Consider the following 143,534-nt stretch of genomic DNA (forward strand, 5'->3'; position numbering starts at 1 on the left):
GAGCACCCTTACCTACCGATCTATAAATGATGTCTCCGTTATCTAGCATGGGTAGGATGGTCATCTGAATCATGGTTAGTTTGGCAGCTGGGGTGAAAGAGGAGGGATTACGATAGAGGAAACGAAGTCTAGATTTAACTTTATCCTGCAGCTTTGATATGTGCTGAGAGAAGGACAGTGCACCGTCTAGCCATACTCCCAAGTACTTGTACTTGTAGACCTCAAGCTCTAAACCCTCAGAGATAGTAATCACACATGTGGGGAGAGAGGCACTCTTCTTACCAAACCACATGACCTTTGTTTTGGAGGTGTTCAGAACAAGGTTAAGGGTAGAGAAAGCTTGTTGGACACTAAGAAATCTTTGCTGTAGAGCATTTAACACAAAATCCCGGGAGGGGCCAGAGTTGGCAGCTCTGCTGACATGCAACACATTTTGGGACTGTATCAACGATGGACTAATACAATAAAATACAGTTTTTGAGGGATTGTTTTCCTTTAAGTTCCAAAGGTTTCCCAAAACTGTATCGCAAGTGAGGCCTATTTGCGTTTAGACAACGTTGGGATTATACAGAGCGTCCGGGTTGTAATTCAGGAAGGAGCCAGCTGTTATCAGTACTGTCAGCTTAGAACCCAAGGGGGCCGCTGTAAGCTGGGTATGACCCACTTGGGATCTTGAGAGATATTGTATACCCAAATTGTACCATCAAGTTCTGATTAATCATAATGACGAGTCTCTAAAATTGCATCCTCTGTTCATTTTTAAAGGACACTCAGTGTAGTAGTGCACTTTCGGAGAGAACGGATGCATGTGAAGAGACATTGAGCTATCAAAGAATGTTGAAAAGCAAAGATGGAACATGACAAATGATTCCACTTCCTCTTTGGATGAACCATGAACTCGGAAATAATAAACTGAAGTAGCTGGGAAGGAAATGGATGAAACTAAACATTTGGGGAAAGTGATCAAAGCAAGTATTAAAATGCAAATTAAACCATGCAATTACACTAAAATGTTTTCATTAGATATGAAAGGATTTACATATTCATATATTCTTATTCCATTCCTTTACTTAGATTTGTGTGTATTGGGTAGTTGTTGTGGAATTGTTAGATTACTTGTTAGATATTGCTGCACTGTCGGAACTGGAAGCACAAGCATTTCCCTACACTTGCATTAACATCTGCTAACTATGTGTATATGACAAATAACCTTTGATTTGATTTGACATTGCCATAGGTTACTTTTGAGTTTCAGTGGCATGTCCCTTTATCACAACTTTGAAGTGTGCCCTCAAGAACTACACTTACGAGAATGCTGCAGTGCATTTCTGAAACCTGCAAGACTGCTGCTGGCAGTGTTATGGAGCCAGATAGCTGCCAAAAGGTTGAACGTACATATCATTAGGATCGTAAGAAAATCGATACGGAAATTGTTAAGATCGTAAGAAAAGCCATGCTTGAAACATGAAATGTAACCGTTAAATTAGATCTGTAAATGTACAAACCCTATGTTACGACTATGAATGAACATTTACACGTTCAATTCTTACTTTACGTCTCCCTTTACTCGGTTACAGATCTTTGTAATATATATAAACTTTTGTCAGGATGTGGCATCTGCAAAGGACATGAACCGAACGTAGCTAGCTAAAGTTAGCTAGTCAATCAAGCAACTCTAGCCCAGACATTAGAGTTGCTTTGCAGCTCCCGGTTTCATTTCCAAAATAAAAGTCTAGAGCTTTTTTTACAATGGCATTCGATATCGACATTATACCAGTAGATGGCGTAGTATAGGCTTGGGCCTTCAGCAAATGACTTGTGTGAGAATGATACGATAAAGACACAGAAGAGCCTTGTCTAGAATAACCAACCTCCTGACCTGCAAAATAGAAAGTAAATATGATTTATGCTAGGCCTATACCACTATCTAAATATGCCTTGCTGTTGTTTTATTGGCACGTGGGGCTACTGTGGTGATCATCTAACCTAATGAATCACACTTTTTGCAGTATTTGGGAGCACGGACTGAAGGCCTTATATTAGGCATTTTGACTGTTGGATTTGCAAATTCCACTCTGTATGTAGACTTGTTATATCCATTTGCATTGCACAACCCCATCACGCAGAGGCTATATCCATATCAACAAATGAGACAAAACAACATTTTGATTAAGTGTTGGCTCTAACCTCTCCTGAGCGAAATAGCCAAGGGGTCCCAAATGGTCAAGACTATCTATAGCCTATTCTTACTGCCAGATCTGTTTTCCCTATTAGCCACTGCATGTGCTTCTCAACTATTTTGTTGAAAATGTATTTAGAGGCTATATTTAGAGGCCTGTGAGCTAGGGACTCTTTTTAAGGGGAGGCCTATAATAAAAACAGTTAATAAACACAAATCAAGTTCTAAAAGTATTCCGCAAGACACCAGTACTCAAAATGATAGCCTAAATTGCAATGCCTACAAGTTGAAGGCCTATTTTTTTAATTTGGATACGTCAAAATTAAACATGGAATTATTAAAGTGATAGGCTAAAGAACTTTGTAGAATTTACATAATTTTGAATACACACATGGATTTCAATAAACAAATGGATAAGACAGTTCTATTCTCCTATTGCAACTCAGACAAATGACAAAATTGGATGACATACTGACTGACTGAACTGAGTGAAGGATGAATTAAATGTTCAAATATGTTGGAATGATGAGTTCCATGCATCATGCCGGCTCTGCACTTTAGTTGGTTGGTAGGCAAATAGGCCTGCATTAGGGTATAATGACTCTATGGCTTCATGCCTCCAGAAGGGCGTTGTGCTGTGGTGCTGCATGGAGATCACAAGCTCTTCAACTGGGCAGTAGTGTTGCAATGGAGGGAATAGCCTATATGGAGACTACCTAAGACCACTGCAACAGAATTATTGTAAAGTGTGGGAAGACGCTTATGCCAGACTTAGCCTACGTTTAACCTCTCCCTTGTTCAAATCAAAATCCATATGTTCATGACCCGATTCATATAAATCATGTCAAATGATTTTAAATTCATATTAACCCCTCCTACAGAATAAGTTTTGGTCAGATTTTGAGTGATGAAATACATTTCTAAATATTCTATAACAAATTATTTTGAGTGGCATAGACTCCCGTGGTCATACATAACTCATAGATTCACCAAATATCTATTATAATTCTATGTTTCATGGGAATGTCCATGTCACCCAGAGATATGTCCATGCTGTAGAGAAACAACTAGCGAACTGAAACTTCCCTGTTGTAGGTATAATACAGCTAGTGCTATCTACACTGGCACTGGCAAACACATCCATTACATTCGCTTGCTAAATGTGAAGTAAATTCAACTGAGAAGTAATAGAGAATGGAGACTTTTAACTTGAAAATGGGCAGGATACCTCTTTCCGGTTTCCCTGACTTCTGTTTTTTTATAATATGTTATGCTTGTTCGAGTAGCACTCCTCAATGGCTGTTTGGTGGATGTTTTTGTTGGTGAGATGAAACTGCCAAAACTCTGAAAGGTATTATTGTATGTCAGAATTGCAACACAAGATTTGTTCAAGCCTAAAATGTTAGTCCGTAATCGTAACATGGTGTTTGTATGTTCACAGATGAACTTTCACATTTATGTTTCCTGTTTCATGCATTCATTTAGGTATGGATTTTCTTAAGATCCTAACGATATGTACGTTCAACCTTTTGGCAGCTATCTGGCTCGGGTGAAAATGTATTGGTTGCGGGTTTTTGGGCTATTTCTAAGTTGCACCGCGGCTGCCAAGGCATTTCTCTTTAAAATATGTATATTTCACGGTGACCTGCTCTTGACTATCAGGCAATGAGACGGGTTGTTGCTGAGTGAGTGAGTTGTGGGGAGAGCCGGAAGGGTGTTTATGTTGAGAGAGCACTACAATTATTGGCTGAGTCACATGAGCGAGAGAGTAGCACACGCGCACGTTGTGACATTTAAAAAAAATTGTTTTACCAGTTGTAGGTCGGCTATTTAGATTGTCATTATGGAGACACCTATTTCCAAACCTTTTCTATAAAACAACATACTCTAGAACTGATGCACATCAATAAATAATGGAGACAAACACTGGAAAATGACTTTGGGCGCACTACAGCGCCCCAGCTAGCAAGGAGGAATTGGCCCAGAAGCGGCCCTCTTCGGGGGGCGGAACTGATTGAATCGGCCAGAATCGGGTGTCGGACGGCCCGGAATCAAAATGAAGGACTGCCCAGAATCGGCCCAAGTACATCGGCCCGTTTCCATCTCCCGGAATTCACCCGACTTTGCCGGCATCTTACCAGAATCCCCCCAGAAGCGGCCCAATGCAATTTTAAATAAATGTATACAAAATTACCCAATTAGTAATTTTAAATATTGCAATTATACATTTTATACATACAAATTATACCCATCCACAATTAATGAAAAAAATTACCCCCTTTTCGTCATATCCAATTGTCTTGTCTCATCGCTGCAACTCCCGTACGGCCTCGGGAGAGGCGAAGGTCGAGAGCAGTGCGTCCCCCCAAAACACAACCCAACCAAGCCGCACTGCTTCTTGACACAATGCATGCTTAACCCGGAAGCCAACTGCACCAATGTGTCGGAGGAAACACTGTACACTTGGTGACCGTGTCAGTGTGCATGCACCTGGCCCGCCACAGGAGTTGCTACAGCGCGATGGGACAAGGACATCCCGGCCGGCCAAATCCTCCCCTAACCCGGACGACGCTGGGCCAATTGTGCATCGCCTCATGGGTCTCCCGGTCACGGGCGGCATCGAACCAGCATCTGTAGCAATGCAGTTTGCACTGCGATGCAGTGTCATAGACCACTGCGCCACCCAGGAGGCCCCATCCACAACGTTTTTAAAGCTTATCAGTTTGCACAAAGTATCAAAATACTAAAATACTACTTGAACAGCACTCTTAAAGAATTTTATTTAAATGTTAATTTTATTTTTTGATCACAGAAACAATGAGAAAATATGGAAAAATAAAGAAATAACGAAATGTTAGTTATATAAAGCAGCCTGTGTAATCATCTGCCAGAGAGTAGCCACAATTGGCCCGAGCCCCAAGGAATACAATTTGAGAAAAGGGAAAAAGATAAGTCACTATGACTAGACATGAATTGCCGGACAAGTGGTCCGCCGGAATTAAGACCCTTAGCAAGGACGTTAACAATCAAATTACTCCCGCTCTTACTCAAGACCCCGTCCAGGGCCCACTCGATCAAAGAACAGGCCCACAGGCTTTGTCTATAGACTGATACAAATGTTGCGAAGTGAAAGGTCAATAACATCGCAATAGCCAATTCCACTCAAACCCTGATTAGTCGATCTGTCTTCACCATGAACACAAATGACACATCACGTAGTTGCGAACAACCACTCCACTTTGTGGAGAATATGACCACAGAACGCAACTCAAACAGCCCATACCTGGAAACAGTCCTGGAGGACTGCTAAACCTGTGATGCGCTAATTGATTCGAGCTCAACAATGTCGCTCATCTCTCAAACGTTGTTCAATGATCTCAAAAGGGCTTTGAAGCCAGCTAAATGTTGGTTAAAAACGGAACGATGCGACACTACACTTCGAGGTTTCACTCAGACTACCTTGCCTCTCACATTGAGACTCATGCTAAAACTACACATCCAGGACTTTTCGCTTGTTCACCCTGTGTATGTTACCAGCCTCGAATCTGAACCCCTGCTACTTGGAGCAGACTAGATGGATCAGTTACTCCCACTAATGGATTGGAAAACCAACCAAGTATGGTCACAGGTCACAGTGCCTTCTCCACTGACCACACTGTTTTCTCCTAATGCTAGCTGCAACACAGTCATCCACGAAAGGTATCTGTCAACAGCACCCCTTCGGAAAAAGACGTTTTAAAACCTTGTGGTGCAGAATCTGACCCAAAGAGATATTACGATATCTCGTCACATTCAATCAGCAAACCTGATTGACCATTATTTTCATGATTTTTGAGCCGACAGTCTCTGTGAATGAGCAACTCTCTCCTCCTTGGAGTCGTGCAAAACTGTAGCTGATACTGTAGCCTTCGGACACTTCCGCAAGCACTGCTGCCATCTCAGGAATAAAAGCATCAACGTGCAGAATGTACTCTGCCCTCCTGCTGATACAGTGTCCACTTTGTGGGGGACTGAAACCCCTAACAATGACACTAACGGCGTCAGTCCCGCAACTGACCCTATGACTTCCACTGGTGAAACGCTCTGCGATATCGTAGAAAGATATCCTCATCTCAGTTCGCAGGTACTGGAACGGTTGCCACACGTGGATGCTGTGGTGAGGAACAAACCTTGACAGTCACTGGGTGTTTTGAAGCACAAACACCAGGAGATTTGGTTGAAAGGTTACAGCCAATCTAATAACGTGGCAGCTGACAACTGGTGCAAAGGGTTCCGACCTTTTCGTTTGTGCCTTGGACACCAACACCAACTGCTGGTGGGGAGGGTCCCGAGACACAAAGGGGGGGGACACTAGCCCAGACCCATGATGAGCCTCGTCGAGGCCGGTGGTGGGTTCGAGACTACGTGCAACACTATACAAGGCCGCCAGAGGAGGAAACAAATCTAGTTGTAAACTTCCCCATGAGATCAGAGAGGAGTGGACAGGCCCCTCGACGGGATAACCTTGTTACGCAAGGCCTTGCGTGACAGCAACGACCCCTGGAAAGCCATCTTACAGTGGAGGAACACACCCACCGAAAACATTGACAGCAGCCCAGCGCAACGCCTTCTGTCCAGACATGTGAAGACTACCATCCCCCGTAGCCAACAAGCTACTTGAGCCCTGCATCATGGTTGGCATCACAGAAAGCAGCTTGCTAAGTGCTTCTAAGACTGGAATGCTCGAGACCTACCAGAGCTGGAGGTGAAACGATAAGGATGAAACTGCTGCCGGGAGACCACACAGGACTTTGTAGGCTGGGCACTTTACTACAGAGAGTTGCACCATGTTCTTACCTGGTGGATGTCGGTGGCTCCCTCTCATCGCAACTGGGTGGATCTGTGCATAGCAGAGCAGACAAACCAGAACACTCCATACACTCACCTAGATGAGCTGGATCACAGTCCCAGGCCTAAGGGCAAGGGCTACAGAACTGAGACATGAGCCAACTGAGGGTGCGGCTTCTACCCCACCAAGCTCTCCAGCCGTGGCCCTAATCCTACCCCTGTCAGAGCCCATACTTACTCACTGGTGGGTCGGCTGTGTAAGCCACCAGACAGGCTTACTTTGTAAGCAAGGGACTGTGTTAACCTGTCCTCTGTTAAATACAACAGCAACAAAAAGAGGACGACGTCAACTGAAGTAAAAAGAAAATGTAATGTATTTTCATTTATGACTTGACTGTTAAGAACTTAATGTTGTGCTGTTACGTTAGCACTTTCTATTGAAAAGGATGATGCTACGGAGTTTAGTTGATAGGTAATTGACGAGCTGTGCTGTTCCCCTGACTACGTATGTAGGGACTTGTACAATACTTGAACATGGCTATTGAACTTGACATTTGTGTCTGTCTTTATTCTTTAATCTAACATATCATACAGAAACAGTAACCAGGAGCGGTAAGGTGTTGATATCTTGTATATATCAAAAGAGCAAAAGGAACGTGCATTGTGGCTCGCAAAATTATCAACGCATGAAGTGGACAGCTTTGATTGTCGGAGCAGGGCTACGTTGGACATTGACAATCAGGAGTAGTTGAATGCAAAATGTTGCAACTGTGTTGGGGATCACATTTCCGAATTCCCAGAGTGCCCTGTTAGAGTGAAAGAGGTTGAGGTGTCAAGGATCAGGGCTGTACAGCAAATCTTATATGTGGAGGCGGTGAAGAGAGTTCTGAATAAGATATTTTATATGTCAATCAAGTGTTCTGGATACACTTATTGTGAAGAAGGTGGATTTGTACCATTTATAGCCACAGTTATTAATTGTACTGGCCACATGTCCAAGAATTCCAGGAAGCTGGACATCATTATATCTGCAGCCGAGAAGTTTTTGGGCCTCCAAGACTTAACCGCAGAAGCACTGCAAGGACTACTGTCACCAGGAAATGTCCAACCATCACAGGATCCTTCTGGGCCTGTGTTGGGACCTGATTAAAACAAAAAAGCAGGCTGATTTAGTTTAATAGAAATGTCGTTATTGATAATTTGTATGGAATAAAAAATGATATATATAATAATAATTACCCCGCATTTTTTCCTTTTCGGATCTTTATTATCCACCAGTACAGTAGGTGGCGGAATGCACATGTAATTGTTGCAAAAGCTATTACACCAAAGAAGAAGGAGGGTTGGGGGGAACGCCTACTATGTGAAGTGCAGTAATTCAATTCGCCCTTGCCCTCCTAAACGATTCACATGTTTTTTTTTAACTTTGGCGAAGGGTAACGTCTACAAAACGCAGTCCACTTTGTTTGTTACAGATTCTAGTTTTGGAAACTGAAAACTGTATGGAGATCAAATGTTTCATCGTTGAGGAAATCTGAAGAATGCCGGCCAAAATCCACCTCGCTCTATCGTCTCCCACTGCTTACCGCTGGTTTTTCTCTCATCCCCATATTTGGTAGTGAGCGGAAACGCCAACCGGATGCTTCACATTTATACATCCGGTGAAATATAAGGCTCGTTCTATTTGTGATCACTGTATATCTGATGCTAAGGACACGTCGTTTTAGCAGTCGTGATAGTTAGTTATGCCTATTTAATTATCGTGTTGTAAAGGACGAGGTTTGTGTATACGTAGTATTTGGTTGTAAATGAATCATTGACATGGTTGGGAGTATCGAATACCGACGTGGATAACAGTTGAACTGCGGTTGCTTTGTTTTGGACACACTGGTGTTATTGTGTGGAGTGTTCCAGCCCCTGGGCATTGAGCGCCTCCTAGTGATGCCTCAGCTGAGAGGGAAAAATGTTGCAGCCTACCTAGACCTGAGATCGAGGGGCATTTTTGACGCTGGCACTTTGTCAAAACTCAACTTGAAGATTCTCAGGGGTATTGTCCTCCAGGTATGTGAAGTGCAATGTATTAAGTAATTGAATATATTAATTCCACAAAAATGAATCTGAGTAATGACTTATTAATTTACTCTAGGACAGCAAAGACTTCACCAAAGTCTGGACCAAGTCCTCAAAATCCACTATATTTTATGAGAGTGGGAGGATTTATTTTGAAAATTATCAGTGCTGCTTCAGTAGGTAATGTATATATTTTATTTTTAAACTACATTATGTGGCATTGTTATGTTTCATCACATGAGTACCGTTACTTCTTTTTAAAATGGAAAAAATATCATTTCCAGCCTTCCATCTGAGCCACAACTTCTGTATCAATTACCCAAGCGGTCCAAAGCGGAGAAGATTGAAGATGCATTGCTATGCCAGTGCCCTCTTGTAAGTGAATTAATATTTTCCATCTTAGCCAGTTCGCTGTTGCTATATAGAAATGTAACAGGTGTCAACAGCTTACAATTCCTAAGTGGTCAATAGATATCACTTCCAGTTTTTAGTTCTGTACATCTACAGCGTCAGCATCACTGTGGACTTATGGCCTATTGGACTATAGACTAGTGAATGGACTGTACTGTATTGCACTTTGCTTTTTGTATTTATAAAGTGCATGTTTTGTTGTCTATTATACCTACTTCTGAATTATTGCCCCCTTGGGGATGAATAAAGTTCATTAAATGTAATAGTAAATGAGTAGAAATGCTATAAACAGAGTGCTGTACTAGTGTTATCCTAATTAACCATCATTATGTTTACCCTCATAGGACAAAGGGTTGCCAACACCGTCAGATCAAAAACCTAGCCTCTTGGCCCTGACTAGCAATAATTGTCTGTATCGCTTCTCAGCTGTGACAGGACAACAATTGGAGAAAGTTTACTTGTCCCCACATCACAAGTTCAGGTAATTGGCAGTTGAATGTGATTTAATTACAATTAAAATGTCTTCCACAAATCATGAACCCAACAGATCTCTTTTTATTATTATTGTGGAGCTGGGGTTCCTCTTGTTGTAGGTAACCGCTGATTTTACTTAACATGACACACTTTTTTTCTATTTCAGATACCTTGGCTGGGATGTATCGCAGGAGACATTTTATGTCAAGTCCATTCAGAATAAAGTGACATCTTCAGCAAGACAGGTGTGGTTTCCACGAGTCTGATATGCCCATTCATCTTATAATTTGCCTTTGTAAAGTAGAACCATTCCATGTAGTTTCTCTTTGTGACTGGTGAAATCTGAGAAGTATTCACTTATTTCCGATCCTGACTCTCACAGGCAGGTTTCAACCAAAACACCTTGCTGTACCTCGCCGTGTTCCGTGTTTTCCCCCTGCAACTTGTGGGCGTTCTGGAGATCAACAAAAGTGTATGCAACATTTTGTTTCTTAAGGTTTCTTTAAGTCATGTATTTTTGTAATGCCACTTATCTGTTGTACGGTGTATTCGGGAAAGTATTCAGACCCCTTCCCTTTTTAAAAATGTTGTTACATTACAGCCTTATTCTAAAATTGATGAAATAACTACAAATCCTCATCAATCTACACCCAATACCCCTTAACGACAAAGCAAAAACAGGTTTGTAGAATTTTTTGCAAATGTATTAAAAACAGAAATACCTTATTTACATAAGTATTCAGACCCTTTGCTATGAGACTTGAAATTGAGCTCCGGTGCATCCTGTTTCCATTAATCATCCTTGAGATGTTTCTACAACTTGATTGAAGTCCACCTATGGTACATTCAATTGATTGGACATGATTTGGAAAGGCACATAGCTGTCTATATATTTGTATTTTATTTAACGAGATAAGTCAGTTAAGAACAAATTCTTATTTACATTGACGGCCTATATAAGGTCCCACAGTTGTTTTTTTCTCTGACATGCACTGTCAAGCCATGAGGTCGAAGGAATTGGCCGTAGAGCTCAGAAACAGGATTGTGTCGAGGCACAGATCTGGGGAAGGGTACTAAACAATTTGTACAGCATTGAAGGTCCCCAAGAACACAGTGGTCTCCATCATTCTTAAATGGAAGAAGTTTGGAACCACCAAGACTCTTCCTAGAGCTGGCCGCTCGGCCAAACTGAGCAAGCGGGGGAGAAGGGCCTTGCTCAGGGAGGTAACCAAGAACCCGATGGTCACTCTGACAGAGCTCCAGAGTTCCTCTGTGGGGATGGGAGAACCTTCCAGAAGGACAACCATCTCTGCAGCACTCCACCAATCAGTGAAGAGTGGCCAAACGTAGAAGTTAAAGGCACATGACAGCCTGCTTGGAGTTTTCCAAAAGGCACCTAAAGGACTCTCAGACCATGATAAATAAGATTTTCTGGTCTGATGAAACCAAGATTGAACTCTTTGGCCGGAATGCCAAGCGTCACGTCTGGAGGGAACCTAGCACCATCCCTATGGTGAAGCATGGTGGTGGCAGAATCATGCTGTGGGGATGTTTTTCATTGGCAGGGACTGGGAGACTAGTCATTATCGAGGGGAAAGATGAATGGAGGAAAGTACAGAGAGGTCGTTGATGAAAACCTGCTTCAGAGCACTCAGGACTTCAGGCTGGGGTGAAGGTTCACCTTCCAACAGGACAACGACCCTAAGCACACAGCTAAGACAATGCAGGAGTGGCTTCGGGACAAGTCTCTGAATGTCCTTGAGTGGCCCAGGCAGAGCCCGGAATTGAACCCGACGCTCCCCATCCAACCTGACAGGGCTTTAGAGGATCTGCAGAGAAGAATGGGAGAAACTCCCCAAATACAGGTGTGCCAAGCTTGTAGCGTCATACCCAAGAAGACTTGAGGCTGTAATCGCTGCCAAAGGTTCTTCAACAAAGTACTGAGTAATGGGTCTGAATAATTGTGTAAATGTGATATTTCAGTTTTTATTTATACATGTCCCAAAACCTGTTTTTGGGTTGTCATTATGGGGAATTGTGTGTAGATTGATGAGGAGGGGACTAGTTAAAACATTTTAGAATAATTTGTAATGTAATGTAACAAAATGTGGAAAAAGGGAAGGGGTCTGAATACTTTCCGAATGCACTGTATGTCTCTGTCATTTCAGATATTTGGAAGCACTGTCATTGATGTAGTTCTGTCCCAAGGGGTCCTTGCAGTTTCTCACAGTACCAAGACTGTGAAACTCTATAGCTTTGAAGACATTCTGAATAAGGTGTGAGTTTATGATTAACAATAACATTTTGTTTTAATGCATGCTTCTTAAAATGTTCTGATTGTCTACATACTATACTGTATGTTCCATTATTTCTAAAAAAACATTTATTGATTGTTCTTTCTTCTTTGCCAGTACATAAGAACGGAATTGGTTCTTGGGGAGCCGTGTCATTCAGAAGGCGGTAAAACTGTGGGAGAAGCTCCATTTGGCATTCCAGTGAATATCCACATCAACGGTAGGTGATTGTTTATCTGTCTATCCATCTTTCTGTCCCTCAGATTTTCCAACCATTCATTTGTCTCCATCTGCAGAAGTGCCTCAGGGGACCCTTAGTGAATTTTTTTTTTTTTCTCTCGTAATTTTTCCGCAGAATGCCCCCCAGTGCTGTTTGAGGTGTCATGCTTCGATAATGGAGTACAGATCGGAGGCCACCCATGGCACTATATCTTCACCCTACCCCATAAGAAACACCAGGGGTCGTACCGCATCTGCTCTCTCAAGGATAACACCCTGGTAATATACTTGTACATATCTATCTTTATGCACTACGCATCGAATGGGTCGCAAATAAGTCTCCGGAATTGTGAGACTATTTAAGCATATTAAGTATCCTGCTGCTAGTGTGCCAGAGCCATTTGAGCATGTCAGTTTCAGAGCACTACAGATGTCTTTGAGAGGCATTTGTCTTTAACTGACACAACAAACGTATTACTCAAACACAAATTATCCAAAAAAAGGATGTTTAGATGGCTCAGCTGGTTGGAGCATGGTGCTAGCAGCACCAATGTTGTTGAGTCAATTTATGTGTGGCTCACAAATATTTTGGGTACTAAGTTGCTTTAAATGAAAGCTTCTGCTAAGTAATTATCCAGTTAAGGTCCAAAGTGTTCTGTAGTTGTCATACCCAGTGTCAATATCTGTAATATTCCCACTGTACGCATTTCTAAATAGGCAAAGCATGGAATACAAGACATGAAGTGCTGTTCTCTGGAGTCTGACTGGATCTACTTCCACCCTGATGACTCAGGAAGAATCATCCATGTTGGACCTAGCACCATAAAGTGAGTTTAAACCCCCCCCCCCCCCCCAACAAAGTTGTCCACAAGACCATGCTTTACACTGCAGCTTTATGGTATTTAGGTCAGTGCTATTCATCAGTCAGATTTCACACAGTGACGTTTCTCTTCTGCCTTTACTGAATATTGAATACTTTCCCCCAGTGTGCTGAAAATTCTGAGTGAACTGGAGAGTGATGCACAGTTCGATATAGTGAAGGAGTTTTCCATCACAGCTCACCGAGACGATGTGAGTTAACATAGTGTTTTGGCACCTTTTTAACCATGGGTCATAATACATTTTAAATTAGATATATTTTCTCCATCATTATGATAGAAGGGTGAAAATTGCTGCTTTTCCTGTGATGGATTCATAAAACTTCTCGTCTTCTATCCACCATAGGCTGCCTCCCATATCAATGTCACTTCCTCAGGCCGCACAGTGAAGAGAAGATTTTATCAGCTGGATGATGACCCAGACCGAGAGGTAGATTCTAAAGGATTAGGCTTAGACTGTATCCTGACTAAATTACTTTTACTGACATTTCAGTGGCATTCCATATAGGCATATTGGTTATTGCCGGTGAGTGTTTTCGTTGATGCCTCTTGCAACATGCTACTTCATAGACATTCCGGATGGTGGAGTATGAGGATGAGCTTGACCTTCTGGCTGTTGTGGAGGTGACCCACAGGGAGGATGAGGGGAAGGCCCACGTCAGACTCCATGACAACAACACTGGAGCGTTACTGAAGAGGGTTCCACTTGTGGAGTCATGGGATGTGGTTAGTGCTTTATAATATTGTGTAAATGTAGCCTGGTCCGCCATCCTGACCGCTGCACTCTCATTTTGTTTAAACAGAATGTAAGCTTGCAAGATCACAATGGTCGAACGAGGCTAGTGTAAAGGACGAAAATGTGAGAAATCTCTCCTTTTCCAAGTCATTTATTCATGTATTGTCTTTTCTTGTTTCAGACTTACAGCCACGAGCTGTTCTTTGACAGAGATACAATTGTTCATATTGAACAGACGAAGAATAATAACTTCTGCTGCCATGTCTACAAAATCAGTCGTGGACAAGCAGATGAGTGAAGTTGAGACATTCCTTCCAATTGCTAATGATGTTATTCAAAAAGATTCCTCAAGTAAATAGCCCCGTTGAATGTGTTTTTCTAGTTTATTTTTTACACTTTCTTTCCCAATAAGGACTACATGTTGTCATTCTGTTATTTTGAAGATGTCGTTGGTCCTCTAATAAAGTGTCTGAAATAGTTATTCCAATACAACTGTTGGCTAACAGGGCTACTTCTGTGTTTTTATCTTTAGGACATATGAATTAATTCCCAAAATGTCTAAATTAACTGATAAAAATAGTTGTACATGTTTGATCATCTAAGAAGAGCTGTGAATTTAGGATTTAAGAGCTGTGAATTTAATATCTAAGAAGAGCTGTGAACATTTCCGCCACCCAAAAATAAATGTCAAGATGCATGGAAGTCAAACATTTTATATACTCAAAATTGAGGATATGTTTCTTCTTTGCATAGATCAGCAGAGCAAGGCCGCTGGCAAATGTGTGGCAAGCTGAAATTTGCCCCAGCACTTTTGATTCGGCTTTATAAAAAATATTGACACAAAGCATTGAAAAGAGGGACAAAGTATTGTTCTTAAGACTGATTTGCCTCATGATTTGTCAACTCGTGCACAATTCATCTGTGCTTTAGTCTGATCAACTGTAGCCTAACCACAGCTGCAGGTAGCCTAGAGAAGCCTATGCGCTCTGATCCCCTCTGGCCAGGGGAAACGAAGCGGTAACGTCATGTGTTTACAGCCTAAGCTATGTATTTATAGTCTAAAATAGGCCCATTTATTTGTTTGACTTCAGGTGGCTAGGCTAGACCTTTTCTATCCAAAATGATTGACTGGAATTAACACAATAGCGAAGACATACGGTGTGAGTAACTCTAATTACAGATGCAAAGGCATACATAATGCAACCCTGCATGAAGCAAGCTCAGCCCTGTTTGTTATATTGTCTAATCGCAGTTTGTGTAAATAAGTCCTCCCTAGGGCCAGGAGTTTTTAATAACGTATGACCTGATTTACAACAAATCTGGTCCCGTAACAGCCCATATAAAACCGTTTTAAGAGCTGATTTTACTTTATTACTATATTTGGTTTTATTTTTAACAACTTGCACTGCCACCCTTTTTGTATTCTTTCGGGCATGGATTAAATTAAGTATATTATTTTTGCATCTTGGCCTCCTTGGGTTATTCCTTTTCATAGTTTGTGTGCAAGTACCTTTTGAACTCTGTCATACACTGGTCTACAACTAGGGGCAAGAGTTTTACCTGGTTAGGTAAACCCTCCAGATCAGGAAAACAATCCCACCCCCCCACCACAACCACTGGCTTTGGGACCTGTGGTGCCACCTCTGAAATCACCACACAATGCTCCAAATGAAGAAGCATATCCTATGATTATGGTCTATCTCAACATTTCGACTTAGTATCTAGAAATGTTTACTTGCATATCTCGTAATTTCGAATACATATCTCAACATTTTGACTTGCATACCATGAAAGTTTGAGTTAATATCGACATAAAAAATATTTTAAGAAATGGTGGCGGGAATGGGCTGGCGCTTTTGTAACAACCTGCGGTTACAAAACTGGTAGTTAAAAACATTCAGACCTTCTGTTATGAAGAAGAGTCATGACCCATCCCCCCTGAGTAACCTCTTGAAATTCCTCTAGTCCAGTGTTGGAGTGCGTTCGTCGGAGATGGCGATGGAGAATTTCAAGCAGTTCCTGTTCGCTCTGTCGGCCGCTGTATCCGTTGGTTTTGTGTCGACAATTTTTGTTTTGAGATGGGTATTCTACTTCAAGGAAGGTTTAGCATGGGATGGAGAATTTGCGGAATTCAATTGGCACCCTGTTTTAATGGTTACCGGGTTCATTTTTATGCAGGGAATTGGTGAGAAGTTTGTTTTTCTCTCTTCTGTACATACATAATTCAGTCAAATCTGAAGCGATGGAGGTCTGTCAATACATTAAAATGTTACGTTATTTCAACAAGCAGTGAAGTTTGGGAATGAATCAATCTTGGAACAGATTAGTCTGTTTTGCAAGGCTGTAACGTCAGGGGCTACTGTTATTGAACGAAATATACATTATTAAACGTGTCAATGTTTAGTAGAAATAGCCTGTTATCGACTTTTTTGCAGACAAACGTTAGGTGCACTATTGTAATTTGTTACCTTGATGCATTTCGGAGTAAAGTTACTGACAGAGTAGCCCAAAACAATAGCACCCTTTGATAATTTACAAAAGTACATTCCAGACTCATTTGCATTATTTCACGTGAAGTACCTCCTTTAGTGTAGGCTAATTAACTTGAATGACACAGCAACTTTGATTGGTATGCACTTACATTAGTTAAATAGAAGTATACCTCATAGCGATTCTGTCAAAACAGGATGTTGCAACATCTGGTATTTATAGCAGGAATTGCTCATCCTTGAGGGTGTATTATTCCCATTCAATTACTGTGAAGTGAATGCATTTTCATGATTAATAAGTTGAATAAGTGTTTTTTTTCTTCTTCTGTTTCAGCCATTGTGGTGTATAGGTTGCCATGGACCTGGAAGTGCAGCAAGTTAATGATGAAGTTTATTCATGCCAGCTTAAACATATTGGCCTTCATTTTCGCTGTCATATCTCTGGTAGCAGTATTTGACTTCCACAATGCACAAAACATCCCCAACATGTATAGCCTGCACAGCTGGGTGGGGCTAGCAGCGGTGATACTATATTCACTACAGGTAAGCACACCTCAAATATATAATATAGCCAGTGCTTGACTTGGACTGAAATAGGTTATGGTACTCATTTTGTGTGCCGGTACTGTTTATATTTATGGGCGGGAGCTCAACAATACTTTTGAGCTAATATTTTAGAAGAGGAACAGGAGCTCAAGCAGTAGAACATTTGAGGTGCCGGTACTCTGCTCCGGTGAGCGCCTTCCCAAGTCATGCACTGAATGTGGGCTAGTATTACGCTATAGAACTGTCCATAATGATTGCTTCATAATATCTATTACATTGTTATAAAGCTTTGTCATAAAGCATTATTCATATTTTCCCCCCTACCACATAACTAGAGTTCTATGCATGGATGCTTATAAAGACTGTTTATGAAGTGCATTTTATGGCACAGTAGGTATACCACATGCCATTCTTTATTACAATGCTTGACAGAGTTTCCTGATCTTTCCTCTTTTACTGAGCAGCTTGTTCTGGGAGTGTGTATATACTTGATACCCATCACCCCGATATACCTGAGAGCAGCATTTATGCCCCTGCACGTCTACAGTGGCCTGTTCATCTTTGCCAGTGTCATAACCACAGCACTCATGGGCATCACAGAGAAGCTCATTTTTGGCCTGTAAGTATTACAAGGCAGGAAATCAGAGAAATATAGTAAACTTGGGTACTTAGAGACCTCATTTCGTAAAATGGTATTACAGCTATAGGTAACTCTCTCTTCTTTGTCTCTCAGGAAATATCCCAAGTACAAGGACTCTCCCCCAGAGGCCAACTTTGTAAATGTGCTGGGAGTACTGATAGTAGTTTTTGGCGCAATAATTCTCTGGATCGTTACTCGCCCCTCTTGGAAACGCCCCAGTGAGCAGGTCCTACGCTCCCTGCCAACCTACGGGGATGGGTCAGCTGGCACCAAAATGGGCACTGCCCTGTCACAACAAACTGACCCGATTGACCCCGAAGGCAATGGAGATGCCAGGAGAAGGAGTGGTAAATTGGAGGACTCAGGACAGGTCAACTGAGTAACATGAAAACCAACTGCTGATTCTGTCTGTTTGTTGATGCTTTAAAAAGTTGCATGGATCTACTGTTCTGGCAGTCCCAAAGCAAATGTAAACCTTTGTAATAACCTTTGTTCCAAATAGCACCTTGAGGAATTGTTCCCAACCATTCCAGAATGTTGACCTTTAAGCATTTTATTTTATTTTGTAATTTTTTTACAAATAAATTACACAGCTCAATTTGATATCGTTGAATAATGATTTGATAAAGGATTAAACTAGCCTATTGAAGTATAGAAAAATAATAATCAAATACATATTCTTTACATTTGTATAGCTTTTATAACGAATACATACAGTATTCTTCAGTGTTTTTATTTTCATTTAAGGGAGGGATTACAGAACCAACACATCTTTAGGGAAGGGATGTGAGAGGTGAATCCATTATAATCCAATTATATCATGTAATATTACATACAGGCCTCCCTAAAGGCAATAATAGGCAAACAAAGTTCCTCATTACTTTGTTCAATGCACTGTGTACCTGGATTTCATACAGTGAGGAATTCATAATTGCTGCATACAATTAAAGCACATTTTACAAATGATTAAGTTATAACATTACCTGAACGTTTGTAGACATGTCTCTATAGCAGCCTATACATTTTTGTTGAATTATGATTAGTAGGTATGTTTTTTCAAATATATTTTCTGTAGGGTTAATGGAATTGTACACCCTCTTGGATCCAAATCATAGTATTGCGCGCAGATAAATGATCAGGACTAGGACATGCGTCTCTCTCAAATTATCTCTCCACCAACACTTATCTTTATCGGCAGCCACTGGGATCTTACCACCTTGCGCAGACAGTGCTCCCCACTGGCGCAGTAAACTCATTGCAAGCAAATCGACTGCGGATATCAATCTAGATGTCCCTCTTCAGCATTCGTAATTCCGCTTTGGTTGCGTTGGCAAGTTTAGAAAGGATCCTGGGTTCCTGATTCAAGCGATTGGAAAGCCGAGGAGAAACCAGGTTTGTTACCAAACTACAAGTGAAACGTGGAGCGTACTTTTTTGGTTTTACATATTGTTGCTAATAAAAACGTGTTGCGATTTAGTCGCCATGCCAGCCCTCCCGTTGTCTTTGAGTTGGCTGGCTAGCAGGCCGAGCTGACTCACTTGCACTTGATTGTGATATAGCTAGCTAGTTGATCATCTTAACGTTACAAGGTAAGCTGAAATAAAACTTTACGTTAAAGAACGGTAGTTATAAAGTGTTTGCGAAATATTCAGCTACCTAATCAATGCTTTCAACTTGAAGAGATCAGGATGCCAAGTCAGTCATCAATTATTTAGCTCGCTAGTTTAAAAATGTTGTCTGTCACTACACACAGTGAGGGGATTCGATTAAGGCCCGGGTTGCCCCGGTGGTAGGAGATTGTTTCGGGTTAAAAGTGATCGTATTCGTTTTGGATCCGGGTTGCCTCCTGGGCTTTCGTCAGTCCTGCTCTGTCTGTCGGCGAAGTATACTAAAAACAAACAAAAGTGACGTAGTTAGGTTAAGCACGTGGAGTAATGAGTTGGATTCTGTGTTCTCGCATGCAAAAGTTGTTACTTTTGATAAAACCGTATTGTATTCGTCACATGCTTCGTAAACAACAGATGTAGACATATATTCCCAATGAAAACTAGTCTGTAAATTCGAACATTTATTTTATGGAAAATAGATGTTTATGAACGGTGCACCATACTTGTTGACAACAAGACCCGAGCGGCGCAGATGACTGTTCGATTTGAGAATGGCGTTTCTCCCTCACAGTATTTGTCCGTTCACTTCTCACGGGCTTTAGTCCGGTGCACAGCGGCTCATGTTAATATAACTCCCCCACTGGGTCAGTGGCTGGGTGGGGCCGCAGCTAGCTTACCAACGCGATAAATTGTGTCAGTAAAAGATACGATACGAAAGTACGAATATGCTGCTCAATACTCATCATGGCTTGACCAGTGTCTGTGGTGGCTAGACTAGTTACTTCTCGGCTCGACTCTTGCCAGCATCGCTTATGTTGGAACTCTAGATTACCTCTTATGTTGTTTTTTTAAATTATTATATTTATTTTTTTACTAAATACACTTTTTTATAAGAGTTAGCTAACTAAAGTCCTTGTATTACCCTGCAGTTAAAGTCTGCATTCACAATTAACAACACCTTGACAAAGCATATTTTGTCTGTTTTTGTCAGCAGAATGCAAATGTCTGAGTTAAATATACACAGCTGCATCAACCACATTGTTATCTCAAGGTTGATCAAATTTCATGTGCAAGAGGTTTCACACTGCGCAGACCATCTTAAAAGGAAGGCTTACCCATGTCTATTTCAATATGATAGCTCAGACCTCCATTCATTGTCTTAAATTGTGCAATTAGGACAAATGTCTTGAAGTGGTCTCTGTGTTGGGTGTGGAAAGGGTCAGGTGCTGTGGAGGATGTGAGGGTTGATTAATGCTGTATGCAGAATGATAAAGCCTCTTGAAATTATCAACTTAATCTCTTAAGAGCGCACTGTGAAGTTGAGTAGACAAAAGAGCCTTGAATGGGGCTTTGGACCAGAAGAGGGGTTTTACAGCCCAGATGGTCAGGACCCTGTTAATGGAAGAGCATCCATCCTTTCTCTGCCTGGACAGTAGTGTGCTCTTGAACCAAATTATCTGGGCCCTACTGAAACTTCATTCATGATTAAAAAAAAAACTAGTAGTGGTCCCCCTAGTTAAATGGTTTGACCTGGTAGATCAAAGGACCAGGTGCTATTCTCGTTGATTTGAAACGTTGAAACAATCTTATTACACTTTCAGAACAGCTCACTTATTTTACCTTTATTTAACTAGGCAAGTCAGTTAAGAACAAATTGTTATTTTCAATGACAGCCTAGGAACAGTGGGTTAACTGCCTTGTTCAGGGGCAGAACGACAGATTTTTACCTTGTCAGCTCGGGGATTTGATCTTGCAACCTTTCAGCTCTAGTCCAACGCTCTAACCACTAGGCTACCTGCCGCCCCTCTCATGAAATGTGCTTCTGACCATACTATAGTCTATATTCCAATGTGTAGCCTAACTCGTGGTTATTTGTGAGAGACGAAAAAAAGAACACCTGTACAAATCATGGCAAATCAGACTCCTGTAAAATGTTGTAGGTCACCTATCTTGTTGTTCTGAAGCGTGTTTGTGTCCTACAGTGTTGGCATCATGTCAGACAAAAGCGAGCTGAAAGCGGAGCTTGAAAGGAAGAAGCAACGCCTGGCTCAGATCAGGGAGGAGAAAAAAAGGAAGGAAGATGAGCGCAAAAAGAAAGAGGTTAGTACATGTTTATAGGGACTTTATTTACCCTCTGAACGTAGACCTACCAAAATGGTAGTGCGCATTCTGCTCAGTCTGAGTAGGTGTATTTGAGTGGAAAGAGGAACAATAGCTTTGATTCCATGGGAAATTTACAGATTCTACAGCTAGACTAATTGTTTTATTCAACTTCCCCCAAAAAATGTTTATACCTTTTTTATTTAACTAGGCAAGTTAACCAGGCAACTAATTCAGACTATCAGCCTCGAACGCTCCATCAAACCGTCTATTCCTCGTGCTTACAGCCAGGATACTAACCGTGTATCTGCTCTGCTTCTCTCCCAGGCTGACCTGAAGAAAGATGCAGCCCCGATGGATGACTCAGACTTGGAGAAAAAGAGACGTGAGACAGATGCCCTTCTGCAGAGCATGGGCATCACGTCAGCTGATGTTCCTGTTGGTAAGAAACCATGTACCGGCAGATCTTTAACAGATCTCTGCACATTAGCTATTTACAAGGAAGTGTATTGTGCCTCTAGTGTGGACCATCTGACTCTTGACATCTCTAAACCGAGATTTATGTGAGAGAACATTGTCACCAAGCTAACAGAAGGGGGCAGAAGTGGTCCATAGTAGATTAATGAATGTTGCCTAATGACTGGCCAGGCCTGTCAGTGTGTAAACCAGAATCTTTGCGATAGACAAGTAGGAAACTGATGCTATGAATGAAATCAGAAAATTAAATTAAATAAATCTAAGGTTTGCCAAGGTTCCTTAGAAATGTAAATAGTAAAAAAAAAAAAAAAAAGACAGTGACATGATTAAATACTTGTTTGTATTTTAAAATTTGACAACTCTATTTTTGCCTCAACTTCTCTGCCATGTCTCATCCATTTACTTTTGGTATGCTGATGTGTGAATAGTTGTTTGTTATACTATTGGTATTTGTCTTACTGTTGAATTTTCACTTGCATTTTCACAGCATACGGCATGAAATATAACCATTTTTCTTTGTCTTTTCTCTTTGTGCTGCTCATACCCACTCCTTATTTGCCTTTTTGCATGCCACATTAACATATATATATATATATATATATATATATATATATATATATATATATATATATATATATATATATATATATATATATACCCCCCACTTCTGGCATACTTTTACGCCATTGTGAACAGGTCAGCCTCTGTGTGTAGTAACAGAGGATACCTGTCTGTTTCACTATCTAGTCCCTCCTCCCATGTCTCCAACCTGCAAATCCGTGGGCACACCAAGCGAGGCAGGGAGCCAAGACTCAGGCGATGGCGCCGTGGGACCCAGGTACAAACACCCCCCAGTCTAATGTTTTAATGACAAAATGCTTTCATTTCTCTCTGCAAAGAGCCTTCATCCTCTAAGCACAGTGCAGCGCTGCTGTAATTTAGCTTGCGATGCGTGCAGGGGCTTTTAATCGCAGGAATGAATGAGGGACTGTCTCTCCTAATGTCTGTGTCATTTTGAAGGATTTGTGTATCACAGGTTTGAGCAAGTCTCTTCTCTATAAATCCATGTCACAGCTGGAACATCTCGCATCTAGGTTTTTAGTAAGATATTGCTAATGTTCTTACAATAAAATGTGAACTATCGTTGAGTTAGTTTGACTAAATTGACACATGTGCATTTTGCCTTATAAGCTATGCCCATAAACATGTACTGTTTTTGAGATCACAGTACGGGTGTTCTTCTCAAAGTAACACACACATGCCCACCAACAACGCTTTGCCATGGTTTTTCATGCACTATAAAACCTAGCATGACGCGCTTGTAAAAGTAAACTAGTTTTTGCAGAGCACGAGGTTCCACGTTGTTCTAGATTCGTGTAGCACTACACAGGGTAAGCTGGTGCATTTTAAGAGTGTGCATAAAAAATATCCCATCGGAAGCATGGCGTTGCATGGTATATACAGTACCATTAAAGAGAATGATTACTAGCTTATGCTGAGGGTGTGCATGTTCATTTTGTTTGTGTTCTGTTGCATTAGGATGGTCCTAAATGGACAATAAAACAGCAGGACTGTGCAATGCCTGGGGGACATCTTAACCCCTAATTAGAGCCCCGGTCCCCCTGCTGAAACTCTAGCTCCCCCAGTGTCCCATCAGGGCCAGGGAGCTCTTCCTCCACCCCAAGGCTCTACGTGTTGACTCGTTTCCCTCAGCAGCGTGGCCATTTCCTACACACATGGAGGTCATGTTTTCCCCGCAGGGCGCTCCCTCACACGGGAGTTCAAGCCGTTCGTGTGACACAGTTCAGGCCTCACCAGTCCCTCAGGCTGCCTAATTACACCGTGTCATCACACTCTCAGGACTTGTGTCCACACATTTTAAACAGATACTGTCCTTGTTTTATTTGTATTTTTATGTGGAAGTGCCTACTAGAGGATTGTTGTGGTAACCTCGTTTTCCCAACCTCTACGTCGAATTATTCACGCAGTGTTTCTGAAATGAAATCCTATGCAGTCAATTGGTTTGTTACCTGTGTTTTTCAGTGTGGGAATTTTGAGTGTATATGTTCTAACTTGTATCCTCTGGTTTATGCCTGCTTTCTCTCACTAATGCTGCCTTCTTGCTGTGACACTAACCAGGACTCTTCACTGGGACTCTGACCCGTCCACTCTTCAGCTTCACTCTGACTCTGAGCTGCGGTATTGGACACTACCTTCTTTTCGACCTCTAGTGTTGTTGCTCTTCTTGACCCTCTCAAAGCCGACCATTTTATATCAGAAGAAAAGTGTGTAGCTTTGGTGGCATCTTTCTTTGACCTACATACACGCTGTTATCCTTCCTTTCCTTCTCCATGAATAAGTGGTTATTAGAAGACAAAATCCCCCATCGGTCTTAAAAGGCAACTTCAGCTTTGAGGTGCTAATGAAAAGGTGGCAATATGATAGTACTGTTGTGTGCTTTGTCTGGGCTGGCCCGGGTTGATGTTATTATTTCAGCTCTCCTTGGCCCTTCCATGTGTCCTGAAGTTGTGCTCTGCTTTTAGGCGTGGACCTCTGAAGATGGGCATGGCCAAGATCACCCATGTTGACTTCCCTCCAAAAGAGATGGTGTCGTACACCAAGGAGACCCAGACACCTGTGATGACCCAGCAGAAGGAAGGTGAAAGCCTGATTCAACTACTCTAGACTCCTTTAGGAGTTGATATTTTCGGGACACAAGTAAAGCTGTGTGTGTGTGTGTGTGTGTGTGTGTGTGTGTGTGTGTGTGGCTGGCTGGCTGGCTGGCTGGCTGGCTGGCTGGCTGGCTGGCTGGCTGGCTGGCTGGCTGGCTGGCTGGCTGGCTGGCTGGCTGGCTGGCTGGCTGGCTGGCTGGCTGGCTGGCTGGCTGGCTGGCTGGCTGGCTGGCTGGCTGGCTGGCTGGCTGGCTGGCTGGCTGGCTGGCTGGCTGGCTGGCTGGCTGGCTGGCTGGCTGGCTGGCTGGCTGGCTGGCTGGCTGGCTGGCTGGCTGGCTGGCTGGCTGGCTGGCTGGCTGGCTGGCTGGCTGGCTGGCTGGCTGGCTGGCTGGCTGGCTGGCTGGCTGGCTGGCTGGCTGGCTGGCTGGCTGGCTGGCTGGCTGGCTGGCTGGCTGGCTGGCTGGCTGGCTGGCTGGCTGGCTGGCTGGCTGGCTGGCTGGCTGGCTGGCTGGCTGGCTGGCTGGCTGGCTGGCTGGCTGGCTGGCTGGCTGGCTGGCTGGCTGGCTGGCTGGCTGGCTGGCTGGCTGGCTGGCTGGCTGGCTGGCTGGCTGGCTGGCTGGCTGGCTGGCTGGCTGGCTGGCTGGCTGGCTGGCTGGCTGGCTGGCTGGCTGGCTGGCTGGCTGGCTGGCTGGCTGGCTGGCTGGCTGGCTGGCTGGCTGGCTGGCTGGCTGGCTGGCTGGCTGGCTGGCTGGCTGGCTGGCTGGCTGGCTGGCTGGCTGGCTGGCTGGCTGGCTGGCTGGCTGGCTGGCTGGCTGGCTGGCTGGCTGGCTGGCTGGCTGGCTGGCTGGCTGGCTGGCTGGCTGGCTGGCTGGCTGGCTGGCTGGCTGGCTGGCTGGCTGGCTGGCTGGCTGGCTGGCTGGCTGGCTGGCTGGCTGGCTGGCTGGCTGGCTGGCTGGCTGGCTGGCTGGCTGGCTGGCTGGCTGGCTGGCTGGCTGGCTGGCTGGCTGGCTGGCTGGCTGGCTGGCTGGCTGGCTGGCTGGCTGGCTGGCTGGCTGGCTGGCTTGCTTGCTTGTGGGAGCAGGAAGTGAACACGGAGTGGAAATGATCTGGCCTTACAGAGCACAGAGATGAAAGCTGGGGGAAATTGCAGGGGCCCCGAGAAGCATAAGAAACCAAAGGAAAGATTAAATTCACACACGTATGCCCACTCCTCTCTCAACTCCCATCCTCAAACCAATACGGCCTTGCTACAATAAATGTGCAGGTTGAGAGGGCCAGGGCGAATGGGGAAGAAAGGCAGTAGATTGGCTAGATAGGAAGTGCTTTGTGCATGCTTGGCTAATTTATTGGAAGCATGTCAATATGTATGTTATTGTTGCACAGCAGCCTTCATGTGGTTGTCTATGCGTATCTTCAAAAAAAGCATATTTACTCGTAAAGTCCACATGTGCAATATTGTGATTACGCCCCTCGTTTTTCTTTGCTAAGATGCAGTTCAAACACTCTCTCGGACTGAAACCCATCTTAGTTGTTTACACTGCTTTATCAGCAAGACATGTCAGAGACTACCCTACTGCTATAAAGAGGGGCAATGTAACCTAGCTGTTTAAAAAAAAAAAACGTTTTATGATTGAAGATTTGTGTTCGTAGAAGTTTGGGTTGATGAACAAAAGGTTTATTCCCTGCACGGGCCAGTTGTCTTTGTGCTTGAGAAGCAACGCTATGTTCCCCCTTCACACTTCAAACTGCATAGAACCAAGTTAGTTCCCTATCATTTCAATCTCCCGTGGAAACTAGCCAGATGATTTGTGGTGATTTGTCATTGAGGATTGTGAATTGCCTGCAGTCTGGCTGTGAACAAGTTGTGTGACTCTGGGGGGAAAAACATCCAGACCCAGTGAAGAATGAAGAGTGGAGCTCTCTCTGTCTGTTCTGTGGAGGCATAGGGACTCTCTCTCTCTAGGGCATTGTAACACTGTGTTAAACAAGGATGGTTTCTGCCGGCTGTTCAACACTAGACCCCCTCCACTCTCTCTGCCACTCTGTAATCATTTCATCAACTCTCTCGCTTCCCTGTCTTTTCCCTTCACCCAATAGGCACATAACAAAACACACTCAGTGACATTGTGCGTTTTCGCGGCATCACTCCTGGCACTCGGTGAGGCGGCGTCCCCTCGCCTGTTCGCACCCTTCCGTGCATATTCGATGTTGGGGGTGGAGTCGGGCGTGTGCACTGATTTGAGCGATTCATCATGTTGTCAAGAGGAGGCGACGGCACGGCACACAAGGTCAGCGGGCGGTGGCATTGGAGGGAGGTGCTGCCGTGCCATGCTCGACAGAGAGCGGGGGGAGAGGGGGAGATCCCAAATGGTCCTCATAGATGATCAACTCCTCTCCCAAAAAGGAACAAAAAGCGAATTAGTCATCTTTAATTTACATAGGGGGCACTGGTCCTTCCAGCTCCCATCCTCTAGACCAGTGGTTTTCAAACCTCTCCTCAGGGACCCCCAGCCGTTTCAGGTATTTGAACTAGTCCACAGCTATCACACCTGATTTTGAACTTGTCAACTAATCATCAAGGGCTTGAATAGGCGAATCAGGTGAAATAGTTCACGGCTACAACTAAATTGTGAGACGTCTGGGGGGGTCCCATGGGAGAGGTTTGAAAGGCACTGCTCTAGACTGTCTCTAATATAGACTACTAGGAGTCCAGAGTAGACGCAAATGTTGGGACCTGGTGGGAAACTATCCATTAGTTTGAGACGTTTCCCCATAAATCTTAGGCCCAACAATATTTATAAAAGTAATACTCATTGTTTATTTGGGATGGTTGTAATTCCCATTCCAGGTCATGCAGTGAATCAGGCCCACAGTGTGTAGAAATCAAATGTTGTGGTAGCCTATATCAAGAACGTTAGCGTGTTCAGGCTACAGCAGTAGACTTTATGCAATGTCAATAAGTGCTGCTTAGCAAAAGGTTGTAATTATGGAAAGAAGATATGGGGAAATTCATTGAGTGGTCTGCCTGGAACTCTGTTTGAAAAAGGCTTCAGGCAATACAAGAGAGCATTTTAGTACATTTGAAATATGATTAATTTCAATTGTTTTAATCACTTGGAATTCAGGGGAAGGCCGTAACTTTTAATCACTAAAGGAACTCAACAGCCTCTTGTTCGAAGTGGCACTCTTTGAACATTGTCACATTTCATGCGCTTGGCACTTGATGATTAGTACCCCTTAACTGACTGTATTGTTGAATTAAATTTAGGCCTAGGCTACCATTTTTAACTAGAGTTTCTTCATGCTCATATCAATTCTAGTAGAGTTTATTCCAAGATGTGAATGTGAAAAAATAACCGGGAAGAAAGATTTAGAGGGTAGATTATTTCTTTTTTTTTGCTGAATCACATCTTCACAGAAAGGTACTTTTTGTCTCTATCCTTTGTTTGTTGAGAGAGAAAGAGAGCCTATATAAAGGGATAGAGACGCAGAGAGCGCGAGGTAACCAAGTGTGCAAACTCAACAAAAGCCTCCCATTTTAAAGCTGACTGAACCCTGATTAACCTGCTCATCAGAATAGCAGTAGGGTGACTGCTGAAATCTCCCGGGTTGTGTTGTCCCTCTAGTAAATCCGTATGTGACACTTGTAGAAAATGTGATGCACGTCCACCTGTTTTGGCGCTTGACCTGCTTCTGATAGCAGCAAAATACATTTAGGGCATTATGATGTTATTCTGAGTTGTCAAATTATTTTGCCGTTCATTTTAGCTAGCAAATGCAAGAAATGGGAGAACAGAATTAAAAGGAACCTCGTCGTATGTGGTTTGTGAACAGTTGTTATGAGTAATTCTGTTTACTTTAGACTTGAAGGGGAAGGACATTTTCATTTACGGATTGAAAACTAGCGGTGAATTGAATGACGCCAAGGCGCGTTCTGTATTTAGCGCTAAGTGGGCTCTCTCTCTCTGCTGACAGACCGTGTGCTGTCTCCGCAGCTCATCTAGAAAGACTAGCAGATGGAAAGCTGAGGTTTGTGGAACAGCCTTTAGTAAACTGACATGTGGAAGTCAGATTTGTGCTGTCCATCCTGTGACTGTGGAGGCGACGGACACACCTGCAGTGGGAGTGAAGGTCATTAGTTTTGTACGTGAACAACACACTGGGGCCACGTCTCGTTTGCATTAATATAGTGTCTATTGACAAAGAACTTTGATTACACCTCCCTCTCCCGGCACCGCCCCCCCCCCCCCCCCCCAAAAAAAAGCTTTTATTTCTCTGGTACAAAAGCCATAATTGGGCCTGCTTTGAGGGGAGGTGTCAGTGTGCAGGACATGGTTGATCCGTGTTGAATTCTGTTAAATGTTTCCCCCCCACCCCTGATTCTGTCCTCTTAACCCAGCGGGGTCACCAGGATCACTAGCTTTTCTCCAAATGGCCATTTTGGCTGGCAGGTGCATTATACCCTTTATTTTCAGATTGTCTTTCCGCTCCTAATGCCTGGCAGGTTGATTGCTCTGCCTGCCTCACCGGGGGAAACGGCTGTCGAGCACGGCCGGGCCCAGCTGAAAGACAGTGATTACTGTTTTCCTTTAAGCCTGATTGAGGCCCTTGAAAGGAAAGATTTTAACCTTCTCCTTTGGGTCTCAGGGTACGGCCGTCCATTTGAAATGGCTCGTCATCAACCCAGTTCTATAAACTCATCAGAGCACCCAACGCCCTCCCACCTAATAGGAAGGAGGGAAGAGAATCGCTTTATATGGGAAAAGTGACAGATTACTTTATCATAGATCTCAGTGGAAATGGAAAGGTTGTGTGCAACGCTGCTGCCATTATAGATGAACTATGCGTACGTAGAGCTCTAAAAAGGTACGGAAGTAACACACTGTACATTTTCTCATCCACGTGAATGTGTTTGTTTAGACTGTCTATTTATGCATCGGAGAGGTGTAGGTTTGAGATAGCAGAGTTGTCTAGTGTGTCTGAGCCAGCGTGGGGTTTGCCAGCTGGTCCGGCCTACAAGCTGTATTTTGTTGTACGTTCTCCGAGGTTGAATAGCAGTCTGTGGACCCCCTGGTAGGACGGTAATTGCACAGGCTTGCCGTTCAGAGAGAGACTTGTCTAGGGGCGGCCAGGCGGGAAACCTCTGTGCCATCCTCATGCCACCTTGGAGTAGAACAAGACAATCCGCGCAGCACCATCTGGTTAGCACCGTCCTGTCAGCTGGTCGGGCCATTGGGAGTGGGCCTGGGCAGCTGCTCCCCTCCCGCTGGCCCCGAACCATGGCCCTGGCCTGGTTGGAAGGGAAGGGGGGGGGGGGGGGGGACTTGTTACTGGGACATGTCAGTGCAGCCATATCCTCCAAGTGCAAGCCCCCTGTTGAATAGCTGGGTCTCATTAAGAGGGGGGGGGGGGCCCTAGGACCCAGACCCCTGCTGTGTCACCCCCCCCCTCCACACAAATGACAACTTTAGAGGCGCAGGTCTTTTCAGAGAGGTGACATTGTGTTGGCAAACCAAACAAATGAGAGAGAGAGAGACACAGAATGATTCCATTCCCATACCCATGCTAGCCTGCTTAACATTGTTTTTCCTCTTCAATATAAACACACAATGTTGCAGAGGTAGACTAGTAGTCAATAGGAATGAACCAAACATTGACACAGAATTGCAGGATCAGTTGTCACTTTAAGCCATTGTAATTAAAATAAGCCATGAGCCATAACTTTGCTCATTTGTCACTGTCAAATTTGGCGTCGCTAATTTTGTCTCAGCCGTGAAATATAAAGCATTGCCAGGTTTATGTAGTGTTCAACTGAAATCATGCACCTTTTACACAACAGAGGAAGAGGAGGAGGAGGAAGTTGCTCCACCACAACTAGTGCTGGAGGCCCAAACAGAGAAACCTGTCCAGAAAGAGGAGGAGGAGGAGGAAGGTAGGAGTTGTGGTGTTAAAGGAATAACAATTGAATCTCTTTCATGTCATCTTCATTGAATAATCCTCCCAACCGTTTTTGTGGGATTTTTACATCCAAGTTTTGCCTGACGTCCCTTTTTTGTTTTGGACTTTTTTTAATTTGAACGAGACAACCCAAACCTGTTAGAAGATTCTGTATCTTTTGCCCGTAACGTTTACTGTCCCGCGTCTGTAGCACCTCCACAAGAGCTGACCGAGGAGGAGAAGCTGCAGATCCTCCACTCCTCAGAGTTCATAACCTTCTTTGACCACAGCACCCGCATCGTGGAGCGGGCCCTGTCCGAACATGTGGACGTCTTCTTCGACTACAGTGGCCGGGAGATGGAGGAGAAGGAGGGGTTAGGAAAGCTCTCCGATAGACGAGTCACGTTTCTTTTGATACCTTTTTGAGTAGAAAAGGCTAAATCGTGTCGCTGTTTAGTAATAGGAAGGAGTGTGGTATTGTTATGACTTGACTGTTTTCTAGTGAGATCCAGGCGGGGGCCAAGCTGTTTCTGAACAGGCAGTTTATGGACGAGCGCTGGTCCAAGCACCGTGTGGTCACCTGTCTGGACTGGTCCGCTCAGGTAAAAAAAACATGCTCCGGGGTGAAGTTTCTCCAAGGTGCAGATCTAGGATCAGCTTCCCTTTTCCAATCCTAGCCTTAATCATTGGGAAAACTGATCCAAGATTAGCGTCTAAGGGGGAACTTCACCCTATACCGGTATAACACAGCGCCGTCTGTCAGCGTTGGCTCATGATGCAACCTTTTTCACTGACTCGGTCACTGAGTGAAAATGCAAGCAATAGTTCTTTATGGTTTCACTGGCCCCTGCGTCTTTGTAAATCATGTCAATCTGTCTTTGTGTGTTTAGAATGCCATTGTTATTGTAAGAATGAAGTATGTTAATGCATTGAGTCTTTAACTCCTTCTCCACTGCCGTAATTCTGTATGATATACATGGGACTTATTTGACATATTAGACATTTAACCATGTTCTTCCTGGAGCTGGGACTGTGTCATGCACAAATTGTCACTTAGTACAAGTTTCCCCTAACGTTGCTCTTCATTTGATTCATAGTTCTGCAATGGCTTCTGTCAGTTATTGAACACCAACTCATTGTTCACCACTACGTCGTTCGCCTAGAGCAAAATCCATTCCCCTGTGTTTAATTGTGTATTCACAAACTGTAAACTTCAGTTGTTCCGATATGAGAAGCAGCAGAGGTTAATGGTTTGTTTACATCTGGTAAGTGGTTGAGAGCAGGTCTTTAAAGCCATTCTTCCCTCAGCTATTTCTCCTTGTGTTTTAAATGTGCACTGGAGGGTTGAGTTGGAGTGGCCAACGACCTGGAGTGGCCAACTTTACTACTGTTGTTCACTCGGCTCTCTCAGAAGTCTAGTCCCTAGTCCTTTAACATTATGCAAAGCTGTAGCATCCAAACGTTATTTGCCAGACTGCGCTGTTGGGGAAAAGTTTCCCGGCCATAAATCTTGTTGAAGGAGGGGCGGTTACGCATTCTGCTAGGCATTCACCGGCACCGCGGAGGGCAGGGTAGGCTTGTTCACATGGAGCCAAGCCTGGGGGCCATGACTACTTCCTCTTGACATTCATTTGGGCTGATTTGTCTGTCACCAGTATCCTGAGCTGCTGGTTGCCTCATACAACAACAACGAGGAAGCCCCCCACGAACCGGACGGGGTGGCCCTGGTCTGGAACATGAAGTACAAGAAGAACACGCCGGAATACGTCTTCCACTGCCAGGTACTAAAGCCACGCAGGTCCCTCCCTTTCCCTCTGCCTCATGGGTGGCTTTCTCCCTGACGAGTGTGGCACACCGCCAACCATCCCTCCAACCTCTCTCTCTCTCTCTCTCTCTCTCTCTCTCTCTCTCTCTCTCTCTCTCTCTCTCTCTCTCTCTCTCGCTCTCACCTCCACCCCCCTCTCTTATCTACATTGTGATTTCACCGGGCTGGCATTCACCTCCTCCACATCTATCCACAAACACATGTTAGTGAGGCGCCGGAGAAGAGCAGTGTTGCAATAGCTGACTGGGGTCCAAGAGGCTGCAGCAGTCGTATTAAGTGTGCTTTGCAGGGCTGGAGTGGTTATCATGTGTGTCTAAACAAGGGCCCTGTGTTCAGCAGAGAGCGAGAGAAGCTCCTCCGCTGGCTTGCCTTAATATACTGCATGCCCTGAGGTTCGCAGACCAAGGCAGGTTGAGTAGAACCACATGTTGCTGCCGCCAGAGCGGATGTAGTCCCAGGCACGTTGCTCGGACGAAATAAAACTGAGCAGAAGTGTGAACTAATTTTTCTTCATGCCTCTAAGTGGGCGGGAAATGCAATTTTTCCTCACCAGGTGTCACCTTTTTGTCAAAAAAATAAATACAAAAAAGATTAATTAATGATTACATACGACTACATGTTTTAGGATTTATAGGGGATGTGTTTCAGTCTACAGGGAAGGTAGGGCTTGGACCAGTAACCCAAAAAGCAAGGAAGGAGATTTTACACATAATAAACTAGCATGAATAATATAGACCTATCCTGTCGTGAGCAGCCTCCGGCAGAAGGCTCTGCCGTGAGTGGTGAAGTGTGAGTCATGGAAACCACGGGATTGTTAGTTTTAAATGAAAATAAGCAGCCCGTTATACAGCAAGCTGGTATACTGCTGCAGGAGCCTGAATGGCTCAAGTCTGTACTGTTATGTTATTTTGAGCAGGTCTGAAATGGGGACTGCACACAGCGGTTTTTGATTGGAGGTGACATTAGACGTATATTACCGGAGAGCTGTCGCCATTCCGCTGTGCTCTCCATCTCAGCAGACGCTAACATGGCATTCTCTTTTTCTTTTTTACCCCCCCCCCCCCCTCGGCCAGTCTGCAGTGATGTCGGCCGCCTTTGCCAAGTTCCATCCTAACCTGGTGGTGGGGGGCACCTACTCAGGGCAGATCGTTCTGTGGGACAACCGGAGCAACAAGAGGACCCCCGTACAGAGAACTCCCCTGTCAGCAGCAGCACACACGGTAACACTGAGATGGAATGTCAATCAACCATCACCAAAATATATTTTGATCTCGAGTTCCATTTGACACATACAATGGCAATTAGAGGCGAGTGCAGGAACATGGTTTCGTTGGTGTATCCTGAACAGCCTCATTGTGGGGCCTTGTCTCTCTCTCGCTCTCTCGCTCTCTCTCTGCGCAGCACCCAGTGTACTGTGTGAATGTGCTGGGCACCCAGAACGCCAACAACCTCATCAGCATCTCTACCGACGGCAAGATGTGTTCCTGGAGCCTGGACATGCTGTCTCAGCCGCAGGTACCACCCATCAGTCAGCTTCCCGCCACCACACTGACATGGGACCGTTCAGCCTGTTCTGCACACACAACACGTCGGCCCATTCATAGGGCATGTCAAACACCGGACCTCACTAGAACCCTTTTGTTATGCGTAAACCTTTCATTTTGCTTTTTTTTTTTTCCAAAGTCAAGGAAATGATCTCCGCTAGCAATGTTGTTCTGACGTCGCTGCCAAACCCACCGACGTCAAATGTTAATCATTTATAAAGTGCTAGCTGAATTTAAATTCTGCATTAATAACCTGTCAAGTGAAATTTATAGGCTGTGGTTAGGGTAGTGTGTGTGTGTGTTAGCATGCAGGCCGCGCAGAGAGAGCTGGTAGGTGAATGTTATTCTGCTCCCTCCCGCCATGCCCCTACTCTACAGGACAGCCTGGAGCTGGTGTTGAAGCAGTCGAAGGCCGTCGCTGTCACCTCCATGTCTTTCCCCCTCGGAGATGTCAACAACTTTGCGGTGGGGAGCGAGGACGGTTCCGTCTACATGGCGTGTCGTCATGGAAGGTACACCAACACCTCCCCCCCCCCCCCTTTGTCCCCGTCCTCGTCCCCTCTGGCTGGGCAGACACCTCCAGGAAACTGAGGAGGCTTGTTAGGCCCCAGTTTAAAACATAAATATATCCCCCTCACTTCCCCAAGCAATATGAATCCAACACTTGATCTCCTGCTGTTTTGAGGTTTTCATTCCTACCCCAGTCATCCTGTTTTGCTTTAGCTTCTGTCAGTTATGTTTGTAAAGGTCGCCCAACCTAAACAGGGCACACATGGAGGGGAAACAAATCATTTTTTCCCTCTTTTCTTTTGGAGGAGTTCTCCCTCAGAGTGAGGGAGTTTGTTTAAAACTGGGTGTCCCAAAGAGACTAGAATCTGAAGTTTGTTGCACAATGCTCTCGTTTGAGCGAACAGTCAGCGTGTCCGCATGTGGGGCAACAGAGCGACATGGCTTGACACGGAGTGCTGCCTGCGACGGAGAGCCTGGTCTCTACAGCTACGGTCTTAACGTTAATGTCCTGCATTATGCCCAGAGACCGCCGAGAGGGGATAGTTGCTAGGTTCTGCATTGCAGGTTCACCTCGGTAATTGAGGGACTGATTTTCCACCTCATTTACAATGGTATGATACTCTCATCCCAGTTAATAACGCATAAGCATCACTCATGCTGGGTATTTACCTCTCTGCGTAATTATCAGGGCCACAGCTCTGCAACATTTGGCTCTGGAGCTGAAAGCTGTCTCTTCTTCCCTACTGGGCTGGGAATCTACAGTCATGGCATGTTAAAAGGGAGAATTCTCTAAATGTTATTCCCAAAGTAAATTGAGACAAAAAGGGAGGTCTTAACCAAACCTTGTGTACTATAAAATTCAGAAATATACTGAACAAAAATATAAACGCAACAATTTCAAAGATTTTGCTGAGTTATAGTTCATATAAGGAAATCAGACAATTTTAAATAAATTAGGCCTAAATCTATGGATTTCGCATGCCTGGGAGGGCATAGGCCCACCCACTTGGGACCCAGGTTGACCTAATAGAGAGCCAGGCCCAGCCAATCAGAATGATTTTTTTGCCACAAAAGGGGCCTTATTACAAACAGAAATACTCCTCCACCCCCTGGTTGGACGTACTGCCAAATTCTTTCAAAAGGTGTTGTATGTGGCTTACGGTGGTGAAATGTAACAGAACATTTTCTGGCAACAGCTCTGGTGGACCTTCCTGCAGTCGGCATGCCAATTGCACACGCCTTTCAAAACTTGAGACATCTGTGGCATTGTGTTGTGGCCTTTTAGTGTCCCCCAGAACAAGGTGCACCTGTGTAATGATCATGCTGTTTAATCACCTTCTTGATATGCCACACCTGTCAGGTGGATGAATTATCTTGATAACATGCTCACTAACAGAGATGTAAACAGATTTGTGAACAAAATTGGAGAGAAATAAGCTTTTCATGCATATGGAACATTTCTGGCATCTTTTATTTCAGCTCATGACACATGGGACCAACACTTTACATGTTGTGTTTTATGTTTTTGTTCAGTGTATATGCTGGCATATTTAATGTACAGTATATTTAGTTGGTAATGATATCACAGTATACACCGTGTACAAAACATTAAGAACACCTTCCTAATATATTGACTTGCCCCCACCTAATATATTGACTTTCCCTCATAACAGCCTCAATTCATCAGGGCATGGACTCTAAAAGTTGTAAAAAGTGTTCCACAGGGATGCTGGCCCATGTTGACTACAATGCTTCCCACAGTTGTCAAGTTGGCTGAATGTCCTTTGGGTGGTGGACCATTCTTGATACATGCGGGAAACTGTTGTGTGGAAAACCCAAGAGCGTTGCAGTTCTTGGCACAAACCGGTGCACCTGGCACCTACTACCCCTTTCAAAGGCACCCCGTTCTTGCGCATTCACCCACTGAATGGCACACGTACACAATCCATGTGTCAATTGTCTCAAGGATTTAAAATCCTTCTTTAACCTTGAATCTCTTCATCTACACTGATTGAATTGGATTTAACAAGTGACATCAATAAGGGATCATAGCCTTCATCTGGTCAGTATATGTACTGGAAAGAGCAGATGTTCATAATGTTTTGTACACTAAGTATATATATGTTAAACCCCTAATTTTGATGCCCGCTCCCCTGTGGAAATCTAATTAGCATAATAAAAAAATCCCCATAAGTCTGTCAGTTTAAGTTAGATCTGTTTTTTTGTTTGTCAGACCATGAGACATCCTGAAAATCGGATTTCTCACAAAATCATCTGTAGCGTCCAAACGGTTTGGCCTACGAACTATTATGACCCCTCTATTGAAAATGAGACTTTCACGAACACAATGATGGTCTTCGTTTTGCTCTATGACCCCCACAAGCGTCTTAGGACTCGTCTGAAGTCGGTACAGCTGATCTGCCAACTTCTGTCTGTAGCGTCCCAACAGTTTGGGCTACACACTAATATGCGAGTGCTGAAGCGCTCAAAAAAGTGAATGGGCTAATAGTACTAAGGACAAATATATATTTTTTGATACTTCAATGGGTCTTAAAATTATAAATCAAATAGCTAAATTATCTTCCTAAAACAATTCCATATAACTTCCCCGGTTTAGACAGGGCTTAGACACGTGCCAAAAATAAAGGGTGAAATACATGTATAAAAAAAGAAATACAATCTTTCTTATGTCTCTCAGATATAGGACAGACACTTCAGAACAAACTTCCTTTTGATTATTTTTTCGGGACGGGCTAGCTGTTCAATGTGTTTGTATGGGCTAATAGCACTAAGGCCAAATAAACCCTTCCCCCTGGCTCAGATATGGCTTAGATTCTTATTGGTTCATGTCTTCATCGAGGGGTTCCTTAAGAAATGTAACGTGGTGTTTGCTAATTATCGCGTTCTTATCTGCTGTATGTTTGGGCCACAGTAAAGCAGGGATCAGTGAGATGTTTGAGGGCCACCACGGGCCTATCACAGGGATAGACTGTCACACAGCAACCGGGCCCATCGACTTTTCCCACCTGTTTGTCACTTCCTCCTTCGACTGGACCGTCAAGCTGTGGAGCACTAAGGTACTGTACCGTCTCTCCATTAGAAAGCCTGCTGTTACTATTGTACGTCCCAAATGGCACCGTATTCCCAACATAGTGCACTATATAGGGAATAGGTTGCCATTTAGGAAGCAACATATGTGGTTGAATTTGGACTCATTTAAACCCACAAAGCTGCATCTGTTTTTAATTTTTATTGCATTGATCCAGATATTTGTATTTGGCATGGTCAGTTCAGTGGATCTATGTTTTCAGGTGCTGCCTACGTTTCTCTCTTTCAGAACAACAAGCCGCTGTACTCATTCGAGGACAACTCGGATTACGTCTACGACGTCATGTGGTCTCCCACTCACCCGGCGCTGTTTGCGTGTGTGGATGGAGTGGGCCATCTTGACCTGTGGAACCTCAACAACGACACTGAGGTACCTGGCGCATGCCCCCTTTACCACAAGTTTTGCACCAATGCAGCATCTATACGGGCGGTTTCTGGGATTAAGCCTAGCCCTGGCAGATTCTCCATTGATAGTGCTGTTTAGTCCAGGACTAGGCTTAATCTGTGTCTGGGAAACTGGCCCATATTGTAACAGAAATCCAGTCAGTCATCAGTATTGGCGTTGACAGATGAGGTGTTTCTTTTGCAGGTTCCTACAGCCAGTACCACAGTGGAGGGGAACCCAGCCCTGAACCGCGTGCGATGGGCCCATTCCGGCAAAGAGATTGCCGTGGGAGATTCTGATGGACAGATTCTGGTCTATGATGTTGGAGAGGTGAGTGGGTTAAGAGCCTTTACTGTGCCAATAAAATGCATGGCATTCTTCATAAACTCGGCAAAAAAAGAAACGTCCCTTTTTCAGGACCCTGTCTTTCAAAGATAGTTTGTCAAATCCAAATAACTTCACAGATCTTCATTGTAAAGGCTGTTTCCCATGCTTGTTCAATGAACCATAAACAATTAATGAACATGCACCTGTGGAACGGTCGTTAAGACACTGATTAGACGGTAGGTAATTAAGGTCACAGTTATGAAAATTTAGGACACTAAAGAGGCCTTTCTACAGACTCCGAAAAACACCAAAAGAAAGATGCCCAGGGTCCCTGCTCATCTGTGTGAATGTGCCTTAGGTATGCTGCAAGGAGGCATGAGGATGTGGCCAGGGCAATAAATTGCAATGTCTGTACTGTGAGATGCCTAAGACAGCGCTACAGGGAGACAGGACAAACAGCTGATCGTCCTCGCAGTGGCAGACCACGTGTAACAACACCTGCACAGGATCGGTACATCCGAACATCACACCTGCGGTACAGGTACAGGACAGCAATAACAACTGCCCGAGTTACACCAGGAACACACAATCCCTCCATCAGTGCTCAGACTGTCCGAAATAGGATGAGAGAGGCTGGACTGAGGGCTTGTAGGCCTGTTGTAAGGCAGGTCCTCACCAGACATCACCGGCAACAACGTCGCCTATGGGCACAAACTCACCGTCGCTGGACCAGCCAGGACTGGCAAAAAAGTGCTCTTCACTGACGAGTCGCAGTTTTGTCTCACCGGGGTGATGGTCGGATTTGCGTTTATCGTCGAAGGAATGAGCGTTACACCGAGGCCTGTACTTTGGAGCGGGATCGATTTGGAGGTGGAGGGTCCATCATGGTCTGGGGCGGTGTGTCACAGCATCATCGGACTGAGCTTGGGGTCATTGCAGGCAATCTCAACGCTGTGCGTTACAGGGAAGACATCCTCCCTCATGTAGTACCCTTCCTACAGGCTCATCCTGACATGACCCTCCAGCATGACAATGCCACCAGCCATACTGCTCGTTCTGTTTGTGACAGGAATGTCAGTGTTCTGCTATGGCCAGCGTTGAGCCCGGATCTCAATCCCATTAAGCACGTCTGGGACCTGTTGGATCGGAGGGTGAGGGCTAGGGCCATTCCCCCCAGAAATGTCCGGGAACTTGCAGGTGCCTTGGTGGAAGAGTGGGGTAACATCTCACAGCAAGAACTGGCAAATCTGGTGCAGTCCATGAGGAGGAGATGCACTGCAGTACTTAATGCAGCTGGTGGCCACACCAGATACTGACTTACTTTTGATTTTGACCCCCCCTTTGTTCAGGGACACATTATTTTGTTTCTGTTAGTCACATGTCTGTGGAACTTGTTCAGTTTATGTCTCAGTTGTTGAATCTTGTTATGTTCATACAAATATTTACACGTTAAGTTTTCTAAAAATAAACTCAGTTGACAGTGAGAGGACGTTTTCTTTTTTTTTGCTGAGTTTAGATGTTTGGGAAGGGGGTTTAACATTCAGACATTTGAGCAAGAATTGAGATCTAGACTAAATCTAAAATGTTCAAGGGGGTTATTCCCTATTCTCCTCCTATATCTCAAGTGGAGGTGAAGGCACTCTGGTAATACTTCATGCTCCATTTCTCCGGACAACAATTAAGCCATTGTCTTGTCAGGAGGCCAGCTATCTGGATGGAGACGGCTCCAGAGGGTCTGTCTGAGTGTGTGTCAGTCATGTCACTGAGTATTGAGCTGCAGATACAGAGAGCAGCTCTCCCCCACCCTGATCTCTGCCACTGACGGGTCAAGTCTCGGTGACAATTAGAAGATTGCCTGTGATCCCATGCCCTCTGAAAGTGTCCCAGTTTCAACAATATGTTAGTATTTTCACCCATATCAATGCTTTTGTCTTCCTCTCCCGCCAGCAAATCGCCGTTCCACGCAACGACGAGTGGACCCGTTTCGTTCGAACCCTGGCGGAGATCAACGAGAACCGGGACGACGCAGAGGAGCTGGCCGCTCAGCGTCTCTCTGCCTGATCGCCATGGAAACTACAGTCTAGGGACCAGCGAAAGGCTTCATAATGTCGCGATTGCGACAGCGTTCAGGCGTCTTTTCTTTGGAAACATTGTAGTCAGAGTTAATACACATAGCTACTTAACTGGGAAACTTCTGCCGCCTTCTTAGGCTGGTTTAAGCACCCCAGTCTCCGATGGGATAACTAACAGGGCTATCTATCAACCTCAGACACTACAAGAAACAAAGCCATCTTCTTACTCTGCAATACAAATCAGTTGAACTCTTTTTTTTCAACTACTCAAAAACCAGAATGCCTTAAAGGTACCATGTCAAGTCCACACAGAGACCTGTCTGAATCCATACGGTAGTGTTGTGGGTTTAGCTTCAGTTTCACAGGCCACTCAACTTGTTTGTGGTTACACCACCTTGAGCATGCGTTTGCTGTCCTGATGACTGATGTTTGCTGTTCACCATCTGTGCTTCGATGCCCGTGTCCACTTCAACTGCAGTAGACCCATCACGTCATTACTACACACAGGAATGTAGTGGTCTCCTCATACATACATACATCAGCCAGTGTTTTTCTATGTTCCTTTAACTTCGATGCACAAAATCTCCACTTGTTTTTGTAATATATGGGAAAATGTAACCTTCAACTTGACTATTGCTTTAAATAAAATTTGGCAGTTAAGATATCAGAACCGGAATCTTTAGAAGTTTGATCGAAGGGAGAACTACCTGAAGATATTATGCTGTATTGGAAAATTGCTTAATGTGCAGTATCCATTCTTTATGGCGTGCCTAATCAAAAGCGTTACATAGATACTACAGAGAATGTCTCCCACATATGCTGTCATGAATCTCAATGTACTTTTTTCACAATTAAAATTAAACCATTTTGATTTATTTCAACAAAAATACAATAAATACATTTAAATGATTTCCCAAAACCCTGGTCATGATTTCAAAATAAATACTTTGGAAAACATCTGTACGTCCTTTCAAGTCTCTGAAATGTGATTGACGAGATGACAGCCTCGCTTTAAGAAATGCTGTAGTGACACCACTCATTTTCAATGAAAAAATGCGTCTCCACAGAAATACAATATGTACAGTAACATTGTGCGAGCTATACAAAGACTAACCAAGGAAGCACTATTCATGCAGCATTCAAAGTAACTATTTCAAATGCCTATGAATGAAGGAGACCATTTTCTTTACCATTTCAGAGGAATGAAGGGACAGATATTTTAGGACACCTGACTCAAGGAGCATGCAGCCATTTAGCAGTTAAGTGTTGAGGGGGAGACGGACAGCCTATGAGGCTGTAGGCTCCTCTTTGGTCGGGGCTTGGCTAACAGACACCGCTCCAGAAGACTTGAACTTGGGCAGGTGTAGACCAAACTTGTTCTCCACGCCAGCGAATGTGGCAGCAGCCAGACGGTAGCCTCCTACGTGGTCGGCACTTACAGGGGGAAGGTCTGAGATCCTCGACTTAGGAGTTGGCTCAGAGCCGGTGGGGCGACTGGGGGCAAAAGATTTGGGAAGGATAATTAACATACAGACAATACTTAAGTTCACTAAAGGTGAACCCGGTGGCAACCTGTAATTCAGGGCAGGTCAGCTTGAAAAAAAGTTGTTGCCTGTTTTGCATGTTATTTTTGCATTAATATGTGTCACATATCAGTTTGCAAACAATATATTTTTTTTATTAGTTAAAGCTGCAATAGAAACATGGTCTCTTTTTTGCTTTCTTGAGTAAGGCAGCTCAGTGCTTTCTGTGGTGGTGGGGCAGCCAGCGGAAAATACAGAGCGTAGGGGTTGGTAATCTTCTCTAGTTGCGCCGTGATTGGCTCAGTGTTCTGTCACTCATGGGAGCAAGACATTTCAAGCCCCCTTGGGTGTTGCCATAGATTTACATTAGAAGTGCCCATCCAAGAACACTCAAGGTCATTGGCCACAGATAAAATGATGTCAAATCACGCTATATCTCCTGTAGCTTTTATTGGACTCATGTCAACATTACACTTTCTAAATCTTAGCTAGCAAGCTAGACAAGCAGTCGTCTTTACGTCGAAAATCTACTGGCAAATCTTTTTCAATCCTTGTCATATGAAGAAAAATTACAGATAAAACGTATCGTGCTCATCGGCCATAAACATTACACAAGTTGGAAATTGCAAATTCAACAATGAGTGGTTTAGAAGGAATCAGTGGCTAACTGCAAGTATTGAAGAGAAATCACTATTTTGCTTCCCCTGCTATTCGGGATAGAGGGTATGTTGTCCAAGTCTGGGTTTAAGGGTCTCTTTTCCAAGCTTAAAAGGATAAACATCCACAAGCAACACCATGGGCCAGAAAAGGTTGAATAAATTGGCCATGCATGACTTCTGCCGCGTTCAAAACAACTGGAAACTTGGAACTGGGAAATCTCAGACTTCATTGAGTTCAATACAACTGGGAACTCTGGGGGGAAAAAAGCTCTCTGACTAGGAAAATACATTTTGAACAGTTATCCAACTCAGAATTCCAAGTCGGGAACTCAAGCCTCTTTCTAGAGCTCCGACCTGAAGAGCACTGACGTCATGATTCAACCTTGTTTTTTTCTGAGTTCCCAGTTGTCTTGAAAGCACCATAAATCCAGAGAATGCCAGACTTTGTTTCATGACAAAATTTGCCCACAAGAACCGCTGCGCCACCTTCCTGTTCAAGTGAGCACAGCAGAAAGGTGAGTCCAAAAATGTATTGTATTCTGCTGCATAAATTATGTAATATGCCATGGAGATATGTATACTTCACTCTAATAATTTGGTCCCTTTCCCCTTCATAACTTAGCCTACTGTTCTGACTTCGTGGTGCACATGTAGCCTATTTTAGAGAAATGTAATCATTTAATATTGTAAGAGCTTTCATTGTCTGCTTATATGCCCCCTTTATTTATCCTACGGTTCTGACTTGTTCTGAATTTTGAAAGTGCTGAACAAATAGTTATATTGACTATGTCCGTCCTTGCTCGCTCATTAAATGTCTTAATCAAAATTATGGATTGCCTCTTATGCGCTTGTCATTCCCTTAAGCCATAGTTTGTACATCTAAATTGTCAGTAGAAACCACATTTGTTTAAGCAAGTCAGCCATATCAGCTATGTTTTTTTTAAAAGCAGTAAATGAGGCTGAATGAACTGTTTCACTGCCAGAAAAGTGTCTGCTGATAGCCAGGTGTAGCGGTGGTAAGGATTCACTCCATGGTGCTGAAAAGAAGGCTCTGCTGTTGGGACAGATTTATGTAGGCCCTAACAGTTTATGGGCACCGTTTGTCACCGTTACAGTGCAATTAATGTATTGTTTAGTGTTGTGGCTTTGCTGGCATGCATCCCGCATTTTTTTTGTTTTGTTTGCCCCACCAAGATTTACATGCTAAAATCACCACTGGGTGAACCAAACAGAAATACTCACTGTCCTCCAAAGTCAATGTAGAACCATCTCTGCAAGAGTTCATAAGTCACCAAGGTTACACCAAACTGTGGCGAGGACCTGCAGACACGGGCTGGTGGGAGAGACTTTGAAATTACAATGTGGGATTTCACATTTTCTCTGATGTCTTCAAGAGAGCAATTATGGGAGCCAAGGAGTGCCTCATTTCCCAGTCATGAAACTGCTCATTTGTGGAGCGCACGCATGTGTGTGCTTACCTCCTGCTCCTTTCCACAGGGCCCTGAAGCCCTCCTCAGCAATGATCTTCCTGAAGCAGTCTATGACTCCGTTGTATGTGGTCTGGCCTGCGCGGGCCGCCACCTGGAGCCTGGTCTTGATGACATCAGCAGGGGTCACCAGGGAGGCAGCAGGTATACCTTAGGAGGTGTTGCACAACCCACATAATAGTCATTCTCACTATGCAGGAATAGTATCACCACTGATGGCAAGCAGAGTAGTACAATGCCAGGTTTCAAATAAAAAAGGAATAGAATGTCCAGTCATTTACTGTACATATTTCTTTATCACATATAGAATATATATGATAAAACATTCAATTGATTGAAGCATTTATTCAGGTCTCTAGTATACGACACTATGTCTATAGGTTGAGACGGTGAGGTTTGCAGCTGTGGTTGTTAGTGCTAGCTACCTGCTATGGCACCAGCAGTGAGCAGCTGCAGAGGTCCAATTCTGCCCTGTTCGTCTGCAAACTCAGCCTTGGTGTGGGCGTACACAGGGAAGTAGATGGCAGAGAACGGAATGTCACGCAGAAAGCAGGCTTTCGCTCCCTAGGACACACAAACACAAAAGGATTTATTTTATATAACCCAAAATAACTACACCCGCAAGAATATCGCATTTTCACAGTTTTATTTATTTCACCTTTATTTAACCAGGTAGACTAGTTGAGAACAAGTTCTCATTTGCAACTGCGACCTGGCCAAGATAAAGCAAAGCAGTTCGACACATACAACAACACAGAGTTACTCATGAAATGTACAGTACATGAAATGAAAAATGCATTTGGACCTGCCTGAATTTCTGTAAGATATTTGCTTAGGATAATGCTTACCGAGTGCTTTTAGAAAAATATTCTATACTAGAAATACAGTATAGAATATTGCACAGGTTTATTTGGAATCATCAACTACAAATGAGTTAAGTGGTGTAGACATCTGGTCTCATTAGTCCAGATTTGGACTACTGTACTGAATATTGTAATGTGCTGAATATTCTAATGTACTGAATATCTTCCAAAATATGATTGACCCTGATGGTGGAGAAGGTAAGGCAGTGGTTGAGGCGGCCACTGTGGCTTTGGGATCATCTGGCCTGGGAGCTCCAGTGGATTATTGTTGGCAGGCTGTGAGCCTCAGCCAACCCACAGAGGAACCTGGCGGTGCGGTCGATCACAGCAGGAGCCAGAAGGCCCTCAGGCAGCGCTGCTCCCCCCACGGTTCCCCCGGGGCCCCCAGAGAACTCCCTCCCAGCCCAGCACACAGTCTCTCAGACACACACAGAGCACAGAGACTACATTAACATGGACCCATGGTCTACTGGGCCCATCCACAGGGAGGAAGTTAGTCACTTTTAACAAGCTCCACATTGTCTGCTACTCATTAAAATATGAACCATGAACACATTACTTGAGATGTAAGTAAACCGACAAGAACTTGGAAAGGAGCAGTAGCTAAGCATAATTTACTGTTGGTTGTTGGCAGCCGTGGTCTCTCTGCATGTTAACACTGTTTTGGAAATAAATAATATGATTGTAACAATCAGTAGGGAATCTAGCTAGTCATCCTACTGCAGACTGCGCCTGCTCATCAGAACTCTCATATTGCGAAAGTGTCTTATGTAATATCAGCATTGATACACAGCCATACAGTATTTATTGTTCAACACCACTGCAACAGAAACTAACCTCGGGGGTGACATCATGCAGGGGTTATTAAGTTAGGCTATAACAGAGGTTTTAAGAGGTGATGTGTTAAGTGAAGCTGCTGATGTAGAGGGGTTTACCCACTTTGTAGAGGCCAAAGAGGCCCAGGTCCCGGACCACGGTCAGGGCACCGACCCGGCGGGCCGTGGTGATCTCTCCGGCCACCTGGAGACGGATCTTCACTATCTCCAGAGGGTTGGTGAAGATCACCTGGGATCCTCCGGCCTGCAGGACACAACCCAGGTTAAGGGTGAGACGAAACAAATGGTACATGTCACAGTGCACAAGTAACAGCAGTGTGATAAAATCGTAGGTCTCAATCTGCAGAACCAACTTTATACACTATTTTTGTCTTACTCTCTTTCTGTAGTACTTTGTCGCACAAACAAAATCTATAATTATAATGAAAAACTTGTAATCACTTACAGTAAGTAAATCAAGACAATCATACATGTTTTGTTTTTACTTGTGTCCCATGATTAAGAAGGAGTTAATAGGTTTTACAACATCTCAGGGGTCAGCCTGTGGCGAGGATGATAATGTCTAAGCATTTCACCCCAATAAGCATTTTCAAATTAGCTTGGTAAACTCAAAACACAAAAGACACTCTTTTCAAGTGCTGATGTCAAGCTGTCAGAAAGTGGCCTTGATGAGAGCAGGAGAAACAAGCAGGCATTGAGGGAGGAAACAGTGGGGTCAGGGAGGAACAGGCAGGGTGCGAGGAGAAGCCTTGCTTATGGCTGGAAGGCCCTGACCCCGGCAACAGCCCTATGCCCCTTCCCTCTCCCCCAGGCACCTCCTGTGGAGGGCCTCGCCCCGCACACTTCCCCAATTCACCCCACTCCCAGGGGAGAGCGTTGAATCACACTGCTCTGCTCAGGGCCCTGGCAGGGACGCCCCAGGGTGCAGCCCCTCTGACTCAGGCACATTTATCACCCTCCCCAAATCGAATCAGGCCCCTGGATGCCTGCTGGTGACACAGAGGGCAGGGGTCCTATCTGTAAACATCCGAGCGCTGTCCTAAAAAAAGCTCAGGCACATTTAGTCATTTTCAAAGTGGAAGGGGAAGATCCGCTACTCTGAAGATTTATGCATTCATCCCTCTGTCCCTATCTCCTTTATCTTTTCCACTTATTCACTGTCAGGAGGGATTACATTACAGTCCATCTCCACAAACTAGCTAAACATTTGCCTTCTACAATGTGAAACCACTTTACATGAAGACCACTGTCATCTGATGTGCAAGAAATTAATACTATGGGAAGAATCTAGCATAAATAAATATACGTAGTATATTAATTAAGATAATATTGCTGGGTGCATTCCTTCACCAGAACTAGAAGGTTACCATAATCTAAAGTTCTAGATGGCATGCTATACTCCTGAGTCGATATTCACGTAATAATAAGGAATTTCCCTCGACACATTGGGGAAAACAAAATTATTTCCCATTCACCCCCATTGTAAAAGAGTCTACTTCGTTTTTTTTGTTATACAAAAATAAATTTAAAAAAATGGCGAAAAGCTGCTGTGTTGTTCAATGTACATGTAACCAGGTCAAAAATCCTGACCTATGAATCGCAATGCTCCCACGTAGGGAAATAGAGCCTGCAAGAAGAGCCTTGTGGCTTCAGGCTATTCAGCATGGGAGAGTGGGAAATGTGGGGACCCGCTGTCCAAGTAGGTTACACATAGCTACAGTATCTGTGTGGAAAACATTTCATCACAGATAAGACATTTAACTTGTTTAGTACAGTCCATTTGTAACTCCACTCACTACTTGTAGCTGTATATTTTTTTTTTTTTTGAGTTGTTCTTGGCTAGCTTAAGTTCCAGTCGGTAGCTAGCTAGCACTGTCACTCACGTGGCTGCTAGCATCGTCCTGAAAAGTGGCATGAGGGAAGCCCTACAATATTACGTTTTTCTAAGTAGTGAGAACCCTCTGGAGCAGGCAATGTTGAAAAGTACGTTTTAGACACGTTGTACTTTTCTTAGATGTAGTTTTGTAATTGACTAAAACAAGCCGACAACAAGAAAATTGCATTTGAAAAGGGTCAAGTTTTTGCTGTGAACCAATGGGGTAACCTAAAACAGGTTGTTTTCCCTACAGGCGGGCATTCTATCTAATACCACCTGGGACTATGCTTGTTGTTGTACATGTATGGAACTGTGGTGCCCATGGAAGATCAGGCCTCAGGTATGTGCAGTCCTGTCAAACTCAATCACAGTGAGGTAAAGCCAGCTCCATCCAGGGCCCTCCAGGCCTTCTTCCTCCAATTACAGGCTGACAGGGGTCACAACCCTGCAGACCCTGCCCTCCGTAGGCAACCTGCAGGCTCTCTTCCCCGCCCTGTCTGTTTCGTTTCACTTAGACTCATTTAGCAGAGAGGTAGGGTGATGGAATTACACGCTTTAATCCACCAATGCACTCACCAAACGTTACAGCGTGCCAAATTACCACGCTGAGGTAAAAAATAGTCCATTCACAGACATAATTTCTCAAATTGTGCCCAATTAGAGGGTTCAGAGACCAAAGAGCACCTTTTTATCCAGCTCCGCCACTTATTTAGGATGTTAATACACCGGCAGGAAACTTGAATTAGAGCTTAAATTCATATACAATAATTCAATGTCCGTAATTCAAATTGAAGATGAAAAGCTTATAATTGTACATTCAGATCAGTCAGAAATAATTAAGCTAAACCTTAAAGTTGAAGGGGTTGGAAAACCACAAAAATGTCCCCCCTTAGCTCAATATCTGGAATCCACAATTTACACCCATGAGATGCAAAATGTTCATAAACTGAAAGAGAAAATCTTAAATCATGTTTTAGTTTCAACAAAAATCTTGTTTCAGTTCCCCCACATCGAGATCAATTAGATTTAAACGAGTCAATGTAGCAGCTGCCAACGCTTTCCCTTTGCTTTGCATGAAGCACACACGCCTTTTCAGCCCTCACTCTGTAGAGACAGACTGTCTACGAAGACATCCTCACACCAATACTTACAGTGGCACCAGCCAGGACTTCTGCAAACAGGGGAATGGTGTTATCCTCTGTGGTGAATTTGTCTCTTACAAAGTCATTCATCTGTGAGAAAAGAGAATGAGGCAAGCACAACGCACACCTTTAGAGAAAGAAATGCTCAAAGAGAATGACAATGAGTGCATCTAGTCGCGCCTTGGATTTTGGAAGACTTATTGTATTTTCTGTGAGACTGTATTCATATGTAACATACTACAACCTTTCCTTATTGTGCAATAAACATGAAGGCACTCTGAGGGTTTGTAATGACTTGCCGTGAGTTTGATCGCTTTCTCTGGGGCAACACCGATAAGCTGTGGTACGAGACCTGCAAAACAGTATTCATGGAGACCATTTAGATTACCTGACAGAGGAAGACACTCCATCTGGAAATGAATACTTCCATTGCCAGTTACCACAATGAAATCTGCATGATTATTGTCCGGTTAAAATAAACCCATAAATATTTACAGATACGGCTGCTACATCTGATGAACCAAATGACAATGGCTCCCATTGAAATGGGCAAAAAGCTCAAATATGAAACTAGCAGTTGTATGGGCTCAACATTGTTGTGGCCTGATCCCAGTGTGGTGTGGAACAGAGAGAGCTGTGTGGCCCTGGTGGAGGGTGGGGTGGGGGGGGGGCAGTGCTATAGCGCTGATAACCACAGTACTATTTCACCGTCCGTCCTTCAGCGAGCCAGATAAACTTCAGAAGGAGCTGCTGAGTGACTGCTTGTGGTATGCAGCCAGAAAACAGCCAACCGTGTCTGTCTCTCAGTCAATCACCCCTCTCATCAGTGTGGAAAGATAAAGAGGGAGGGGGAGAGCCAAGCAGAGAGGATAAACAAAGAGCAGCAGTGGTGGAGGCAGCAGTAGAGGGCAGTCTTGACTTCCTTCATCTGATACTCCTCACTGTGGCAATGTTATATATATATATATATAACAAGCCTTCAGCAGCGTTATCACTACACTGGAAAACATAGATCTGACACTACTACAGGACTTCTTTTACCTCTGGGACTTTTTCAGCTAGCTAAGTAATGACAATGTGACCTTCCATAGACTTGGTTAATTTAGAACAGTCAAGGCAAATGTTTCTGTTATTATGCAAAACATGTTGATGATGATACTGGCACAAAAATGTGTTTTGCCACCATTTGCGCCGGACCAGATGACCGTATCTTGCATTACATAATAGAAACGCATTCACCAGGCTTTATTTTATACCTCTGTAGAATCCAAAGAATCCCTCATATCGGAGCACTTTCTTGGCACAGTCAAAGCTGTTCTTGTACATGAGCTCTCCTACGAAGGAGCTGGTGGAGCGCTGGTTCTGCATACGGGTCTTCACCAGGTCAATGGGGTACACAGCCGTCGCACCCGTGGCTGTTAATCACACATGTCAATCAACCTACCATCAACATGCTGCATTCACTCCATCAACATGCTGCATTCACACCATCAACATGCTGCATTCACGCCATCAACATGCTGCATTCACGCCATCAACATACTGCATTCACGCCATCAACATACTGCATTCACCCCATCAACATACTGCATTCACACGTCAACATACTGCATTCACACGTCAACATACTGTATTCACACCATCAACATACTGTATTCACACCATCAACAAACTGCATTCACACCATCAACAAACTGCATTCACACCATCAACAAACTGCATTCACAACATCAACATACTGCATTCACACCATCGACATACTCTTGTTGGTGATAATATCCTATGATCTTCATATATTCAGACACAGCAAATAGCTTTATCATTATTTTAACTATTTAGCAGACCGTTTTTAGGTGGGGTATATTTAAAGATTGGTGTTTTAGTGTTTTGCTTCAGTGATAAATAGAGAGATGTGGGCATATAAAGAAGTTAAAAACAGTCATTAGGCCCAGACAGAGTAGTGACTATTTAGGAGTCTGCAGGAGAGCCGTAGTGTAGAGGGTGTCTACTGTCTGAGGAGGCAGCCATGCAGCAGGTTGCCCTAAATGCAGCTCTTAGCCACAGCGGCTTGTCATGTCTTGTCTCTGACATCAAAGGCCCTGTAATGACTCGGGCTCTCAAGCATGCAGAGAGCTCTCTCACCCTTCGTCAGCAAGAGAGGGTGAGAAAGGTCTCATTATCGCCATGGAGAGCCGCCGTCTTCACAATGCTTCGCAAGACTTCTGACCCTCAACTGTCCATTGATCATTCAGAACTGATCACTCTCCTGAGCTGCTAGATCAAAGACCCACTGAGACAGTAGGCTCTTAGAATGTTGGTTTCACGCACGCACATCTCAATGGCTGTTATATTAGTTCCTCCCAGTATAATTAGACAGAGATTCCAGTGCGGTTCCGGAAGATTTGTGTCATTCCAAAGCTCCGGCTCCAAAGACAGCCTGGAGCCACCAGTGGCACAGCAGCACAATGGGCAAACCGGCCCCAGGGCCTCAGTGCGCCAGTCTGACCGGCTTGGGTTACCCCTCAGTGGGCCCAGGTCTCTGTCGCAGACATGTCACTCACCTCCAGCGAGTGCACCCAGACCGAACCTGTAAGCAGACTCTGCAGCCTGGAGCAAGACGGACCGATGTGGATCCCCATGAGCTTGCTGTGGAGGGAGAAAAGACACCGATGTGGAGAAAGACGGGGGATCAGAACACCAGGAAAGAATCGACTTCTATTAAACTGTCGTGAACCAGATACATTGTGGAAAGAAAAACGTTATGGACCACTCAACAGAGGAGGAAAGCTATGGAATGTAGACATCTCGTCGTGGTATAGGTCTTATTCATAAGCCAGTATTGTATGTCACCGACATAGACACTCTGGCTACGGATACAGTAAATGGCTGTGTAGGAGAACTCTCCAGGGCTATCCATTGATTACAATGGAGCTAGGTAGAGGATGGAAGCTAAGGGTTTTCCTTAAAATTTAAAAAAATCAACTAAGCATGATTTTGCATTATCTGTCTCATCTCCGGTTTGGTTCATGATCTTGAAAGTGGAGCCCCTTTGTTTTCTCTGTGGTGCCGTGTAACAGATTAGTCCCACAAGCCTTTCCCATGTAGAGATAAGCATCCCCATGAATGAATACACTGGCTGAGTAACAGTTGGAGTGTGTCTGCCCTCCTTGGGGCAGTGAGCAACATCTCCCAGACCAGGCCCTTCCTCCTACCCAGCTGCTTTCACTGAAGGCAGCATGCTAATGAGATCGAGGCCTTGATCAAAAGGTTTAAGCAATTACCCTACTTCCACAAATGGCCAGACCTGAGAACGCCAACATGTTCGTGTCTTTCCCTTTTCCCAAAATCACATTCCAGACCTCCGAGCAAAAGTCCCGGAACGTTGAGTGGACCTGGGCCTGACCACAGTCCGATTTACAGAGCTGTGTCGTCTGGAAAGACAGGAACTATTTCCTCCTCCTCCTCCTCCCTCCCAGAGCCACCTCTCGCCAGCACACTCACCACGCTCCTAGCCTCCTACTCTAAACAGACCTAGCCAGAGGCTTCATACACCAGCAGACTCATGAAAAGCCACCCGGATAAAAGCATCCAATTAGATTCTCAGGTGTATGATTGCGTCTGATGTATATGTCTACACTGAATAAAATGGGACAGGCTTTTAGAAAAAGGGAACATCGCAACAATCCATTCCTCTTTTGTACCTATAAATGAGGGGGTGGGGGGGGGGGGGTGACTTTTATCCTAGGTGGTGTAATGCACATTCACAAAGAAAGAGAAAACATCAGCACTCTGTTAATTCCATCATTGAACACTCCCTTTCGTTGCTCTTTAATGAGAAAGCATGGCGGGGGAACAGAAGGGATGCAGCAAATAAAAGGCGGTAGGTAAGCGCCGTGTGGACAGTCATTCAGGCAGGGTACCTGTCTTTGGATCTCAGCCAGGTGGTATGGGAGCGCGCCTTCCTCCAACGGTGCTATCCTCTCGATGTCCGCCAAGTTGAGCTTTCTTCAGAACAGCAGGGGAGAATCACAATGTTACGCCAGGAGTAGCAAACACAGCATAGCATCCCTCACACGGAGTTGATGCACGATTTTCCACAGACATTTTATGGCCATATAACTTGAGGTTGTTGCTGGTTTAATATGAGTTTGTATACACAACAGACAAACAAAGCTGGATACATGCCCACAACTCAAGCAATAAATGAAGCTTTCTCAATGCCAGTGAGACACAAATATTCCCCGCTGGCATCATAAAGTCTGCATGCTTAGATTTATTTCGTGCATCAACCAGTAGAGCCACTATTGCTAAACTGAATGGGTAATAACTTAGAATTTACATCCAATAAATATAGCTGTAACTTTTGGTTAATGTGTTAGATATATTGAATTCATGTGGAGGACAGGAATTCAATATTTGGCAGCGCAAATGCCACGTTGTCTGCGTGAGTAAAAAGCACAACGCAGCGGTGATGTGTCACTGAGACTGGAGAGAGTTTGAACCTTACCCAGAATGAGCGTGGAGGCCAGAGAGCTGGTACAGGATGTCAATTTCCATCGGATTGATCTGACCAAACTTGTTGGCAGCACTAACAAACTCCTCTGTGGTACAATACGGAGCAGAGGGAGGCATGTTATGTAAGAAAAACCAGACAGGGGGTCACTTTTTAAGACTAGATATTTAGAGATACAGTGGGTGGGTAGGCCTGCGGCAAGGATAACCAACCACATCAGCAGTACAGTCTAAAGGTGAAAGGGTAAACTCCTATAATACAGGTAACTATCACCATCAGAACAGGTCAACTATTCATTCCACAGATCTAAGGGAACAGACTAAACTAATAAACCAGAATATTACAGTGTACATTTACCTTATTTACTTAGAGCTAGGGTAAAATGTTCTTGTGTTTCCTGACACCATTCTGCCAAGAGAGGTGAAACTACCATGACGGTACTGTACAGCCTCAGTTCATGTTTGAAATCACATTTCCTCACTTGAGCAGGACTAGGCTACCTTTGGTGATGAGGGTATCCTTGTATGTTCCGGCTAGTGTGCTGTAGACCTTGCGGATCAGCTCCATGTTGTTAAGGAGGGCGTTGAAGGCATTGAAGTAGGAGAAGCTCACCATGTGGGAGGTGCTGCCTCCAGCGGCCTAAAGGGGAGAGGAACAGACACTGAGGTCTCATCGTACAATCATCTCACGTTGAAACTGGGAGACCATAGCTGTCTCTAACTCACCGAGACCAGGTTCTCCTCCACAAAGGGGGTGAGCATGTGGTGGCGGATGGTGGCCATGATGTCGCTGAAGTCCATGGCAGAGATGGTACCGCTCTTATTCTTATCCTTCTGGGCAAAGGCCTGGCGGGCGTGCTCCAACTGCATCTCCTACAATGAAAGGAAAGATAGAAAGAGCAGGCTCTTGTGACAAAAGACACGTCAAATTACCAGGGATGAAATGGAAAATTGGGGGGGGGGGGGACATGATGTTGGATGATGTCGGACACTGCTTGGCACATGTGGAAGCATCAGATGAGACCGTGTTAGACCCTGGCTCTTATAATCACAGCTGTCTCTCAGGAGTCTTGATGAAAACCATGTCCCCCCTGAAGTCTGATCTCAAGTCTGTGCAGGAGAGCAGGCAGGTGTGTCCGGAGGAGCACAGGGATGATTCAATAGGACAGCCATGCAATCAGAGGGGAAGCAGGGGTACCACTAACCCAGGGTCAGCACTGCTGTCAAAGCTGATCACATACTACCAGCAGATCCCTCTCATCTACATAACTCATCAGGCCACAGCAGAGTACAGCCCATCATGACAATGGTAACATTTTATACTGTATACTTTTATTCCACATCTTGTAAGAGTTGGGGAATACTTTGGCACCTAAATCCAGGTACTGTACTAGGCTGCTGCACTATTGAGGGTTATTGCAGCACATATGCTACAAATAGTGATTTTTTTTTATTCCGGTTAGACAATTCTGAGAACTATGTAACCTCCACAAGGTGGCAGGACATATTCTGCAACAACAACTAAGAAAAATCACTAAACTTTCAGCAGTTTTGTTTATGACTATGTTAGATTTAGCTGAATCACATTCAATAATCTATTAGCAGGAAACAATATTGCAAAACATCAGCAGTGAAATAACAGCTAAAGCAAATGTTGGTTTGAATGAAAAGGGTCGCACACAAGAATCCTTGACGCGCAAGTGGGAACCCTCAGTCAACCATGATCCACCGCAAACTGCTATGAGGGTTTACACACAGTAGAGTAGTGGAACCACAGCCAAGCCCTTCCAAGTCCCAGACCACCCAGCTGCATATGAACCCACAAACCCCATCATTCCAAACAAGCTACGTCCACAGCCGTACTACTGGCTTTATGGCCCTCCCTGTTTCGGTGATTACATATATGTGTTACAGCTTTAATACATTACATAATTGTGTATTTGTTATGCTATTATAAATCGGCCCGTGTCTATCTAAACCAGAGATGTTCAATTCCGGTCCTGGAGGGCTCGAAACACTTCTGTTTTTTTGTTTCTACCTGGTAGTTAATTGCACTGACCTGGTGTCCCAGGTCTGAATAAGTCCCTTAATTGAAAGAAAGGATTAAAACCAGAAGTGTTTCGGCACTCCAGGACCGACATTGCACAGCCCTGATCTAAACCATGATAGAAAACTAACTTCCTGCATGCAAGTGATTAAAAAAAGTGTAAAGTATTCAGACCCTTTGACTGTTTCCACAGTCTAATTCTAAAATTGATTAAATCGTTTTTTTTCCCTGATCAATCTACACACAATACCCCATAACGACAAAGCAAGAACAGGTTTTTAAAATTTTTTGCAAATTTATTACAAATTAAAAAACAGAAATATTACATTTACATAAGTATTCAGACCCTTTACTCAGTACTTTTTTTAAAGCACCTTTGGCAGTGATTACAGCCTCGAGTCTTCTTGGGTATGACGCTACGAGCTTGGCACACCTATATTTGGGGAGTTTCTCCCATTCTTCTCTGCAGATCCTCTCAAGTTCTGTCAGGTTGGACGGGGAGCGTCGCTGCACAGCTATTTTCAGGTCTCTCCAGAGGATGTTCGATCGGGTTCAAGTCCGGACTCTGGCTGGGCCACTCAAGGATATTCAGAGACTTGTCCAGAAGCCACTCCTGCGTTGTCTTGGCTGTGTGCTTAGGGTTGTTGTCCTGTTGGAAGTTGATCCTTCGCCCCAGTCTGAGGTCCTGAGCACTCTGAAGCAGATTTTCATTAAGGATCTCTCTGTACTTTGCTCCGTTCATTTTTCCCTCGATCCTGACTAGTCTCCAAGTCTCTGCCGCTGAAAAACATCCCCACAGCATGATGCTGCCACCACCATGCTTCACCGTAGGGATGGTGCCAGGTTTCCTCCAGACGTGACGCTGGGAATTCAAGCCAAAGAGTTCAATCTTGGTTTCATCAGACCAGAGAATCTTGTTTCTCATGGTCTGAGAGTTCTTTAGGTCCCTTTTGGCAAACTCCAAGCGGGCTGTCATGTGCCTTTTAATGAGGAGTGGCTTCCATCTGGCCAATCTATTTATTTTATGTTATTTATTAACTAGGCAAGGCAGTTAAGAACAAATTCTTATTTACAATGTTGGCCAACTCCGGCCAAACCCTAACCCGGACGACTCTGGGCCAATTGTGCGCCGCCCTATGGAACTCCCAATCACGGCCGGTTGTGATACAGCCTGGAATCGAACCAGGGTCTGTAGTGACACCTCTAGCACTGAGATACAGTGCCTTAGACTGCTGTGCCACTCGGGAGCCCACAATCTACCATAAAGGCATTCTGGAAGGTTCTCCCATCTCCACAGAGAAACTCTAGATCTCTGTCAGAGTGACCATCAGGTTCTTGGTCACCTCCCTGACCAAGGCCCTTCTCCCCCGATTGCTCGGGTGGCTAGCTCTAGACAGGTGTGTGCCTATCCAAATCATGTCCAATCAATTGAATTTACCACAGGTGGACTCCAATCAAGTTGTAGAAACTTCTCAAGGATGATCAGTGGAAACAGGATGCACCTGAGCTCAATTTTGAGTCTCATAGCAAAGGGTCTGAATACTAAATAAAGGTATCTGTTTTTATTTTTACATACATTTACAAAAATGTCAAAAAAACTGTTTTCGCTTTGTCATTATGGGGCATTGTGTGTAGATTGATGAGGGGGAAATGTATTTAATACATTTTAGAATAAGGCTGTAATGTAACAACATGTAGAAAAGGGGAAGGGGTCTGAATACTTTCCCGAATGCACTGTATTTGTACGGTTCATAAAGTGTCTAGTAATGTCTACTGTATACTGTACCTGCAGAAACTGGGTGAACTCCAAGTAGCTGAGGTTCTTCTTTCTGTCACTGCCAAAGTGGAGCCTGATGAACTCACAGTCCCAGTTGAAGGGAATGTGGTGGTGCACTGTGGTCTGGCTGAAGATGTCCCGCACATTGGCTGCCAAATGAGAGATGGATGAGTAACATCAAGAGATTGAAAAAAACACAACAACCATACAATATACAGTGGGGTTTGAAATGATTGACACCCTTGTTAAAGATATGCAAAAATGACTTTATCAATTCAATGAAAAGTGAGCTACTGTATATTGTATGCCAAAACAAAATTGTATACTAATGAAATTTTTCTGAATAATAGATTTTGTTTCAAAAGTACTTTTTTTCTCTCTCAAAAAGGTAGGGGTCAAAAGTATTGACACCCCTGTTTTCAAAAACGTTCAATACCTTTTCTATGAGTTGGAGAACACATTGGGAGGGATGTTAGACCATTCCTCCATACAGAATTCTTACAGATCATTGATGTCCTTCGTCTGTGCTTATGGAATGCCCTCTTCAATTCCAACCATAGGTTTTCAATGGGTTTCGGAGACTGAGATGGCCATTGCAAAAGGTTGATTTTGTGGTCAATTAACCATTTCTTTGTGGATTTTTATGTGTGTTTGTGGTTATTGCCTTGCTGGAAGATCAACTTTCTCTCAGCAATTGTATTAGTATAAAATAATATAATTTCCCCAATTTCTTGAGCATCCAATATAGCTCAGGATTTGAATTATTTATTTTATGCTTATCTTTCTTAAGGGTTCCAATAATTTCAGACCCCACTGTATGTCCCTATCTCATTTCTGGGAACCTGATATGCACAGAGAAGGAATATGGCCTTGCTGACAATCCCAGTGCCTTCATATTGTGTGAGTTCTAAGCAGATCTAGGTCATTCTGTGTCTGTGCACTGCCTTCATTTTCTATCGCCTTCATGGGGGCCCGTGCCTCACAATGTGTGCACAATGAGCATTGCAACACCTCTTTTTTCCCTGTTTTTTGTGACACGCTGGATTCATCTCTCCCCCTGTCAGATGGGACTTGTTATGATGTGGTATTACCCACAGCTCACTCAGAGCTGAGACAATTCTTCTCTTAGAAGAGATCTCTAGAATAGAAGCAGCTGACTGACAGACCCTATTCTACTCTGCATTCTTCAGAAGCCCAATATAGAGAGACACACTAGTGCACAAACGGAATACACATTGAGCACTAGGAGTAACATGAGACCTACATTCATTTTCTACACTGAAAACAGCTATGTAGCACCTTTTTTTTTTTTTTTACACAAGGTCCTAGGTTATAAATAAGATATAGTAATCTTGTGTTATCCACTTCTTGCATAGAAATGGATCTTGCACAATGGGAAAGTGTGTGGTCATTGCCCTAGGTAAAAGCTCTACTGATGCTGTCCCCATTACCTATGACATGATTATGACATGAAGCAGACAGGACTGGGATGCAGCAGGACGAACATCCCCACACACCAGGTCACCGGGCATCCCCATGTACATACCAAATGAGATGTCCCCTGTGCCAGTCTTGTCAAACAACTGAAAGGCAACTATGAAAAGGGCATCCGGGACACACAGAATCGATTCAAAGGCCAGAAACTCCTGGAAAGAGATCAGTCTGTTTGGACAAGAAACAAAGAGTACTATCTGAAAAAAAGTACATGTCCCTACAAAGCCCAAAGAACATCAGCAACTCGAATTTTCACTTGAGCACACCAATAACTGTAGCCTACCAGATACATTTACATTAAAGTTCAAGTATAACATTTTATTTTACCCATGTTTATAACATGGTCTACAGTGTAATGTGGATAGGAACGTGCTGTTTAGTGCTATTTCAACAAAATGCTTTCTCGAGTCTTCGGCATTATGCAAATAATATGGCCGCTTATCTTATCAGGGGGATATTCAATCAAACAAGTATGGGTGTTAAACAACTGATAAAGATGGCTATTCAGGCAATGTGTGAACAACCTTGTGACCAATCATTAACCTAACTTCTCCTTGCTACGGATTACTCTTCACTACGCCAATACATGTAACATTGTGAACCACATTCTGTGTATCAACATGGGTTACATTGGGATCCGTGTAGGTAGTGGAACTGTCATCGAAATGTGTTTGTGTGTTATGATCCTTTTTTTTCCACAAAAAAATCTCAATTCCATTTTCGCTGTATGATGTCTTGAAGGACCTCTTGTTTAAGTCCTTCTATAGCAAGGTTACTATTAGTAACGATCATCCACCTCACCCGTAGTGGGAGCAGACTTACCCATCCTTGCTGGTGTCGGCTACTCCAGCGATCAGCTGCACAGTCTTGTGGTTGTGGTCGGGCTGGTTGTGCATACCCAGGAAGTTCTGCACAAAGTCCCTGGGGGACATGTAATGCACCCCATTCTCAACCACACTGGCATGCTGAAGGGGACACAAAAAAAATCCAGGTTAGTGTTAAATATAAATGCTCAGACACTCAATATACAAACTTATACTCCCTCCTTGAAGTCCCTTTCCCAAAACAGCCTGTCTTTGTACTGCATCCCTGTTCCCCCAACAGCTCTGACATTTATTTATTTTTTTACTTATGACAAATGATTTGTTCAGACAACCTGATGCAGTATCTGTCAAAGCAATGTATTTTGTCTTCGCAGTTATACTTAGTGTGATTTATATTAATCCCATCATGTACTTTTCAGACATCCCATCAAAGCTAGGCAAAAATATCCTATTTCAAAACCATCTTGTTTTTGCAATTCATCGTATTCTAGTAATTTCTTTGAGTTGTTGCAGTGAGTAAACAGACTTCAGATTTGCTTTCAAAACACTTCAATACACTTTCAAGCTTTATAATGCCTTATACAGAAAAATGTGGGAGTTTTGTGGTTTAACCCACAATAAGCCAGCACAAGCTGTAGTATAATGTAGGAAGCCATCAAGGCAACAAAGCTTCCCAAACCACTATCATGTTAATTGTCACAATCGTGTATGCAGATAAGTGCAGGGCAGTATACTATATTTAATATACAATATGGGATGTTTTTGTACAATGTGACAGATAAGTACTATAGCAGCGTATATAATGATATGTGACATTAGGGCTTTAGCTGTGGCAATGCAAGGGACTGCCAAGTCTTCTGAAAAATATATTTCTAAATGAATCCATGTACACTACTTAGAAAGAAAAAAGGAACAGCATTGTTTTTTTCTGCTATGCTGCAAGACATGCAACCCATGCACTGGTGTTGCTACCTCTCATCTAGGCTTTAAGAAACAAAAGGTCAGTTTCAGAGTCAGGGTTGGGTTACAAGCTGGAGCACTGCATGAACTGGCAGCATAAAAAGGCCAGGCTCTGGGTGTACAGCCAAGGAGAGAGCGAGAGAAAGACCGAGAGAGAGCGAGCAAGAGAGAGAGAGACCTTCACAAAGAATGCATTTCAGACCGCATCTCACTGCACACTCTTTAGTTAATATTTTAAGTGCAAGTATTAATTCCAAGCAATTTATTAACCCATTTCTTCACTACATAATTTGGCATCAACTCAACTTCACAGTAAGCCTCAAGTGCTTCTTGATAAGATTAGGCAGGTTGGACAAAATGGCCCATTCATCCATTAATTAACTAGCTATTTCACTGGGATATGTTTATGACTAATTATTGCATGTGTGTATTAGAACAGCTATGCCTAATATAAATTGGTGTACGTTTAAGATAAATCAGTGCAGTGTTGTATGAAGAAAGAAGAAGATCCTAAAGTTGTACAAGGTCAAAATAATAAGTCCCTCCTTGGTGCTACCTGTTGCTAGAGGCATATTTTCCTCCAATCAAATGGCCTTACACCCTTCAACTTGGTACTATGTGTGACTTTGTAAAGCACAAGAATGCATGGTCCAAATTATTAGCAAAAACAACTGAATCGTCCAGACATATGAAAACCCTGGCCAATGTCACAGCCTAAAAGAAGTCAGGGAAGGACAAATTCCTCCATGAAGGGGATTCAGAATTAGTCCAAGCATTTGTGTGACCTTTCCTTGTAGTATTCGACAGTAGACGCAACACACTCAGTGTATCTGTGTGTGTGTGTGTGAGAGAGAGAGAGAGAGAGAGAGAGAGAGAGAGAGAGAGAGAGAGAGAGAGAGAGAGAGAGAGAGAGAGAGAGAGAGAGAGAGACTTAAATCTTTGTCTCATAGTAGGCCTGCTGGCAATAATATCATATTTGTTCAACTGTAGCTTTGCCATACAATCAAGGTTCTAACCTTATACCATTCACGACAACCAATGTAAAGATACATGCTCTTTTGAAATCAAAATTAAATCAAATTTTATTTGTCCCACGCGCCAAATACAACTGGTGTAAAATGTACTGTGAAATGCTTGCTCAAGCCCTTAACAAAAATGCAGAGTTAAAAATAATAATAATACAAAATAATTTGTAACAAAAGAGGAATAAAATCAAATACACAAGAATGGAACTATATACAAGGAGTACCAGTACCAGATCAATCTGCAGAGGTACAGTACGAGGTATCTAAGGTAGATATGTAAATGACGCCAGGGTAGATAATAATAAGAGTTGAACTGCTGCATTCAGACTAAAATAATATAAAGAATTATGTTTTTAGTGCCATAGCAATATTGGGTTAAAGATCCACTTGTGAATGACAGTCTTACCTTCAGAAATATAGTCCTTAGTGCATTGGAATCGCCTCTTGCGGTTGTTTCTACCTAAAACATACAGTTGGAGTCATCAAAGCCAAACCCTGATGAATCTGGTAATGCAATGAGAGTATGAGAATTCACATAGGACGCAACGACTCCGCATGGGCTACAATATAATAAAATCATTACTGCAGAGAGTAATCGGTTGCTTGTCTCTGAAGTTTCGATGTTTGAAAAAGCAGTAACACAGGAGTCGTAGTCTACAGTTGAATATCAGCCCTGCCAGCAGCAACAGTCACCTTTGCCATTATCATTACTGAACCGGCTACTCGACCTTCACAGCAATAAGCTTGTTATACTATTAAAGTAGCTTTATAACTTCCATTAGATCAGTAAACGAAAATCTGTAACAACGTAAACATTACTCAATTCGCTCTCCAAGGCCGACGTGCCCACGGAAAGATGCTGAAAGAGGACCATTCCGTTCGTTTAAAAAAAAGTAAATCATATATGCTTCCGCATCAATAAGCTTAAGTCCTCATCCAATAGAAATAAACAACTTAAATACAGGTAATACTCATTTCTGTTAAGAAATATTGGCAGAGTCACCTTGACCGCCATGCTGGGTGTGACGTCACGTTGACTAGCAGCGCAGGCGCTTGGCTACTGTAGCCTTTGATTTGGAGATAACAGCATGACACTTTTGAAGAAGACCTAAAACATACAGTTGGAGTCATCAAAGCCAAACCCTGATGAATCTGGTAATGCAATGAGAGTATGAGAATTCACATAGGACGCAACGACTCCGCATGGGCTACAATATAATAAAATCATTACTGCAGAGAGTAATCGGTTGCTTGTCTCTGAAGTTTCGATGTTTGAAAAAGCAATAACACAGGAGTCGTAGTCTACAGTTGAATATCAGCCCTGCCAGCAGCAACAGTCACCTTTGCCATTATCATTACTGAACCGGCTCCTCGACCTTCACAGCAATAAACTTGTTATACTATTAAAGTAGCTTTATAACTTCCATTAGATCAGTAAACGACACGATGTAACAAGGTAAACATTACTCAATTCTCTTTCCATATATGCTTCCGCATCAATAAGCTTAAGTTCTCATCCAATAGAAATAAACAACTTAAGTACCGGTAATACTCATTTCTGATAATGCTGGGTGTGACGAGTGTGACGTCACGTTGACAAACAGCGCAGGCGGTTGGCTACTGTAACTTTCGATTCTGAGATAACGGCATGACCATATTGAAGAAGACCTAAATAACAGTGTCTTTTAGGATATCTTTTAAGTGTCGAGCAATGGGAGTTCCTGCGGTCATATAAGGACACGATGCACTACTGTGTGGGCTATCTGAATCTGCAGATACAGTATTTTATAGCATGCATGCTCAACTAAAACAAATCATCAGATTACTAGGCTACACTACCTGTGTGCAAAGTGTAAGGTGACCACTGTGAAAACCTCTACAAATTATTCTGTCCAAAATTATTATACCTTTTCTATCATCTTAATGAAATGTGAGCTCCAGTGAGGTGCACAAGGGTCAAATGTTGCATTACTATTCATGTCCATCCAGTATCCAGGGACTATTATAGGGGATGAATAAAAAAATCATTTTAAAGATTTTGTGCACTTGGAATCTGAAATGTCATGAATAAATACAATTGAGAAGGCAACTGTCTGGCTTGTTTTCTCTTTGGTTTCAATACCTGATTTCTCATAAAACCCTCCACTGCTTTTTTTTTATTGCATAAGAACATACTTTATGATCTACTTTGTGAAGAAGTGTTGTATGATAATGTTCTGTTACCACAATGATACAAAATCTATAAAGCTGAAAAGAGAAACACAGTCTACCCACAAACATAAATAGGCTGCAACAAATCACATAACGTTTATTGGTTGCGTACACAGTTTAGCAGGTGTTATAACGGGTGCAGCAAAATACTTGTGTTACTAGCGTACAGTAAAATGTCAAACATGTACATAAATAATAAATATTCAAAAACTAGAAAAAAGAAATCAAGAATGTCAGAACAAATCCAATTAACAACCCAAATAGCACTGTATCAGTAATCCAAATACAATTTTTGCTAATATATACACCAACAATATATAGTAAGAAGGAAATATACAGCAGTAGATATATTACAGTGAGCTATATCAAGAATCCGGCGTATAAATAAACAGTGTAACAAAAATGCAATGTACAGTAGTAGATATATTAGAATGAGCTATGTGAAGAATACAGTATATGAATACACAGTGTGAAAAACTGTATAAAAGAAATGGGAAGTGTCCATTGTTCATTGCCTCTGTACATGGGACAGCAGCAGTGGCTTAGTATGGGCGTATGCGTGTGTGTGAATGTATATGTGAGTACAGGAGTCGGATTGGGTGTGTGTGTATGTGTGTGTATGTGTGTGTGTGTGTGTGTGTGTGTGTGTGTGTGTGTGTGTGTGTGTGTGTGTGTGTGTGTGTGTGTGTGTGTGTGTGTGTGTGTGTGTGTGTGTGTGTGTGTCTGTGTGCGTGGGTGTTTTGTGAGTCTATATTTGTCTCTTACTATAGGAGATGGTGTGATGGATGTTCAACAGTGGAATGGCCTGGAGATAGGAGCTGTTTTTCAGTCTTTCAGTCTTTCATCAACAGACACAAACAAGTTACACATTACACATTGCACAAATTCTAGACAAAAGTTCAGGAAAGGCAATTCTGGTTCCACCAGAAGTATTTCATAAAGGTCAGAGATCAAGCTGCATGTATTGCCTCCATACTGACACCCTAACACATAGCAAGAGAGTAAAAGGCGTTGTTGCAGGAAAGGGATAATCTAGTGCTGTCAGAGTAGTAGGTAGGGGTAAAATTATAGTGGCTTAAACATGACTGTGTGGGTCAGTCATTGGTGCTTCTGGAGGACAGAATTGCCATGGCAGGGATGATAGCACAGCATTACCACAGTTCAGTGTTCAGCCATGCACTCTCCCCCAGAGAGGCCATTTATTTTATTGAGCTATCACTGTACTGTAATCCACTTTTTGAAAGACAATTTTCAAGGTTCAAATTCTTCATTTAAGTCTGCGGTGGACTGTCATAATGGGACATTTAAAGGGTCAATTTTGTTTACCACAACATAGTGTGCTTCCCTCTTGGAGTTCTAAGGCTATTTCGTGACAGTACACTTCGTTTTTTTTCTCTTTGTGGGAGTGCTATAAAAGGTAAATCACAGAGGAGTTTTTTAATCTTATTTAAACTTTTAGTGTGTGTGAGGAGGTTGGTCGTTTGGAAATCAAATAAATAACAATAGTTAATAGTTTGTGTTAAATTGAAGTTAGAATGAAGTTCTAGATTTTAAAAGGATTCACATTTTTAGGCTACCAGTAGCCTATGTAAAATAAAAAATATATAAAAAATAATAGAATATCCCAGAATAGAACACCAGCACAGGTACAGCATCAAATCCTCTCAGTAGTAAAATAATAACTTGTACACTTGTACAGAGAAGTGTTCTATTTTTTCCCGTTTGTGGTTAAACTGTAGCATACGCTGGAAGGGTATGCTAAAGAATCGATGGAGAGCGCAATGATAAAAGGTATTTCTTCCGCATACACCACATGCGGCGGAAATACGTGAGCAAACAGGAAGTTCTTGGTGCGTATTTTCCGCGGGCCTTTGACGACAACAGAGATGCAACAGTGTACAGAAATGGCGGGTAAGTAATAGATACGTCAATTACGTTATATAAATGAACAAAACCTGTCTTATGGTTTGTATTACAAGTTGTATGACAGCTGTGCTTACCTCTTTGAGTTTTCGAGGGCGTGGTATGTTGCTGTCACAGGCAATCCAGATGGCAAACAAACAAGCTAGCTAGGTAGCTAACTGTTAGCCAGAGGCTCTGGCCCTAGCTAGCCAGCTTGCTGAGTCAGTGATGATGATGATGGTGGTGTGGCTATTCACAAGCTATTCACAAGCTAGATCCTGAATGTAGAACTGCATCACATATAGAAGAATGTCTTTGACTGCATGTTAGCAATAGCTTGTAACTGGTGTGCAAATGACGAAAGCTAGCGACTGACTGTGTTGTGCAATGCTTCACCATGGTGTGTTTATTGTCGCTTCAATAGCTCAATGTTCAATGCAGGTGGATTAACTAGCTAGCTATGCAGCGCCAGTGGCTGGCAAGCTAGCAATCTAGCTTCCTTTGTAAACAAGAATAGGCCTGCTATCTATTGTCTTGCTTTACTGCTAACTAGCAAACTTACCACTTGGTGTTCAAATCAGAATGGAGAATGATGCAAATGTAGAAGCTAGAAATTGTTTGTTTTGATCCATAGGGATGAACCCAATGGAGAAGAAGTTGGCAGAATATAAGTGTGACACCAACGAAGCAATCAGCTTAAAACTAGGTTTGTTTCATTCATCTACTTATTTAGCTTTGTGTAATCTCATACTTTTGGTTTAGGATGTTGAGAGAAAGTAGCTACTTTCGCTGAAATTTGTAGTTTGGTAGATGACACTGAGTGTTTCATATTCATAATGCAATATTTTATGTTGACTGACTATTGACAACACCCTCTAACTCAAAGAATTAACAACTATTTTTTTCTCAGTCCGTTTCGCAGATGATTTGGAGGATGAAAGCACAACATTCCATCCAGAGTACAGCCACCAGCTTTATGGTGATGAGTGAGTATCAAACCTGATTCAACCCTGAGGTCTGTGTGAATATCAACCCTGAGGTCTGTGTGAATATCAACCCTGAGGTCTGTGTGAATATCAACCCTGAGGTCTGTGTGAATATCAACCCTGAGGTCTGTGTGAATATCAACCTTGAGGTCTGTGTGAATATCAACCCTGAGGTCTGTGTGAATATCAACCCTGAGGTCTGTGTGAATATCAACCCTGAGGTCTGTGTGAATGTCAACCTTGAGGTCTGTGTGAATATCAACCCTGAGGTCTGTGTGAATATCAACCCTGAGGTCTGTGTGAATATCAACCCTGAGGTCTGTGTGAATATCAAACCTGAGGTCTGTGTGAATGTCATTAACGCATCTGCATGTGAATTCTACATCTGTGTTCTGGTTGCATGACTAAACCGTTAATAACAGGATTATATGAATGCTAACTCATATTTAGTCACCTTTTTCTTCTTTTTTCCCCCCCTCAGTGAGGTGGCTTTTGGATACAAAGGCCTTCAGATTCAGCTGTACTACAGTGCTGGGAACCTGAGCACCCTCTTCAAAGTGAAATACTCAGCCAGAGTCACAGAAAAGTTTGACTGTGTGGAGGTAAGAGTTGTTTGAAATTATGCCCTTTGTTACTTACTTATGCCAAGTGCGGTAACACTGACTCCGTTACCTAAAAAATAGATGTCCTGTCAAACTATAGGCATTCAGAGATGGGACCCATCATATTGTGAATGGTTTTTTCGACCACATGACTTGACCAGGGAAAACTCTGGGTCTTGGTGATGATGGACGATAGTTTTTCCTGGTCAGGTGACTAACCACCCTCAGTACCCTTCTACTATCTTCTCTTCTGAAACTTGTCCAGTTTCCCAGCCTGCTTTAGTTTGAGGTGAGCTGTTTTGTGAGTCTTTTCGGTGGGTTGCTTTGTGCATGTTTCTGTTGGCCTTCTGTAGTGATCCAGAACCTCACTCTTAGTGGCGGTATTATGCAGCAGATAAGAGATCTCATGTTTTGTCAGACCACTCCCAGTCTATCATGGGCCATTGGTACGCTAATCCTATCCCTCCCTCCCTAAAGGGAAGGATCAGAGTTGGCTCAGCCATTGATTTGAGTGGTTCTGTGATAGGCTGCAGGAAATGGAATATGTCCTGCTAGGGTGTGTTTCCCATAAGTGTGTTTTTAGCAGGAGGGAGATCACTGAAGAACTTGGTGCATAGAGTGAACTCCAACTACAGTTCGGAACCTCTGCCAAAGTCTTCTTGGTCATCAGCTATTCTGTATAAAGTAATGGCCAATAACCCTTCACTGGCTTTACACACAGGTATTGATGTAATTGCTGCAGTAACGTTGCATTAACATATTTTAATTTAGTCATTGTATGGAGTTGGCTGATTTTCATTATTACACAATATCAAGAAGACAATGTTGTTAACTTATATAATTACAGCATTTCTACATTTCTAGGTGTAACGTTTTTTAAATTTATTTCATTTATTTAACCTTTTTATTTAACCAGGCAAGTCAGTTAAGGACAAACTGTCACCTAAGCCGGATGACCCTGGGTCAATTGTGTGCCACCCTATGGTACTCTGGACCACGGCCGGTTGTGATACAGCCCGGGATCGAACCAGGGTCTGTAGTGACACCTCTAGCACTGAGATGCAGTGCCTTAGACTGCTGCGCCACTCGGGAGCCTGTTAGTAGGATAAACTAAATGTTGTGTTCCACTAAAATTGTCAAAATGGGAAGCAATTGCTCAATTGAGTGTGAAGTGCATTGACAGTAGTAACATTCTAAATAAGAAAAGCACTGGCAATATCCTATTTTTAGACACCAATCAGTGCAAATGTTTTTCTTATCTACTTTTTTTCCTTAGTAGTTTTCTTATTTCAGTATTTGCAAAACAGTCTATACTGTTCCAAATACTAAACAGTACTCGGAAGTAAAAGCAAGGCTGAATAATTTCTGATGATAAAGGCCAGGCCAGCGTTGACCCACGAGTGTCCACCTCGTTAAGGGTTTAGTGCAGCTGGTGTGAGGTAGAGAGTTAGGGAGCAGTAGAGTTCAGGCTGCATCTGAAGTGCTTGTCTGTGAGTGTGTGCTCACTGTGGCTGGGTGTAGTGCAGCTGGTGGGAGTTGGAGAGGATGGGAGCTGTGGGACAGAGTTCAGCATGCAGCTGCTACTCCAATGGAAGACTTGTCAGAGATCACCTTAACCCTAAACCAGCCAAATGCTATAATGATGGACTCCACACAGTCAAACATCATTTTTGTTCTCAGTCATTGTTTCATACTGGGCATCAATAGTGAAAATCTGGAGAGAAAAATAAATCAGTTGGTGTCTGTTAGCCTAGATGTAAAATGTATAGATAACACGTACAAATGTCTTGTCAGGATTTTTATTGCCATATGTAGGTTATGTTTGAGGCCGACGCCATTGGTAATGATTATTTTGAATGGAAAAGAATCCAACAAAAGGTAATTTGTTAGATCTACAACTTTTCTCAAAGCTCCTCTAAGCAGAAAGTGAAAAAATAACTTTTTGAAGTTAGTTAGCAAAAAAGTTAGTGCCTCTCTGGGCCCCGATAGTGATCTAATTTAATGTATTTCCTGTATAGCCACACGTATAAGGGTGAAGTCCAAGAATTGTAAAAAAAAAAATAATAATAATAATAAAGAACACTAAATGGGATTACGTTGTCAGCCTTTTTACCTCCGTGTTGACGACTCTAAATAAGATGTGGACACATGGTCAATTATATCCTGACGATAAAAGGCTTTCAGATTAAACAAAATGTTCTAAAGATGCATTGTTACGTCATCTATACCAAACTATGGCTTCTTTTATGCAGGATTGTGCAATTTAGTGTCTAGTATATAGGAGAGTGCCTCGGACAATATGACTTGTTTGCCCATGGCCTTTTTATTTCAGCTCCTTATTCCTCAGAAATGCAGTTGAACAATTACAATGGTGAAGTGGCATTCAGCTGCAGGTGCATTACTTCCAGTTGGATATTAGCTGATGTCTGAAAGGAGAGGAATTAGCAGTGTGTTCTATTTGCCTTTTGTAGTGCATTTTGTTCAGGCCTTCTTCATTTCCCTGTTTTCAATGGCGAGCAGCAAGGGTCTCTGTACAGAAGTAATACCCATCACGCATGTAAATGGTGTGAAAGGGCTGCTTAGCAAGTTAATACAAGGTGTTCTCATGTCAATCCTTGTGGAAATGGATACAATGCAAACATCACAGCTGAACCAAGCACACATTCTAGTGAGTAAAAAGTCCAGGGGGAGGGGCCCTTTGTCTGCCAGGCTCTTTGAAACGTGGGGGCAAATTCATTTGATTGAGTTCGCTAGGATTAGAGGAAAGGCCTCTATTATGGATGCCCAAGGTTTTTTTTTTTTTTTAGTTGAGATCAATTCATTACATTTTATTGCCCAGTGAGAAGCAGAAATACGTTATTGTGGGGACTTCATAAAATATTCATGGTTTAACATGAGTAGTAAATTTATTCAATTAAGTGCTCTTTCACCAAGGGGTTGGGGGGGGGGTGCTTGTCTCTGCTCAGCTGACAGTCTTAATTGCCTAATGGTTCTCCTTTTTGTGGCACAAAATATGTATTCTTCCACTTTAATTCCTTGTGTTCTGTCAATCAGGGCTGGAGCATAGCCTAATTACAGAACAATAGGACCTTTTTTTTTTTAGGTGTAGTTAGTGATTACATATGGAAGAGAAATGTCCACACACTTCCTGATTATTGTCTATTGTATAGTTGGTAAAAAAAAATACATGTAGTAAAGACCTTTTTGTTATCGATATGATGACTCTATATCAAAGAACAAACACATTGTACTCTGGGGAAACGACTGTTACAAAGACCTATGCTAAATGTTGAAGAAATGGGGTTATTTCAAATGTATTTTGGAAGGTGATAAGATTGTAAATGACCTCCCTAGCAAAAACGTATCTTGTTGGTAATCACACTTTTGAACAGAAATGGAGCAATGCATATAAAATACCAGGCTACTTTTCCATATACAAGATGCTGTGAGTTTGTGTCGTTCTACTAAACCCTCTTTCTTTCCTTCCTGCAGCCTGATGATGTTGAAGGGAAGATCCGGGAGATCATCCCCGCTGGGTTCAGCTGCAACACGGACGACTTCACCTCATTGTTGGAGAAGGAGACCAACTTCAAACCCTTCGGCACCCTGCTTCACACATACAACGTCCACAATGTGGAGGAGGGAGAAGATTTTACCTACCAGATTCACAAGGTTCACATGCTAGTCCTTGCTCTTACAATATACAAAAACATTAGGTTGTTGTACAGGCCAACAGATATTAGTGCTTTCCATGCCTACTGTATGACCTGCAGATTATTTCAGTATAAGAGGGTGATCTGCTTATTTATCATGACTTTGATTGTCCTTGTACTTTCTCCATGTGTTGTGTTCCCTAGGTGGACGTGTCGTGCCCGGGATTCCGAGAGTACCACAAGCGCCTGCAGACCTTCCTCATGTGGTTCATTGAGACGGCCAGCTTCATCGACGTGGACGACGATCGTTGGGACTTCTTTCTCGTGTGAGTGTCTGCCCTCCTTAGCCAATGTCACTCTCCCCCGAACCCTTCGTTGTCTCGTTGAGAAACAATGGGCTCCTTTTTGAGGCGCTCGCCACCAGTTTATCCGACCAGTTTGATTTATATTTTCCCTGGCCGTTTGAGAATTCTTGATCTGGCAAGAGTCGCCTTTGTGTTCAAACCTTTTTTGTAAAAAAAATTACAATGTTTTGGGGCAAGAGCTGATTGAACACTGTTGTCTTTTGAAACACTGAATGACATCTAAAACAGTAAAAAGAGCCTCTGCCAGTGTTTTCTTTAGCCAACCAACTATTAAGTGACAATGGAATGAAGTGATGTGGAGGGCCTCGATTTCCCCCGTCTAGCCCCTTCTCTTCTAAATTGCAGTCCTCCAATTAAGTGCATAATGTATTCCGTTTGCAGCAGGTGTACAGATAGGGACGGCCTGGCTGCTCCAGCATGCGGACACTGAAAAAGGGCACCCGGAGAATGGAGAGGAGAAAATGGCCGCGGCCTGGGAGTGTGCCTGGAATTGACCAGCTTCTCTTTGTGTTTTATCTGCAGATTTGAGAAGTACAATAAGGATGGGGAGACGCTCTTCGCAACTGTTGGCTACATGACAGTTTATAATTACTATGTGTATCCAGACAAAACCCGACCACGTGTGAGGTAATTGCTAGGGGCGCACGTGCCTTCCCATTCTTTTGTACTAAAAACCAGAGGAAAATTATACATTTCGGTCTCCCTTGTCCTACAAAAAAATCCCAAATTACTGGCTTATGTATCCAACCAAATGATCAGTGTCTTGGGGGGGGGGGCTTTGGGCTGTAAATAAGCATTTGGATTGATGGACATGATAACAATTTGTTACGTTTCTTATCAAGTGAAAAATTGCTCCCTCAATTTTCGCTTAATTAGTACATCATTCTGTCAAGTGTTCTTTTTTTTCTCCTTTTTTTTCAGTCTTTAACATTGGTCATGTTTCAATTTTAATCACGTTTACAAGGTCTTCCCATGTATGTGAAGTGAAAGAGGGTTAGGTTTGAGAGGTCTGTGAAGCTGTTCTTTCATGTCTTTGTGTATGTTGACCTGGTGTCCTTCTGAACAGCCAAATGCTGATCCTGCCGCCGTTCCAAGGAGAGGGTCATGGTGCTCAGCTGCTGGAGGCAGTGCACATGTTCTACTGCAATCTGCACAAAGTACAGGACATTACAGGTGTGTGTGTGTGTGTGTTAACCTAATTGTCTTACTTACATTATCTTATGTTTCAATTTGGGGATGAGGCTATAACTGTGCTAGAGTTTAACTCATACAATTACATGCATGCATTTGCATAGTAAAACACAAAGCAGTTGCACACCAATATACTGAACAAAAATAGAAATCCCACAATTTCAAAGATTTGACTGAGTTATATTAGGCCCTAATCTATGGATTTCATATGACTGGGAATTGAGATATGCACCTGGTCAAATACCCCCCCCCCCCCCCCCCCCCCCCCCCAAAAAAAAAAGGGCCTCAGGATCTCGTCACGGTATTTCTGCATTCAAATTGCTATCTATAAAATGCAAATGTGTTCGTTGTCTGTCACTTATGCCATAACCCCACCGTCACCATGGGGCACTCTGTTCACAACGTTGACATCAGCAAACCGCTCGCCCACACAACGCCATACATGTGGTCTGCGGTTGTGAGGCTGGTTGAACGTGCTGACAAATTCTCTAAAACATTGGAAGTGGCTTATGGTAGAGAAATGAACATTCAATTATATGGCAACAGCTCTGGTGGACATTCCTGCAGTCAGCATGCCAATTGCACACTCCCTCAACTTGAGACATCTGTGGCATTGTATTGTGTGACACAATTGCATTTTTTTGTGGCCTTGTGCAATGATCATGCTGTTGAATCAGCTTCTTGATATGCCACACCTGTCAGCTGGATGGATTATCTTGGCAAAGGAGAAATGCTCACTAACAGGCATGTAAACACATTTGTACACAATTTGAGAGAAATAAGCGTTTTAAGTGTATGGAGAATTTCTGGGATCTTTTATTTCGGCTCATGAAACATGGGACCAACGCTTTACATGTTGTGTTTTTTGTTCAGTGTAATTGCTTTGCGTAGGCAAATTACATTAATAACAGAAGCACCTCAGCTACCCCTGTCCAGAGGAGCACCCTGATTTTTCTTGTCTATTTTTCCCTCTACTTTGAATGGGGAGATGGATGGACAACTCCTGCTAGAAGGAGGTCTTGTTCCATGTGGCTTTAAATCCTCCATGTTGCTCTGCACTGAATTAGTTTGAAAACCCCAGTGGAAGCTGGATATATGTACATTTGAGCAGGTTCAGCAGTACTGGGCTTGTTACATGCAGCCACGATCATAGTCTGACAATGGTGTAATTGTTTGACTGTCAGAAGTCAGTGGGACATGAATATAAGCCCTTATTGAAAACTGTAGCCTTAGATGTGTTGGTGTGGTAATGTGGACAGTTTTAAAAAATGTATATATTGAATATACCTAACATTCGATGTAATTGTATGTGATATACACTGTACTGAAATAATAATGCAACGTGTTAAATGGAATCCCAAGCTTGTTTAATTATCTTGATCTTTTCAGCCGAAGACCCCTCGGAGAGCTATGTGAAGCTGAGGGACTACGTTCTGGTCAAGCTTTGCCAAACACTGCCGTCGTTCTCCATAGACCAGCTTCCCTTGGGCTTCAGCGACGACATGGCCACAGAGGCCAGGGAGAAATTTAAGATCAACAAGGTCAACAGCAACTTCATCCACAGAGCCCAGAGAAGGATATGTTTGATTACTGCACTTTCTGAGGATATTAAGGCTATTTATTTTTTTTAATTTATTTTTTTACTTTCACAAAACCATTAATGGACAAATTCAGTCATTAACCCATGGCTCTCCAGTCCTACAGGGGAAAATGTACCATTCCATTTAAACCAGTGGGCACTCACTTCAAAAGTGGCCCCTGCTTGATTTCTCTTACTGCACTTAGGCCCAATTTATATTACTAGTTTCCTGTGTCCCCCTCGCATGTAGATGATTATCACAGCTTTCTACCCATGATGTGGAAAGACCAAATGCTTGTTTCTAACTCTGCCTCGGCTCTTGTGTGAAGCTCCAGGCGTTGTTGTACCAGGTCCTTAATAGCTCTACTAAGGAATGGTTCAATCTTTTCTAGATGATTGTGGAGACCGACTACGGTTTCTTTAAAGGCAGTAATAGCCCTGTCCTGTTTTTGCGCCTACAGAAACACGCACGACGAGTGTACGAAATCCTGCGTCTGAGGGTGACGGACATGAGCGATGAGACGAAAGCAAGAGATTACCGCCTGGAAGTCAAAAAGAGGCTATTTGCCCCTACCAAGGTACGTTTATAAGACAGGACCGCAGCTTCTCCAGTGAAATGCAGTGTCCGCCTTGTGCTTTAGTTTCTAGTCCAATGGAGTTAGCAGGTTGTCTGTACAGTGTAATGCTAACGGCTGTGTAATGCTAACGGCTGTGTAATTCCCTGTGGGCTTCATCAGTGGTTAATGGCTGTTAGTCACACTATTTAACCAGGATCAATCAAGTTGATTTGATAATTGATTATACAGCGCTTCTCCAAGTGCTTAGTGTTTGACAACTTATGACTTTAGAAAGGGCGGAGAACGAGGCCAAGAATATGACATGCACTTTATCCGCTTAGAGCTACTTCCGGCTGTTTAGACAGGCACCCCAATTCTGATTTTTGTTTTTTGTTTTTAACTAATTGGTCTTATAACCAATCAGATCAGCTTTGTAAAAGATCTGATGTGAAATGTTCTAATGTGATTGGTCAAAACACTAATTAGCGGGAAAAGATTGGAATTGGACTGCCTGTCAAGACATAGTCTTGTTACTTATGTTGCATGACTTTATCCAGAATCGGGAGAACGATTATTCCCCAGTTGCAGGAAAATGTCTGGAGTACCAAAGGCTTATTATAGGATATACAATGGAGCACGGCAGGCGTCCATGGTAGTGTTACCCCAGGATTCAGTTCCATTCAGGGCAGTTTCTATATGCAGGATTTGCATGTCATTGAGGAGGAGGGGGGAGGGGGGGGGGGTGTAATTTAGGTGGAAGTAGGTTGCTGACATCACACATTCAAGCAGTTAGAGAAGCTGCTTGCCAAATGGCACACGTTTCATATCAGCACTGTTACTGTGCTTTTGAAATCTGATTTAAACAAACTAACTCATTTTGTATTGACACGATAACATTGATTTACATATTATCCACGTTCCATGACATGTAATTGTTGAGTGTCTTATTGAAACCCAGCATAGCAACCGTTCGAGGATTGCTGTCAGCAGTGTAACCACACATCTTGGGCAAAAGGCCAATGAGGAAGAAAGTGTGGCGGAAAAAGGAAGTAGCAATTCCTTTGTAGACTCTGTGGAGGGAAGAGATCTGGTGACCAGATGCAGCAGGCAGTTCCTGTGGAGGTTTGGTTTGTAGCGAGCCCATCTCATTGAATGTGTGGCGGATTACACGTTTCTGCTCACCTCTGGCTTCTCTTATCCCCCATTCCCCAGAGAGAGGGTGTGTGCACATGCTTTTTTTTGCAAATGTCCCCAAAATACACGAGTGAGGAATCTTGGTCCATGTCCAGAATCTGTCAGCACTCATGCAGACTCGATTACAGAATAATTTTCCTCCCTCCCCTCCTCCCCTCTGACTATTTGGGTTTAAGACACTGAGATGCTGTCAGGTCTGCAAAATGAGGACCCACAGGAGGAATAATACTCAATATAAACTTTCTCTTGTCTGTTAAATGTGCGTTATGTAAGATTAGCTGCTGCTAACATCATCAAACTTCGAAAATACATCTCTTAACAGATATATTTGCATAATACCATCTCTCATTTAATAGCCTACATTTTTTTTTAAAGACATGGTTAACACAAGCTAATTATACAAAGTCTTGGGGGGAGAGGGGGTGGCCGATGGATTTCACACAAACGCTGTGCATTAACCAGTGGATGTTTTTTATTTTTATTTTGTGTACTTAGAAGAACCAGCGGGAGATGACCAAGATGATGAAGTGTCTGCGGCCAGAGGAGCTGGCATCCCACATCAGTCAGATGGACACGGCGCTGCAGCAGGAGGAGCTGGAGAAGAGCTACCAGGAGGTGCTGGCCGAGTACAGGAGAGTCATCGAGAGGCTAGCACAGGTCTGATCCAGGGGGCCGAATGTCAGCCCTGCCTACCCGCTGTAACACAACCCCCCCACCCTGGCCTCTTCTCCTACCCTTCCTCCTCCTTTCCACTGGTGGTCCTAGATGTACAGTAGAGGTGCAGCTGGCTGGCTGCCTGGGGAAGGCCCACTCTGTGTCCCATGTGTGTAATCACGCTGTGTGAGCTTTAGTGATTGGGCAATCATTCACAGGTGATAGGAACACCATCCGTACGGTCTGGCTGGGCAGAACATGCCTCTTCATATAGAGAATAAGGGAGAAAGGTTTTATTTTTTTTCTCTCTCTTTTTTTAATTTTTTTTTCCTCTCTCTGTCTAGCTTTTTCCTGAAGACGTGTTGGTTTTGAAGCACTTCATACTGAAATAAATGTTTTTTTTGTACATTGATCAAACCTAGTTGTCCTCTTTATTGACGCTATTCTAAAGTGTAATTTCAGATTCACGTGTTTTATAGTTGTTGGGGTAATGTATTACATGCAGTAATTATTGCTCTGTGATCATTTTCCCGGTAGCTACTATTGTACTGTTAAAATAATTGTTGTTGAGAAAAATGGGTAAACTACAGTATTCTATTTAATGCCTTCCTACTGTTAACTGCGTCCTGATTGTACCAGATAAATTGTACTTTTAAGCACAGTGGATTTCAACTGGACTGAATATACATTTATACAATATCAGTTACTCTATTTAGTCTAATCAATTTACAGATGTAATTTTGTTCAGGCACCCTCTTGTGGCTAATGCAACTTCTGATTGCCCTTTATGCTGAGTGTTGGTCTAATGAGCATTATGGTTTTCAATTTAAAACCTCTTTGCCTCTGCATTGCCCACTTGTCCAAAGCGCTGTGATGAATAGCCATCTATGCATACTTTCACACATCGTTGCTGAATCAAGGTCTCCAGGTTAATTTTCATTTTTTTCCTCCACTTCAGTTGTAAGAAGTAAAACCTCTTAATACTTGACCAGCTCTGATTTAAATTGACTCCACTCATGGCCACCAGGGGTGTCATTTCACTATTGGAGACCAGAGCATGTATTTTCCTGTAATGTGACTGTACAAAATACTAAGAACACCTTCCTAGCATGGACTCTACAAGGTGTCAAATGTTCCACAGGGATACTGGCACATGTTGACTCCAATGCGTCCCCTAGTTGTCAAGTTGGCTTGATGTTCTTTGGGTGGTGGATCATTCTTGATACACACGGGGAAACTATAGTGTGAAAAGCCCAGCAGCGTTGCAGTTCTTAACACAAACCGATGCGCCTGGCACCTACTACCATACCCTGTTCAAAGGCACTTCAATCTTTTGTCTTGTCATCCTCTGAATGGCACACATACACAATCCATGTCTCGAGGCTTAAATGTCACCTCTCATCTATACTGATTGAGGTGGATTCAACAGGTGACCAATAAGGGATCGTAGCTTTCACCTGGTCAGTGTCATGGAAAGAGAAAGTGTTTTATATAATCAGTGTATAGCTACCGTAGATGCTGAACTGACGGTTGAGAGAAGCGTTTGGGTTTCATTGTATTGGGAATAGTGGCTGCTGTCATCCGAGTTCTGACTAGTGTTGGGACTGGGCTGGATAGGGCTCCATGCTGTTGGACAGTTTACCGTCCTCAGTGATGTTGTCAGAGTGAGGGGCTGTGCTGTGGGACTGGGACCCCGTACCTCCCCCCCCCCCCCCAAGACCAGACCACACAGTGACGTTTGCAGAAGCAGCCCAATGACTCCCCTCGAGCTCTGCCATGCAAATCAGAGGGAGACCTCAGTCCCTCCAGTGCACCTGTATAGGGCTGTGAAGGTCCTGGAATTTTGGATGACGTTTATTGGTCAGCTAAATGACCGCGGTCTCCGTTATCGTTTGATAAGCAAAGAATCATTTTATGTTGTTTTTTTTGTACATAGCAGGGGTGAAAGGAAGCTGGTATGGTATCCTGGCAAGATAAATAGTGGGGGTACACTGTACTAGTAAAACATGAGCCTATCACAAAAGTTAAAACAAAATGTCAAAACTGTAGGCTTTTACAACATTATCATTACCACATGTCAGCCACATGAAAAATGAAAGAATGGACTTAAATGGGTGTATACAGTACATGCTCCAAAATGTGCTGTAGTTCTATGAGAACACTGACATTTTTCCAAGGCAGAGATGACTGGCTGAGACTGATGCACTGACAGCAGTAGATGCAAACATTCAGGCAGTGGTGGACATGGAGAAGTGGGTATACTGTAATTTTGCCAAACAAATTCTGTGACAAACAGTGACATTTTGAATGACCAAAAATTATAAATCACATGTTGGTCTTTCACAGTCAGGCCAACCCAAGCCGTACTGTGGAAGTAGGCTAATAGTAGGCCTACTGTTGAAATGGATCAATTAGGCTGTCAACTGAGTCAATTGCACAGGTTTCTGATCTTTTCCCAAAAACATTGTCACACAAAATCAAAAAAATTGGATGTTCTAAGTCCACAACAATGCATAAACCACTTCAGGAGAACACTTTTGACATCTGGGGGAAAATCTAAGACATCTTGGGTTTTGAGTGTCGTTACCCTTTAATTCAACTGTGCAGGCACCTAGCACTGTTGTTTGGTTAGCAGTGTTTCTGTAGCACATATGAGATGGAGTTGGAAAAACAAATGGCCAATGGATTGATGCAAATAATCATGATATCATTCTGCCAGGTAGGCATAGGCTACTTTGTAGTTAACATTTAATTAAGAAGGCCTTTCCATCTACCAGAAGACATTACCGGTAGGCCTTTCATTAGCTTCACTATATTGTTCCTTTTCCTTATGCCTACTTGTTTAAAACCTGGACATTTTACTTCGTATTATGAGGCATGTCTTACTTTGCTTCAAATTAGCCTATAGCTAAAAGTCCCAGCATAGAAACTTGGAGGCAATTATTTTATAAAAACTTCCTCAAACGCACTCTGCTGTTCTATTGGTTTTTAAATCAACTTTCTTTCATTGTCTAGCAGCCAAAGGCATTATCCTAGTTATATTAGCAACCCATGATAGTCATTGCATTTTAAGATGAATTTTCATGTAGGCCTACCACCGTGTACAGATTGCTGCACTTACAGTGAGGGAAAAAAGTATTTGATCCCCTGCTGATTTTGTACGTTTGCCCACTGACAAAGAAATGATCAGTCTATCATTTTAATGGTAGGTTTACTTGAACAGTGAGAGACAGAATAACAACAAAATAATCCTGAAAAACACATGTCAAAAATGTTATAAATTGATTTGCATTTTAATGAGAGAAATAAGTATTTGACCCCCTCTCAATCAGAAAGATTTCTGGCTCTCAGGTGTCTTTTATACAGGTAACGAGCTGAGATTAGGAGCACACTCTTAAAGGGAGTGTGCTCGTTACCTGTATAAAAGACACCAGTCCACAGAAGCAATCAATCAATCAGATTCCAAACTCTCCACCATGGCCAAGACCAAAGAGCTCTCCAAGGATTTCAGGGACAAGATTGTAGACCTACACAAGGCTGGAATGGGCTACAAGACCAACGCCAAGCAGCTTGGTGAGAAGGTGACAACATTTGGTGCGATTATTCACAAATGGAAGAAACACAAAAGAACTGTCAATATCTCTCGGCCTGGGGCTCCATGCAAGATCTCACCTCGTGGAGTTGCAATGATCATGAGAACAGTGAGGAATCAGCCCAGAACTACACGGGAGGATCTTGTCAATGATCTCAAGGCAGCTGGGACCATAGTCACCAAGAAAACAATTGGTAACACACTACGCCGTGAAGGACTGAAATCCTGCAGCGCCCGCAAGGTCCCCCTGCTCAAGAAAGCACATATACATGCCCGTCTGAAGTTTGCCAATGAACATCTGAATGATTCAGAGAACAACTGGGTGAAAGTGTTGTAGTCAAATGAGACCAAAATGGAGCTCTTTGGCATCAACTCAACTCGCCGTGTTTGGAGGAGGAATGCTGCCTATGACCCCAAGAAGACAATCCCCACCGTCAAACATGGAGGTGGAAACATTATGCTTTGGGGGTGTTTTTCTGCTAAGGAGACAGGACAACTTCACCGCATCAAAGGGACAATGGATGGGGCCATGTACCGTCAAATCTTGGGTGAGAACCTCCTTCCCTCAGCCAGGGCATTGAAAATGGGTCATGGATGGGTATTCCAGCATGACAATGACCCAAAACACACGTCCAAGGCAACAAAGGAGTGGCTCAAGAAGAAACACATTAAGGTCCTGAGGTGGCCTAGCCAGTCTTCAGACCTTAATCCCATAGAAAATCTGTGGAGTGAGCTGAAGGTTCGAGTTGCCAAACGTCAGCCTCGAAACCTTAATGACTTGGAGAAGATCTGCAAAGAGGAGTGGGACAAAATCCCTCCTGAGATGTGTGCAAACCTGGTGGCCAACTACAAGAAACATCTGACCTCTGTGAATGCCAACAAGGGTTTTGCCACCAAGTACTAAGTCATGTTTTGCAGAGGGGTCAAATACTTATTTCCCTCATTAAAATGCAAATCAATTTATAACATTTTTGACATGTGTTTTTCTGGATTTTTTTAGTTGTTATTCTGTCTCTCACTGTTCATATAAACCTACCATTAAAATTATAGACTGACTTCAGTGAGTTCAAGACATCTCGGAACTCTGAAAAAAAACGAGCTCCGACTAAAAATAAGTTTTGAATGGTCATTCAACTCGGAATTCTAAGTCGGGAATTTGGTCCTCTTTCTAGAGCTTCGACTTGAAGATCACTGATGTCATGATTCAACCTTGTTTTTTTCAGAGTTCCCAGTTGTCTTGAAAGCACCATAAATCCAGAGAATGCTAGACTTTGATGACAAAGTTTGATGACAAAATTTGCTAATGAAGGACTGCCTTTCACCTTCCTGTTCAAGTGAGCACAACACAACAAGGTGAGTCCAAAAATGTATAGTATGCTGCTGCATAAATGATGTAATATGTCAGGTAGATATGTATACTGCAGCTAATAAAATAATACTAAGGGTATGTTGTGTAGTAAGCTGATAGTAGCCCATGTGCCTCACCCTAATGGTCCCTTTTCCCCCCATAATTTAGCCTACTGTTCTGACTTGATGGTGCACATATAGCCTATAGCCTGTTTTAGAGAAATGTCATCATCAAATATTGTAAGAGCTTTCATGGTCCACTTATATGCCCTCTTTATTTATCCTACGGTTCTGACTTGGTGTACAGGGAGAATACTGTAAGAATGGCCCATGTTCTGAATTCTGTTGCTGTACATTTCAAAAGTGCTGAACAAATAGTTATATTGACCACGTCCGTCTTAGCGCGCTCATTAATGTCTTAATCAAAACTACAAATGGCCTCTTATCCGCTCATCGTTCCCTTATGCCATAGTTTGTACATCTAAACTGTCAGTAGAAGCCACATTTGTTTAAGCAAGTCAGCCATATCAGCTATGTTTTTTAAAAAGGCTGTAAATGAGGCTGAATGAACTGTTTCGCTGCCAGACAAGGCTTCGCTGATAGCCAGGTGTAGCGGTGGTAAGGTGTTGGGACTGCTGTTGGTACTCTGCTGTTGGGACAGCTTTATGTAGGCCCTAACAGCTTGTGGGCACCGTTTGTCACCGTTATAGTGCAATTAATGTATTGTTTAGTGTTGTGTAGTGGCTTTGCTGGCATGCGCCCTCCCCCCCCCCCCCCCCCCCCCCAAAAAAGTGGTTTGCCCCATCAAGATTTATATGCTAAAATCGCCACTTATCGTGGTGATTAAAACTTGATTATACACAATCCCCACTACACCACCGAATTCAGGCTACAAGTGTAGGCATAATGGCAATTGCCGAACGTCATTCAACATTTTGGTGTTTTAACAGGTGTTTCTTTCCATTCATCAATGGACAGAGCACTGTTTGGCTGTTGAAATCATTGAGTGGAGGAACGTGCGCAGGTAGTTTAATACATGAGACTTTGAAGTGATTGACTATCAACAGATGAAAACATCATGACTGGTTGTGTTTATACAATGCTATATTAAAAGGTAATACATTTAGTTAAGTTAAATGACAAATGGTAACTAGTAGACCCACAGAGATCTTCTTAAATTAGTAGGTAGACCTATTCTAGGCTTTATGTAATTATATGATTAGGCCTATAAAAAAATGTTCGTGCAAGAGCATGCAGACATTGGGGGTCCAATACAGGGAAGAAATTAAATCTACTTTCACCCCTTTTTAAAAGACACATTTTCTCATTTCCTCCACACTTGACTGCATGTACTGCTGCTGCTGCAGGGAGGGGGTGTTGCCTAGTCAGCCAAAGACTTGTTTTCTACAACACCTTGCTTGTTTCAGCAAGGAGCAACAAAGTGTCATGACGTTGGCCTGTGGGTAAGGTTTATGACCCCCCCCCCCCCCCCCCCATAAATACCTTTCTCCCTTCCCCTCTCTTACTGACCCGACTGAAGGACTGCTGTCCTGTTAAATATAGAGAGTCTGGGAACATCAAACAAATGGGGAAAGGAACCATATTTTGGTAATAAAACCAGTTGGAAATATGCTTGATAACGTAATGAGTATGTATGTAAGGTTCGGTTGTTATCTGGGACATTATGATTGATGACAGGACGACATAAACTGTACCTGAGAAAGTATACGCCCTCTAGTTATCAGAGTCACATGGAATTGTTATGCAATTGAAATGTTTGATATTGAAATTGTTTGTTAGGAGATGAAATGTAATTTTAGCTTCCAAATGAGAGATTTGGGTTTTCATAAGGAAAGTGCCCTGCTTGATCAGTGGCCCACCCCTGTGAAGAGGAGGGGTTATAAACGATGAAACACATCCTTCCCCCCCTCTCCACTATATAAGCCTTTGACGAAAAGATAACCACGTGGTTCCAGTACGGGAGGTCTGCAGCCTCTACGTTAGGACACACATGTCAAGGACAGAACTAAGCCAACCTCGGCGTGAGCTATGGTATGAACTGGTATGAACTTTGAGCTTATTCACTACAGAAGTGCTACTTCCTAGCCGTTGAGTTAGCAGCGGCCGCTGTCGACGTGGGCTAGGAAAGGACGGACGACGGATCCAGTCTAACAGACGGACGAAGATACCACCACGTATCCAATTTACCACCAGAGACATTCTTAAGAGTTTACAGGAAGATCTGTTGGCCAACCCGGCCAGCATCTACGACCAATCTACCGAAGCGCAGCTCAGAGTAAATATTTATTGCATTTTCCTTTTCCAAATGGGCGGTAATTTAGAATGCATAAGATAATGTATTTACGATAGCCTAGCTGCTGTTTCTGTGTTCCTAAATCTTCCCGCTCTTTCATTCAAGCCCAACCCCCTTTCCTTTGTGTAACCAGCTTTCATACAGGTTCCGTTCACCAGGGGTGAATTCTGTATGACATTGTATTCTGTGTATTTGTAATTCTGTGTGATTAGTTTAGGTATTTAGTAAATAAATAATTAAACCCAATTTTGTATTGCTGATTCAACTTGTTAGCCAGGGTTCGTGAAGATAACCAAGAATTTACAACTTTCATTATGAGATAAGATAAGGGTTAATATTGACTGCTATCGATGTAAAATATTACTAAGTATTTTAAGAGTTTATTCGGAAGATAACAGCTCTATAAACGTTCTTCCGTGGTGCCCTGACTTTCTAGTTAATTACATTTACATGATTAGCTTAATCAGGTAATATTAATTACAGAGAAAGAATTTTATAGGTTAGCATGTCATATCACTTAATCCGGCATAGCCAAAGACACGACAAAAGTTTCCTCGTTGTAAAGCAGGGATGGACAACTTTGTTGGGGATGGGGGCCACAATTTTACAAATATTCCCATGGGGCATAGAGAAAAAGTTTGCTGCAATTCGACACCTTTTGCCATGGGCATAGAGAAGATTTTGCAATTTTATAACTCATTTCATGCAATTCTACTAATTTTGACATGGGGGGGAGTTTTTTTTTTTCTCTTCAGTTCTACAGCTAATTTCCTGCAGTTCTACACATATTGCCATAGGGTGGATAGAAATGTTAGCCATTTTTAATACGATACTTAAGGGAGAGTGACTAACAAAATCAATGGGGGCCCCGCGGTCGGTAATTCTACCATGATCTCTAGAAGTTTAGATAGGTGGCTAGACTAACTTACCATTCTAAAACATTTTAGCTGACATGGACTAATTGAGTGACTGTCAGTGACTGAAATAACAACAGAAAAACTGCTGATGCACAAACACATTTAGAAATTGCACCTTGCGTATTCTACTATTCTACAGTAAGTTGAGACCTCGACTGGCTCCCCCTCTCCCCCCAAAAATCATATCACATGCCAATCCCGGTTCTAAAGAGTCCATTTTACAGCGGAAAAGGACTCAACCGCACAAATTCCTGGCCGTCTTCAGTTAGCTGTTTGTTCCACAAAAAAATACAATAATAATTATTAAAACGGTTATGACAGTTATTTTATTTTCATTGACGGTCTTCATCCATAATCTTTGGTTACACAATACGGTAATTGTGCCAGCCCTACGTAGTAGGCAATAGTCTTTGGGAGTTTAGGAGAGAATGTGGCTAAGCAAGGAGCATACAAATATATTTCAAAAGGCTTGCTTGATAACCTGGTATAAGGATATAAGTGTTGCTTAATTGCACTCAAATAACTGTCTCAAAACAGGTGACTACACTTTTGAGAGAGATGACAGAAGAACAGACTTTCTATTGAACAGTAAGCATGTTTTTGTATTTGGGTGGGGTAGAGACGAGAGGCAAAGTGGAGCTATGTTCTGACCAGGATCTATTGTATTACATACAGTTAGTAATCAGATGTTCTCCCACGCACTATGTTCAAATGGACCTCTTGTGGTAGTTGTGATAGAAAATAACCATGTTTAGCAAAGACACATCCAGACTCCTCTGTAAAGTGTAATATTATTGGACATCTCTATTGCAGGTTATTCTCCCTCTGCAGTCAATCAACCATTCAGGCGCAGTGAATTGAAATGTAAATAGGACATACACGGTTCTCCCAGCCCATTCCAGGCTACTACAGAGGAGCCAGCCGTGCCCATTATTTTGGCGCTACCATGGTTAGAAGAAGAGATTTTGAAAGAGGGTTCTCAAAAGGAGAATATGGGGTTTAACGTGTGTTTGTCTCAGTCACCAGATCTCAAAGCAATTTAACACTTATGGGAGATTCTGGAGCGGCACCTGAGGCAGCGTTTGACACCACCATCAACAACACACCAAATAATGGAATTTCTTGTGGAAGAATGGTGTCACATCCTTCCAATAGAGTTCCAGACACTTGAAGAATCTATGCCAAGGTGCATTGAAGCTGTTCTGGCGGCTCGAGGTGGGCCAACTCCCTATTAAGACACTTTATGTTGGTGTTTCCTTTATTTTGGCAGTTACCTGTATATACACTGCTTTTTCCATGACATAGACTGACCAGATGAATCCAGGTGAAGCTATGATCCGTTATTGATGTCACTTGGTAAATCAGTGTAGAAACAGGTTTAAGAAGGATTTTTTAAGCCTTGAGACAATTGAAACATGGATTGTGTATGTGTGCCAATCAGAGGGTGAGTGGGCAAGACAAAATATTTAAGTGCCTTTGAACAGGGTATGTAGCTGCCAGGCACATCGGTTTCAGCGTGTCAAGAACTGCAACGCTGTTGGGTTTTTCCACTCTCAACAATTTCCTGTGTGTATCACAAAGGGTCCACCACCCAAAAGACATCCAGCCAACTTGACACAACTGTGGAAAGTATTGGAGTCAACATGGACTAGCATCCCTGTGGAATGTTTTCGTCACCTTGCCCAACGAACTAAGGCTGTTCTGAGGGCAAAAGTTGGTGCAACTCAATATTAGGAAGGTGTTCCTAATGTTTTGTACACTCAGTGTATAGTGTATTTATGTATGCATTATAGTGGATGCATTTTTTTGTGGGGTATTTCATTGAAATACAGTATATGCTTATCATTGATGTTGTGTTATTACCAAAAATGGATTAAGTGTGTGCACGGTGCATGGGCCTTGGGTCTCAAGAAAAATACAATTTCAACCAGAAATGGGGCTTATTATTGATGACTATTGTGCAGTATGAAGCTAGACTTTAAGTCTCTGATTTCACCTGTTGGCATGCAGGTTGTCTGCTGCTCTTACCCGATGGCGCCTCCCTATCCCTCCACTGAGACAGACAGGGAGTTTGGACACCGGCCCGGCCGGCTGTACTGAAGGACCTGATGAACATGATACCTGTGTTGAGGAACCCCGATGTCTAAGCGATGTCTTAGCCTCTGGATTCCCAGGAGAGTGAAAAGGAGGCATGTTGGTGCCTCCCCTCCCTCCCTTGTCCTCCTTATCGTGTTCCCAGTCCTATTGTGCTCCTCGATTACCCACATACCCCTGGGCCTATGGGCCCCCTTGCCGTCATTGAACCTGGCCAGTGGCTTTCTCTGCTAAATGAGGCCTCTTTAAGATAATGTTTGATGCGCTGACAAGCAGAACCAAAACACTGTAAAATAAACTAGGTTTGACATCTTTTAATTGTGTGTCAGAAAAGAATGATTGCGGCTCTTTGACCGGTTGAGATCATGCTGCCGATATGGTAATTTTCTAAAGTAAAGGATGTGATGAAAGTGGAGACCACTTTGCTTGTGGCTTGCTTCAAATTATCCATAAACATGTCAAGATGGTTCAGGCAGTGCACTTATTTACTAGCCTTTGTTTCAGTAAATGACATGTAGTTTGTGTCAGCTGAAATAGAAACATTCCTAAATAAATGTATTTGAACAGAATTGAATGACTGAAACAGGTGCCAATCCCAAGTGATTGGCACCTTTGATAGAGATCAGCAAAAAAAGACTATAAAATAAATAATATAATAATTAGCTATCTTGTACACTCACATTTTTTTACATGTTTTAATTCTATTATAATAATATAATTAAGATTTTTTTTTTTAACAAGTAATACAAAAAAACCTCAAGGATAAGGGTTAGAATGATTGGCACCCCTATTTTTAATACCTTTCAAAACCTCAAGTTGCGAGGATAACGACACTGAGCCTTTTTCTGAAATGTTTTATGAGATTGGAGAACATATTGTAAAGGATCTTAGAACATTCCTCCAAACACAATCTTTCCAGATCCTTCATGTCCTTCGTCTGTGCTTATGGACTGTCCTCTTCAATTCAAACCACAGGTTTTCAATGGGGTTCAAGTCCGGAGACTGAGATGGCCATAGCAAAATGTTGATTTGGTGGTCAATTAACCATTTCTTTGTGGATTTTGATGTGAGCTTGGGGTTGTGGTCTTGCTGGAAGATCCACTTGCTGCCAAGTTTCAGCCTCCTGGCAGAGGCAACAATGTTTTTGGCTAAAATGTCCTGGTACTAGGTAAAGTTCATGTTGCCGTTGAAACCGGTGGTTTGAATTGAAGACTGCAGTCCATAAGCACAGACAAAGAATATCAAGGATCTGGAAAGATTCTGTATGGAGGAATGGTTAAGATCCCTCCCAATGTGTTCTCCAATCTCATGAAACATTTTAGAAAAAAGGTGATGTATTGAAAGGTATTGAAAACCCCTGCCAATAATTTTGAGTCATCTTTTTTCTAGAAAAGAATTGTCTGAGCAATTGTATTAGTATAAAATAATATAATTGCATACACTGTAGCTCAATATTTGTATTATTTATTTTTTACAGTATTTTTTGCTCATCTTTATCAAGGGTGCCAATAATCTTTTAACCTGTGCAATAACTGAAAAAGATCAAAAGAAATCTGCAAATGCTGTTGCTCATTTTGATGGATTGTGAACCGTACTGTCAGGATTTGTTTGTGTATTCTAAACATATTCATCCTTGCGTCATTTTGTGATTACATCTGCATTGACAATGTTATTGTGATTTTTTTTTATCAAAGAACTGCCAAGTCTTCATTCCCATACTAAGGGAATTAGAATAGGAAAAAATGGATTCATATTTGAACGACAATACAGAAAATCAGTGGTGTTCAATGGATTTAGTTATAGTGATTGACAGTGATTGAACAGTTCCAGGCAAGAGCTTGTTATTTTTTGTCCAAGTGATGTATGTTGGTAGTGGTGAAAATATAAACAAGCCTTTCCTGTATCACAGCTCAATAAAGATCTAGTTTCAAACTCCAAAGACGACTTCGTCTTGGCCTGGCAGTATGGCTTGGTGAAATATTTTAGGGTTTTGTCGTCCTCATCCGATGTGCTCATTTATTATGTCTCTCTTTTGCTTTTTCCTCTTGTATAATGTTCCACTTTGTAAATTGACTTGAACAAATGCAAACGACTAGATGCTATTAGAATGAACATGTGTGCCATAAATGATTTGAACCTGTGTGGTGACATTTGGCTTTCATTTACTTTATGTGGGGGTACATGTTGCCATGTGGCGTGATAAAATCGTCCGGGAAGTGGGCTAGAAATATTTGAAATTGTGTTTGGATCTGGGGAGGAGCAACTTCCTTGACATAAGGTTATTCATCAGGACTAACTGTACTGCCATCCAGGGCTGGGTAGCATTCATCTCTTAAATGAGCCATGTTGGGGAGGTTGAGGAAAAGCACATACTCGCTCAATGTCGTTTTCTAATTAAAACTGTCCCATTAGGCGGTAATTGGTGCAGCACTATCTGGACTTGTGATGGAGGCGTAAGGAAGGGAGGGGAGCTAGGAGTCAGACTAAGATGGTATCAGGTCTAGGAGACAGGAAGCCTCTCTGTAATCTTGTCAGGTTGGAGATCAGTGCGCTGCATAGGACAGGGCACCTCCTCTCAACTCCTGTCTTATCGCACAATTTTACTATGAGGCTGTCTAAATGGAGCCTGGCATAAATTCAACCTGGTAGATGTTTATGGTAAAAAAAAGTGTTGTCATGCAAGACTGCATGTTCATTACTAATTGGTAACAAACATTTATGGAAGTGTCCCATATAATGGTCATAGACGGTTCCCTGAAGGCATAGCCCACTTATTAATTTTGATCCTGTGTATTTAGTGAGACATAGTAAACCGTTTTAGGAGTGCAAAATATCAGAACGATCATAAACGCTGACAACTGTGGTGCAATAAAAAGGACTTTCTCAATAGCAGAAGCGAGACCTATCTCAGGAGACAGATTGTTATTTAAAAAACATAGTATCCAGATTGATATGTAAATACCCAGGTCATAGGCAACACCATAGGCTATAGAGGGAAGACTGTTTGCAAAGTTCATATGCTGTTTTACTCAGTTTGGACCAGCAGCCTGAACCACAAGATGCGATTAAGATATTGGGTTTGGCTGGAGGGAAGTGTCACTCTATGTGGATATAATATTTTCCATGTTAATCTGCAGAACTACATAGAGTGTCAAGTTTGGTGTGTTGGGAAAGGTGTCTGTGAAGGTGCCATTTCTTTCATGCTCTGACGGTAAACTTTAACCTAGCTAACAGAAAGCTATAGAGTGGTGGGAGTCCAACCTGAATCAACAGACATCTAAATCCATGTTAATAAAACCAGGGAAAAGTTAGATGAGTGCCATTCCATTCTATATGTCACTTCCATTCTATATGTCACTTCCATTCTATATGTCACTTCCCATGTCCTCATATGCCCCTCATTGTCCCATTCTATATGTCACTTCCATTCTATATGTCACTTCCATTCTATATGTCACTTCCATTCTATATGTCACTTCCATTCTATATGTCACTTCCATTCTATGTCACTTCCATTCTATATGTCACTTCCATTCTATATGTCACTTCCATTCTATATGCCTCCACTTCCATTCTATATGCCCCGTCACTTCCATTCTATATGTCACTTCCATTCTATATGTCACTTCCATTCTATATGTCACTTCCATTCTATATGCTCCACGTCCTTCCATTCTATATGTCACTTCCATTCTATATGTCACTTCCATTCTATATGTCACTTCCATTCTATATGTCACTTCCATTCTATATGTCATTTCCATTCTATATGTCACTTCCATTCTATATGTCACTTCCATTCTATATGTCACTTCCATTCTATATGTCACTTCCATTCTATATGTCACTTCCATTCTATATGTCACTTCCATTCTATATGTCACTTCCATTCTATATGTCACTTCCATTCTATATGTCACTTCCATTCTATATGTCACTTCCATTCTATATGTCACTTCCATTCTATATGTCACTTCCATTCTATATGTCACTTCCATTCTATATGTCACTTCCATTCTATATGTCACTTCCATTCTATATGTCACTTCCATTCTATATGTCACTTCCATTCTATATGTCACTTCCATTCTATATGTCACTTCCATTCTATATGTCACTTCCATTCTATGTCACTTCCATTCTATATGTCACTTCCATTCTATATGTCACTTCCATTCTATATGTCACTTCCATTCTATATGTCACTTCCATTCTATATGTCACTTCCATTCTATGTCACTTCCATTCTATGTCACTCCGGTTTTCTCTGTCTGAAACATTCTGAAGCTCCCGGTCTATTTTCGAGCTGAACCCAAGCTTAGTAAGTAAATAGGAATGTTGCATATGCCGCGAGGAGACACGCTGACATTTTCCAGATGTATTCCCTCTTTTATAGAGTGTATGAGAAGCATAAGTGCACTGCTGCCCAACCTACAGTATCAGACCTGATTTGAGTGAAACTTCAGTGTTTAGACTCCAAACATTTGAATATAACAAACACTGCTTTGTTATTTGTTTGTAAACCAGAAGTGTTATTCTAGAGGAGGAATTTGTCATTTCATTGTTCGTAGACATGAGAACTGTCATACAATCCAACCCTCCTACACTTTAGCTATCTGGTTCCCCTTACGTCTTTAATGGTTTCAGAGCTCTGTATTTGGAGTCGCCAGAGACGACCACCTTGTAGGGTTTCAGTGGTTACTGTTGTAGTAGCAGCTCATCGACAGGCACTTTGTGTGTGTAAGTGGACTGGGTCTGTATCCTGGTGGATCCAGAGCCCTGGAGTATGGAGACCAGCTCTAGCAGGAGGGTCGGCTCTATCATTGTTGGAGATATTAGTACAGTCCTTTCTACAGAATGCCTCCCGCTGAAGGTGCAGCCAGACTCTTGAGAGGAGCACTGTAATTAAGGATCCATTGGCTCTTCAGAAGCCAGAGGCAGCGGTTTCAGCATGTCTTACTGCTGTGCCTTTGTGTGTGCCTCAAATACAGTGCCTTCAGAAAGTATTCACACCTTTGACATTTTCCACATTTTGTTGTGTTACAGCCTGAATTTAAAATGGATTAAATTGACATTTTTTCTCACTGGCTTCAAAGTGGAATTACGTTTTTTTTTGTTTAATGTTTACTAATTAATTGAACTGAAAAGCTGAAATGTCTTGCGTCAATAAGTATTCAACCCCTTTGTTATGGCAAGCCTAAATAAGTTCAGGCGTAAAAATGTGCTTAACAAGTCACATAATAAGTTTTGTGGACTCTGTGTGCAATAATAGTGTTTGAATTTTTGAATGACTACCTCATCTCTGTACCCCACACATACAATTATCTGGAAGGTACCTCAGATGAGCAGGGAATTTCAAACACAGATTCAATCAAAAAGATCAGTGAGGTTTTCCAATGCCTCGAAAAGAAGGGCACGTATTTGCAGATAGGGAAAAAAATCTGACATTGAATATCCCTAAGAACATGGTAAAGTTATTAATTGCACTTTGGAAGGTGTATCAATACACCCAGTCACTACAGCGATACAGGCGTCCTTCCTAACTCAGTTGCCGGAGAGGAAGGAAACCGCTCAGCGATTTCACCATGAGGCCAATGGTGACTTTAATACAGTTACAGAGCTTAATGGCTGTGATAGGAGAAAACTGAGGATGAATCAACAACATTGTAGTTACTCCACAATTCTAACCTAACTGACAGAGTGAAAAAAAGGAAAAAAATATATATATTCCAAAACATGCATCCTGTTTGCAACAAGACACTACAATAATACTGCAAAAAATGTGCCAAAGTAACTCCCCTTGGGGCAAATCCAATACAACACATTAATGAGTACCACTATCCATATCTTCAAGCATAGTGGTGGCTGCATCATGTTATGGGTATGTTTGTAATCGTTAAGGACAGGAGAGTTTTTCAGGATAAAAAAAGCAGCAGAAATGGAGCTAAGCACATGCAAAATCATAGAGGAAAACCTGGTTCAGTCTGCTTTCCACCAGACACGGGGAGATGAATTCACCTTTCAGCAGGACAATAACCTAAAACACAAGGCCAAATCTATGCTAGAGTTTCTTACCAAGAAGACACTGAATGTTCTTTAGTGGCCGAGTTACAGTTTTGACTTGAAAATCTATGACAAGACCTGAAAATGGTTGTCTAGCAATGATCAACAACCAATTTGACAGAGCTTGAAGAATTTCACACAATTCCAGGTGTGGAAAGGTCTAAGAGACTTACCCCGAAAGTCTCACAGCTATAATCACTGCCAAATGTGCTTCTACAAAGTGTGAATACTTATGTAAATGAGATATTTCTGTATTTCATTTTAAATACATTTGCAAATATTTCAAAAAATATGTTTCAAGTTGTCATTATGGGGTATTGTGTGTAGATGTGTGAGAAATAAAATAAATGTAATCCATTTTGATTTCAGGCTGCAACACAACAAAATGCGGAATAAGGCAAGGGGCATGAATACTTTCTGAAGGCGCTGTACAGAAGCAGTCTGCCATTACTCCACAACTGAGTTGAACTTGTCTTACACAGCCTCCATCTCTCCGGTGTGAAATCATGTATTTTCTTACCTCATCTGCAGGTGTTCACACGTCCAAGTCATTTTATTTTACCATGAAGATTAGTGGCCGTTTAAACTGGACTTACAATTTCAAAAACAATCGATACAAATAAATATTTACACTGAGTGTACAGTACATAACAATAAGAACTTCTGCTCTTTCCATGACATAGACTGACCAGGTGAATCCAGGTAAAAGCTATGATCCCTTATTGATGTAATTTGTTACATCTGCTTCAATCAGTGTAGACAAAGGAGAGGAGACAGGTTAAAGAAGGATTTTTAAGCCTTGAGACAATTGAGACATGGATTGTGTATGTGTGCCACTCAGAGAGTGAATGTGCAAAACAAAAAATGTAAGTGCCTTTGAACTGGGTATGGTAGTAGGTGCCAGGCGCAACAGTTTGGATCAAGAACTGCAACGCTGCTGGGTTTTTCACACTCAACAGTTTCCCGTGTGTATCAAGAATGGTCCACAACCCAAATGACATCCAGCCAACTTGACACAATTGTGGGAAGCACTGGAGTCAACAAGGGCCAGCATCCCTGTAGAACGCTATCGACGCATTGTGGAGTCCATGCCCCGGTGTATTGAGGCTGTTCTGAGGGCAATACAGGGGGTTACAACTCAATATTAGGAAGGTGTTCTTAATGTTTTGTACACTCAGTGTATATTCTCCCTGAAGTCTGTGAATTTGTTGGAGATTGACCTGGAGCCCTGTTGGGGGAAGGAAACAGCACAGAGCAGGAAGTCAAAGGAGACCTCTGAGCTGTAGCCACCCACAGACCCCATCCCTGCCCTCCCTTCCTCTCCCTCTCACCCCTCCCTGCCTGGCTCTCCTGGGCTGCAGCATGGGGCTGTGGCCTGGCTCCTGTCCAGTTTCCAGCACTGTGATGGGGAGGGTCATGGAGTGCCTGACCCGGGCTCTGCATGTTGGATGTTGTTATTATTAGTACTCCACGCCCCCCCGGGCTGGCGGTCTCCATTGCAGGGGGAAGCGGTGGGCTCTGGAGAGGATCTGGACCTGGTGAACAGCTGTGCTGGGTAGAGGCTGCAGGGGCCCCCAGCACTCCTGGCTCCCCTGGGACCTCTGCACGGACCAGGCAGGAGGTAGAGCTCCACACTGCTATTTATACACTCAGTCCCATTGCACAACCTCATCCTCACACCATAGCAGACCAGGGCCAGAGCCAGGGCCGAGCCAGGGCCAGAGCCAGAGCCAGAGCCAGAGCCAATGCCAGCTTAGCAACAACATCTTACACCTCACAACCAGTCCATTTCTGCTGGGTAGTTGACTATGAGTGTTCACTTTTCTGTTCTTGGAGGATGCATGATAGACTCATTTGAGCAAATGACACCAGCTCTTGACAACACCCGAAAATGTAAACATTATTCAGGCTGAGGCTATCATGGCCTACATACTTTTTCATTTAGCATAAAAGCCACTGGTTGTTTTTATAACACACAGTACACACGTCATGTGATCTGAAATGACATCTAATTCGAGGACAGTCAATGTCCTGCTTCTTAAATTACAGTGGGCATATTTAATGGAGACCACCTTACCATCTTACTAACTTGATTTGGTATATTCATATTAATGAAAACTAAAGCGGAACCTTCATTTAAGGTTAGGGTAACCAGTGTGGTAAGGCTTAAGGTTAGGGTTAGGTTTAAAATCAGATTGCATGACTTTTTGGCTGTGCTAGCTAGTGACCGTACTGCAGAGCTTCCTCTAGAACAAGATTCATAACGAAAAACGCTAACCTGCATCTCGAGGGGGCCTTCTCAACTGTGTAAATAGCTCTGGAAATTGCGCATGCCCTTTGACTGCCTGTGTAATTATGAGCCTCTTGCAGTATTTTGCTTGGCAGCCTGAGAGGTTAACCCCTGAGGGCTGGAGGCCTGGGGCTCCCTGTCTGACTGGCAGAGGTCTCCTCAAAGCACTGCTTGTTCCACTGTTAGCTGGGCTGCCTAGGCAGCTCTAAGCACGACTGATCCTCTGGTGGCTGGGCCCTGGGGGGGGAGGCTGTCACATCCAGCCACAGCAGAGGCTCCGCTGGCTGGGTGAGGGCTGCACCGTTAAATGCCCACACAGACACCGTGCCTGGGTCTTTGGAAGCCCATTGCATTGCTACAGGGGTCAACAGCGCTTGTCCCATTATCGTCTCCATGAGAGTGTTCCGTACCACCACTCAGCCTATAATAGGACAGGCTCTCACCTTCTTATCTGCGCCATAATCAGACCGTATCCATCGTTGTGTAGCAGATGACAACCTCCTCTGACAGCCATTTTAGCCATAATCCCATTGAATTCAGAAGGTGGAATTGATAATGTAGTGGTTGGTGATAATGTACAGGTGTACTCCTGTAATATTTGATGTTTCTTATTCTGGGCTCAGGCATTATAAACACCAGCTCAGAATTGTAATAATTTCTATCTGTGGAGGTTACATGACTACTTCTTTAAATGAGCTTGAGTACATTACTGAGCTGAAAGCAATGGGACATTTTTCCAACTTAAATATGCCTTCTCAGTGCACCAGTCCACATTGAAGAGTGTATTTATACAAAAATGATACAGTTTGGTTACCCTTTAGTCTGTCACGCAACGGCCAAAATACAATATTTTCTTTAGGTTTGTATTGTGCAAGAACACTTTTTGATTTGGTCCGTCTTCATCTGAGCAGTATTTTGGGGTCATGTAAGGGAAGGGTTGGGGCAGAAGGTGCAGTCTGGCCTGTCTGACGTGATTGATGATGTCGCTGTATGAAATAGCCTGTGAAGATGCAGCCTCTTCTTGGAGTCACAGCAGGGACTGTAAAAAAGGGAATGTGTGGTTTCTTCTCTGGATTCCCACATTGTTCACCCTCCCACGCTCCTCTCCCATGGGCCACAGAGTTCTTCTAAAGCCCCAGACGAAAGTACACTGAGGAAAAAGAGGCTATCTCTTGTGAGACAATCTCTTGTGAGAATGGCACTTTATGTAATTCTGCCGAGTGATATAGATTTTCCTCTGCTTTGATTGACAGACTAAAATCATTACTGGATGTTGTGGCCAGCTGGGCCTGAGACATAATGGAGGCACGAGCATTCATCTCTGTGGCATTCGCCTTCGGAACGATCCTCTACCTCGGGATCTCTCTTCCTTCCCTACCTCTGTTAGGGAGGTGTTGTTGAAGGCAGTGTGTGTCTCTGGCCCTTGTCCTCACAGCAACAGCAGGGCCAGGGCTGGGGATGGATGGATGGGGGATACAGGGTCCATCCGTCTCAGGGCTCTGTGCTGGGGAAGATCAGCAGCTGTGTAATCAGGGCCTGGCTCTGACCCTACCTGGGTGGAAGGGCCTCTCCATCATGTCCTCCTGTCACGCAGCACGAGCAGAGCGGGCTCCTGATGAACTGGTCGCGTGCAACCTCTGAGGAGCTTTGACCTGATGCTTGATTTACTGAGAGGCTACAGGTGCCAGTGGGCCTAAAATCAGAGGGGCTAGGAACACCCCAGCAAGTAGCCTGCTCTTGTTATTTTCTTCAATCATTGCTGAACAGTATAATCATTGCTATACATTATTACAGTATAATGACTGTAATTCACAGTTCCAGAGACTCAAATGCTAGCACTTGCATATTAAATATAATGAAAATGAATATTCTATACTTGTCATGGAAATGCTTGCAATATACCCATATTCCCTTCTCTGTGTTTCTGATCGTAGCCATACTGTTGAGATGACAGAAGAGCCTCCTCGGTGTGGTTGAATGCGGATCCTCTTGCTGTCACTGCTGAGAACACTAAGCTCCATATTTGCACTCCTCTTGGTGGAGGATAAAAGCCTCTCTAGCCCAGGCTGGGAGTGGAGCTCCCCGTCGCTGCTACGTCTGAGGCTGATTGGTGTGGTGATGAGCGAATGAGCGGCGTGAGCCCAGGCCAGGGGATCCCCCACACTCTGAAAAGGTTAAGCTGGCGGTCAGGGAGGAGACCTGCTCTGTGTCCAGGACGTTGAGTGGTGCGCTGGTGTGCTGTTAAGCCGTATGAGGCCTCGGCGGGCTCCACTCGGGCCCTGATTGGGCTTGTAAGATCACAAGCCCCCTCTATGCCCTCCCCTCAGGGCTTCTCTCCCCACATCCTCCCTGATGATTACCACCACTGCCAGCACTGCCTCTCGCACTCCAGCTGCTGTCCACACTTGCTCTGGGGGCTTGGGCTAATTTAAACAGGCCACATGGAGGGAGAGTACTTTGTCACATGGCCCCAGAGAGCGCTACACACTACGCTACACAGCTCATATCAGGCTGTGGCCGTCTGCCCTCCCCAACACCACTATTCCTCCTGCTGCTGCTGTTCAATACAGAGCTGGTTCACATAAATGGGTTGTTATGTAAGTGATATAACAGTCATGATGATACTTATCTGGTCTCCTATGGTCCATTCAAAACAACGTCCAAAGCTTTTCTAGACCAAGGTCATCATCTTTCACTAGCAGAGAAACAGACCGAGAAGAACATCTCCAACATCTGGTCTGTGCAGGTGTTTCCTCCAGAGGGGCTGGGGATCAGTTCCTCCAGCGTTGTTAGAGTAAGGTAGCGCTGTGGTCTATCCACCTAGTCCCAATGGTGAATATCGGACAGTGTCTTCTAAGGCCAACCTAAACAACAACCATAATGGTACTCCCCCATCTACACATTTTCAACTGGATCAAGGAAAACTATTTGGAATGTGCTGGAATTGAAGGTGTTCTGTATTTCTGTATTTTAACATGCAACTCCTGGACAGTATTTGTTATTGGATTATTCTCGAGAACTAAAAGGAGGTTCAAGTCGGAGGTGCCATTGCTTGTGAAGCAAATTGCCACCTCTTGCAATTCTGTTGCGTTTCAAGTTTCATATTGACATTTACAATGTTCTTTCAAAAATAAAGTAATTTTTTGGGGGGGGGGTCATAAGTTGGAGAGGTGAAAATATATATATTTACACTGTGAGGGATGGAGGCATCGGCATCAGCAGGGATGGAGGCATTAGCAGGGATGGAGGCATCAGCAGGGTCAGGTGTCCCGGGGGCCCTAGGAGAGTGCTTAGGTGCCCCCCCCCCCATGAAGTAGGTGAGGTTTGCCGAAGCCAGAACATTTGGAATTTCTCAAACACCTGAAACGGCTTTTTCCTGCAATCTAGACCCCACTCTACACCCATTCCTTACCACACAACAACTATAAACACATGGACTGGATACATTTTCCCCACAAGATAAATACTCCGTTTTTATTGTTGCACTGTGCTCTTCAAAACTTGGCAGGCTAGATCTGCATAGACATGGTATTGGGTGTGTTCATTTATTTTAGAAGCTAGCTAGAAATTGCTTGACAACTAGTTCGCTAATAGCTAGCTAGTTGCATGGATTGAGGACTGGACACACTCATCACTCAACTCAACAGGTGAAAATAAATAGTTACCAAATGTAACCTACCTCTGCCTTGCACCTTCTTGTCCTCCTCTTTTCACCTCTTCTCTGCACCCGATGTGTATGACCTTTTATTAGATGCCTTGACAGATGCATACCCTAGTCTAGGCACCTCCTTCTCCTCGCTCTCTCATCAGCAGCACTGCTTCTGTGTAACTTGCACCCGTCCCCCACTACGTAACACCACATCTGTAACTCTCCACCGGTTGTGCGAGGGCCTCTTGAACCTATCGCCTGACCAAAAAAAAGATCATGTAATTTTTGTTTGGGGCCTTTGACATTCTGGGGCCCTAGATTTGGGGGGCCCTTTGACATTCTAGGGCCCTATGCGGCCTCATATTTGGCCTATTGGCCGGGCCGGCCCTGGGCATCAGAGTAATTGCAGTGTGGGAACATGACAAAATATGTAGGTGCATAAACTTGGATCGAAATGTATATTTTTTTCTTTCCTACAGACATCATTTGTAGCAAATCAGTTTAGGAAAGGGTGTATGAAATTATATATATATATATATATATATAATATTGTTTTTTTACTGGTATAAAGCACTATTCTCTTGAGATGAAATGCCTATAATTTATATCTGATTGTGATTTGATGTGAAAGTCAACAATTGAACCAGCATGGCATGCAGATAATAAACATCAAGTCAATGTCCATCGACATTAACTCTTCACTGGTAGATATCCATACCGCCAGATGGATGATTGCCAACAAGCTCCAGAGTTAAGCCCAGTCTTACTTGTGATTGTGTGCCAGACAAACATTATACTGTATGAGGGGCTGGGAGTGTTGAGGTGGATTGAGTCCCCTGTCAGTCCCCAGGGCTCTGGAATCTTTCTGTTGGAGCTACCCTGGGTCGGCCTGGAACATGGAGGGCAGGCTGCTGTTGATCCCTACACCCCCATCATGCTAAATGGCTGCATTGTGACTGCAGACCGGCTCTCATTTTCATGCACAGTCTCTTTTTCCCCTGCTGCCTCCCAGCATATAATGACCCCAGACTATGTGACGACGGGCATTGTATCCAACTGGGGCGACCACAGAGAAATTAAAGATGAAGATCAGATTCAGGGGCTGCCGCAGCGCCTTTAGTTGGCGTGCTGTATCCTGCCACTGGTTCGAATGATTGTAAGGTGTGTGTGCATGTCTGTGTGTGTGTGTGTGTTTGTTTGTTATTTCCTACACATGTAATAGTTGACATCAGATCAGCTGCCCAGAGCAAGAAATCAATATTAGGTTTAGCCCTGTAATTTGATGCATATCTTGGTTAACAGGCAGGCCTGGCATAAAAGTCCTATTGTGATATGCAACATTATACAATGATTCCCAATAATGACAATCCCTGTAATTTCAGTTATTTATTCATGTTAGCTCAGAGAGTACCTTGTCAACATCAAAGACTTGTAAGGAAAGAGCAGAGATCATACATGCAACTCTTCTCTACAAATGGACAGATAATTGTCCGTGCTGCCATTAGCATCTCGATGTCAAAAGTGCGTTCAGCATGCATAGACCACCTACATTCACCATAATGAGTTCTGCAAACCTATTTGGCCTACTTGAATAAAGTCTCATGTGCATGGCCGAGTAATTGTTCATTACTCATGATTGGAGTTGAGCTGCAATCCGTATTCTGTACTTATTTTACCTTTATTTTATCAGGGAGTCATATCTACTGCAGACAGAAAGAGAGCGAGAGATAGAGGGGGAAACTGTTTTTTTTTATCCTGTTTTTAAATCTGCAGGTTGGCATGACAACTGAAGAAACAGACTTTATTGTTCAGCAAAAAGCAATCAGACACAATAGCCATCTGGCTCCACAGAAGCTTCCCAAAATCAATCTTTATCTCAGTGAACAATGTGGTATGTCACGGTATACCTGACAGGTATTCACTTCCTTTTAGCTGTACAGTCTGGCTCCGGCTCTAGCTTGGGCTCTGGCTGGGAAACCCCCTCTCTCCATTATGGCAGCCCAATTTAGGATCAACCCCAGGAACAGTGATGTCTGGCAGCAGAGTTATGAGATCTTTTTCGTTTTAAATAAAGCGATGTGCCTATAGAAACAAGGGAACACAGTCTATTGTGTTGCATTGATATACAGAGAGGTCTTGGAAAGGATCCCTGTTGGTCATAGATAGGCTTGTCTTTTGCTATGAAAAAGCTCATTGATGTCCCATCCTGCCAACGCAAGAGAAACAAATGACATGCAGTTGCATGTAATGATTTGTATGGCATAATGAAAATAGCACATGAGAATCCATTGAAAGGAAAAATACGCATGAGTATGTATAGAAGACATAGACATGGAACAATAATGGACATGAAAAAATATAATATCTCATATTTCTTTAATATGTCAAGTTCCTGATATAAAGTACAGTGCCTTCAGAAAGTATTCATACCCCTTGACTTATTCCATATTTTGTTGTGTAACAGCATGAATTCAAATGGATTAAATTCATTTTATTCTCTCACCCATCTGCACACAATACCCCATAATGACAAAGTGAACATATGTTTTTAGTATTTTTAACAAATGTATAGAAAATGAAATACAAAAATATCAAATTTACGTAAGTATTCACACTCCTGAGTCAATACATGTGAGTCAATACACCTTTGGCAGTGATTACAACTGTGAGTCTTTCTGTGCAAGTCTCTAAGAGCTTTGCACACCTGGATTGTAAAATATTTTTCCAAATTCTTCAAGCTCTGTCAAATTGGTTGTTGATCATTGCTAGACAACCATTTTCAAATCTTTACATAGATTTTCAAGCAGATTTAAGTCACAACTGTAACTTGGCCACTCAGGAACATTCACTATCTTCTTGGTAAGTAACTCCAGTGTAGATGTGGCCTTGTGTTTTAGGTTATTGTCATGCTGAAAGGTGAATTCATCTCGCCGTGTCTGGTGGAAAGCAGACTGAACCAGGTTTTCCTCTATGATTTTGCCTGTGCTTAGCTCCATTTCGTTTCTTTTTTATCCTGAAAAACTCCACAGTCCTTAACGATTACAAGCATTCCCATAACATGATGCACCCACCGCTATGCTTGAAGATATAGATAGTGGTACTCAGTAATGTGTTGTATTGGATTTGCCCTAAACATAACACTTTGTATTCAGGACAAAAAGTGAATTGCTTTGCCACATTTTTTGTAGTATTACTTTAGTGCCTTGTTTCAAACAGGATGCATGTTTTAGAATATTTTTATTCAGTACAGGCTTCCTTCTTTTCACTCTGTCAATTTGGTTAGTAGTTTGGTCTCCTATCACAGCCATTCAACTCTGTAACTTTTTAATGTCACCATTGGCCTCATGGTGAAATCCCTGAGTGGATTCCTTCCTCTTTGGCAACTGAGTTAGGAAGGATGCCTGTATCTTTGTAGTGACTGGGTGTATTGATACACCATCCAAAGTGTAATTAATAACACCATGCTCAAAGGGATATTCAAGGTCTGCTTTTTTTTACCCGTCTATCAATAGGTGCCTTTCTTTACGAGGCATTGGAAAATCTCCCTGGTCTTTGTGGTTGAATTTGTGTTTGAAATTCACTGCTCGACTGAGGGACCTTACAGATAATTGTATGTGTGGGGTAAAGAGATGAGGTAGTCATTCAAAAATCACGTTAAACTCTATTATTGCACACAGAGTCCATTAAACTTATTATGTAACTTGTTAAGCACAATTTTACTTAGGCTTGCCATAACAAAGCATTTGAATACTTATTGACTCAAGACTTTACATTTTTTATCAATTTGTAAACATTTTGAAAAACATAATTCCACATTGACATTATGGGGTATTGTGTGTAGGCCAGTGACACAACATCTCTATTGAATCCATTTTAAATTCAGGCTGTAACACAATAAAATGTGGAAAAATTCAAGGGGTGTGACTACTTTCTGAAGGCACTATATATGTAAATAAGTGCTTTAAATGGTTCATATGAAGGTCATATTTAATGCAGTGATTCAAGTCAGTATTCGAAAACCATTCATGGCTGAGGATTTGGGAGATGACATGGAAACCAGCCACTAGGGGCAACATTGAGTACTGTTACCTTCAAGTAGGTCGTTGTAAAAGTAAAATGTTGCATATTCGAATCCAAGATAGAAAGTTATTTTTTTATATTTTTGTTTTAAGATTATCCCAAACCTTAACCCTTACCTTAACCATTCGTAGTTAATGTCTAACCTTAAGAATTCGAAGTTAATGACTAAACATAACCCTAACCTTTAAAATTTGGAGTTAATGCCTTAATCTTAAGCACTTGGAAATGTTACATTTGAGAAACATGGATGAACGTCTAATTCTGATGTGAGACTGTGAGAGCTTGTTGCTTACTTCTTGCATCACTACCACCTCTGTTTTACATGATAACACTACAAGAGCAGACTGACCTGGGAGATAACATCTTGTGTCTCTAAGGACGATTTAAAAGAAATTAGCCTAAATTGCTTCTAATTTTATGTTGTCTGCTTTTTCTGTATGTTTATCTTGTGAAAGGTTTCTCAGAAACTCCCACTTTTTTAATTGCTCCAAATGTTTTTGTTTTTCTATGCCTCTGGATTTCCAGACGGCCACTTCAAGCTGGAGATGTTATCGACAATGATGTCAATGTGACTATTTATCTCTCTCATACACATTCATGCATATACAGTGTTTGCATATGTATACGGTATATGGTATAGCCTGCACAGGTCAAGCTTTGATCCAGTTCTTGAATTGCCAGTAGCGGCAGGAAAAACAGTAGATTGAAAACGAGGAATGCACAGAGGGGAGTGCTGTTTACTTGTACACCGGCAGCTGGTTAGCTACTCCCTCTGCCATTTTACACTCCCACCCCCTCGCTTTTCAATTCCAGCCAGACCCCAGGCTCAGGCACAAACTGGAGGCTGGAATACTGTGTGCTGAGATCAATGCAGTCCTGAGTGAAATGTCAAGCGCGTCCCTGCTATGTGTCAGGCTGTGGAGGAGTCGTAATGGTTATTGATCCGCTGTGTACTTAATGCAGAGCTCCCTCGCCACTGTGTGGGCCAGCTGCAGCAGATAGATATGTATGAGATGAGCTAGAATGGAGAAAAATAGAAAAGAAAGAGCCTACCGTTTTCCCCCTTCCATCCCTCCCTCCCTCGCTGCAGATTGATCTTCCTCTTCCTGCTGATTCTGACTGGGGTCTGTCATTATCTTACTCTGTCATTAGGGGCTCCATTGACAGCCTTGGCCTGTCTGTGTCACTCTATTGAGACAGCAACACTTTTCCCTCGCAGTGTTCCCTACATTTATTACAATCCCTGACAGCCTTGCCGGCCACAGAGTGCATTAGGGACACCTTAAAAACCCTTGCTGTTGCTGAGCTTTCTCTGGATAGATGCTCGAGCTCAAAGGAAACCGTGGAATGACTAGTAAACACACTAACCTCAGGAATAGGTTTAATAGTAGGCCACCTGTCCGTGTGACAGTGCTAAGGTATAGATGGTCTGGTTTGCATTGCCCGACGGGGTATGATGACAAATCATGGTGGGTTAAAGTCAAACCACCTGTGTCGTAAGGTCTGTAATGTCTGTCTGGAGTCATACGTGATAGGATGATGCAGTGGTGGTTGGTTGATCTTTCTCTTTACACCCATTTAGGAATTACATGTGTGCATGAGTTTGTTGGTAAAGCCAGTTTTGATGTATGAAAATCCCTCCACAAAATGACAATTGCTGATTTTATCATACAGGGACAATTCCTTTGTTTCCTTCACTGTGAGTCAACCATTTATCTCAATCATCAATTCATGTCAGGCAAGCCGAATGGAACCCCTTGAGATGTTTGTATTTTGTTTATGTGTTAGACAAATAAACCATGCTAGAGGTAGCCGGTAGTGTTACAAGTTAGCAGTGGCCTGGAAATATCAAAAGCTGTTGTGATTTACCCATCTTGAGAGACTTACAGTAGGGGAGACCGGATACAGTTGTAACCCTTTTCATCTTTTTGTCCATTTTTCAGAGATTGTTTGAGCTACTACAGTCAAATATGACACAACCAACTTCCATCTGTCTGCTACAAATAGGTACAGGTATTGTCTTTCTAAATCAAACAGACAAGGTGTGACTTTGTCTCATGTACGAGGAGTAAAATGTTACAATTTACCCCACCTCCAGGGTCAGTTGTAACACTGCTTGGGGTGAAATGGAACATTTTCAGGAAATGCATAAATCATAACCTGCAACTTAGCAATAAATGTGTTCATTGAGCATTTGAAGAAATATCAGAAGAACATTACCATTGATGACACATCATGTGGCACTATTCTTAACCCAGAAACGACTTAACTCACAAACCTTATGGCATTTTATTTTCAGTTGAATGTCTTACGCAAACAGCTGAACTAAACCAATCATTGTTATATTGCTTGTGTGTTTTCACACTTGACTTTGCAAGTTTGTGTGTGTGCGTGTGTGTACACCCATTGGAAGCCTCTTCACTCAGATTCACAGTTGTGAAACATGTACACTTGTCCTCTAGGAGTGCATCCTTTGTGGGCCTACAACTTTGTGTGCTTCAAAGCACTGCACCCACATCTCACTCGGGATAGTCGCAGTGTCGATTTTAGCTTGGAAATCTTGGTGGGGCAAACAAACAAAATTTGGGATGCATGCCAGCAAAGCCACTACACAACACAACACTAAACAATACATGAATTGCACTGTAACAGTGACAAACGGTGCCCACAAACTGTTATGGCCTACATAAAGCTGTCCCAACACCTTACCACTGCTACACCTGGCTATCAGTGGAACCTTGTCTGGCAGCAAAACAGTTCATTCAGCCTCATTTACTGCCTTTTAAAAAACATAGCTGATATGGCTGACTTGCTTAAACAAATGTGGATTCTACTGACAATTGAGATGTATAAACTATGGCATAAGGGGACGACAAGTGGATAAGAGGCAATCCGTAACTTCGATGAAGACATTAATGAGCGAGCTAAGACACACGTCGTCAATATAACTATTTGTTCAGCACTTTTGAAATGTACAGCAATATAATTCAGAACATGGGCCATTCTTACAGTATTCCTTCCTGTACACCAAGTCACGAAATTAAGAGGGGAAAATAGACCGAATGATTAGGGTGAGGCACATGGGCTACTAACAACTTACTACACAACATACACTTAGTATTACTTTCTTAGCAACAGTATACTTATCTCCTTGGCATGTTACATCAATTATGCAGCAGCATACAAGACATTTTTGGACTCACCTTGTTGTGCTGTGCTCACTTGAACAGGAAGGTGAAAGGCAGTCCTTCGTGGGCAAATTTTGGCATCAAACATTGTATTCAAAATCTGGCATTCTCTGGATTTATGGTGCTTTCAAGACAACTGGGAACTCGGAAAAAAACAAGGTTGAATCAAGATGACGTCAGTGATCTGCTGGTCGTAGTTCTAGAAAGATGCGCGAGTTCCCGACTGACAATTCCGAGTTGGATGATCGTTCAAAACTTCTATTCCCAGTCGGAGCTTGTTTTTTCCCCAAGTTCCCAGTTGTCGTAAACTCACTGAAGTGAGATTTTCCATTTCCGAGTTAACAGTTATTTTGAGCACGGCAGAAATCATGCTGGATTGAAAGCATGGCCAATGTTGAATGTTCATCATTTTAAGATTGGAAAAGAGACCCTTGAACCCAGACTTGGGACCACACAGCCACTCTAGCTAAGATTCTGCTTGCAGATGGCCACTGATTCCTTCCAAACCTCTTATTTTTGAATTTGCGATTTGTGTAATGTTTATGTCCAATGGCCAATGAGCACCGATACATTTGATCTATAATTTCTCTTCGTTATTTCTCTTCATATGACAAGGATTAAAATGGATTTGCCAGTAGATTGTTGACTTGATTCATGATGATGACTGCTAGCTAAGATTTTGAAAGTATGATGTTGATATGATCAGTCGAATCAAAGCTACTGTAGATATAAAGTGATTTCACGTCATTTTATCTGTGGCCAATGACCTTGAGCCTTTTTGGATGGGCACTTCTAATGTAACTCTATGGCAGCACCCAAGGGGCTTGAATTTTCAAACTCTACCCTTAAATTTGGCAGTGAGGTAATGTCCTAATGAGTGACAGACACTGAGCCAATCACGGGCGCAACTAGAGAACATTACCAACCCCTATGCTCCGTATTTTCCGCTGGCTGCCCCACCACCACAGAAAGCACTGAGCTAGGCTGAAACACCTGCATTTTGGAGCTGCCTTACTCAAGAAAGCAAAAAAGAGACCATGTTTGTATGCAGCTTTGTTAACTCAATGATTTTTACATTGTTTGCAAATTGATATGTGACACGTATTAATGCAAAAATAACATGCAAAACAGGCAACCCCCCCAAAAAGAAAAAGTATTATTATTTTTTTTATAAGAATCTGGGGCTCAAAACAGGTGGGGCAGAATGACGGGTCACCACTGGATAGTTGTAACATTTTGTGTTATAATTCACCCCAACCTTAGCAGCCATGACATTGCTCCACATTTTAGCTTAATGCTCCAACTTTAGCATGGAAAACTAGCATCAAATATATTTACAAAGACTGGTGATACACCAGATGGAAGTGTGTTAATTCTAAGTACAATGCAGCCAGTGCTATCAAAAATACATATTCCTTACTTAAAAATGACTTTCCCACCTAAAAAATTAATTTTTTTCTAATAAAATGTGTAGTTTTTTACAAAGACTTCACTGCTTGCATGTGGGTTCAGGACAGATTGGCCCAAGTGTGCAAAGTGAGTCAAATTATTCTAGCTTGTTCCTGATTGGAGATATTGAGAGTGTTACCACTATCCCTGATCTACCCTATATAATGTTTGACAGATTTCAATTTAAACATAAAAGTCAACAATGGCAAAAGAAATTGAAACAAGCTTTTCGCAGCCCATAGGTGAAATACTGTATGGCTTCAAGGCTCTCTATTTCTTCAAACTGTGAACATTGTGAACGTCAGTGTTCTCATAGGCTTTTCATTTCTGCATTCCTGCTTGAGTATGCCCAGTCTTTGTACTATTCTCTTTTTCTGGACTATTACCATGGCGACTTGACAAGTTGGAGACGTTTCTGGTGGCTGTCAGGAGAAGCGCTGCGGGAGGCTGCTGGGGGATGCTGGGAGCTGAGTGTTGGTGGCGGGACTAGGCTATTGGCGCCTGTGAGCTGGACACCCCTCTACATGTCATCAGAGGCACAATCAGGTGGGACCAGGGGGTCTCTGACTGGCTGGCCAGGAAGCACACAGGCTGCTCAATGGGACAGAAGTTATTGGGGGTTTGGGATGAAGCTGATGACATAGTTGGTGACAGAGACTCATCATTTGAGTGTGATACAAGCATTTGAGCTGCCAGGCTGTAATGTTTCTTGCCTTGCCTGGAAAGATTTATCCCAGATTACAGGGCCTAAGGGGTCAGCAGCCATACATGTGGGAACAGTTTAAGGTTTGTCTGAATAAATTGCAGTTTTGTGAGGGTCTACTAACATCCCAAAATGGACAACATCCAGGTGTCAGCTAGTCAGAAAAAATAATAAGAAAGAGTAATCAACCATTGATAGCAATGGGGTAGTTATTGCTCAATCACTCAATGTGTTATAACATTTGTTTTGAACAGTTTAACATTTACAGAATAGTAGGGTAGTAGGGTACACTGGCAAGACATGCAAACATTGTATTTATTGTTTAGTTGTTCAGTCTGGACAGGGCATTGTGATTCTGAGGAGAGCAAGCATTTATTTCTTTCGCTGAATAATTTTCTCTAAATTGTTTCAATTCGCTTTGTGGATCATGCATTTATTGCAAGCATTTTTCCTAAGAATAAAGGTGCACTGTATGAAATGATGATCCTTGAATTCAGAAGGTCTACTGTTGTCAAGATGTATGTTGGCCATTTACTGTAGCACAATGAACTTTTTCTCCACAGAGACTGAAATTATAGGCTGGCTCCTGCTTGCCAAGAATCTTTTCTATCTTTTCTGTGGGGAGGAAATGTTTAATCCGACCCCCACTGGGAAACAAAAAGTAATGCATATTTCACTGTCTCTCCTGCCTGCTAGTGTGATGAAATCGACATTTTAATGCATATCAGAGTTTTTCGAAAAGGCAGAGTTGATAGGAAAGGGAGCATCGTATTTATGAACACCCTGGGTTTAATGCACTCTACAACACTGCTATTCCTGTGTTGCATTGAACAAAACATGTTCTGCAATATAAAGAAAATCCAAAGCACTCAATTATTCCTCAGGCTTTCTATCAAGCCTCCTGCATTCGTGGCAAAGGCTAAAGGTCATGTCAGTCCTCCTGCATCTCAGCGAGGTAATTATCCTTTTCCTGTCACAAAACAACAAATGATAGCTAACTATTAGAGCGCATTTGCAGGAGCTGAAATTTTGTCAATAGGAAGGAGAGAGAGGTTTAATTTTCAGGCAGCTGCATATCTACTTTTTAAAAAATCTTGTTATTCAATGGTCATTTGTCTACATATGTATTTGTGTATGTCTGTGAGTGTGAGGGAGGGAGAGAGTGTGTGTCTTTATTTATGTCTTTGTTTGCTAGCTTTCGAGGGGTGTATTTATATGGTCCTACTTAACATATTTATTTATAGTCCTACACTTTCTTACAGTCATCTTTTTTGTTGTAGCCATTTCACACTCTATATTGTCCAAGTAATTTCCCTTTCAGCGTCTGTTTTTTACCTTTCAGAAAGAGCCATGAATGGAAGGGAAATTATCACAATTACTCATATAATTGAGCAGTCTTTGTAGCAAGTGCAGCTTCAGTAGCCTTTTTCCATCAGCCAAAATGGTTTCATTATATGGGTTTTTCATATTCCCTGACTCCGGGCTCCACTGAGGGCCTGGCACGTGGATGAAATGCAGGGGGGAACAGTGCGAATCATTAAGGTCACAGTAGGAATAATTATCCCAGCTATGGAAAGAGCATCTAGGGCCTTTTTTCTTCCCCAGCACAAATGCACCGTCCACTGCTTTTAGTCACAAAGAACTTTGTAACAAATGGAGCTTCCACCTACTACTTATACAAAGAAGAGAGAGGGAGAGTAAGAGACTTGTATCAACATGACAATTTTCCATCATTAAGACTTAATGACAGGCACGGACTGTGGGGATCAAGGGGAACACAAAAAAGGGAGCACGTTCAGGTGTTGGCTGAGTGCTGACCTCCTTCCTGTCTTTGTTGGAGACTTAACTCTTAACAAAAACTAGAAAGAGGTGCCAGATGAAGGCACCGAGGCAGCTGAACTCCAGGCAGCAGCCTAGTCCTCCATGGCAAATGACTTAATTAGGACATTTGCATGATTCCCATTTGTGAGGAAATAAATTCAGTGAGACATACATTTGCATCCATATAATTAAGCATTGTTTTCACATGGGTCACAGAAAATTCAACAGATAGTTTACCCTGTCACATTATCCTGTGTATGACTTGCCCCTCTACTAAAATAAAATATATTTTGCTTTCATTCATTACATTAAGATCATGAAGACCCCACAGTTAATCACATTTCACTCCCAATGGCACTCTTTATTGATAACTCATGGATGTATTTCCTGTTCATGACCGTAACTACATATGAGGACATCGAGGTCCGGACCTCTGTAATAAAAAAATATATAAATAAATATATATATATATAATAGGCCTAATACAAATATGTTGTACATAATGAAATGAAATTGCGAGTCAACGTCTAAATATTGCTCCCAACGTTGATCAAAGCTCTGAACGCTTGGGCTATTCTGGATCTGACCGAGTTCTAATCGGGCCTGCCTCTGCGAACGAGTGGAATCATGAACAGCGGTTTGTTGGTTATGTTCGTCTACGTCCTCCGGATTTGCCTTTTTAGCAGCACATTCACCTCTCAAATGGTTAGCTCCGCCCTCTCGCGGCACAGGCCGAGGGTCTTAGACATGAAACAAACTACCCCAGCTCGGAGGCAGCTTAAATCGGCTACTAGAGATGCCGCAACCAAGGTGATAATGGCTGGGGTCATATTTGCTTGTTTTTGCTGTTCTCCAAATAGCATTTTTAAAGTTTTTAACTGTAAGCCTATAGAAATGCAGGGCCTCACTAAAACTCAAACCCTGGTGACAGCCCTGTTGCTGATTAGTCTAAGGATTAGGATTCCCAGTTATTTTCAACTTCAAGCCAACAGCTAGAACTGTAAAACATCAAAAGTGTCAAGACTGTTTTTTTTTTTTTTTTTTTTTACTGAATTAAGTAACAGACATATTTTTCGATATCCACTTTTTTTCAGCTATACTTTTAGGTAATTGGTCATTTTGTGGCCAATTTCAGGCGGGTTGGAGGCTTGCCACCACCCACTGACCCCTGCTGCTGCAGTAATGGGGAGCAGCGTTTTACCCAGAGTCCATTGTGGGTTGCCACAGTGTGACCCTTGGCTTGTCAGATTCTCAGGTGAGGGAGCTGGACTGATCATCAGAGGCGAGGGGGCAGAGGGACTTCCAATTTATAATTTTTCATGTCAGAGAATATCATAATATTTTAAGAAAATATGTAGCTAGCTGTATTCATTTAACTTATTCTGCTCCAACATAATATGTCCAAGGACTTCAGTGGTTTAGTGTGGGATAGGGCTTCAGACAACTCCAATACGATGCCTAAATGAGCCTTCTCTTCTTCTCTCTAAGAAAACCCCTTGAAGAAGACGGCAAAAGGGAAGTCGGTCTGTCTACGTAATATTTCTCAGTGTGTAGGTGTCAGTTACTTGCAGTGTCTGGAGACAATTATGTCTGGCTGATCTTCCAAGACTGATGTGGTACTCTGCTAAAATTCCACCAGCCTAGCCAGGCAAATACTCAACCTTGACATAACAATGAAAATATTGTTTAAAAGTGATATTATATGCTTGGGAAAGCTTAAAATCAAATCTTTGAAAACCCTAGATGAAAAACCTGCATATTTATTCAACCTTTGACAGATGCTATTTTGTGTATAATTTTCACCAAAACAAAAGCACACAAAAAATAACCCAACCACAGTTGATCAGATGTTGAGATACTGACTATTTCAAATACAGATTTATAGAGACAGTATTACTGCTTTGAGATTTTAAGAGCCATGCAGTGCTTGTTTGGTGTAATTTTATTCTTGATTGGAGTTGATCTAACTACATCAGGAAGTGCCTCAGACAGATGTAAGAGCAGAAACTCAGACTGACCCACAGTGTGATTGCTAGGTCTTTCTTGATTCACCCAGGAGAAACAAGTCCATCTTGTCTCCATGTCCCTCTGGAGAACTGGCTCACTACAGCCAACAACTCATCCAGTCCAACAAACGGCTATCAAAGAGTAGGAGTTTATTTAGCTGCGTTTAGACAGGCAGCCCAATTCATTTATTTTCCCCACTAATTGGTCTTTTTAACCAATCACATCAGATCTTTTCACGTCAGATATTTTTCAGAGCTGATCTGATTGGTCAAAAGACCATTTAGTGAAACAATTATCAGAATTGGGCTGCCGGTCTAAACGCAGCCTAAGAAATATAAAGGAAACATGCATAATATGATAAATAGCATTCATTATCACAGTTTCATTAACCACTTGGACTGATTCAAAAACCCAGAATTGATTGTTAAGGGTACAAGACTATCTGGATGTGCTCTCGAGTTCAGGTGTGACTCACTGACATGGCTGATCAGAGAAGGTATACTGCTCTGAATCCTCACTCTTTATTTTGTAATAGAATTGTGATATACATATATATACAGTTTGATACTTGAGAAAATGTAAATACTCTATCATGCCTTCTGTTTGAAATAACTGAAATAAAGGACAATTGATAGTTGGCACATTGTTCAGTTTATTATAAAAAAAATATTTCAAACACAGAATATCTTGTTATAGAAATGGTACCATTTCATAACAAATAAGCATTTTTAGAAAGTAATCATGACTTCTCATCATAATAGTTCAAGCACTTTCTGAATTGTATTGCATTTGAATGTCCTTTACATCCTAATTCAGTATCTGTTTACAACGTAACATTCAGTAAATCCAAAGCAATTCACTTTTTGATGCTAAATTGAACAGGAAAATACATTTCTAAAGTTGGCTTAATTCGTCTAGTTGGTGCTCAGCGAAGCAGCAAATTACAAGAAGGCAAGGACCTCCAAGGGCAGAGAGGGAGCTGGGGGAAATACCATCCCGAGGATCTGTTCACATTGGATTGATCATATTTTGTTAAGTTACCATTTTGTTTTATCAGCAGCATGCTTTAGACATCAGACAGATATCAATCACGGGTCAATAGCATTGGAACTCTGATAAAACAATGCATTATTGCGGATGTTAGAGAAATATACAGTCATTTTTTTCTTGCTATTATTGGCAAATGGATCATGATGTTGCAGTTCAGTAATGTAGATGTATGTTGCTGTTCAGTTCATCTTTTTTAAACGCTGCATAAAGACAGCATCAGTACAAAATAATGAACGCAATATTCATTGATGACAAAGTATATCAAATACATACATAACAAATGATGACATTTTCAATTTTCTCATAATACATTTGATTTAACAAAGTTGGTGTTTTTTTTCAGAGCAGTCTCTAGTACTCCTGGCTTGTTAGAAGTGTACAGTGTGGATATGTTTGCAGAAACTACATCTTCATATAAACAGAAAGATTGTGTCCAGAACACAGAGAACTGTGTACTACACATCAAGAGACTCACGTGCATTGGAACAAGAAGCAGGAAATGGAGTACACAGGAAAGAAGAAGAAGGAACTTGGAACGGATATACATCAATATCCCTCAACTACTGTTAGACTGATTGTGCAATCTTTAAGAAAACATGGAACCAATTTCGTGAATGTTTTGAAATGGGACATAATTATCTCCTCTTCCTATTTAACGTAAGTAAGTATTCAGCAGATATCCATAAAGTATCACTCTGTCCAGCATGATATGGCAATGTTGCTAATACATTATTTATTCAAACTGAACAAAAACAAGTAAGCATTATATTGTCTGCATTTGACAACGTTGTTCAGATATTCTTCATAATAAACGGTCACCTCGTGAAAACAACATTAGCATCTGCAATAGATGGTCAGCTTAGAGAGTTAAGTTATTCAGCATATCAGCTGTTCAAATCATGGTTCAGATTTGCCATGGATAGCGTGTCTCCCTCCCTTCAACAGAGGAAATGAAAAAGAACGGAGTGTCCTGTGCCACCAACAACAGTAATTAATCATTGACATTTACTTCCATTTACCCTGGACCTTGTAAATCTGAAGCAAAATAAGTGAATTAGTTTAGCAAGCCCCATAGGTACTGAGAAGATTCATTTGAAAAAACGAATTTCTTCCAGAGCCACAGCATGCATATTTGGCGACTGTTCAAATGTAGGTTGGAATGGGTAGTTAGAGAGGGTTTTCCGTCAGAGGGCTGAAATGAAGTAGGGGACACTTCAGGCCTTGCTCCCTCCACCCTTCAGCCTCAGCACTGGCTGCTAACCCTCAGGTGGAGTGCAGCAGGTGTTAAAACACACTCTGCCATAGAGCTACTCGCTGCTAATGAGTCCTGTCTCGTTAAACTCTCTCTCTCTCACTGATGCTTCCATGCACATAGGGCTTTGTTTTTAGTGTAGGCCAGTTAGAGCAATGCCATGATTCCAACCGAAGATGAAGAAGTCCTGTAAGACTGGCCATTACAAGGTACTTCCATCTGCAGGAGCCAAGAATGTAAAGGCTGAGGCACGTTATTAAATGCTTCTCCAAGTCAGCAGCGATCCTGGAAGCTGTCATATTTTCATTTGGAGTTGCAGTTAGTTTGATTGTTACAATAGTGTTTAGTAAAAAAAATGTCCTGTATTGTTCTTTGTTATTCTTAATCAAAATATAGGTTGAAAATAATGAAAGAGTTAGTCACATGAAATGCAAAGAAATATTTGCTCCCTGAGTGGGCTATTGTGGATTTTGACAAATGAAATATTATTGTAAACAAGGCGAATTACAATGCCGTTTGAGAAAGGCAATATTAATGGTAAAGAATGATGCATGTTATTATATGTAAATATGAATATGTTTTAGACTAGGCCTACTTGGCATTTTCGTCAGTGAAATGCAATTGTGATTATGTCTCTTTTTCATGCTTTTTCCCCCTTCGAATTAAATCTATGTTCCATCTGTTAATGGTCTGAAATGTAGGCCTATTGCTAAGAACACGCATGTTCATCTTCAGAATTCCAGTTTGCAGATACTATAATCGGGGGGAAATAATGACAGTTATCAGTCGCACCCACCAAGTGCCCATAAAAATCTGTCCTCTGTTCTGGAAGATGATAATTATTGGTTGTACTACTATTATCATTTTCGCTGTTGATAGAGGAACCCTTTAAGTATTTTTCGAACGTAATTCCAGAAATAAATTGCTTTAAATTGGGCAATTTAAAGGAGAGAAGCCCAGTTATCCTTATAAGCGTTAATATTTTATAGAATTCTTCAAATCCAGAGATCCACTGTTAGATGCACATCGCAGACTAGACATTGCTCACCATGATGTCCGCGCTCGCATTTTCAAAACACATTCGTAAGTTGCTTGTTCTGCTTTGAGTTCAATTATGTAATTAGGTTGATAATCACAGTGACGGAATTTAACTGCCTTTAATGTGTTATTCAGGTGAGGAGTTTGAGCTGCCGGGGGAACAGGCTAGTGGTGTTTTTGCTTTCGGCTCCTCCACAGCAGAAGGACTCAACATAGGCCACATTGACAAATAAAATGAAGATCTGGATGGTTGCTGCTTCTTCGTCATCCTCAATGAGTGGTGCGCAATGGAGTATTTCTGATCTCCGATACTGGGGATGTATTTTCTTCTTTTTCATCACATGATTGTCGATATTCAGTAAGTGAAAATGGTGACCTATCGTCGTTAACACTTCATCTAAATGTTGAATGAAATGTGGATCTCATGTATTCTTACTGTAACCATACATGTTCAACGTGCCCGTTATAGCCTATGGATCAGCGTGGTTTTTGAACAAAATGTCCTTCGAAAACTGAGCCAATAACAAAGGGAAACGGCCTAATCTTTAGTCAGTCGTTAGTTCGGGTAAATCAAACGTCCTCTGAAAAGCATTGTTCATGTCTACATAGGCTACAGTCGTAATGGGAAACTGGCCGCACCCCCCACCAACCTCGCTGGGAATTATGTTAATTGAATGAGACTATGTTTAATATTTGGCTGTTTTACGATTAAACTAGCCTATATTATTATGTTACAGAGTAAATTGAAAAATGTTAATTGTAAAATGATTTGTTTGAATTTCACGACAAATCATGATCTTCTAGGCCATTTGGATTTACCAACTGCTGGGCCAATTAATAGGCGCTAATAGATACAGAGGAGGTGTGGGCTGCATGACTAACAGCATGGGCCTGCATGCTCGCGCCATAGTTAATACGGTATTATAAAACGATTTACTTCCCATTAATGGCAACTGAGGGTGCATCATTTAGTATATTGTGAGAGCTGGGCAATACATTTATGGCAGCCAAAGGACACCCAATATGTATTATAGCAAAGCTATAGCATAATGCACTCCTATTTAACATGTACTGGACAAGAATTTGGAAATGGGTGATATTTAATTTGAAATGAAGGTATAAATAATAAATATAATCACTCCATTTTCCACTCTCAACACAACCTGTTAAAATGTTTCAAAAATAAAAATAAAAAAAATGACATTGCTTTACCATGCTTCAATAGCAGCCTCAAATGAATTATATGTTTAACCCACAAAATGAAACATTTGGAAATTGACCAGGGGTGTAGTTTTTTACATCGGTTGATAATCTACGCCTACTAGATACTATTATTGTTTTGTAGGTTGATAACGCACGTTATATAGGCTACTACAGGCATTTTGTTTCTGGTCATGAAATGATTGCACATGTGGAGAATAGAGCAATAAAAGGCTATAGCCAGTGGTGGAAAAAGTACCCAATTGTCATACTTGAGTAAAAGTAAAGATACCTTAATAGAAAATGACTCAAGTAAAAGTGAAAGTAACCCAGTAAAATACTACTGGAGTAAAAGTCTAAAAGTCTTTGGTTTTAAATACACTTAAGTATCAAAAGTAAATGTAATTACTAAAATATACGTAAGTATCAAAAGTAAAAGTAAAAGTATACATCATTTCAAATTCCTTATATTAGGCAAAACAGGTTGTACAATGTTCTTTTTTTTTCTCAAATTTAGGAATAGCTAGGGGGTACGCTCCAACACACATAATTTCCAAACGAAGCATGTGTTTAGTGAGTCCGCCAGATCAGAGACAGTAGGGATGACCAGGGATGTGAATTGGACTACTTTCCTGTCCTGCTAAACATTCAAAATGTAACGAGTAATTTTGCATGTTAGGGAAAAATGTATGGAGTAAAAAGTACATTGTTTTCTTTAGGAATGCATTGAAGTAAAAGTAAAAGTCGTCAAAAATATAAATAGTAAAGTAAAGTACAGATTCCCCGCAAAACTACTTAATAAGTAGTTCTTTCAAGTATGTTCTACTTAGCTGGCTATAGCCTATATGGATAAATGTTGCAGAGAAACAGACTAATGGTTTTCCAAATATCAAGTTTAAGAAAGTGTTTATTTTCACAACAATATTTTACGCATGAAACATAGGTTAGTCATTGCTTGAATTGATCAATTCAACCAGGACTCAGATATTTGAGACCATGAGCCATTGCGAGTGTTAAATATATGGCTAATTATGCGTATGAAAATGAAACATTAGTGTTATGCTAATTCATCTTGCTTCAGCTGTGGCTCAGAGCACTTGAGACTGGCATTTGATCAAATAGACCTGTACGTAATATATCTGTGCATGTGAACACCTAAAGACGCTGTCAATAATTAGTAAATCTATTACAGTTTGCTTTGAGATATCGAAACAATATCTAATGAGAAATAAAACATAACCTTTCTGTTAAATAAGCCTATAACGCCTCAAAGCTACACCTCAATGTAATCATACTGCTGTCTCAGCACATTATTATTTTCAGTTCTTAAATGAGAATAATAATAATAATAATAATACAGGCTGTTTTTTAATGTTTAAATGAACAACAGGCCTATCGATACAACAGGATCTAACCATAGCCTACTTGTGATTGATAATAAAATAGGCTATTTCTTTATAAGAAACAATTGAATTATTATTATTATTGTTATTGTTATTATTATAAAATAGGCTGGATTTAATTGTGTGTTGTTTCTTTTAAAGCAGATATTTAGGATTTCAGTGTCTATTTTGCTAATACCTTTCTCTGCTACCTAAGCAATATTTTTTTATTGACATCTCAGGGCTGAATCTCAGGTTTTGTTGTTTTTCTTGAGTTTATCAGGTCCAAAGGACCCAACCTCAGGATCGCCAATCGGCATCATTCTTGGATAGAGTGGACCAATCAGCGACCGTCTTTGATGAATATTCATGATCCCTGATTCAAACCTTTGAGCGAGTTTGTCTAGACCCAGTGCATCATACCTAGACTTTTCACAGAGACAAACTACATTTTCTTATGAATGGAAAGAGAAAAAATCAGTACAGCTTAAATTGGGATCCATCCTTCACTGAGATCATAGAAGAAAACAAAAAAGGAAGAGGAGAGAACCGCCAGAAGAGATGACAATGACTACAATACCAGAAAGTCTTAATAGCCCTGTCACAGGAAAACCCGTTTTCATGGAATTTGGGCCACCGAGTCAACAAATGTCGCCTTCCTCAATGTCTCACGGACACTATTCCATGCACTGTTTACATTCTGCTGGTCATACTCAACACGAGAGCTCGTACAGTCCAGCCTCATCTTTTCCTAGATCTTTAGGTTATCCATACGTTAACTCCGTCGGCAGCCATTCCTCAAGTCCATATCTCAGTACAGTGCAGTCGTACCAAAACAGCTCGGCACTAACACAGACACAGTTAGAAGATACAGGTAAGCTTTCAACTTCATCCTTTTTGTCTCTGTAAAGTTATTGGAACCATTTGGTTTCTGTTTTCGGTCCAGCAAGCAAACGTTGGATTGGTAAAGCAACCCAGATGTTGGGGTATTAAGCTCGGTAATTATTTATTGCGTAATGCTATAAACAATGTACGCAATTAAGGGTAATTATACCTAAACTACAGCCTGTAAAACTTGCACTGTGATTCGCATTGCTGTGCAGCGACTTTGGCGGGCTGTCTCCTGAGTAATTTTGCTATTTTCTCCCCTTCTCAGCACCAGAGACAGAGAAGAACACAGTTGTAGAAGGCGGAGAGGTACGGTTCAATGGGAAAGGGAAAAAGATTCGCAAACCAAGGACTATCTATTCCAGTATGCAGCTACAGACTCTAAACAGAAGATTTCAACAAACTCAATATTTGGCACTGCCAGAGAGAGCCGAGCTGGCAGCTTCAATGGGACTCACGCAAACACAGGCAAGTCAACGTTTTCTACCTTTACTTTTATTTAACGCTTGCATTTTAATGTACTTTTGAACACGTTAAACAATTGTAGGCTAATTGGTTACATTGGCTATTTATTCTCTTTTTGGTTGTGTTATAGACCGCTGTCTTCGTGTTTTGAATAAAGTTGGGTTTTATCAGATGTTTCATATTGATTATCATCATGCTGATGTTCTATGAAAAGTGTACAAATATTTCGAGGCTGGGAAGAAATCGAAGCTTTTACCAAAACCTTATTTCGACATTCCAAATCAAAATGGTGCCTTACTGTCCCCTGGTATAGAGTTTCTTGAAATTGCCCAACTAGACAATCTTAATGACCTTGATTGTCTCTCTCTTTTCAGGTAAAGATTTGGTTTCAAAATAAGCGATCGAAGTTCAAGAAACTGATGAAGCAAGGTGGTGGAACAATTGACAACAACACTTTAGCCCAGTTTAATGGTCGCATATCTTCGACTGGCTCTCCGGTAGCACCGGTTTGGAGCTCACCGACCACCGTGAAAACATCCGTGGGTACACCAGGGTCTTACATTCCAAGTTACACCTCATGGTATCCAACTGCACACCAAGAGTCTATGCAGCAACCGCAACTCATGTGAACATAACAGTGAGCTAAAAGACCTGCCCCGCCCTCTATACCACCATGGCCCATATCAGGAGATGTTGGGTCAACCACCCAGCGTGGCCTTGCACTGGCCCGCTGCAGCCATGCACAGATGTAATCCGGAGTTTGCTCCCAAAGTTGCCAGCTGACATGTCGGCCTCCTCATACCGACCGACGGGACAGAGAACAAGAGCCCTGTGAGCCGAGAGACTGAAAAGGCACCGTTCGCGCCCAAGGGCAACAAGTCCTTTCATGTCACCGACAGACACCGGAAATTGTTATGAAAAATGGGTCCTCAAGCTGCTCTTATGATCTTTTGTGACATTTTAATAGGCTATGTGTTAAAGTAAATATATTGAGCTGTAACAAGTCAGTGAGAGTAGGCTATATTTATGTTTCCTATGTTTGATTTTAAGATTTGCTTAATTTCTTATCCCAATTATGATTTAAAAAAATGGCGTATGAAGCCGCACGTTTCCAAGTATCAGATATAGGTCATGCATCTCCAACGAAGGTCAACATAGTGATTTGACCATGACCTTAAAACCTAGCTTTCAAACAGACAAAACTACCATTGGTCTATAATGTAACTTTGGCCAACGAATGTAGGCAAATCCAATTAATAGTCTTATCATTTTGATGGGCATGGAATCGAATATCGAGTCCGTCCCTTAGTTCGTTCCTGCGCCATTGCGCTCGCCACATGTCGGTACCATGCTGTTTTGTGTGTTAATTTAAGTTAAATTATTTCGTTTTTTCAAAGTCTGTGTGTTTATTTAATATGCAGGTGTGTTTGACTTATGAAACGACAACAACGTGTTGTAAATGCTGCTCTAATGCAAGCAAAACTCCTCTTCTACGACGGAGCCCCAAACATGATGTGAAAAAGTTGAAATGGCGAGTGGCTGCTTGAGAAGAGCACTAAGTTGATCCCGAAGATGAAAACATGGTTTGTCATTGTTTGTTATGTGTTGCGCGGGTGGATGTACATAAGGACAAGATATAATAGGAATTTTTTTCAGCTTTGGTTTGTGCTGTAGCCTAATGATACATTGTGAAATAGGGTTTTTGTGTGTTCATTAAGATGAATGTGTTAAGCAGTCTATAGAAATATTTAGTTTTGTATTGATCACTTTAATTTATTGCTTTGTTTTATTGAAGTTATGTACATATTGTTGAAAACAGTAAAAAAGTATGATTTAAAAGGACAGTATGACGTGTCAGTAATATTGTGTTTATAGGCATGGGGTGGTAACGATTAGAAAGTCAAGTAAAACCCTAAAACAAGTTCATGTAGGCTTGCGAGGTGACAGCTATTTCTTCAGGACGTTATATTTAAAACGAAATCAGTGGTAAGATACAAGGTAATAAAATAAAGCCTTTATGATTACTCATTCATTTTCATTAGTCTACAATGTGCAGCATCGGCCGTATAGCCTACATGTGATTAGGAATAGGCTTTTAGACAGGAATATTGTTCATAGCCGAAGCCTCTTGTTCAGCGTTGTATTGTAGGCTTATTGTAGGCTTAAGGGGCCTATTGGATATATATATATATAAGCCTATCCGTTTTTCATCATCTCTTACTGTGTGCTAGATATCGCCATGCTGAAGACATGTCAATTCAGACTGGACACGATTAATCATGTGTCGGTTTCTATAACATTGTAATTCCTTCAACAATATAGTGCTTGTTTCTTTTCAGTTTCATTTAGCCCCTATAAGGTCCTTTCTCGCTTCTGTGGTTCCAACAAACCCCGTTTCATCGATGAATAGAGGAGAGAGCAATGGTGTGTGTTAAGTGAATAATTGGGCGAGAGGCAGGTGCTGCAAACAGACTGGTTGGTCGAGGAGGTGGGGGTGGGGTTTAAATGTAGATAAGTAAAAGTGAAAAGTTCAAAGGGGCTCTTGTTTGGGGTTGATGGTTTAACTGCGCTTTTACAGAACATTCTGAAGCACCCGATGAGCCGAGGAAAGGACCAATTGAGTGAAAACGCTACAGTTCTACCGTAGACAATAGACTGCAAATATCATCCCGTGCACGCACCATGCAGTTTACACCCAGTTGTCCATTTTATAAATGTTAGGCCTACACGTCCAGTTCAAATATTTAGAAATATAACTGTGGCCTATATGTGGTGTCTGGAAAAAATATATACTGCAGACCAAACTGCGTGTTATGTCCCTCAAGTTGTTTATGACAAAACAAAATGTTTCTGCTTATTTACCATACCACAAAAATCCAATAGATTTCTTTGCTAGACTATGTGTGTATGCACAAAAGTGCGTGTGTAGTTCCTCATGAATATTAAAATGTTAGTGTTTAGTAATTAAGCTAACAAATTTGACACAATTTGTAAATGTGACCTGCGGGGATGTTCTCTTGTTAGCGGGCTTGGCCTGCGGGGATGTTCTCTTGTTAGCGGCCTTGGCCTGAGCAGAAAAGGCATCCCTTGAGAAAACCACAGCAATCATGGCGCAAACTCACGGCCACAAATTGCCCTTAAAGTTCACACATGCACAGATCATCCATGTGCATGCCTTTATTTATTGTTTGATTTAGTCTAACAACATGATCACATTGCTGTTATTGTAACGTTGCCATTTACTGTATGATTTTATTATTATTATTATTGTTATTCAGGAAAAGGAGCAAAAATAAGTGTCTCTTGGTTTCATTTGTCAACAGTTAAATCAAGTTAAATCAACTATTACGCATCAACTAATACGCATAACAAATCATTTTATTTGTTGTCTATCAACAATATTATAGGCTAGCGTGTGCCTTTTTTTCCCTCTGTTTAAAAATGTATCGTTGCGTTTTCCATTCACTTGGTTATTAGTCGGCCTACTTTTCACGAGGAGTAGCTATATAGCCGTGAAATAATAAACCTTAAGAAGTGTAAGGTGTCTGCACTTATCTCCGCTCCCTCTCCCTCCAAAAGACTAGGCGCAGCTGCACATGCAAGAGGGTCAGCGCTATTTCACTGTATTCTCCTCTTGATTACGAGCCGAGCCCATCAAACCCAACATAATTACAGTAATTTCGCCCTTATTTATTCTAATGCAGTTTCCCATCTCTGGGGTAATTATGAGCAATTTTTTCGCATAGGGAATCTTTCAGCGTTAACAAAAGAATGCACTGAAAGAAATTTGCTGCGCAATGAAAAAAGTTAAATAGGTGAGCTGCCATCTCGCTGCTGTTCCCTGACGTATGGATGGCTGGTAAATTGCTTGCAGGTGTATAGCGCGGGATTGTCTATGCGAAGAAGGTTCAAAATTAGCAAAGCACAATGTAAGAGTAATGAAGGCTGCGGGTAAATTACAGAACGAGAGGAGGCTTAGCCTATTATATGCCCCGTCCATTTCAAATCCATAGGCTATTGAGCACCTATTTCCTGATGTAGAATCAGTCGTAACATAACATGGTAAGTGTTGTCTTGTCTCTGGAATAATAATCGAGAATCCTTGGTTTTTCAACACATTTGTAATAATCAGAAGCCCCACTACAGGCTTTAGACTTTTATGACAAAACGTGTTACATTATGGCTAAATAATTACCTTGTTTAAAATTACTCAAATTGCTATGTTTTCCAGTTGCCTAGAATAGGCTATCTTGTAACAAATTACAATTTGATATGCGTGCATAATTTTGGAATTTCCAGTATTGAAATGCATGAGAAATATGCTGTCCAATTAAATTGAAAATAGATTTGTAATATTTTAATGAATAGGCATAATTCATTAACTAACCTCCTACCGGTATGTCCGTTTGATTGTTAAAGCCTAAAAATGGTGATATCTTTATTAAAATATCAATTCATGAAATATTGGTACATAATAAAAAGCCCGTTGACCCCAAAAACTTTTACAAGTTTAAAAATAAACTGTAAAAATATATGAAATAACGCTCCATACATACTTACCTAAATCTCTAAAAAGGAACAACGCGGACTCTTTCTTTGTCAGGATTCAACGATTCCCTGATTTAGATAGAGGCAGATACATTAGAGTAGCATCCTGAAGCATGGCCATAGGTTGAGCGCTTGAATCCCATAAACTGTTGACCATGCAGTGTTAAGTGCTATAACAGCACAGCTATAACAGCACGGAATATGACTGAACATTTCTGCTTTATTTCCCCTTTTTATAGCGGATGGAAAAAAATTGTAGATTATTAGCATAAATGTTTACTCCTCATTACGCTGATGACATTGTGCACTCGAGATCTTGGTAATCTTTGGGAAAATGATGAGTAATTTTTAAAAATTTAAAGCAGCAGTTACCATGCAATTCAGGCTAATCTGCGTAGGCTCCACACAGATATAATTACCGTCGAGTCAAGATGGTATGCTAAAAACTATGCATTGATATTTCCATTTATTTTCTACATACAACTTTGACAATGTTGATGCATAAAATAGCTGGAAATGATCTTGCGGAAAAATTACAGACCATATTAGGACATCTAAAATTGCGAAGGATTAAATACTAATTGCAGGCTTTCAGATCGGAAATCCAAGAATTCTCAAACTAGAGCAAATGTGGAAGAAATTACAGATCAGGGTATAAACTAGGATAGGGATATGTCATTTTCAAATTGCCTACAGGATTCCGGAAGTATAAAGCCACATCATTGCTAATCCGTATGAGAGAGACATGGGTGCAGGGCCAATGAGCGAAAGACATATCATGCACTCTTTGAAAAAAAATTTCTGGAAAGAACCAAAAAGGGTTCTATGCTTGCTTCATATATGGCACGCCTTAATGTTCTATATAGAACTGAAATTGGTTCCATGTATAACCCTATATGGAAACAATGTTGGTTCAGTGATGAAGAACCCTTGGGGTTCCGATCAAAGAACACTACAAAATAGTTATATATAGAACCTTTAGTGGTGCCATATATGAAGCAAACAATAGAACCCTTTTTGGTTCTATCCAGAACCTTTTTCTCTAAGAGTGTGGTAGTGATTTTCATTAACCATTGTGTGTTCGATACTTTTTTATTTGACAGACATTCACTAGGTCTATATTCAACAAAGATAAATGTTATTAAATCAGTCATATTTCATTTATTTGATCCCGTGCGTAATGGCTACAAATATGTTTCCATAAATTAACGTTATTATTGTTGTGTAGACACAGGAAAGACTCGAAGTGCTGCAATTCAGCTGAGGGCATATGGACACAAGACCTATCCGAAGCAGGTGAATTAGTGCATGTTTTTTGAGGAAATTCTTGTTCCATCAAAATGTCTCCATGGGAAAAGCGTCAAAGCGAATGAGCACTTCTACGCATATTACGCATGCACTTGCTCATCGCATGCCTAATGTGTGAATCTTACTAAATGTAAAGCACCACTTATTAAACATATATATATATATATATGCAATCATATATTCACCGTAGTCCACAACCAAATGTGTGTTATATTGCTTTTTTGCTCCACGGGCTCACTCAACATGTGGTAGGCCTGCTATCCCGAGGGACTCCTCATATCAAGATAAAGCAACGACAGCCCCAGGGAGAATGTTCCATCTTGTAATGTGACAATCACTGACAAGGTACATCCTTATTATGCAAAACGATTCCACTTTATGCGGCTTATGATCACTCAACCATAAAAAGCAACGGGTTGACATGATTATCAAACCTAGCAAACGCTCGTCTATTGGGCTAGGTAGGCCTTCAAGGCTATGTCTTGTATATCACTTAAGAGAACACGGTGAATATATGCGAATGTTTAAGGGAATAAAATAGAAATAAAACATGATAAAATATTTATTTTGCATCTATGAAAATCCTGATTTTATCCTTACATTTCAAAACAGAGGCTACACCTAACCTACTATCTGGAATGTATTTACAAACTTGGCTAGGAGATAAAGTAGATAACATTTAGCAAATAATAAGATCTCAAAAGCATATTGCTAATTATTTTTTTTTTAAATGGTGTTGACTATCTATAATGTAGCCTTGTCTACGATGGACAAATCGACTGTAGGTCGATTCGCTCATGAGAACCGATGAGAAGGGGCTTTGTGTTGTGTGAGTGAACAAGATGTGAGAAATGTTTCCATGTTGCTCAGCTTCAGGCGGTCTTGGGTCTAGTTTTTTGGTTGGGCTGAGTTCATAAAACGTCTGGAGAGCGGCACTCTGACTCCAAAGAGTCTGAGGGGTTGAGCTCAGTCATACGCCCTCATCTTCCCTTTCGCATGCCAAGGCGTGTTGCGTGCCTTCGAATACTCCAGCGCTCTCGGCGCCCTGGGCACTGTGTCTCGGCTCTGTTAATCATCTTGTCTGTATCAGGTTCCCCGAACAATATACCCAGCTAGATTTAACGTGTCTATAAAACATGAGTTAAGAAGAGGAAACAATTTGCAACCAATAATGAATACAAATGCATTCCCAAATAATGGTATTTTAATGTGCATCTTCCAAAAGCTTGTCGAGCCCATAGCCTACCTGTGGCGCTAATCAAGTGCTGTGAGCTACGTTGAAAGATTAACAAGGGTTAGAAACATGTCTTTTGACGGACCCAGAACTCTTCTGGCGCCGTAGTACTGAATGGAAGTGGAGTATAGGTTACTTCTCTCTATAGGCTAAATAAGAACGCGCAATTTAGTTTATTGACAGGCTATAAAGAATCGGGCTAAGCTTTAATCAAAAACTAAATCCACTTCTTATTCAGTATGCCAATTTCTTAAAGTTCTTAAAATGGAGAAAAACACATTGTGAAGAGAAAACATAATTTTATTTAAATAACGTCTGATCATATAAAGAAAACACTGCTAACCATACAATAAATTAAAGACAATACACCATAGAAATGTTATACAAGTTAATTAGAATATGGGACAATCAGTAGCTTATGAAGGATAAAACAACCGTAAAGAATAGGTACAGTATTGGTCCCCAATATCAAAAACAAAAAATGATGCCAGGGTGGCATATCAAAATAATGTTGTGAAATATGCACAAAGCCGAATTCTGACCTACAAAATGAAAACAACCGTAAAGAATAGGCCATATAGAAATATGTGTACATGTAGGCTAATACATGGATCTCTTAGAACAAAATTAGGTAATTTTCAAAATGCACGACGCAGTTGAAAATTGTGCTACATATGTGTCAGTTGTTCACATCCTGCAATCAACTTCAGACTCGCGCTGAATCAAAAGTAACACACGTTCGTAAAAGCATCTTACTACTTACTACGTGGTTGTTTTGGCTATTAGTGGTTCATAAATCTCATCCATTAAAATAAACACAATAAATAAATACAAAAATAACTGTAAAAATATGTAGTCTGCCATTTGCCGGTGCGAGCACCGTGTCATTCTGAATTACCCTAGCAGCTGTAGGCTTAATGAAGTTGGTCAAAGTTGCGCGTAAAGTTTGCTTGGTGAGGTCTGTAAAAATGTATAATGACATTTGGTCTTTTTCACCAGTATTCTCCGAGTAAGAGTCAGTTGTATTAAAATATTGTCCCAGCGCTCAAGGCGGAGTTGTGGTGGTGCTGGACAAGCGGGCCAGCCTGGAGATGCGTTGCAGAGTTCGTTGATGAGTACCAAGAGTAGTTTGCCAAGAAAGAAGGCGCAGTCGTATTTGGAGGGCTGCTGCTCTGAGATAAACTGGCGTTTACATTGTTCATTCTTTGATTCTGTGGAAAGTCCCAGGCAGTGACGGGTGGAGAGTTACAGGGGGGAGACTCGCTGGAGGTCATATGTTGCTCAGAGGGGATTTCTCCACTTTTCCACAACTTCTTGAACTTGGAGCGACGGTTCTGGAACCAAATTTTCACCTGAAAAGAAACACATTGTTACTATTGTTCTGAAGTTTATTTTCAAACGTGTCCTAACCAAGATTAATAGTGAAAGACAAACTATATATACACAACAAATGCTGGATAAAGTTAAATAGCAGTTTAAAGCGAAATGTCAAGCCTATATAAAATAAGTAGCCAGCCTGAGCCTGATTATATTATTCACAGATTGATGCGGGATTTGACTGTTACGGGACGCATTAAGAGATGCACTAACCTGGGTTTGTGTAAGGCCCATTGAGGCTGCCAGCTCGGCTCGCTCCGGTAAAGCCAAGTACTGTGTCTTTTGGAATCTCCGTTGAAGGGCAGCGAGTTGGAAGCTTGAATAAATAGTTCGAGGTTTCCTGACCTTCTTTGGTTTCCCGTTAACCATTCGGATTTCAGGTTCACTTTCTTCTTTCTCTGATAAATACATGTAAGAACAATAACCAAAACACATCACGGCTGGTCTTAACATAACTTACATATAATAGAATACGAATGTGAATAGGAATGCATTGGCATGTTATTTACCTGCATCCGTTGGAGTCGGTGAAGAACTCGAACCATACGAGCCGTAGGTGCCATAAGAGTTGAAACCAAGGTCGTATGATTTAGTATTGTATTGAACGCTGCCCATACCACTGTTGTGGTACTGGTAAGTTCCGAGTTGGCCATATGGAGACCCTGCGCAGTATCCAGGCTGTTGGCTATTGTAAAAGCTGCTGTCCGTCGCAGTCGATACTGGTAGAGTTGGGGACTCCTGCGATTTATGCAAACTGTGGTAACTGTTCGAGGTAATCTGGTTCGAATGCATATCTGTACTGAGACTGTCAAAAACTCCAGTCATCTTGTAGGTAAAGTTGCACAACTAAATGTGCTTGAAGCAATGCAATTGAAAAAGTCAATTTGCAATGAATGCTAATATCTCGTGGATTAAATTCTTTTGAGTTTAAAATGGCATCCCCATGAACTTTACCAAAAAACGACGAAGGTGTGTCCGTATCACAGTGGTCTGTGATTGTCTGTTACCTAGGATGCTAGCGGGCGGGCATTTATCCAATATCACGTGGGAGGCAGAGCTGGTATATTTGAGGCAGCCAATGAGTACAGGATGCATGTCTAACAACTCCACAGATTTTCAGTCCACTATTGACTTATCCCGCTTGATTGCCTTGCACCGATTGAAAAGGAAACAATTATTTAACAATACACTTGTAAAGCCTAGGCTATTAAAAGGCAGGGTTAAATAAAATATTCAAAACATATCATCTTTAGCTTTTATGTATCTGTTAGAGAGAAATGTGCTGTTTGAAAAACATTCTGCCTCTACCTTTCCTCTAAAATCAATTACGAACTTCAGATACCCGTGCGTAAATGTAACTTTTGCACAAATGTTCCACTAACATGACTTTATGCGCGCATCTACGTTAGAATTCAAATCAATTTTTATTTGTCACATACACATGTTTAGCAGATGTTAATGCGAGTGTAGCAAAATTCGACCCTAAGTGAATTCCATTTTTATTTATATGGATCATGATTGTATTTGTTTTAAGGGATGTCAAAGACAACTATAGTTTTACTTGACACAGGATCATATTTCAACGATAGACATAGGGAATCATGGCATCTGTGCGCCACCTGTCTGTGCCAAATAGAAACAAGCAAAAAAAAGCCCATCGCACGCGCGCACACACACAAACACACACATACACACACTGCCTTGTAAACATTTTAGGCTACTCACCTGATTAAGGTGTAGACCTAATCCGCACAGCAATGGAAATATGATGATGGGAGATAGCGAGAATGTTCCCTTCACCTTTTGCTTTTGGCGTGGAGTTTATGATCGACAGGGAGCCTCATTTAGGACCCCTGGGCTCTCATCATCGATATACTTACTATCTGTAGCCCTCTGAAGACGGCCATGGTAGGCTGGCGTCCTCATGTGGTGGCAGAATATAAATTGTGATGTTTTTCTCGTTGAAAGGGGGATGGATGCCTGAGAGATTATGTGGGCTACAAAAACTATAGAGGAGACAATTAAGGACGTTGGGGGTAAAACATTAGAAGCAGCTGGCCGGTGGTGCAACCTGGCTTCAGAGAATTTCGTATTATTCTGTACGTAAATCCGAGATACTCCGTTTAGGATGATATGTAACATTTCGTTTGGTATGTATTAATTTGTGGATGTCCATCACCCAGTGACGATTTTAGCTTGCAAAGCCACTACATAACACAACACTAAACAATACATTAATTGCACTGTAACGGTGACAAACGGTGCCCACAAACTATTAAGGCCTACATAAAGCTGTCCCAACAGCAGAGCTTTCTTTTCAGCAGTGAATCCTTACCACTGCTACACCTGGCTATCAGTGGAGCCTGGTCTGGCAGCGAAACAGTAAATTCAGCGTCATTTACTGCCTTTTTAAAAAACATAGCTGATATGGCTGACTTGCTTAAACAAATGTGGGTTCTACTGACAATTGAGATGTACAAACTAGAGGTTGACCGATTATGATTTTTCAACGCCGATACCGATTATTGGAGGACCAAAAAAAGCCGATACTGATTAATCTGCTGATTTTTTGGGGGGGATTTTTTAAATTGTATTTATTTATGTATTTATTTGTAATTATGACATTTACAACAATACTGAATGAACAGTTTTATTTTAACTTAATATAATACATCAATAAAATCAATTTAGCCTCAAATAAATAATGAAACATGTTCAATTTGGTTTAAATAATGCAAAAACAAGGTGTTGGAGAAGAAAGTAAAAGTGCAATATGTGCCATGTAAAAAAGCTAACGTTTAAGTTCCTTGCTCAGAACATGAGAACATATGAAAGCTGGTGGTTCCTTTTAACATGAGTCTTCAATATTCCCAGGTAAGAAGTTTTAGGTTGTAGTTATTATAGGAATTATAGGACTATTTCTCTCTATACCATTTGTATTTCATATACAGTACCTTTGACTATTGGATGTTCTTATAGTAGTATTAGTATTGCCGGTGTAACAGTATAGCTTCTGTCCCTTTCCTCGCCCCTACCTGGGCTCGAACCAGGAACACATCGACAACAGCCACCCTCGAAGCATCGTTACCCATCGCTCCACAAAAGCTGCGGCCCTTTGCAAGGGGAACAACTACTTCAAGGTCTCAGAGTGAGTGACGTCACCGATTGAAACGCTATTAGCGCGCACCCCGCTAATTAGCTAGCCATTTCACATTGGTTACACCAGCCTAATCTCTGGAGTTGATTGGCTTGAAGTCATAAACAGCTCAATGCTTGAAGCACAGCGAAGAGCTGCTGGCAAACGCACAAAAGTGCTGTTTGAATGAATGCTTACGAGCCTGCTGCTGCCTACCACCGCTCAGTCAGACTGCTCTCTCAAATATCAAATCATAGACTTAATTATAACATAATAACACACAGAAATACAAGCCTAATATGGTCAAATCCGGAAACTATCATTTCGAAAACAAAACTTTTATTCTTTCAGTGAAATACGGAACCGTTCCGTATTTTATCTAACTGGTGGCATCCATAAGTCTAAATATTCCTGTTACATTGCACAACCTTCAATGTTACGTCATAATTACGTAAAATTCTGGCAAATTAGTTCGCAATGAGCCACGTGGCCCAAACTGTTGTATTTACCCTGACTCTGCGTGCAATGAACGCAAGAGAAGTGACACAATTTACCTAGTTTAATATTGCCTGCTATCCTGGATTTCTTTTAACTAAATATGCAGGTTTAAAAATATATACTTCAATGTATTGATTTTAAGAAAGGCATTGATGTTTATGGTTAGGTACATTCGTGCAATGATTGTGCTTTTTACGCAAATGTGCTTTTGTTAAATCATCCCCCATTTGGCGAAGTTGCCTGTCTTTGTTAGGAAGAAATTGTCTTCACACAGTTCGCAACGAGCCAGGCGGCCCAAACTGCTGCCTATACCCTGACTCTGTTGCACAGAACGCAAGAGAAGTGACACAATTTCCCTCGTTAAAGAAATGAATGTTAGCAGGCAATATTAACTAAATATGTAGGTTTAAAAATATATACTTGTGTATTGATTTTAAGAAAAGCATTGATGTTTATGATTAGGTACACATTGGTGCAACGATGGTGTTTTTTTTGCGAATGTGCTTGTTAAATCATCCGTTTGGCGAAGTAGGCTATGATTCAATGATAAATTAACAGGCACCGCATCGATTATATGCAACGCAGGACAAGCTAGGTAAACTAGTAATATCATCAACCATCATCAACCATTATGTTAAGATTGATTGTTTTTTATAAGATACGTTTAATGCTAGCAAGCACCTTACCTTGGCTCCTTGCCGAACTCGCATAACAGGTTGTCAGCCTGCCACGCAGTCTCCTCATGGAGTGCAATGTAATCAGCCATGATCGGTGTCCAAAAATGCCGATTACCGATTGTTATGAAAACTTGAAATCGGCCCTAATTAATCGGCCATTCCGATTGATCGGTCGACCTCTAGTACAAACTATGGCATAAGGGAACGATGAGCAAGAGGCAATCCGTAATTTCAATTAAGACATTAATGAGCGAGCTAGGATGGATGTAGTCAGTATAACTATTTGTTCAGCATGTTTGAAATGTACAGCAACATAATTCAAAACATGGGCCATTCTTACAGTATTCTCCCTGTACACCAAGTCAGAACCGAAGGATAATAAAGGGGGTATATAAGCAGACAATGACAGCTCTTACAATATTTAATGTTTACATTTCTCTAAAACAGGATATAGGCTGCATGTGCACCACCAAATCAGAACAGTAGGCTAAGTTAAGATAGGGAAAGGGACCAAATTATTAGGGTGAGGCACATGGGCTACTAACAGCTAACTACACAACATCCACTTAGTATTACTTTCTTAGCTACAGTATACATATTTCCCTGGCATATTACATAATTATGTAACAGCATACAAGACATTTTTGGTTGTTCTGTGCTCACTTGAACAGGAAGGTGGTGTAGCGATCCTTCTTGTGGGAAAATTTTGTTATGAAACTTAGTCATGAAACTTTGTCATCAAAGTCTGGCATTCTCTGGATTAATATTGCTTTCAAGACAACTGGGAACTCTGAAAAAAACAATGTTGAATCATGATGTCAGTGATCTTCAGGTCGGAGCTCTAGAAAGAGGTCAGAGTTCCTGACTTGGAATTCCGAGATGGATGACCGTTCAAAACGTATTTTCCCAGTCGGAGCTAGTTTTTTCTGAGTTCCCAGTTGTCTTGAACTCACTGAAGTCTGAGATTTCCCAGTTCCGAGTTTCCAGTTATGTTGGTTTGATATCATGGCCAATGTGTTCAACCTTTTCCTGGCCCATGGTGTAGTCTGTCAATGTATTCAACCTTTTCTGGCCCATGGTGTTGTATGTGAATGTTTATCCTTTTAAGCTTGGAAACGAGACCCTTAAACCCAGACTTGGATCACACACCCACTCCACTGAAAAGCAGGCTAGTGATAGCTTTGAGGGCTCCTGAGTGGCACAGCGGTCTAAGGCACTGCATTTCAGTGCTAGAGGTGTCACTACAGACACTCTGGTTCAAATCCAGGCTGTATCACAACCAGCCGTGATTTGGAGTCCCATAGGGCGGTGCACAATTGGCCCAGCGTTGTCCGGGTTTTGCTGGTGTAGGTTGTCATTGTAAATAAGAATTTGTTCTTAACTGACTTGCCTAGTAAAATAAAAAGATTGCAACGTTTGCAGTTAGCCACTGATTCCTTCCAAACCACTCATTGTTACAGTTGTGATTTCCAATATGTTGTGTAAGGTTTATGGCAGATGAGCACCGATATTTATATTCATATGACAAGGATGAAAAGGATTTGCCAGTAGATTGTCAACTTGATTCATGATGATGACTGCTTGTCTAGCTTACTAGCTAAGATTTTGAAAGTGTGATGTTGACATGATCAGTCCAATCAAAGCTACGGTAGATATAACGTGATTTACATTTGAAGTGCCCATCCAAGAAGGCTCAAGGTCATTGGCCACAGATACAATTACATCAAATCTATGGCAGCACCCAGGGGGCTTGAATTTGAGCTCTCCCAGTAGATTTTGCGGTGACGTAGACTCTCCATGAGTGACAGAACACTGAGCAAATCACTGTGCAACTAGACAACATTAGCAACTCCTACACGTCGTATTTACCGCTGGCTGCCCCACCACCACCACAGAAAGCACTAAGCTAGGCTGAAACACCTGCATTTTGGAGCTGCCTTACTCAAGAAGCATGAAAGAGACAACATTTTATTTGACATTGTTTGCAAACTGATATGTGACACGTATTAGGGTTAGGGGTTAGGGGTTAGGGTTAAGGTTAAGTTTAGGAGCTAGGTTAAAGGGGTAAAGTTAGGGTTAAGGTTAGGGAAAGGGTTAGCTAAAAGGGTTATGGTTAGGATTATTAGTTGATAAGTGGTTGCAAAGTAGTAAGTAGTTGAAAAGTTGCTAATTCGCTAAAATTATCGTTTATGCGATTTGAACTTGTAACCTTTGGGTTGCTGGACTTTTGTGTTACACACCCACCCTTCCACCCAGGCTAACCATCCTACTTTCTTTTTTTGTTTAAAAAGCCATATCAAACATAGCATACTGTATCATGATAATTTGAGTGCCTCGAATTTACTGACAAAGCTTAGTGGTTTAAAGTAACTAAGTAGAAATACTTTGAAGTACTACTTAAGTATTTTTGGGGGGTATCTGTACTTTACTATTGATATTTTTGACAACTTTTACTTTTACTCCACTATATTCCTAAAGAAAATATGTACTTTTTACTCCCATACATTTTCCTTGACACCCAAAACTATTCGTTACATTTCGAATGCTCAGACAGGACAGCAATATGGTTCAAACGCACATATCAATAAAATGCGTTGTCGTTCCTACTGCCTCTGATCTGTTAGACCCACTTAACACAACTACTGCGTTTGTAAAGGAAGTCTGAGTGTTGGAGTGTGCCCCTGGCTGTCCATAAATTAGAAAAACAAGAAACTTGTGCCATCTGGTTTGCTTAATATAAGGAATCTGATGTCATTTACTTTTACTTTGTACTTTTACTCAAGTATGACAATTGAGTACTTTTCCCACCACTGTACTAAAGTACATTTTAAACCAGATACATTTAGACTTTTACTCAAGTGGTATTTTACTCGGTGACTAACGTAAGTATCTCCATTTTGGTCAACATTTCTTGCCCCACTTGCAGTTCCCTTTTCTACCGCAAGATGACAGCATGTTCAACCTGATGGTTCACGGACATTTACTGCTTTTAAGAAGTCTTTTAGGCTTTTTCAGTCATGTTTTATCGAATGCAACATTATATGTAGACTATTTTTACTTAGAGGGAGAGATTATCTCTGTGTTTGACAGATTTGTCGAGATGTGATCCCAGTAATGGAAAAATATGTCTTGTTTCCCCAGAGAACATAACTGAAGTATTTGCCACTTCCTCTATTTGAAGTGATACATATTCGGTCCTGTAAAACCTACAAACACGTATCTTCTACCCCTTCCAAATAGACTATTTAGACTATTATAAAGACTTTTCACCCTGCGGTGTGACATGTTCATGAGTTATATTTTACATACCAGGCAAGCACAGCCTTGGGAAGATTGTGATCTGTTGCCACACCTGCATTCACCTTGATCGTGGTATAATAAATATACCACAGTAATGTTGTGGGTGGTACAGTACAAAAATAAAAGGTTATTTTGAAGAGGGCACTCCACATCTCTATTACGAAATCATCTTGGATAATTGTCCTTTAAAAACACCTGGCATGGTTGTTGTGGCAGGCAACTCATATTGCTATACCATGCACTTCCTACATGGGAACTCATGCAAGAGGACATGAAGACAGCAATAAGACAACACATTATATTGTCAATGATTTGAGAGCATTATTTTGGTTGTTCAGAGTGGCCCACATATGCCCTCTAGGGGTCAGTATCATCTAATTTAGCCAACATATTCTTGACATAATGTGATACACATTCTAATGGTTTTTGATACAAAAAACACCCCATGCATTCATCACAGCATTTAATATTCATATTAGACTATGTGAATATGATCATAAAAATAACCTCATGGATATGTACAGTACATTTTATGAGGTTCAGTAACACTACTACTCTTTTTGCCCTTACTGCTGTATAGAAACAGTATGGTAATGAAGATGAAGCCCTGGTGCATACAGTAATAGTCGGTACACGTTCATTTTGGGGGTATGGGCAGGGATAAGTACATGGCTCACTCTACACCTGTACCAACAGGCCGCCTACACAATGGACCTCCGTCTTAATTAATTCTCACGTAGGTTTCACTTTCTCTCGCTCTCTCGTTCTTTTTTTGAAATGGTCAATTTCAACACCTTTTATCAGTGTGTAGGGAAAATGTTGAATTACAAAATTAAAAGAGGAAACTGACAAAGAAAGGGACAACAATCCACTGAATGACCCGATCAATCAATTTGTCTACTTTACCCTTTCACCAGTGGCGTGTATTCATGGGTGCCAAGGGAAGCCAGGCTTCCTCAACATTTGATCAAGATTTTTTTTTATTTTTTTAAATCTTTTGTCTCTCTGTGTTTTTATTATTTCCAGTAAATTCGCAAGTGGCTGAATCTCACCGAAGAAAGCATCAGAGCGAGAGAAACAGCACTTCTCTGTAGTGTATGGTTTGCCCATGTATCTGATGCTGTCTGGAACAAAAGAGTATGACATTTTGCCGCTGTAGCGTTTGATTGATTGATGCCAGCAAGCATTTGGCCTCCCTTGATACATTTTTTTTTAAATAAAATAATTATCTAATCAGTGTTGAGCTGAGCTCAACTGTGGATTGTCCTAGCGCAGCAAAACGCCTCCCAAGGGAGGCCAGTTTGGATTTGGCTTCACACCAATCAAATCACATCCTAAGAAAAATGTCATCATTGTCAGACAAACGTGTCTGTTTTTGGTCTGCTTGTGTTGATGTCCTGCAGTAGCTAGCTTGCTAAATTGGCCCTTTTCCTATGCCATAGATGGAGATATGGATTTGGACTCGTGGTTTTGACTTAATTCTCTGTACAGGCATATGATTATGATGGCGATTCTGATCTAATCATACATTCATATATTGTGCCACAGGTCTGAGACAATTGAAGTTCAACATGTAGCCTAGATGTAGCCTAGTAGACTCACGCTAAATAGCTAGCTAATTTGGCTATTTCATTTTTGCCCATGTGAGGAAGTTAGGCTAGCAAGCATTTTAGCTAGTTAGCCTATGAAAACAAAAACTAAAAGCATACTGTATGACAGAGCCATAGACCATTTGCCAACATAAAAGAGAGGATGGCATTGGGGTTCAACTAGTCTACAAGTAGGGTGAGTCAACTTTTATTTTTTTACTTGCGTACGCAAGCATGCACACACTGACAGAAATCAGTCCCATGAACAACCACATGATGTTTCTCAACATTGATTGGAATAAATCTTTTTTGGTATCATTATGTTTATTTCCAGTGTATTAAACTAAGCATACATGTAAGAAAGCTTGTCCCTTTTTAAGAACTCAGTGAGGATTTCACAGCTCTCCCAAGCTCAGTGGCGACCGGTCATTCAGGGCAGGTGGGGCAGAGCCCCAGCTGTTTCGAGCCCCATCTTTTTAGCTAAAAATAAATATGTACAGTACCAGTCAAAAGTTTGGACACACTTATTCATTCCAGGTTTTTCTTCATTTTTAATATTTTTTACATTGTAGAATAATAGTGAAGACATAAAAACTATGAAAAAACACATATAGAATCATGTAGTAACCAAAAAAGTGTTCAGCAAATCAAGATAAATAATTTTCTTCTTAATGTGTTTGAGCCGATCAGTTGTGTTGTGATAAGGAATACAGAAGATAGCCCTATTTGGTAAAAGATCAAGTCCATATTATGGCAATAACAGCTCAAATAAGGAAAGAGATATGACAGTTCATGATTACTTTAAAGACATGAAGGACAGTGAATCCGGAAAATGTCAAGAACTTGAACGTTTCTTCAAGCGCAGTCGCAAAAACCATCAAGTACTATGATGAAACTGGCTCTCATGAGGACCGCCATAGGAAAGGAAGACTCAGAGTTACCTCTGCTGCAGAGGATAAGTTCATTAAAGTTACCAGACTCAGAATTTGCAGCCCAAATAAATGCTTCACAGAGTTCAAGTAACAGACACATCTGACCATCAACTGTTCAGAGGAGACTGCATAAATCAGGCCTTCATGGTCGAATTGCTGCAAAGAAACCACTACTAAAGGACACCAATAATAAGAAGAGACTCGCTTGGGCCAAGATACACGAGCAATGGAAATTAGACCAGTGGAAATCTGTCCTTTGGTCTGATGAGTCCAAATTTGAGATTTTTGGTACCAACTACCGCGTCTTTGTGAGACGCAGAGTAGGTGAACAGATGATCTCCGCATGTGTGGTTCCCACCGTGAAGCATGGAGGAGGTGTGATTGTGTGGGGGTGCTTTGCTGATGACACTGTCAGTGATTTATTTAGAATTCAAGACACAATTAACCAGCATGGCTATCACAGCATTCTGCAGCGATATGCTGCATCAGATGACCTGGCCTCCACAATCACCTGACCTGAACCCAATTGAGATGGTTAGGGATGAGTTGGACCGCAGAGTGAAGGAAAAGGAGCCAACAAGGGCTCAGCATATGTGGGAACTCCTTCAAGACTGTTAGAAAAGCATTCCAGGTGAAGCAGGTTGAGAGAATGCCAAGAGTGTGCAAAGCTGTCATCAAGACAAAGGGATGACTACCTTGAAGAATCTAAAATCTCAAATATATTTTGATTTGTTTACCACTTTTTTGGTTCCTACACGATTCCATATGTGTTATTTCATATTGTACAATGTAGAAAATAGTAAATCATTTTTTTAAATTAAGAAAAACCTTTAAATCAGTGCTTTCTGTGGTGGTGGTGCATTCAGTGGAAAATATGGAGCGGCGTGATTGGCTCCGTGTTCTGTCACTCATGGGAACACTACGTCACTTCCAAATGGTAGAGCTCGAAAATTCAAGCTCCTTGGGTGCTGCCATAGAGTTACATTATAATTGTCCATCCAAGAAGGCTCAAGGTCATGGCAACAGATAAAATGACTTCAAATCATGTTATATCTAAAGTAGCTTTGATTGGGCTGATCATGTCAACATCATGCTTTCAAAATCTTAGCTAGCAAGCTATCAGTCAACATCATGAATCAAGTCGACAATCCTTTTTAATCCTTGTCATATGAAAAGAAAGGGAGCACAGCACAACAAGATGAGTCCATTTTTTTTACTGTAACTAAGAAAGTAATACTAAGTGTATGCTGTGTAGTAAGCTGTTTAGTAGCCCACGTGCCTCACCCTAATAATTTGGTCCCTTTTCCCCTCTTAATTTATTCTTACTGTTCTGACTTGGTGGTGCACATGTAGCCAATAGCCTGTTTTAGAGAAATGTAATCATTGAATATTGTAAGAGTTTTCATTGTCTGCTTATAAGCCCCCTTTATTTATCTTACGGTTCTGACTTGGTGTACAGGGAGAATACGGTAAGAACGGCCCATGTTCTGAATTCTGTTGCTGTACATTTCAAAAGTGCTGAACAAATAGTTATATTGGCTACACCTGTCCTAGCTCACTCATTAATATCTTAAATCAAAATTACGGATTGCCTCTTATCCACTCGTCATCCCTTCATGCCATAGTTTGTACATCTCAATTGTCAGTAGAATCCACATTTGTTTAAGCAAGTCAGCCATATCAGCTATGTTTTTTTAAAAGGCAGTAAATGAGGCTGATTGAACTGTTTCGCTACCAGACAAGGCTCCACTGATAGCCTGGTGTAGCAGTGGTAAGGTGTTGGGACTGCTGTTCGTTCTCTGCTGGATGGGACAGCTTTATGTAGGCCCTAACAGTTTGTGGGCACAGTTTGTCATCGTTATAGTGCAATTAATGTATTGTTTAGTGTTGTGTTATGTAGTGGCTCTGCTGGCATGCATGTAAAAAAAGGTTTTGGTAGTTTTGCCCACCAACATTTACATGCTAAAAGTGTTTAGTTCATTACCAAGTGAAGCTCACCAACTACTGCTGTGAACACAAATCTCAGTTTTTGGACATTATTTCATTTCTGACCAATTCATTCATCACTGTGTGTGAATAACAGAACTGTAAGTAAGGAATATGTTTTCTCCCTGTTTACTGACGAAGTTGTCAATAGTTTAAGAATATTTTCATCATTATTACAGCATTATGTGTCTCCTTTTTAAGCTACTTATCTATCATTGTTAGCTGGGAAGTCTGATGTTGCTAGCTACTTTCAGTCATTGGATTATTATAACAGATGAGAGCTGTATATCTTGTTTTGTTATTGCTAAATGAATGTGCCTTATCTTAGTATTGATGCCAGTGAATTCATGTTTATTATTTCCAGACCACATCTTGTATGGATAAATGGACAGTTAATTGGATAATCACAGCTGAGTGACATGGTACAGAATTGCAAACATTGTTAATGTCCAATCAACATTAAATAACCCTAAACGGAGGAACTGCCTCTCTCACCGTCTCTCTAATAGGAGTAGAATCTCCATATCTTCACCTACTCAATCAGTGTATCAATTCCATAGACATCACCCTTTAATTCCTGGTCCTTTAGAGTCGGATTTAGTAAACCAACCGAAGATATGATCCAACACCTACGGACGCACCTGACCAATGCGTGCGGCCCCGTTCACAGAGAGAAAGACATCCCCCAGCTCACCTGGGTGATTATGCTGTTGAATATCTCCCTCACCAGGAACAACGCCTATCCACAACTCAGGCACCCCCTGATTAAGAAGAAGGAGTAGTCGAGTGGACATCCGATCAGAGAGGAGAGCACCAGCTCCAAATACAGTGCCCGCTCATCGGTGAGCCGCTTCCCAAAATTATCCTACCTCCAAGCAGCTTTGTAGGAGTAAAGAATGAAGCTCATGGGGTTTAATGACCTACAACGTCAGCTAGAGCAAGATCACAACATCGACGTAGAGTGTCGACGCATAGCAGCCGAAGCCAGAGAAGCTCATTGACAACAGGAAGAAGCTCAGTGCCGTCAGGAGGAAGCTCATCGGGCCGAGAAGCAATAGCTACACAACTGAACAGGCAGCAGCATCTACAGAAGGTACGTAGCCACCATCTTAAACTTCCCCGCCGTCAAGTTTGGAGATGCAGAAGCCTTCGACACCTTTGCGCTGTCTATCCACTCACTGGTAGGCATGCTCAGGACCCTTGAGGGGCAGAGCTCATATGTGGATCCTATGTCGACTGGCTTTTGAGCAAGATGCCACAGAGCTACCGGGATGAATTCGTTGAGTATTGCTTTGATCACGTCATCCTCAGGACTGGCACGGACCAGATGTACACCCTACACAACTTGGCAGCCTGGTTTCAGAAGAAGTCCCAGGCTAAGCGTATATCAAGCAGAGCCATTCAAGAAAGACCACCGTGTCTTCACGAGACAGAAGGAGAAATCTGCTTCAAACCTTTTCAACGCAAGTGAAGATCCAAACCCCATGGAGCCTGCTCAATCCAAGGAGAAATCCAAACCCAAGCCATACTGTCCCCACTGTGACAGTAAAGAACACTTTCTCAACTAATGTAAAGCGTTCAAGAAGCTGAACACAGGATAGATCGTCAAGTGGATAAAGAATGGAAAAAGGTGTTGGAAGTGCGGACGATCCAAAGCTGATTTCTTGCACCCTCAGACAACATTACAAGACATGTAAAGAGCAGCACCTAATGATCTTTCATGACGCCATACAGGAAAACCAGAAAAGCGTGCTCATGGTGAGTGTCCCTACGACCGATGTTTACCTGGACAGAACAAAACCGATTGGCGAAAGTAATGCGGAAGGTCGTGAAGGTTTTACTTCATAATGGAGACCGAGCCCTGAAGACGCTTGGAGCGTAACATCGTCCTGTCACAGTCTGTTCAACAAGTAAACCTCTGTCACGTCCTGACCAGCAGAGGGAGCAATTGTATTAGTTTTGGTCAGGACGTGGCAGGGTTTTTGTGTGTTAAGTGTTGTGTTGGTGATTGGACTCCCAATTGAAGGCAGGTGTGTTGAGTTGCCTTTGATTGGGAGTCCTATATAGTAGTGTGTGTTTTTCTTTGGGGTTGTGGGTAGTTGTTTTTGCACTGCGTTGGTTAGCCTGCAAAACTGTTGCTGTCTCGGTTATTGTTTTTTCCTGTGGATGCCTTACTTGAGTATTAAAAAACTATGAGTATCCACATTCCCGCTGCGCCTTGGTCTTCTCTCCAGTACGACACTTGTGACAACCTCACTTCTGAGCTTGAGACCCTCACCCAAGTACAATGGCTAGCCTCAAGTCGTTATATATTAAAAAACATTCTTGTGCATTTTGCTATTTTGCTATTTGCCTCGTGACTCATTCATGCTTTGTTGACTACAAACTTTCTTTACCCAACTGTGGGACAGACTATGTTTGTTCCCACACTCAGGACTCTGACTCTCTACACTGACTTTTGGCCTCCCATCCCATTCTAACCACCTCTCGCCGGTATTGTATTCATGCTACCTGATGAAATATCTGTACAATATGATCTTGTTGCCATCTGATGCACATTCAGATGTCATAAATCAGCACTGCAGAGCTCTCCCTGTCCTATGCCGTGCCTTGATTGTATTACTGTTGAAGATATCTGGAAATGTGCATGTACACCATGGCCCATCTACTGTTGCCAGCCCCAATTCTGACTTGTGCTCTGATATCTGCTTCACTGATTTCTGTTCTCGTAAAAGCCTGGGTTTTCTGCAAGTTAACACTAGAAGCTTATTACCTAAAATGGATCAATTGAAAGTGTGGGTTCACAGCTCCAATCCAGATGTGTTTGTCATTACTGAGACGTGGTTAAGGAAGAGTGTTTTGAATACTGATGTTAACCTTTTTGGTTATAACCTTTTTTGGCAAGACATATCTTCCAAAGATGGGGGAGTGGCAATCTTTACCAAGGATCACCTTTAGTGCTCGGTTGTCTCCACCAAGTCTGTCCCCAAACAATTTGATTTGCTGGTTTTAAGTATTACACTTTCAAATAGCTCTTCATTGACTGTTGCTGGGTGCTATCGTCCTCCATCAGCACCGGCCTGTACCCTACCTGCCCTAATCTCTCTCCTGGCCCCTTACACTAAGCATGAATTTGTCCTGCTAGGTGACCTAAACTTAAACCACCTGACCAAGTCCTAAAGCAATGGGACTCCCTAAATCTTTCTCAGATTATTACCAATCCCACAAGGTATGACTCCAAACACCCAGAAAAGGCCACTCTTCTTGATGTTATCCTCACAAATAATCCTGATAGGTATCAGTCTGGTGTTTTCTGTAATGACCTTAGTGATCACTGTTTTACAGCCTGTGTTTGTAAAGGCTGCTAAGTGAAACAACCTGTCCTGATTTGTCATAGACACTTGCTAAAAAACTTTAATGAGCAAGCCTTCCTTCATGAAATGGCCTCTGTTAAATGGTATAGAATCAGCTTGATCCCTCTGTTGAAGTCGCTTGGATCTTCTTTTTTTATATTTTCAGTGGTATTGTTAACAAACACACCCCCATAAAGAAAATGAGAATTAAAACAGGTTCAGATCCTGGTTCAACCATGATCTTGCAGGTCCACTCCACCTCAAGAATTGCATTTTGGCGAAAGGCTCGGCACACGCATACTCAGGCTGACTGGCGCTCATTCAGGCAAATGAGAAATAAGTGCACTCAGGCTATGGATAAAGGCCTGGAGAATAAACCCTCCTCCTCAGAGCTGCTCAGAGCTGCCCATGTCCCTTAAAGTTGATGATGTGGTTGTTACTGACAAGAAGCACATGGCTGAGCTCTATAATCACCACTTCATTAAGTCAGGATTCATATTTCACTCAGTTATGCCTCCTTGCCCGTCCAACAATTCCTCATCTCCCACCCCTTCTAATGCA

At 42.0% G+C, this 143,534-nt stretch overlaps 7 protein-coding genes across 15 annotated transcripts; 5 read left to right on the forward strand and 2 right to left on the reverse strand.

The window, feature by feature from the left end:
• Positions 1-3,453: 3,453 nt before the first annotated feature.
• On the forward strand, positions 3,454-15,551 carry dcaf17 (ddb1 and cul4 associated factor 17). Of its 2 annotated transcripts, XM_014173258.3 has the most exons (15): positions 3,454-3,530; positions 8,913-9,067; positions 9,153-9,256; positions 9,361-9,451; positions 9,832-9,968; positions 10,128-10,206; positions 10,344-10,433; positions 12,130-12,237; positions 12,373-12,475; positions 12,611-12,753; positions 13,192-13,301; positions 13,461-13,545; positions 13,699-13,782; positions 13,923-14,078; positions 14,270-15,551. In XM_014173258.3, the coding sequence occupies exons 2-15, from the start codon at positions 8,948-8,950 to the stop codon at positions 14,384-14,386; spliced, it is 1,527 nt and encodes a 508-aa protein (XP_014028733.1). In that variant the 5' UTR covers positions 3,454-3,530; positions 8,913-8,947; the 3' UTR covers positions 14,387-15,551. The 2 variants fall into 2 exon arrangements, with proteins under 2 accessions (XP_014028733.1, XP_082825048.1); XM_082968922.1 differs by lacking the exon at positions 3,454-3,530 and having other exon boundaries at positions 3,538-9,067.
• Positions 14,280-18,361, forward strand: LOC106586222 (plasma membrane ascorbate-dependent reductase CYBRD1). 2 transcript variants are annotated; one of them, XM_082968923.1, is made up of 4 exons: positions 14,280-14,439; positions 16,912-17,120; positions 17,588-17,742; positions 17,857-18,361. In XM_082968923.1, the coding sequence occupies exons 1-4, from the start codon at positions 14,349-14,351 to the stop codon at positions 18,140-18,142; spliced, it is 741 nt and encodes a 246-aa protein (XP_082825049.1). In that variant the 5' UTR covers positions 14,280-14,348; the 3' UTR covers positions 18,143-18,361. The 2 variants fall into 2 exon arrangements, with proteins under 2 accessions (XP_082825049.1, XP_014028734.3); XM_014173259.3 differs by lacking the exon at positions 14,280-14,439 and adding an exon at positions 15,895-16,273.
• Positions 18,362-19,015: 654 nt separating this feature from the next.
• Positions 19,016-40,997, forward strand: dync1i2a (dynein, cytoplasmic 1, intermediate chain 2a). Of its 4 annotated transcripts, none has more exons than XM_014173264.3 (17): positions 19,016-19,155; positions 21,353-21,470; positions 21,798-21,912; positions 22,695-22,785; positions 24,087-24,146; positions 24,491-24,606; positions 30,459-30,551; positions 30,768-30,930; positions 31,059-31,158; positions 32,212-32,337; positions 33,455-33,601; positions 33,783-33,896; positions 34,304-34,437; positions 37,368-37,512; positions 37,773-37,913; positions 38,133-38,258; positions 40,203-40,997. In XM_014173264.3, exons 2-17 carry the CDS (start codon positions 21,363-21,365, stop codon positions 40,314-40,316), a joined length of 1,893 nt encoding a protein of 630 aa, XP_014028739.3. In that variant the 5' UTR covers positions 19,016-19,155; positions 21,353-21,362; the 3' UTR covers positions 40,317-40,997. The 4 variants fall into 4 exon arrangements, with proteins under 4 accessions (XP_014028739.3, XP_082825051.1, XP_082825052.1 ...); XM_082968925.1 differs by having other exon boundaries at positions 30,459-30,546; positions 30,766-30,930; XM_082968926.1 differs by lacking the exon at positions 24,087-24,146.
• A 181-nt stretch (positions 40,998-41,178) lies between these two features.
• On the reverse strand, positions 41,179-62,849 carry LOC106586223 (electrogenic aspartate/glutamate antiporter SLC25A12, mitochondrial). 2 transcript variants are annotated; one of them, XM_014173261.3, is made up of 19 exons: positions 62,694-62,849; positions 62,356-62,460; positions 61,759-61,812; positions 59,366-59,508; positions 58,596-58,711; positions 57,059-57,198; positions 53,952-54,098; positions 53,727-53,865; positions 53,221-53,314; positions 52,634-52,718; positions 51,275-51,359; positions 49,970-50,128; positions 49,013-49,065; positions 48,723-48,803; positions 45,799-45,939; positions 44,422-44,560; positions 43,988-44,146; positions 43,752-43,842; positions 41,179-41,821 (listed from the first exon to the last, which is right to left on the reverse strand). In XM_014173261.3, the coding sequence occupies exons 2-19, from the start codon at positions 62,365-62,367 to the stop codon at positions 41,614-41,616; spliced, it is 2,046 nt and encodes a 681-aa protein (XP_014028736.1). In that variant the 5' UTR covers positions 62,368-62,460; positions 62,694-62,849; the 3' UTR covers positions 41,179-41,613. The 2 variants fall into 2 exon arrangements, with proteins under 2 accessions (XP_014028736.1, XP_014028735.1); XM_014173260.3 differs by lacking the exons at positions 62,356-62,460; positions 62,694-62,849 and adding an exon at positions 62,046-62,165.
• Positions 62,850-65,367: 2,518 nt separating this feature from the next.
• On the forward strand, positions 65,368-76,663 carry LOC106586226 (histone acetyltransferase type B catalytic subunit). The gene is made up of 11 exons (XM_014173267.3): positions 65,368-65,474; positions 66,100-66,171; positions 66,376-66,451; positions 66,933-67,053; positions 70,546-70,725; positions 70,911-71,032; positions 71,594-71,698; positions 72,138-72,244; positions 73,652-73,803; positions 74,303-74,419; positions 76,088-76,663. The coding sequence occupies exons 1-11, from the start codon at positions 65,450-65,452 to the stop codon at positions 76,253-76,255; spliced, it is 1,245 nt and encodes a 414-aa protein (XP_014028742.1). The 5' UTR covers positions 65,368-65,449; the 3' UTR covers positions 76,256-76,663.
• Positions 76,664-115,055: 38,392 nt separating this feature from the next.
• Positions 115,056-120,879, forward strand: LOC106586227 (homeobox protein Dlx1a). Of its 3 annotated transcripts, none has more exons than XM_014173268.3 (5): positions 115,056-115,145; positions 115,236-115,458; positions 117,958-118,556; positions 118,839-119,038; positions 119,410-120,879. In XM_014173268.3, exons 3-5 carry the CDS (start codon positions 118,244-118,246, stop codon positions 119,662-119,664), a joined length of 768 nt encoding a protein of 255 aa, XP_014028743.1. In that variant the 5' UTR covers positions 115,056-115,145; positions 115,236-115,458; positions 117,958-118,243; the 3' UTR covers positions 119,665-120,879. The 3 variants fall into 3 exon arrangements, with proteins under 3 accessions (XP_014028743.1, XP_014028744.1, XP_045563643.1); XM_014173269.3 differs by having other exon boundaries at positions 117,966-118,556; XM_045707687.2 differs by lacking the exons at positions 115,056-115,145; positions 115,236-115,458 and having other exon boundaries at positions 117,839-118,556.
• A 5,525-nt stretch (positions 120,880-126,404) lies between these two features.
• On the reverse strand, positions 126,405-128,501 carry dlx2a (distal-less homeobox 2a). Its single transcript, XM_014173270.3, has 3 exons — positions 128,012-128,501; positions 127,716-127,900; positions 126,405-127,477 (listed from the first exon to the last, which is right to left on the reverse strand). Exons 1-3 carry the CDS (start codon positions 128,325-128,327, stop codon positions 127,151-127,153), a joined length of 828 nt encoding a protein of 275 aa, XP_014028745.3. The 5' UTR covers positions 128,328-128,501; the 3' UTR covers positions 126,405-127,150.
• Positions 128,502-143,534: the final 15,033 nt, after the last annotated feature.

This window comes from Salmo salar, chromosome 25 (assembly GCF_965601325.2).
Source record: "Salmo salar chromosome 25, fSalSal1, whole genome shotgun sequence".
NCBI lineage: Eukaryota > Metazoa > Chordata > Actinopteri > Salmoniformes > Salmonidae > Salmo > Salmo salar.

Bases quoted from the DNA above. Each gene is read 5' to 3' on its own strand.
- dcaf17 (XM_014173258.3), top strand. From the start codon at position 8,948: ATGCCTCAGCTGAGAGGGAAAAATGTTGCAGCCTACCTAGACCTGAGA. The intron at 9,257-9,360 runs GTAATGTATATA...TATCATTTCCAG, and splicing joins TATCAGTGCTGCTTCAGTAG to CCTTCCATCTGAGCCACAAC. The intron at 9,969-10,127 runs GTAATTGGCAGT...TTTCTATTTCAG, and splicing joins TCCCCACATCACAAGTTCAG to ATACCTTGGCTGGGATGTAT.
- LOC106586222 (XM_014173259.3), top strand. From the start codon at position 16,081: ATGGCGATGGAGAATTTCAAGCAGTTCCTGTTCGCTCTGTCGGCCGCT. The intron at 16,274-16,911 runs GTGAGAAGTTTG...CTTCTGTTTCAG, and splicing joins CATTTTTATGCAGGGAATTG to CCATTGTGGTGTATAGGTTG. The intron at 17,743-17,856 runs GTAAGTATTACA...TTTGTCTCTCAG, and splicing joins GAGAAGCTCATTTTTGGCCT to GAAATATCCCAAGTACAAGG.
- dync1i2a (XM_014173264.3), top strand. From the start codon at position 21,363: ATGTCAGACAAAAGCGAGCTGAAAGCGGAGCTTGAAAGGAAGAAGCAA. The intron at 21,913-22,694 runs GTAAGAAACCAT...TTCACTATCTAG, and splicing joins GTCAGCTGATGTTCCTGTTG to TCCCTCCTCCCATGTCTCCA. The intron at 38,259-40,202 runs GTGAGTGGGTTA...CTCTCCCGCCAG, and splicing joins TGGTCTATGATGTTGGAGAG to CAAATCGCCGTTCCACGCAA.
- LOC106586223 (XM_014173260.3), bottom strand. The intron at 57,199-58,595 runs GTATGTACATGG...CTCATTTGGCAG, and splicing joins CACAGGGGACATCTCATTTG to CCAATGTGCGGGACATCTTC. The intron at 54,099-57,058 runs GTACAGTATACA...CTTTCATTGTAG, and splicing joins AGTTCACCCAGTTTCTGCAG to GAGATGCAGTTGGAGCACGC.
- LOC106586226 (XM_014173267.3), top strand. From the start codon at position 65,450: ATGCAACAGTGTACAGAAATGGCGG. The intron at 66,172-66,375 runs GTTTGTTTCATT...TTTTTTTCTCAG, and splicing joins AGCAATCAGCTTAAAACTAG to TCCGTTTCGCAGATGATTTG. The intron at 71,033-71,593 runs GTGAGTGTCTGC...TTTTATCTGCAG, and splicing joins CGTTGGGACTTCTTTCTCGT to ATTTGAGAAGTACAATAAGG.
- LOC106586227 (XM_014173268.3), top strand. From the start codon at position 118,244: ATGACAATGACTACAATACCAGAAAGTCTTAATAGCCCTGTCACAGGA. The intron at 118,557-118,838 runs GTAAGCTTTCAA...TCCCCTTCTCAG, and splicing joins GACACAGTTAGAAGATACAG to CACCAGAGACAGAGAAGAAC. The intron at 119,039-119,409 runs GCAAGTCAACGT...CTCTCTTTTCAG, and splicing joins TGGGACTCACGCAAACACAG to GTAAAGATTTGGTTTCAAAA.
- dlx2a (XM_014173270.3), bottom strand. From the start codon at position 128,327: ATGACTGGAGTTTTTGACAGTCTCAGTACAGATATGCATTCGAACCAG. The intron at 127,901-128,011 runs GTAAATAACATG...TGTATTTATCAG, and splicing joins ACCGACTCCAACGGATGCAG to AGAAAGAAGAAAGTGAACCT. The intron at 127,478-127,715 runs GTTAGTGCATCT...GTTTCTTTTCAG, and splicing joins TGGGCCTTACACAAACCCAG to GTGAAAATTTGGTTCCAGAA.